The 124,125-nt window shown below is 37.6% G+C and overlaps 2 protein-coding genes and 1 long non-coding RNA gene across 5 annotated transcripts; 2 read left to right on the top strand and 1 right to left on the bottom strand.

The window, feature by feature from the left end:
- Positions 1–30,277: 30,277 nt before the first annotated feature.
- Positions 30,278–45,784, bottom strand: PM20D2 (peptidase M20 domain containing 2). The gene is made up of 7 exons (XM_077162399.1): positions 45,215–45,784; positions 42,926–43,074; positions 38,106–38,248; positions 36,766–36,920; positions 35,470–35,605; positions 30,675–30,782; positions 30,278–30,449 (listed from the first exon to the last, which is right to left on the bottom strand). Exons 1-7 carry the CDS (start codon positions 45,677–45,679, stop codon positions 30,310–30,312), a joined length of 1,296 nt encoding a protein of 431 aa, XP_077018514.1. The 5' UTR covers positions 45,680–45,784; the 3' UTR covers positions 30,278–30,309.
- Positions 34,429–75,874, top strand: LOC143684953 (uncharacterized). Of its 3 annotated transcripts, none has more exons than XR_013176281.1 (5): positions 34,429–34,527; positions 37,633–37,696; positions 54,371–54,416; positions 55,529–55,595; positions 74,091–75,874. It is a non-coding gene; the product is annotated as an uncharacterized LOC143684953 (long non-coding RNA). The 3 variants fall into 3 exon arrangements; XR_013176282.1 differs by having other exon boundaries at positions 55,529–55,619; XR_013176283.1 differs by lacking the exon at positions 74,091–75,874 and adding an exon at positions 70,589–70,652.
- Positions 75,875–80,561: 4,687 nt separating this feature from the next.
- Positions 80,562–123,424, top strand: SRSF12 (serine and arginine rich splicing factor 12). Its single transcript, XM_077162398.1, has 5 exons — positions 80,562–80,736; positions 96,574–96,680; positions 100,534–100,635; positions 100,806–100,947; positions 122,970–123,424. Exons 1-5 carry the CDS (start codon positions 80,672–80,674, stop codon positions 123,337–123,339), a joined length of 786 nt encoding a protein of 261 aa, XP_077018513.1. The 5' UTR covers positions 80,562–80,671; the 3' UTR covers positions 123,340–123,424.
- Positions 123,425–124,125: the final 701 nt, after the last annotated feature.

Here is a 124,125-nt window from a genome sequence, read left to right as displayed (position 1 = left end):
GGAAGATGGCGGCTTAGTAAGACGCGCGGATCTTAGTTTCTTCTCCAGGACACCTACTAGGGGAGTAGAAACGATACAGAAAGCGCCCAAAGCCACAACAGAGATAAAAAAGACAGCGTACCCCATCCTGGAACGGCTGGCTGGCTGAGAGAAGCAGCTCGGGTGAGATCGCCGAGGCGCGCGGGCCTTACCGGGCGGGGTGGCAAGCGGCCGGAGTTACTCCCTTCCCCCTTCCCGGGCCGGCTGGGAGAATTGGAGAGGCGGTCCCCTGAAACAAAGACGGCTGGCGCCCACACCACGCGCAGCCCCCGGACCAACTGAGAGAATTGGATCGGAAACCCCCAGGCCGCGGAGAACGGTGACGGGTGGGGGAGGCCCCTTCCAAACCCGTGACTCCCGGGGAACGTGCACTCTCTCAGGCGGGCCGCTGCCGCTGGCGCCCTCCCGCCACGCTTGTTGCCCAGGGCCGACTAGGAAATTCGGACGGGCTCTTTCCCTGGCTGCGGCGACCAGCAACCCCCCCTGCGTTCAGACCCCGGGCCGGCTCAAGCCGTTTCGGCTAGCGAACCCCCAGGACGGTGAGAGTTTTCCAAAGTTTAAGGTCCCACAGCACCTTTTACTGGTGGGACCCGCAGACAAACGGGTGCCACGAGCGCCACCTACTGGGCAGGATAAGAAAAACAGAACCCAGAGATTTCACAGAAAAATATTACAACCTTGCTGGGTCCAACACCAAGAGAAATCTGAATAAATGCCCAGACGCCAGCAGCAGAAGATAACTGTCCACGCTCAAAAGATTGAGAATATGGCTCAGTCAAAGGAACAAACCAATAGCTCAAATGAGACACAAGAGCTGAGACAACTAATGCTGAATATACGAACAGAAATGGAAAACCTCTTCAAAAATGAAATCGATAAACTGAGGGAGGACATGAAGAGGACATGGGCTGAACATAAAGAAGAAATAGAAAAACTGAAAAAACAAATTGCAGAACTTATGGAAGTGAAGGATAAAGTAGCAAACATAGAAAAAATAATGGATAGCTACAATGATAGATTTAAAGAGACAGAAGATAGAATTAGTGATTTGGAGGATGGAACATCTGAATTCCAAAAAGAAACAGAAACTATCGGGAAAAGAATGGAAAAATTTGAACAGGGTATCAGGGAACTCAAGGACAATATGAACCGCACAAATATACGTGTTGTGGGTGTCCCAGAAGGAGAAGAGAAGGGAAAAGGAGGAGAAAAACTAATGGAAGAAATTTTCACTGAAAATTTCCCAACTCTTATGAAAGACCTAAAATTACAGATCCAAGAAGTGCAGCGCACCCCAAAGAGATTAGACCCAAATAGGCGTTCTCCAAGACACTTACTAGTTAGAATGTCAGAGGTCAAAGAGAAAGAGAAGATCTTGAAAGCAGCAAGAGAAAAACAATCCATTACATACAAGGGAAACCCAATAAGACTTTGTGTAGATTTCTCAGCAGAAACCATGGAAGCTAGAAGACAGTGGGATGATATATTTAAAATACTAAAAGAGAAAAACTGCCAACCAAGACTCCTATATCCAGCAAAATTATCCTTCAAAAATGAGGGAGAAATTAAAACATTCTCAGACAAAAAGTCACTGAAAGAATTTGTGACCAAGAGACCAGCTCTGCAAGAAATACTAAAGGGAGCACTAGAGTCAGATACAAAAAGACAGAAGAGAGAGATATGGAAAAGAGTGTAGAAAGAAGGAAAATCAGATATGATATATATAATACAAAAGGCAAAATGTTAGAGGAAAATATTATCCAAACAGTAATAACACTAAATGTCAATGGACTGAATTCCCCAATCAAAAGACATAGATTGGCAGAATGGATTAAAAAACAGGATCCTTCTATATGCTGTCTACAGGAAACACATCTTAGACCCAAAGATAAACATAGGTTGAAAGTGAAAGGTTGGGAAAAGATATTTCATGCAAATAACAACCAGAAAAGAGCAGGAGTGGCTATACTAATATCCAACAAATTAGACTTCAAATGTAAAACAGTTAAAAGAGACAAAGAAGGACACTATATACTAATAAAAGGAACAATTAAACAAGAAGACATAACAATCATAAATATTTACGCACCGAATCAGAATGCCCCAAAATATGTGAGGAATATACTGCAAACACTGAAAAGGGAAATAGACTCATATACCATAATAGTTGGAGACTTCAACTCACCACTCTCATCAAGGGACAGAACATCTAGACAGAGGATCAACAAAGAAATAGAGAATCTGAATATTACTATAAATGAACTAGACTTAATAGACATTTATAGGACATTACATCCCACAACAGCAGGATACACCTTTTTCTCAAGTGCTCATGGATCATTCTCAAAGATAGACCATATGCTGGGACACAAAGCAAGTCTCAACAAATTTAAAAAGATTGAAATCTTACACAACACTTTCTCGGACCATAAAGGAATGATGTTGGAAATCAATAATAGGCAGAGTGCCAGAAAATTCACAAATACGTGGAGGCTCAACAACACACTCCTAAACAACGACTGGGTCAAAGAAGAAATTGCAAGAGAAATTAGCAAATACCTCGAGGCGAATGAAAATGAAAACACAACATATCAAAACTTATGGGACGCAGCAAAGGCAGTGCTAAGAGGGAAATTTATTGCTCTAAATGCCTATATCAGAAAAGAAGAAAAGGCAAAAATTCAGGAATTAACTATCCATTTGGAAGAACTGGAGAAAGAACAGCAAGCTAACCCCAAAGCAAGCAAAAGGAAAGAAATAACAAAGATTAGAGCACAAATAAATGAAATTGAAAACATGAAAACAATAGAGAAAATCAATAAGGCCAGAAGTTGGTTCTATGAGAAAATCAATAAGATTGATGGGCCCTTAGCAAGATTGACAAAAAGAAGAAGAGAGAGGATGCAAATAAATAAGATCAGAAATGGAAGAGGAGACATAACTACTGACCTCACAGAAATAAAGGAGGTAATAACAGGATACTATGAACAACTTTACGCTAATAAATACAACAATTTAGAGGAAATGGACGGGTTCCTGGAAAGACATGAACAACCAACTTTGACTCAAGAAGACATAGATGACCTCAACAAACCAATCACAAGTAAAGAAATTGAATTAGTCATTCAAAAGCTTCCTAAAAAGAAAAGTCCAGGACCAGATGGCTTCACATGTGAATTCTACCAAACGTTCCAGAAAGAATTAGTACCAATTCTCTTCAAACTCTTCAAAAAAATCGAAGTGAAGGGAAAACTACCTAATTCATTCTATGAAGCCAACATCACCCTCATACCAAAACCAGGCAAAGATATTACAAAAAAAGAAAACTACAGACCAATCTCTCTAATGAATACAGATGCAAAAATCCTCAATAAAATTCTAGCAAATCGTATCCAACAGCACATTAAAAGAATTATACATCATGACCAAGTAGGATTCATCCCAGGTATGCAAGGATGGTTCAATATAAGAAAATCAATTAATGTAATACACCATATCAACAAATCAAAGCAGAAAAATCACATGATCATCTCAATTGATGCAGAGAAGGCATTCGACAAGATTCAACATCCTTTCCTGTTGAAAACACTTCAAAAGATAGGAATACAAGGGAACTTCCTTAAAATGATAGAGGGAATATATGAAAAACCCACAGCTAATATCATCCTCAATGGGGAAAAATTGAAAACTTTCCCCCTAAGATCAGGAACAAGACAAGGATGTCCACTATCACCACTATTATTCAACATTGTGTTGGAGGTTCTAGCCAGAGCAATTAGACAAGAAAAAGAAATACCAGGCATCAAAATTGGAAAGGAAGAAGTAAAACTATCACTGTTTGCAGACGATATGATACTATACGTCGAAAACCCGGAAAAATCCACAACAAAACTACTAGAGCTAATAAATGAGTACAGCAAAGTAGCAGGTTACAAGATCAACATTCAAAAATCTGTAGCATTTCTATACACTAGTAAGGAACAAGCTGAGGGGGAAATCAAGAAACGAATCCCATTTACAATTGCAACTAAAAGAATAAAATACCTAGGAATAAATTTAACTAAAGAGACAAAAAACCTATATAAAGAAAACTACAAAAAACTGCTAAAAGAAATCACAGAAGACCTAAATAGATGGAAGGGCATACCGTGTTCATGGATTGGAAGACTAAATATAGTTAAGATGTCAATCCTACCTAAATTGATTTACAGATTCAATGCAATACCAATCAAAATCCCAACAACTTATTTTTCAGAAATAGAAAAACCAATAAGCAAATTTATCTGGAAGGGCAGGGTGCCCCGAATTGCTAAAAACATCTTGAGGAAAAAAAACGAAGCTGGAGGTCTCGCGCTGCCTGACTTTAAGGCATATTATGAAGCCACAGTGGTCAAAACAGCATGGTATTGGCATAAAGATAGATATATCGACCAATGGAATCGAATAGAGTGCTCAGATATAGACCCTCTCATCTATGGACATTTGATCTTTGATAAGGCAGTCAAGCCAACTCACCTGGGACAGAGCAGTCTCTTCAATAAATGGTGCCTAGAGAACTGGATATCCATATGCAAAAGAATGAAAGAAGACCCATCTCTCACACCCTATACAAAAGTTAACTCAAAATGGATCAAAGATCTAAACATTAGGTCTAAGACCATAAAACAGTTAGAGGAAAATGTTGGGAGATATCTTATGGATCTTACAACTGGAGGCGGTTTTATGGACCTTAAACCTAAAGCAAGAGCACTGAAGAAGGAAATAAATAAATGGGAACTCCTCAAAATTAAACACTTTTGTGCATCAAAGAACTTCATCAAGAAAGTAGAAAGACAGCCTTCACAATGGGAGACAATATTTGGAAATGATATATCAGATAAAGGTCTAGTATCCAGAATTTATAAAGAGATTGTTCATCTCAACAACAAAAAGACAGCCAACCCAATTACAAAATGGGAAAAAGACTTGAACAGACACCTCTCAGAAGAGGAAATACGGATGGCCAAGAGGCACATGAAGAGATGCTCAATGTCCCTGGCCATTAGAGAAATGCAAATCAAAACCACAATGAGATATCATCTCACACCCACCAGAATGGCCATTATCAACAAAACAGAAAATGACAAGTGCTGGAGAGGATGCGGAGAAAGAGGCACACTTATCCACTGTTGGTGGGAATGTCAAATGGTGCAACCACTGTGGAAGGCAGTTTGGCGGTTCCTCAAAAAGCTGAATATAGAATTGCCATACGACCCAGCAATACCATTGCTAGGTATCTACTCAAAGGACTTAAGGGCAAAGACACAAACGGACATTTGCACACCAATGTTTATAGCAGCATTATTTACAATTGCAAAGAGATGGAAACAGCCAAAATCTCCATCAACAGAAGAGTGGCTAAACAAACTGTGGTATATACATACGATGGAATATTATGCAGCTTTAAGACAAGATAAACTTATGAACCATGTAATAACATGGATGGACCTAGAGAATATTATGCTGAGTGAATCCAGCCAAAAACTAAAGGACAAATACTGTATGGTCCCACTGATGTGAACGGACATTCGAGAATAAACTTGAAATATGTCATTGGTAACAGAGTTCAGCAGGAGTTAGAAACAGGGTAAGACAATGGGTAATTGAAGCTGAAGGGATACAGACTGTGCAACAGGACTAGATACAAAAACTCAAAAATGGACAGCACAATAATACCTAATTGTAAAGTAATCATGTTAAAACACTGAATGAAGCTGCATCTGAGCTATAGGTTTTTGTTTTGTTTTGTGTTGTTTTGTTTTGATTTTACTATTATTACTTTTATTTTTTTCTCTATATTAACATTCTATATCTTTTTCGGTTATGTTGCTAGTTCTTCTAAACCAATGCAAATGTACTAAGAAATGATGATCATGCAGCTATGTGATGATGTTAAGAATTAATGATTGCATGTGTAGAATGGTATGATCTCTAAATGTTGGGTTAATTTCTTTTTTTTCCGTTAATTAAAAAAAAAAGAAAAAAAGAGAAGGGATATTTGGAGATGAAGGGATACAGACTGTACAACGGGACTGGATATAAAAACTCAGAAATGGACAGCACAATACTACCCAATTGTAATGCAATTATGTTGGAACACTGAATGAAGCTGCATGTGAGGTATAGGTTTTTTGTTTTTGTTTTTTTTGTTTTTTTTCTTTCTATTATTGTTTTAATTCTTATTCTGTTGTCTTTTTGTTTCTTTTTCTGAATCGATGCAAATGTACTAAGAAATGATGAATATGCAACTATGTGATGTTATTAAGAATTACTGATTGTACATGTAGATTGGAATGATTTCTAATTGTTTTGTTAATTCTTTTTTTAATTAATAAAAAAAAAAATTAAAAAAAAAAAAAAAAAGAATAACTTCCATAACCTCTTGACTCTTTTTGAACTCTCTCAGCCACTGACACTTTATTTTGTCTCATTTTTTTTCTCCTCCCCCTTTCGGTCGAGAAGATTTTCTCAATCCCTTGTGCTGAGTCCCAGCTCATTCTAGGATTTCCATTCCATATTGCCAGGGTGGTTTACACCCCTGGGAGTCATGTCCCTCGTAGAGAGGGGGAGGGCGGTGAGTTTGCTTGCTGTGTTGCCTGAGAGAAAGAGGCCACATCTGAGCAACAAAAGAGGCTCATTGGGGGGTGACTCTTAGGCCTAATTTTAAGTAGGCTTAGCCTATCCTTTGCAGGGATAAGTTTCATAGGGACAAACCCCAAGAGTGAGGGCTTAGCCTATTGATTTGGTTGTCCCCACTGCTTGTGAGAATATGGTGAATTCCCCAAATGGGAAGTTGAATTTTTCCCCCTTTCTCTCTATTCCCCCAAGGGAACTTTGCAAGTACTTCTTTATTACTGCTCAAGCCATTCTGGCATTTATCAGGGCATCACACTAACCTGGACGAACCTACAAAGTTTCATGCCCTATTCAAGGTTCCATGTACTTATGATGTTCAGTTAAACTAGCCACATAAGTTAAATTAGGAAGTGCACTAGTCAAAATATAAATTTTGTACCAAATAAACATTTCTTGCTTTAGTCTCACACAGAAGATGAAGTTTTAAAATATGAATGACCATCTATTTTCATAGTAGTATTGACATTCCTTTTTTCTTCCTCATGCAAAAACATTTTTAAATTTGTTCATTTAGTCACTATCATTGTACACTCTACGCATTCCTAAGTTATACCATCTCAGTCGTTACTGTCTATCTTTCCTTCTGGGTTCACATGTGCCCCCACCCCTCCTCCCTCTTTCATTCTCATATTCAGCTTCATTTAGTGTACTTACACTATTGTGCTACAATCATGTAGTATTGTGCTATCCATTATGAATTTTTACCATCAGTCCTGTTGCACCATCTGTATCCCTTCAGTTCCAATTACTCAATCTCTACCCTATTTCTATCTCCTGATAACCTCTGTTCTTAACTGAAATTCTCCAAGTTCACTCATTAATGTTAGTTCATATCAGTGAGACCATACAGTATTTGTCCTTTTGTTTCTGGCTAATTTCACTCAGCATAATGTCCTCAAGGTCCATCCACGTTGTCACATGCTTCATTACTTTGTTCTGTCTTACAGCTCTGTAGTTGATTGATTTTTTAAAGTAAGTGTCATATTCTTGGGATCAGTGGAATTGGAGAGCACAAAAAGTTAATTTGCATGTAACATAAATGCCCCTCAACCCCCTCTTTGACAGAAATTCATTCTTTAGTTCATAACCTATCACTTTGCATATTTTTATGCAAGTCTCCTCATGCTTATTTTAATAAAGGACAACAATAATGTTCATATTTTTATTTATATGTTGCAGTCCATGAGATTTCACCTCTTTGCAAGGAAAGCTTTTCAGACTGGTGCGACTATTTCTGATTTTGGTAGTGATTTCTCTGCTAAGGAAACTTGGAAGCTAAGGATATATCTATATGCATCTATATGTATATATGCATTTTGTCCGTTTTGACATAGAGATAACTAGGCTAAAAAACATGGTTACCTGATTTACAATCACCAATTCATCATTTTCACCTTGAAAAATGTCCTAGTTCCAAGTGAAGTCCTTTCTCAGTAATGTGATGTCTTCACTGAGGAACTCGGAAAATAGACGGGTTTCTTCTCATAAACAACATTTCAAGAAAATGCATAACGTGGGACTATTTATAATATATTACAATGAGAAATATTCTCATATTTCTTTAAGGAAAAGAAGAACACCTAAAAGAAAAAGAAATGGAACACTTGCATTCATACTCAGTGAATTCCAGCAATTTTCTATGAACTGGAAAACAGTTATCACCTAGAGCAGGCAGGCAGCCCACGCATCACGCAAAAAGAAGCCCAGCCCAATGACAACCGATGCCAGGGTATAGGGTAAAGGAGAAGCCTTCAGTTTGATGTACTGTTTTAAAATAAACAAAGTTCATTGTATTATATACCAATAGGATCAACCCTCACCAAACTTACCCAAATGGCATTTGTCTTGTTTACAACTCACTTAAGTGAATTCTGTGCACAGTGAAGTCATTTTCACTTCAGAGTTAATTTCACCAGTCTCCAACACTGAACACTACCATGGTATCTCTTCAAATGCTGGTCCTGCTTTTTTCTAATCCCTTCCCCCTCCAAAAACAAAATCATATTTGTTTGAACCCTAAATACATGGCAATAATCCATTTCCCCAATGGAAACTCATTAAAGGAAAGTTTTTTGGCAAATTTGACTAGATAAATTTAGAGAGGTATAGATGAAATAGCTACACATCAACATTTTAATGTTTAAAAATATTATTTTAAAAAGTTTTTTCACATATTTCAATTCCAATCAAACTCTTCACAATCATCTTTGCCATTGGTTCTTCCTTATCACCAAGACCCTGCTAAGCCGTCGAGTAGATTTCCACGACCCATCATCTGAGCTTCCATCTACCTCGCCTGAGATAGATACATCACCATTGGAACCACCATGCAGGGTTCTCATCGATGTATTCATTTGCATAATAGTAATGGTTGCTTTTTAAATACATCTTGATTTTTACAACATAATCATTTGTTATAATATAATAATAGTACTGTTATTAAGGTGCTCTTTAAACGGCTTTTTACATTAATATTTTTTCCAGCAATTCTCACAGGTGATTTTTATAAGCATCTAAAAGCAGCATCAGTTGAGGTCATTTCCACACCAGTATAATTTCCCCAAACAGTATTTTGCTGTCAAAGTTATGCAGTTGGGAGAGAGCACTGTAGCTTGACTTTGTAAGGACCCAAAAATATAAAGAAACTCCCTCCTTTCTGATGGATAACTTTGGAACAAACCTCACCATATATGACAGCATATTAGTACTGAATAAATTTTACTGACATGGCTGGAGAGGAAGGAGATTTGGCTAATAACATTGTCTGGTTAATAGATGGGTACCACATTGCCATATTGGTCGATTAATTTTTTTGCAGCATAAAATATTTTATTTGCAAATGCAATACTTAAAAATAAATAATTGCCAGCTAGGATTATTTTTTGTTTAAAGTAAGAGAAAATACAAAAACAACAAGGATTCCAGAGATAGGTCATCCAAGGTTGGTTCTACAGTTCAGTGACGTCATCAAGAACCTAGGCTCTTTCTCTTTTCTGTGGTACACAGCTGATGGTTTTTCCAGATTCGTCTTGACACTTCATGATCTAAACATGGCTTTGCCACAGCTCCTGACATCATATCCATGTCCAAGGAAAGAAGAAAGGTCAAAGGGGAACACCAAAAAGAAGGGAGAAAAAGCGGTGCTAGCTGTTTCTCTTCTAGTATATGACACATTATAAGGGGAAAAAAGTTTTCCTAGAAACACTCCATATTTTCTTTGATGAATTTTAACCAAAACAAGATCACATATCACGTCTAGTTGCAAGAGATGGCGAGAAAATTTTTGGCTATTCAACCCTTAGAGTGGGATATTGCGGGGAATAAGGGTTTTGGGAATGGTGTCTGCCCTAATCATTGTTTTATCTGCCTGTACAAGTAAAAGTAATACATGTTCATTTGCAAAATTCATTCATTAGAGATATATGTTATGTAGAAAATGATTCCATCCCCAAGATGTCACCACTATTACACACTTGATGTATATTCCTCTTCATTTCATTTCTCTCTCTATATATAGCAACTGTATTATTTTAACAAAAATGGATCATAGTCTACATATCATTATGTTATTTGTATTTTAATTTATCATTATATTGTGGCCATCTCCCCATTTTAGAACAAGTTGATAGCTCTACCTCATATTCTAAAGGACAGTCTTTCATAGATTGTCTGTATTGTGATTTATTCAACCCATCTAGCCGAATGTCCTGAATACAAATTTTCACACATTCACAAAAGGTTTTTGTGATAAGTATCTATACATGAAATTGCTGAGTCAATTAGGAGGAACTTTAGAGATAAATGATGTCCAATAAAATTAAAAAAAAACTTTTAAAGATGTTTTTTTTTTTTTTTTTTTTTTTTTTTTTTTTTTTTTTTTTTAAAGGAAAGACAGAGAGAAGGAAGGAAGGATAGAAGGAAGGAAGGAAGGAAGAAAGGGAAACATTTTTTAAACATTTTCTTGTTTTATTGTATTCTGTTTCTCCGTTTTTGTTACATGGGCTGGGGCCGGGAATCGAACTGAGGTCCTCCGGCATAGCAGGCAAGCACTTTGCCCGCTGAGCCACCGCGGCCCTTAAAGATGTTTTTTAAGATTAATTTTAAGATTATAAATATTTTTGTGACTAAACTGGATAAATTTAGATTAAAATTGAGTTCAGCTCACACTTCAATTTAAGAAAGTGTGATTCAGACTAGTGTAAAGTCTTGGTTTGGTTTGGATTCCTAATTTGTATAACCATGGAGCAAGGGACTGAATCAGGAAGAACAGAAGATTTCCCTCAATTCATGAACTTCTTTGTCACATTGACTGTTTGACTAAATAATCAATGAACTGATTTTGTTGGAGCCAAGGGGTCATTTGGAGCATATACAAGACTGATTAGAAGTGGGATTGATACACCCTAAAAATGGGCTGTTACTTTGCTGTGTCTTGAAAAGGCAACAGAGACTCAATGAATTTTTGTTTCCGTCTTTTTTTTTTTTTTTTAAGTCAGTGACTAGCATGATGAATTCAGAATGTGAGACAGACCTGGTAGAATTGAGGAAAACTCTAATTCAGTCACATTCTTGGATAGGGATCAGCAAGCCATTTCCTACTTCTCTTGACATCACCATCTGTATTTCAGTGTGTGACCTTACCACAAACTTAAATGGATTACTTGATGATCACCTTAATTGCCAATGAAACTTTTTTAAAAAAAAGAGATGGTTCATATTCTCATGGTATAGTAGATTCTGCAGTCAGATGTCCTTAGCTTTACCCCATGGCTTAGTGTGTATGACTCTTTGACAAAGAGTCTTCTGTAAGCCTCAGTTTTCTTACCAGTAACCAATAGTTACTTGGTAGAGTTTTGTGGGGCTGAAATAAGATCATGCCACTCAAGTGTTTTCCATAAAGACTGTACAGGTACATGCTAAGGAAACAACCATTATAGCAGAATGGGTGCAGGAGGGGTATGGGATTATTTGCAGAAGAAAAGGAAATGTCTTCGTAGGGACTGTGGTGGTGAAGGCATGGCTATGTGAGTATACAGAGAACCACTGATTTTTACTTAGGTTGGACTGTATGATGTGTGAATAAAACTGTTTTAAAATAAACAGAGATACAAGTGCTAGAGAAAATGTGAGGAGAAATGCACCTGTTCGCTATTGGCAGGGAAGCAGAGTGGTGTAGCCGCTCTGGAGGGCAGTGTGGTGGCTCCATAGGAGGCTAAAGTGGGGTTACCATATGTTCCTGCCACCCTATTGCTAGGTATATACATGGAGGAACTGAGAGTGGGGATACGAATGGACATTTGCACACCGGTGTTCATGGCAGCAGTGCTCTGTGATTTGCAATGGATGGAAGCGGCCTAAGGGTACATCCACCGAGGAACGGAAGAGGGAACTGTAGTGTAGCCTTACAATGGACTACTGAGCGCTGCGAGGAGGAATGAAATTGTGAGGGATGCAACTAGGTGAATGAAACTTGAGGACTGTAGGTTGAAGCACTATCTTTCACCCTAATAGCCCAGATTTTTTCCTCACATAGCCCTCAATGTAGCTGCAGATAGACTCTTCTAAATGGCATCTAAATAATTTTCTCTCCACACACAGCTGTTGGGTAGAAAATAGAAAATTTAAAAAAAGAAGAGAAGAAAGGTTCCCTCCTATATTCTCACAACCTCTTGTCCCACAGTTTATGAATCCGACTCTTGATACTAAGGTGACAATATACATTAGCAGATTTTTGTTTTCAGTGAAGGAGACCTGGGAAAAAGATGGTACTAATCTCTTTCTCTTCAAGAGTCATCAGATAGTGCATGCTACTCAAAGCCCCCACTCTCTCCAGCTAGAGCCCTTCCCGGGATCACATGACCTTATAAGGTTGGCTGACTTCAGCTGCAAACTCATACATCCAATCCGGTTTGCTCTTGCAGTTTTTACAGCTCACATCTCCGAACCCAACCTCGCAGCGGGCAGTGAGCATAACTACCTTGTTAAAAAGAAATGCTCTGCCAGGGGCGCCTGTGAGATGAGCGAAGACGAGTTCCGAGCAGTTGGTCAGGGTTGTCTCGTAGTTTGCCCAAAAGAACAGATGGTTCTCAGCAAAAGACAACAAAAATATTCTGCCCAATTTTATAGGTGAAGATCTAAAACCCCCAAGCAGCGATAAGATCTGTGATTCCTGGCGACTCTTCGCTCCTAGGCTGTTAAATCTTAACTTCTTGGTTATAATTCCTTCCTCTCATTTGATCATCCACTCAGTCTACAGGGATATGTGGCCAACGCCCATTCCAACTTCTATGCCAGCGCCCATCCTTCTAAAAACGTTCTGAAAATTAGGAATAGAAGGACACTTGTGTCAATAGGACAGAAGGCATTAAGGAAAAATCCACAGGTAATATCATACTCAATCGTGAAAAACTGAAAGCTTGCCTCCTATGATCAGAAACAAGACAAGTATGCCTACTGTTACCACTGTTATAGAACATTGTACTGGCGGTTCTAGCTGGAATAGTTTGGCAAGAAAAGGAAATAAAAGGCATCCAAATTGGAAAGGAAGAAGTAAAGCTCTTCCTTTTTACACATGACATGACCCTATATATAAAAATCCTGAAAAATCTAAAACAAAGCTACTATGGCTAATAAATTCAGCACACGGTGGGGTACAAGATTAACACCCAAACATCGGTGGTTTGCACAATCTGAAATGCACATCTGAAAAGGAAATCAAGGAGAAATATTTTATTTTACCATAAGAACTAAAAAGAATCAAATATCTAGAAATAAATTTAACCAAGGATGTGAAAGACTTTGACATAGGTAACAATTTCACAATTTCAGGTTTTTACTTCTAGCTGCTCTAAAATACTGGAGACTAAAAAAGCTATCAGTTTAATGATTCAGCATTCATATTCATTTGTTAAATCCTGTCTTCTCTGTATAACTCCACCATCACCTTTAATCTTTCTCTCCCTCTTTAGGGGGGTTTGTACTATGACAATTCTCAATTTTTCATATTGGAAGGGTTTGTCACTATTATGGGGTAGGTAGATGGAACTATCTGGTGTTCAGGAGAGGCTGGGCTAGGTTTCAAGACTTATCTGGACCAGGGACCCATCTGGAGGTTGTAGATTTCTGGCAAGTTACTCTAGTGCATGGAACCCTTGTGGAATCTTATATATTGCCCTAGGAGTTCTTTAGGATTGGCTGGAATGGTCCTGGTTGGGGGTTGACAGGTTATGATAGGTAGCAAGGTCTACCTGAAGCTTATGTGAGAGAAACCTCCAGAGTAGCCTCTCGACTCTATTTGAACTCTCTCTGCCACTGATACTTTATTAATTATACTTCTTTTCCCCCTTTTGGTCAGGATGGAATTGTTGATCCCACAGTGCCAGGTCTGGATTCATCCCTGGGAGTCATCTCCCACTTCACCAGGGAGATTTTCACCCCTAGATGTCATGTCCCACATAGGGGGGAAGGCAATGATTTCCTTGCAGAGTTCAGCTTAAAGAGAGTGAAGCCACATCTGAGCAACAAAAGAGTTCTCCAGAAGTAACACTTAGGCATGCCTATAGATAGTCTAAGCTTCTCTGCTACCTACATAAGGTTCTCAAGGGTAAGCCTCATGATCGAGGACAAGGCCTATTGATTTAGGTGTCTCTAAAGTTTGACACAGTATCAGGGGATTCCCTGATGATAAGGTTTAATAGTTCCATATTCTTTCTTCCATCCCTCAGGGGACTTTGCCAATACTTTTTGATTATCTGCTGAATATACTGTAGGATGTATCCAGGCATTACAATAATCTATCCAGGATTAAAGGACCTCTTACTTATTCTGTACTCCCTGTGTTTCAATTGTTCAAATGAGCTATAAAGATAGGTTGAATTAGATTATGCACTACAGAAAATTTCAGTTCCAGACCAAATAAACCTTTCTTCCATTGGTCTCAAAGAATATGTGTAGTTCTAAAATATACACACTATCTTTCTACCCCTATGTTCTGAATTACTTTAACCCCAACCTGTTCAGCTTCATTCTTATCTCTAAATACCAGGTTATATATATATATATATAATAGCCTCTCAAAATCCAGAAATAATTATCACCACTCCGAACTTAATGTGTCTGCTCTAAAAGTTTACAATCTAGGCTCCTGTTTTCCTATAAGCATTTTCTAGTGTTAGTCAGTGGTAGACATAGGTCTATACAACCCCTTTCAATGTTGTTCATCTTCAATATGGTAATATTACTTATAGACCCACTGGAGAACCACCTTCACTCCTATCTATTCCCTTACATTGGAGTTCAACCTCATTAGCTAACGGTCACACAACTCTAGCTTTAATGTATCTTTAAGTCCCCTATCTTCTGTATTATAAGTCTCTGATTATACCTTTAGGCTTGTCATAAAAGTGGATTCACATCGATCCTTTTGTGTCTGGCTAACTTCACTCAGCATTATGTTTTCAAGACTCATCCATCTTCTCATGTGCTTTAGGATGTCATTTTGTCTTACTGCTGCATAATATTCCATCATGTGTATATAACACATTTTGCTGATCCACTCCTCTGTTGATGAGCATTTGGTTTGCTTTCATCTTTTGACAATTGTGAATAATGCTGCTATGAACAACAGTGTGCAAATGTCTGTTTGTGTCATTGCTTTCAGCTCTTCTGGGTATATACCAAGTAGTGCTAATGCTGGGTCATTGGGCAACTCAATATTTAGTTTCCTAAGAAACCACCAAATTGTCTTCCAAAGTGGCTGCACCATTATATATTCCCACCAGCAGTGTATAAGTGTCTCAGTTTCTCCACATCCTCTCCAACATTTACAGTTTCCTATTTGTTTAATAGCAGCCATTCTTATAGGTGTGAGGTGGTATTTCATTTTAGTGTTGATCTGCATTTCCCTTATAGCCAATGAAAACGAGCATTTCTTCATTTGCTTTTGAGCCATCTGTATTTGCTGTTCAGAGAAATGCCTACTCATATCTTTAGTCCATTTTATAATTGCATTGTTTGTTCTTTTGTTGTTGAGTTGTATAATTTCTTTGTATATACAGGAACTCAAACTTCGTCTGTTACGTGATTTTCAAATATTTTGTTCCAGGGAGTTGGCTGCCTTGTCACCTTTTTGAGAAAGTCTTTTGATGTGCAGAAGCATTTGATTTTTTTTTTTTTTTTTTTTTTTTTTTTAAAGGAAAGACAGAGAGAAGGAAGGAAGGATAGAAGGAAGGAAGGAAGGAAGAAAGGGAAACATCTTTAAACATTTTCTTGTTTTATTGTATTTTGTTTCTTTGTTTTTGTTACATGGGCTGGGGCCGGGAATCGAACCGAGGTCCTCCGGCATAGCAGGCAAGCACTTTGCCCGCTGAGCCACCGCGGCCCGCCCAGCATTTGATTTTGAGGAGTTCTCATTTATCTTTTTTTTCCCTTTTGTTGCTTGTGCTTTGGGTGTAAAGTTTAGGAAGCTACCTCCTATTACTAGGTCTTGAAGATGTTTTCCTACATTTTCTTCTAGAAGCTTTATGGTGCCAGTTCTTACATTTAGGTGTTTGATTCACTTTGAGTTAATTTTTGTGTAGGGTATAAGACAGGGGTCCTCTTTCATTCTTTTGGTTATTGATATCCAGTTTTTCTATGCCCAATTATTGAAAAGATTATTTTGTCCCAGTTCAGAGGATTTGGGGACCTTGTCAAAAATCAGTTAACCAAAGATTTGGTGGTCTATTTCTGTACTCTCAATTCGATTCCATTGGTCAATGTGTCTATCTTTGTGCCAGTACCAGGCTGTTTTGACCACTGTGGCTTTATATTAGGTTTTAAAGAGAGGGAGTGTTAAACCTCCCACTTCGTTCTTCTTTTTTAGGATGCTTTTAGCTATTCGGGGTCTCTTTTCCTTCCAGATGAATTCGGTAATTAGCCTTTCCAAATCTTCAAGGTAGGCTGTTGGAATTTTGATTGGTACTGTGCTGAATTTGTAGATCAATTTGGGGAGAATTGACATCTTAACTATATTTAGCCTTCCTATCCATGAGCAGGAAGATCTTTCCACCTATTTAGATCTCCTTTGATTTATTTTAGCAATGTTATGTAGTTTTCTGTGTAAAAGTCCTTTATGTCTCCAGTTAAGTTCATTCCTAAGTACTTGAATCTTTTAGTTGCTATTTTGAATGAAATTTTTTCCTTAACTGACTCCTCAGCTAGGTCATTGCTTGTGTATAGAAATGTTACTGATTTTTGCACATTAATTTTATATCCCACCACCTTGCTGAATTTGTTGATTAGCTCAGGTAACTTTGCTGTGGATTTCTCAGGATCTTCCAAGTATAGTATCATGTCATCTGCAAATAATGAGAGTTTTACTTTTTTCTTTCCAATTTGGATGCCTTTTATTTCTTTGTCCTGCCTGATTGCTCTAGCTAGAATGTCTAGCACAATGTTGAATAATAGTGTTGACAGTGTGCATCCTTGTCTTGTTCCTGATCTTAGGGGGAAGATTTCAGTCTCTCCCCATTGAGTACAATGCTAACTATAAGTTTTTCATATATTCTCTATATCATTCAGGTAGTTACCTTTGATTCCTATCTTTTGGAGTGTTTTTATCAGAAAAGGATACTGAATTTTGTGGAGTGCTTTTTTAGCATCAATCGAGATAATCATGTGACTTTTCCCTTCCATTTGTTAATGTGCTGTATTACATTAATTGATTTTCTTGTGTTGAATCATCCTTGCATTCCTGGTATAAACCCAACTTGGTCATGGTGTATGATTCTTTTAATGTATTGTTGGATTCAATTTGCTAATATTTTATTGAGAATTTTTGCATCTATGTTCATTAGGGAGATTGGCCTGTAGTTTTCCTTTCATATAGCATCTTTACCCAGTTTTTGTATTAAAATGATATTAACTCATAAAATGAGTTAGGTAGAGTTCGTTTTTCCTCAATTTTTTGGAAGAGTTTGAGCAGGATTGGTGTTAGTTCTTTTTGGAATGTTTGATAAAATTCCCCTGTGAAGCCATCTGGCCCTGGGTTTTTCTTTGTTGGAAGATGTTTGATGACTGATTGAATCTCTTTACTTGTGATTGGTTTGTTGAGATCTTCTATTTCTTCCTGAGTCAGTGTAGCTTGTTTGTGTGTCTCCAGGAATTTGTCCATTTCATCTAAGCTGTCTAGTTTGTTGGTGTATTGTTGTTGATAGTATCCTCTTATAATTTCTTTCATTTCTTCTGGGTCTGTGGTAATGCACCCCTTCTCATTTCTGATTTTGTTTATTTGCATGCCCTCTCTTATTTTTCTTTTTCAGTCTTGCTAGTGACCCATCAATTTTATTGATATTCTCAAAGAATCAACTTTTGGTTTTTACTGATTCTTCCTATTGTTCTTTTGTTCTCCCATTCATTTATCTCTGCTTTAATCTTTGTTATTTCTCTTCTTCAATTTGCTTTGGGGTTAGTTTGCTGTTCTTTCTCAAGTTCCTCCAGGTGTGCAGTTAAGTCCTCAATTTTTGCTCTCTCTTGTTTTTAAATATAGGCATTTAGGGCAATAAATTTCCCTTGCAGCAAAGCTTTTGCCACATCCCATAAGTTCTGACAAGTTGTATTCTCATTTTCATTCATCCCTAGATAGCTACTGATTTCTCTAGCGATTTTTTTTCTGACCCACTGGTTATTTAATTGTATGTTATTTAATCTCCATATATTTGTGAAATTTCTTGTTCTTTGGTGTTTATTAAGATCTAGCTTCATCCCATTGTGACCAGAGAAAGTGCTTTGAATAATTTCAATGTTTTTAAAATTATAAAGACCTGTTTTGTGCCCCAGCATATGATCTAGCCTGGAGAATGTTCCATGAACACTAGGGAAGAATGTATATCCTTCTGCTTTGGGGTGCAGTGACCTATATATGTCTGTATTAGGGCTAATTCATTTATCAAGTTATTTAACTTCTCTATTTCCTTGTTGATATTCTCTCTGGTTGTACTATCCATAGAGGAGAGTGCTATATTGAAGTCTCCTACTATTATTGTTGAAACATCTATCGCTCCCTTCATTTTTTCCAGTGTCTGTCTCATGTACTTTGGAGCTCCTTGATTGGGAGCATAAACATTTATGATTATTATATCTTCTTGGTGAAGTGACCCTTTAATTAGTATCTAGTGCTCTTCTTTGTCTCTTATGATGTCTTTACATTTAAAGTCTATTTTGTCCGATATTAGTATAGCCACTGATGCTTTCTTTTGGTTACAGTTTGCTTGGAAAATCTTTTTCCATACTTTCACTTTCAATCTATTTGTATCCTCGTGTCTATGATGAGTTTCTCATAAGCATCATACAGCTGGATTATGTTTCTTAATCTATTCTGCCAATCTGCATCTTTTGTTAAGTTTAGTCTGTTAGCATTCAGTTATTACTGAAAAGGCATTTCTTGAATCCACCATCTTATCTTTTTTACTTTGTCAGATCTGTATATTCTTTCCCTCTTTCTCTTTGTATTATTTAAATTACCCTTAGTGGTACGCTTCAATTCTGTGCCCTCCTCCAGACCTCCTTCCGCACCAGGCTCCAGCTTTCTACCTCTCAGTTCCTCGGCCTGTGCAACCAGGGTGCCCTACGAGGTGCAGAAGTCTCTCCCAGGTCAGCCGCACTCCTGAATTGCCACCTCAGTCACCCTCGTGTCCCTTCTCTAACTTTTCTATGGAGCAGGGCTAATCTCAAGCTACTCTATTTGGCCATCTTCCTGGAAGTCCATGTTTCTGTATATTTTAAAAATAGTTTCTTTGTGGTTACCCTGGGGTTTGTTTACAACCTATGCCAATAATCTCCTAATTTGAAAATATACCAACTTTAGCTTCAATAGCACACACTTCTCTGCTCCCATATGCCTGTTTCCCCTTTGTATATTTTCTTGTCTCACATTACCTCTTTATATTTTGTGTGTCCATTATCAGGAAATATGACTTTTTCCTGTTCGGTTGTATTTTCTTATAGGAATTAACGAGTAGAGTTATGTTTTGAGGATACAGTACTATCAAGTTTTGCATTCACTTTGTTACTTACCTTTACTGATGATCTTCTCTTCTTCACACTACTCCAAGCCACTCTCTTTTCTTTTCAACCTGTACAATTCTCTTGTATGGCTGGTCTTTTGTTAAACTCTCTGTTTCTGTTTTTCTGTGAATATTTTAAACTCTCTCCCATTTTTGGTGGGAGTTTTGCCAAATAAAGAATTTGGGGTTGGCAGCTTTCCTCTTTCAGTACCTTAATATATCATACCACTGTCTTCACACTTCCACTGTTTCTGATGAGAAATCGACACAGTCTTATTGAGTATCCCTTGTATGTGACAAATCACTTCTTTTGCTGCTTTCAGAATTCCCTCTTTATCTTTGGCATTTGGCACTCTAATTGGTACATTTCTAGGAGGAGGTCTATTGAATTTATTGTTTGGATTATTTTGTGCTTCTTGGACATGTAAATTTATGCCTTTCATAAGAGTTGGGAAGTTTTCAGCCATTATTTCCTCAAATATTCTTTCTGCCTTTTGCCTTCTCCTCCTTCTGGGATTTCCATCATGCATATGTTTATACACTTCATGCTGTCACTCAAATCCCAGAGACACTACTAAATTTTTCTGTTCTTTCTCTACTTCTTATTTTAATCAAAGGATTTCAGTTGTCCTGTTTTCTAGTTCATTGATTTCTTCTACCTACTCAAGTCTGCTGTTATTTATCTCTAGTGTATTTTTAATCTGTCATTGTGCTTTTCATCCCCATAATTTGTTTTGCTTCTTTTTAAACTTTTGAATTCTTTATGCTCACACATTGTCTTAGTAATATACTTTATACTTTAATAAAAATATTTAGTAATACTTAGTAATATACTTTATAAAAAATAAGTAATATATTTTAGCTCTACAACCACCATTACTTTATTCTTGTTCATCTCTTTGAATTGATTTTGGAGATTTGTTTGAACTTCATTGATTAGTTTTTCCAAGTTCAGTGTCTCCTCTGAAATTTGTATTTGTTCCCTTGACTGAGCCATATCTTCCTGTTTGTTGGTATGGCTTATAATTTTTTCTGATGTCTGGGTATTTGATTATTTGATGTGTTCATTCTGATGGTAAGTTTCTCCCTCTTGCCTAAGATTTATTGTTGATTGGCTTTGTGTTAACTCTCTTCTTTGAGTCTTGGTCCAACTTATTCTGGACCTTTAGAGTAGCCTGTGTTTAACTGTTCAGATTTTCTCAGCTCTTTGCATGCAATTCTTGCTCTGGATAGATGGTACAATTAAAAAAATTTTTCTTTATTGAGAAAAAGCTTCACACACAAAATTTCTCTACATGGTGAATTCATGACCATGGCCATTTTTTTTTTTTTTTTTAGAGCATTTGCATTACTCCAAAAAAGAGAAATGAAAAAAGAAAAAGCTCATGCATACCATACACCTTACCCTTTCCTTTCATTGACCAGTAGTGTTTTCATCTACCCAATTTATTTTACCCTTTCCCCCCTTATTATTTATTTATTTTTATGCATTTGCCCAGAACCTGGATATAAGGAGCATCAGACACAAGGTTCTCACAACCACATAGCCACACTGTAAACATTATATCTTTATACAATCGCCTTCAAGAATCCAGGCTACTGGAACACAGTCAACAGTTTCAGGTACTTTCCTCTAGGTACTCCAATACACCATAACTAAAAAGGGATATTTATATAATGCATAAGAATAACCTCCAGGATAACCTCTAGACACTGAATATCTCAGCCACTGAAACTTTATTTTTTCTAATTTCTCTCTTCCGCCTTTTGGTCAAGAAGGCTTTCTCAATCTCTTGATATCGGGTCCTGGCTTATCCCAAGTTTTCTGTTCCACATTGCCAGGGAGATTTACACCCCTAGGAATCATGTCCCATGTAGGAGGGAAGGCAGTGACTTCACATGCTGAGTTGGCTTAGAGAGGCCACATCTGAGCAACAAAAGAGGTTTTCTGGGGGCACCTCTTAGGCATAATTTCAAGAAGGCTTAGCCTATCCTTAACAGGAATAAGTTGCATAGGGGCGAACCCCAAGATTGAGGGCTTGGCCTATTGATTTGGTTGTCGCCACTGCTTGCAAGAATATCAGAAATTCTCCAAATGGGGTAGTTGAACACCTCCCCGCTTCTCCGTATTCCCCCAAGGGGACCCTGTAAATACCTCTTTGTTCACTGCCCAAATCACTCTGGGATTTATCAGGGTATGTGGTACAATTTTTAAGATTGCTCCTTTCTGTGTGCAATTGTTTTACTTCCAGGAGAAAGTTTCCTTTCTCCTTGATCTTTATCTGTTCTGTTTTTGTACAGAATTTTCTCCCCAACTCCTATGATTAAAAAAAAAAATCTCTCTCTCACTCAGTGTCCCCTTTTCATTAGACTTTCAGTTCTGGAACCCATCCTGTCTTACAGCAGTTTAGTCTTCCCCCTCCCCCAACTTTTTTTTCTGAGACTTTTCTGCCTCCAGTTTATTTCCTGTTATGGTATCCCACCCTGGGGAGCCAGGTGGGATCTATCCAGGAAGGTCCATTTTACATTTAGGTGGTCCAGCCAATAGAAACTGAATTAAGTGTGTGAAGCGCTTGCCACCAGCTCTGCCTGGGGGCACTTTTGCATGTGGCGCTATTTAGCTGTGACTTGGGTCCCTGTGCTTGGACATGCATGGCATTTCAACTCACTGATGTGCGTGGCTCTAGAGTCTACATCAGGAGGGACCTGGGCCATGCTGTCACTGTGTGACTCCTAAGCCCAGGGGGATAGAGTGAAGGGGAGGTGTCCAGACTAATGGGTCCAGTGTGCACATCTACCTCATTCTGGTGTTTTTCTTATGGAGTCCTTTCTTGGTCTCTACCATACTTCAGAGATCCAAGCAAGTGGGATTTATCCTTTTATTACTTGATTCTGAGGGGAAACTTTTCCAGGGGATCTCTTATATCACCATGTGGATGATATCACCCTCTTTTTCTAAACATTTTTATTTTGATGTAGTTGACAAAACATCTTCTATACAATTTGGATTTTGTTTCTTTTAAAACATCATGACCGTTTTCTATTAAAAACCTCCCATGATGCTTTGCAGCCATTAAAATCATTCAATGCTATGGATATACAAGTCAATTGATTCTTTCCCCTAATATTGGATAACAAAAAATACTGCAGTGAATATTCATAGGCATTTATTCTTGTTCATACTCATCTATTCCTGTACGACCACAATTAATGTATAGAATGGATGTTGTTTGGGGATCAGTCTTCTTTACTATGTAACAGTAATGTCTAGATTACTAGCTTTCTAAAACTTTAAAAATGAGGAATAGTTATCAAACAATACTTTTATGATATTTGGTAATATGAACAGGAACCCATAATTAGTCTAAGAAAGAAACAGAAGAATACAGGGGAATCTCGCAGACACGAAGTAAAGGAAATAAAGTAGAATACAGCTGGGTCTCATAAGAACTGGAAAGTTTTCAGACAGCTTATCTTTCTAGGTAGTACATTTCCTTTCTTTACTACTCTGGGTCACTGCTTTACTCGCTATCAAAATTGTCCTTCTCTGCTTGTGCACGGAATTCAGCTCCAGGTCCACATGACCTTAAAGTTCCCAGGCTCATCATCATCTAAATGACTCCATCCCAATTCTAAATTCCCAGAACTAATTCATGTATCTCCCACACTTATCAGAATTCAATTGCAGTCCGTGGAGGCCTTCTAGAGCTGAAAGATCGAAAATTGGTCTTCAGGAAATGGAGAAGAAATTAGTAACCAGAGCCAGACTAAGATATGTCCAGCTCAGTCTACCCTGAGCTCATTAACAGCTGTCTGCAAGTAAGCTCAGAACTAGAGGGCCTTCAGACTGTTTTAAAAAGATAGAGTTCTAAACAAAGGTATGCTTTTGAAATATGCAGAAAATATATTTGTCAGTGGGGATAGATAAAAGATCATATCTTATATTAAAAGGTAGTAAATATGGTTGTGACATATTAATGCAAGGGCTGAAAGTAAGTTTTGTTAATCTAATTATCTGTTATGGTAATCTTAAATTAGTACTTTGTAAATTCACTCATTTCTAAGGCTTTTACAAAATTTCCCCTTCGTTTCTGCAATTATTTTTTATCTAATCAAGGATCAATAGAATAAAAGAAACCATATTTAGGCCAGGACTTAGGCAGAAGGTAGGTGGGTTAGTGAGGTCAGAAGCTGGGGAAAGTGAACTAAAACAGATAAAAATACAAGAGAATCATGGTTGTAAATTCTTTCTGCCTGGATTTTCCTTTACAAGTTTTTCTCGTATACCTTTTTTTTCCTTCTTGTATACTTTTTTACGAGGGATCATTGCTTAATGATCACACAGCCTTCCCAAGCGGGTTTTGTGACTTAAGAGCCATGAGCAGAGGCTAAAAACCTTCCAGATACTACGAAAGATATCAACAGCTGCTAGGTATAATCCTCTATCTTTAAAGAAACATTATGGCTGAGCAACAATTTAGTACCACCGCACCACTTTCAGAAATTAGTGGGACTTGGATTATATTCTAAAGTTCTCAACTACAACTGAGTTCGCTTCTTCAGAGGGAACCTCTCCTACCCCTGTCTTTAACCACTGAGCGAACTGTCTCTTTACTTGAAGTCAAGGGTTACTCAGGTTCATAGCACACTCTTTCAGGTTCTTAAGCTAAACAAATCACGTTGTCAGTTTCTAGTGACACAAAGATGAAAAATTCAATCTCTCTCAAATACAATTTACGTTCAGCAAGTGATCAGCATATTTTTGACCTAAACAAGACCCTGAACTGATGTTCTCATCTATTTTCTAAGTTTTATTTTTAAGATGCTTGGATGCTTTGATCCACTCAACTAACCAAAGCTAATCTGACATTTTAATCACTAGAAAAAGAAGAGATTTGAAAAGCCAGTTTAAATAAACTGTGCTATAATTATGTAGCTAACTCTTGTCATGCACAATTTGCGATGGCATTTTTCAACCCCGGAGACTAGTGAAACGTTTCTTTCTTTTAACTTTTTTTTATTGTTTAATATACATACAAAGCAAAGAAATAAGCATTAGTTTTCAAAGCACTCCTCAACAAAGTGGTTACAGGTCAGATCCCAGCGTTTGTCATGGGTTGCCATATGAAACATTCATTTTTAAGCAAAAGGATGTAATTATTCTTTAAAAATTATTATATGAATGACACATAGATTAAAAGCAAACTGACATCTATACTTCAGATGGATTAATGAGTATACACCAGTGTATTCGAGTAATTATACTTTATCTTCATTTATTTTCATTATGTCTTTATACATGTATTGCTTAAAAAACCACAAGACAACTGTTAATAAACTTCTTTAATAACATTTTCATTTTTTATACATACTTTAATATATGTACGAAAATATTACAAAAAATGACTACAATCTGATGGTAGCAGAGACTGACTGCCTACTTAAAAATATCATACCTATAAAAATATACCATATTCAACTAATTGAGTGTAAAATACTAGCACAAAGATAACTGATTTATTTTACAATGCCAATTTGCTTTGATTGTTTAAAGGCTGGTACTTGGTAAGACATTTTCCAAGACTAAAGGGACAAAGGATGCTTCAGGTAAAAAGTAAGAAATGTATAAAACACAAAATTTAACAGAAAGTCTCTCAAAAAAGAACACATTATAAAATAAGGCAATCATCCTTAAAAAAACAAACAAAAACTTCATATAAATTTCTTCTGTTCATATAGATTGAAATGACTGAAGTATTTAAAAATATTTTAGAAACACTTCCTCAAAAATTTCCAAGACGGTAGCTTTCAGATGTTCCTTCAGTCCCAGTGTTGCTCAGATGAAGTAATTATGAGAATTTACCACCAGCCACAAGCATTTAGGGGCACTGGCCATGTCTTCCTCTTCTTACCCCCAGTGCTTAGAATTCGGTACTCCTTAACTAATGTTCATTGAACTTAGCTGTTCAATTATAACAGTTAAAATATGAATGTAAACGATCAATCAACAAATAGTCTTTTGGGGGTGGTGGAAAATCAAAACACTTTGTTTGCTAAAGTATTAGTAATACATGAAAATTTCTACTTACTTGTAAATGCCCTAGAGCTTAGAAGTGTCATAGGGAAAAGCAATCAAAAGGGAAAAGTTTCCTGAGTACTTCATAAAGCATGGATAGTTTGTTATAACTGAAAAAAAGTCATAGAATTTTAAGAGGTAAGCTAAATATTAGCTGTAACCGATCTTACTATATGGAATATAGGATCTCAGTAACTAACAGTACCACATAATTTTTTATACAAGTCTCATATGCAGGCCTGATTTTAAAAATAAGTCACTAAAGAAAAAACATTTTCAATCTGCAGTTATATTTAGTTATTTTATTTTTTTGGCATGGGCAGGCTCTGGGAAGCAAGCCTGGGTCTCCAGCATGGCGGGCAAGAATTCTGTCATTGAGTCACTGTTGCACTGCCCTGCAATTATATTTAAATCATTAATTTAGATTATACCTTTCAAAGTCTATTAACATAAATATCCAAAAGTTGATATTTGAGGAGAAGGCTTTCAATACAGGGTATATATAATAAAGGCCATATAAAGGTATGTTTAACCTAATCAGATAAAACACTTTTCATAAAAGCAAAAAAACACTTCAAGCAGGTTCATCCAAACTTCTGGTTTCAGTCAGAAGCTAATTCAACATTTTTAAAATCATGTAATTTAAAAATCTGCAGGTTTCTTTTTCCCAAATGAATCAGGTTTTAGTGTACTAGAAGCAAAAAAAGCAAAGCAATATTAAGTATCCCTTCTCTTCTTTTTCTCCTCTTCACTTCTCCTGGTTGTACAACAGGTGGCTACAACCACCAAATTAAAACATATCTTAGGGTCATGATCTGTCCACAAAGCTATTTTAAATGATATCTGATGATTCCAAACAAGGAAGTAACATTTACTTATTCAAAAGTACCAAATATTCACAGGCAAGCTGCTATGCTAGATAGTATAAGAATTTTTAAAACCCACACATATGCATATTAAAGGGACACTGGCTTCCAAGAATACATAACCCTTGTGAAAATAACATAAGATATATATATTATCACTGAATCTGCTAAGTGATGATAAAATATCTTCAAACTAATTCTGGGAGAAAAACTTAGTTGCTTCCTTCCTTAAAAAACAATATAGAAAATTCCAAGGTAAAAAAAGTCCTATTCATTTGTCAACCTCCTAAAAATAAGGGTTCATCATAAGTAAATATAATGCTTCATCTAAAAATGTCACTGTCCGTTTATCATTTAGCTCTTCCCTCTTTACCTTCTAAAATTTTCAGATATTTAACCCAAAATGTCAAGACCAACCAACAATACTAATTGAAGCTAAGGGTAAATGTTAAGAAAATTTAGTACATTCACTTAAGAAACATGGCACTGAAATATGATAAAATTACTCAAATCCAAAAGGAAAAGCTATCAGGACAAAGTAAGCAGTCTCCTAAATCCAAATGGCATAATGAAATCAGCTATAGTTGGTTCCTGACACAAGACAGAAGTTGGCTCCAGCATTTCTTCATGTATTTATATACACTTACAAGTGTAAAATGGGTTAATTAACTCACTGGTATTTAAAAAATAAAAAGGGATTTTAAAAATCAGAATTATGTGAAATAATGTTAAGTGTCAAGGTAAGATCTGAAAAAAACATGCTTCTTGACAGACTCTAAGTCATAGATTATCAACCTCTTTTCTGATATGAGAAACCCACAATGTACTTCAGTGATATGGTGGTTTTAAGCTGTATATACCACAGAAAACTGTGTTCTTAAATCTAATCCATTCCTGTGGGTATAAACCATTTTAAGTAGGATCTTTTGATGAGGCTACTTCAGTTATTACGTGACCCATGTCATTCAAGAAGGTACTTAATCCTATTACTTGAGTCCTTTATAAACTGAATGAACACAGAGAGGGGGGTGGGGGAAAGCCACAGAAGCAAGAAACTGAAACCATGGCAACCTGGAAAAGAGAGAGTGGCAGACAAGGCCATGTGCTTTACATCATGTGGCAGAGAGCCAAGGACTGACAGCAGCTGGTCTTCAGGAAGAACGCATCACCTTGATGATGCCTTCATTTGGATTTTTTTCCCAGAATCTAACTGTTGGCAAATAAAGTCCCATTGTTCAAGCTGAACCATTTCATGGTATTTGCTCTAAACAGCCTAGGGAACTACAACAAATGGATAAACCCATATTCTGACCAAATTTTTTTATAAGTTGGAAAGGGAAATAAAATAATTCAGAAATTCAAAACTGAACAAATATCAGTTGTACATCAATATAAGTTCTTCACCGTGGGTTGTGGCAGATAGCAGTGGTACAAATTATACCAATTCCCGGCCTGCAATTTGCCTCCTTTCTCTTCTACTCAAGAATGCTTCTCAGAATGCAAATGAATCAGTGACAATATAATGCTAACCTTTTCTAAAACCTTGTTTTTAAAGAGCAAATTAATCACAAACTTATAAATTGATATTTAGGAAACATTTTTTTTTATAACCAGAGGCCTCAGGTCTATCCAAGTCTGAAGCCTCTGATGATGTCTTTGCCAACCACAACTATCTGAGACTACATTCAGACAAAGTGGCCTGGGGGGAATCCAGTTCTGAAAGCTGATTTGAAGAGTAAAGGCTGGTTTGCATTGAGGAAAGTCGTAAGACAACAGGGTAGCTATATTCCAGAGTGAATAAATGCCAAAAGAAAACAGTAAACTATGTGCCAGAACTCCCAATGAGGACACGCTCCTAATGCAGTATAATTATCAGCTATGTCAGGGCCCATTACCATTTAAGCCTCTCTCTCAGTGTTTTCAATTCAGAGGCTTGAAGTTTTTTTCCAGAAGATCTGATAAGATGATGTAACCAAAAAGAAACAGGTTTTATTTTACTGTTATATACATCAGGGGATGGAAAGCTTTTTCTGTAAAGAGAAAAAGCTTTTTAGGTTTTGTGAGTCACATCTGATCTGTTACATTTTTTTAAAATAATTCTTTAAAATGTAAAAACCACTCTCGGCTTGCAGAGCATATAAAAACAGGCGGTAGGCAAAATTAGGCATACTTCGCAGATCCCTAATACAGAAGGAAAAGCAATTTTCAACCATGAACCCTCCCTAAAACAACTCCTCTTTCTTGCAACTTTAATTTCACAGATAAAATAGGAATTAGAAGTTCAGACGACTGTAAGGACCCGTGGTCTAATCTAACTTTCTAATTTCCCTAATGGGGAGCTGGAGGTCCAGAGGGCCCAAGTGACTTGCTTACAGCAGAGAAGCCAAATGCTCCCTTCCCTTTCATCTCCCTCCCCTCCCATTTTTCGAATGCTTACACTCAAATTTGAGGACTCTATTTAAAACAAAGCATACTGAAGCTTTATGACATTCACAATTTAAAACATTTTTTCACCAGATGCCAGATAAAAGAGGACACTTTTATCATGTTCAAGAATATTGTATCAAAATAATAATCATGAAAAACTAATATTAATTAAAAATATTTTAATTATTTTTTAAATAATTAAAAATTTATTTTTAATTCAGGCTAACATGGGGCTTAAGGGAAGTTTAGAATTCTGTTCCCAAAACTCAGTGAACTAATATTGTCCAACTACCTAAGTAAAAGCCTGAATAGGGCTGCCAGGTAGAGGGAACCAGTTACACGACATTAAAGATTCAAGACATGACACTGAAGATTCAGTAACATGACATTAAAGACTGGTGCATAATGACCAAGATTCAAGCTTGGTGCACAGTCGTCACATCTCTCTCAAGTCCTAGAACACACTGGGCTAATACGCAAATAAAGGAAGAGTCCAATCCTACCTGTGTATATTTTTTCCTATTACTACAGAATTGAATTAGGAATAGCCTTTAATGCCACTTGTCAGAGTTAATTATAAAAAGATAGAAACTTCTCTTTTTCCCTTCAAAGCTAGAACCAAAGCTTCTTCTATATACTTGAGTTTCTAGATATTTCACACAAGCATTTCTAATTTACAAAGCCTACTTTTATTATAAATGAAACCAAAACAGATAACAGTCAGACATTCAAAATGAACTTTCCCTGCATTTAAAGCTTGAAGTTTAAAACTGTTTTATAGAACAGTTGTACCACTTAGGCCAAAAGCCTTTTTCATGTGTGTCAAATCTGAATATAAGGCTTTAACTGACTTAAGACCTTTTTAAATACATTTATATAACATTTTGAATTTATAAAATATCATCGATAAACACTGTATCACCCAGGATGTTTAAGAAATGCTATCACATATGAGCTTCTGAAAGATCACAATTCCATCAAGCACAGATTTCTGAAAATTTTCATTTTAGGTATGAAGTAGTGTTTTCTCCAGACCATGTTCTCACTTTTCACGTAGAAGGAACTCGATTCCTCTAAGATTAAAAAACAAGCAGGTTCTCCATTAAAAAAGATTAAAGGAAAAAAATCAATTCTTCTTAATAATTCATAAGTGGCTCCTAAATTTCCTTTTATTTTACTGTATTTAAAATTCTTCTTCTTGAAGTTTTAATTTGAAGTCCTCTCTGATTTTTTTCAGCAATTCTGGATTAAAAATAACATCCAATGCTGTCATTGCCAGAGCTTTGGCTGTACGCAAAGTGTAGAATTGAGCTTTTTGTGATCCTAAAAGGCAAAGAAAATACATGAAAATACGTGAAAATACCTCCACATTTATTACAAATTTATTAATTTCTCAGGTTAGTTCTCAACAGCTAAATTGCCTCTCTGACTGACCACCACAACACAGTGTTCTCTGAGGTAACGTCAAGCAGTGAAATAATATAGGCTAAACTATATTAGAGAAAGAAAGTGAGTAAAGTCAAAACACTCACTTCTAACAGCACTTACCTACAGCTTCTGTATATTGTTCTGTATGATTCAGGGCATCAGAGCCAATGTAAAAATATGGATGAATTCCAGGAACCACAAAAGAAACATTTCCAAAATCAGTAGATCCTTGGAACACATAAAGTAAGAAAAGTATATCTGGTTAAACATTTTTTAAATTATAAAGTTATAATCAGAATTCTATATTTGGTTATAGTTGTTAGACAAGATCTAGAAAAGAGAACTTCTTGTTAAGTTGTCCACATGCTCACTGCTTTTAATGCCTCACCTTTCACTGAGTCTTCAAGCCACTACAGTATGCTCCCACTTCCATCAGTCACCACAATAACCCTCATAGTCATTAAGCACCTGCCACTGCCAAATCTAATGGCCACTTTTCAGTCTTCATCTTACTTGCCTTCTCAGCAGCACTCTATAATGTCAACTACTCCCTTTCCTCCTTTCTGACACAGTATTTGCCTGATTTCCCTCCTGCCTCTAATGGTCCCTTCTGACTCTATTCGGGTATACCCTCTTCTACCTGATCACGAAATATTAGTTACTCAAGACTCAATCTATAAGCTGAGACTCAGCATCAAGAGATTGAGAAAACCCCTAGAATGAGCTGAGACTCAGCATCAAGGGATTGAGAAAACCTTCTCGACCAAAAGGGGGAAGAGTGAAATGAGAAAATAAAGTGTCAAGGGCTGAGAGATTCCAAACAGAGTCGAGAGGTTATTTTAGAGGTTATTCTTACGCACTAAGTAGATATCACCTTGTTAGCCAAGGTGTAGTGGAGAGGCTGGAGGGAATTGCCTGAAAATGTGGAGCTGTGTTCCAGTAGCCATGACTGGCCCTCTTCTCTAAGCCCAGCAACTATTCTATCAACAATACCTCCTAAATATCTCAGAAACATATACCGTTCTCATCATCATCACCAACACCCATCCCCAATCATTTTTGGCCATCATAACTCCTAATTGGTCTAGCAGTATTTACTGTCCATCAGTATTTGTTCAACCTTGGTTTACAAGGTTTACATTCACCTTCCAACACTCCCATGTATTCTCTACAGCTGTGCTGGTTTGAAAGTATTATGTACCCCAGAACAGCCATGTTTTAATCCTGATCCAATCTAGTGGAGGCAGCTATGTCTCTTAATCCTGATTCAATACTGTAGCTTGGAAACTTTTGATTAGATTATCTTCGCAGAGATGTGGCATGTCCAATTGTGGGTGTAATCCTTCGACTGGATGGAGATGTGACTCCACCCATTCCAGGTGGGTCCTGTTAAGTTTACTGGAATTCTTTAAAAGAAGAAACATTTTGGGAAAAGACAGATATGAAAGAGCTGACAGAAACTTGAGAGTAGAGCTGACAGGCAGAGAACAGAGGCACAGATGTTTGGAGATACTGGGAGCCCAGCAGACATCACCATGAGAAGTTAAGAAGCCAGAACCTGGAGAGAGCCAAGTGAAGCCAAGATATGAAGGCCAGCCCCGCAGAAGCAACACAGAAGCAGAGGCTGAAAGAAATGGAGCCAGGCAAGGGACCAGCAGATGCCATCCATGTTACTACCCAGCCAACAGAGGTGTTCCTGACCCATCAGCCTTTCTTGAGTGGAGGTAGGCTCTTGTTGGTGCCTTAATTTGGACACTTTCATTTTCTTAGAACTATAAATGTATAACTTATTAAATTCCCCTTTTTAAAGCCGGTCAGTTCTGGTACATTACATTCCGGCAGCTTGCAAACTAACACAATAGCTCAGCCATTCTGGACACTTCCCATGCACACTTCTGCAAATGTCCTTTCAACATGCTTTCACCTCTCCCCTTTTTACCTACTTTACTGTTCTGCTACTCATCTTTCAGATATCATCTTAAGCATCACTTCCTCTGGGAAACAGAGGTTAAATTACTCTAGCTTAGGTTCCCAAAGAATTGTATTACTCTCCTTCATAACCTTTTTTCAGTTTTAGCTTTCCACTTATTGGATTATTTGGTTAATGTCTGTCTCTCCAACTAGATTATTATGTTCGATAAAGCCAGAAATGGTATTTTAAATTACTATGCATATGGCCTCTCACATGATTGACACAACAAAAGTTTGCTGAATAAATCATAGTAAAAATCAAGCATCACACTCACTTAAGATATTTATTGCTTACTGTGTGTCAAACACTGCAAGCCAAAGTTAGAGTACACAAGAATGAATAGTAAGTGAAATAATTAACAGCAGCTAACATTTAGCTGGAATTATCATGTTCCAAATACAATGCTAAGTGCCTCCCATAAGTTAGCATTAACATTTTGAACAATTCCCATTTTACACATGGAGAAACCAAGGCTTAAAGATAACTTGCCTATGGTTAAGCTAAGCTGGACAAGCTTTGAACCCAGGGAATCAATGAAAGGTATTTTCATTAATGGAAGTTAATTAGTGAAAGGTACTGCTTTAGAAAATATTCACTAAATACTTAGTGTTAGAAATGGCTCCAGGCCCTGGGGATATAGTGGAGATGGTACAAACAGTAAACAAGACATACAAGTCCAAAAGTCTGCCACATATTTTAAGTCCTTATTTGGTAGATACAAATCCTAGAGCCTGCAAATCATACCCAAATTATAGCTGCTTTATTCCATTGTTTTGCCCTTATATAAAACCCAAACCGTGGGTAGATCTAACCATGCACATTCCCTCGTAAAGCCTGCTAGGGCAGAAGTACATGACCATGGAGACTGTCATGACAAGTTCATGGTCTTTAACCTCAGCTGAGCTCTCAATGCTGTTCAGAGGGGAAAAAAAACCCTGGCCAACTTCTCTCAGTGGCTGTTCTTTTAGACCTCCACCCCACCACCTCAATGCTCACCCATATGCTTCCAACACTCCCTCGGGAAGATACCTCTGAACAATCTGCCCTCTGCCCTGAAAAGTTTACTTGCATATACCTTCTGTCCTTATATTCTCAGTAGGCCATGTATTCATCCTTCTAACCATGGCTAAACCTGCTATGTTCTAGATCCTATCCCTTCCTGCCTCAAGAACTCTGATCAGTCACTTCCTCTCTATCTTCAACTTTACTCTGAAACCCCACTCAAGGATCTTCCATTTAAACAAAAAACCTTTTGTTTTGCATATCTCCTTCAAACTGGTATACACTCTATTTTCCTTTAAAGCTAACTTTTTGAAAAATAATAGTATTCCTTTGCTATCTCTACTACCACATGAGTCAACACAGTGGGTAAAGAAATCTAGTCCTACCAGCCTTCAACTATTTTTCTCAAGAAAACCTATGAATTTCTAATTGCTGGTCCAATGGACACGAGCTCATACTTATTTTATTATTTCGTCTCTATAGTACCTGACACGATTTACTCTTCTTTCCCCTCAAGAAATTCTCTTTGATGACTCTGTACTCTCCTGTTTGTCTGGCTTTCTCTCTGCCCCCTTTCTATCTCTTTTCCTAGATCTCTTTACTTTACCTATTTCTTAAATGCTGCTGATCCTAGGGTTTCATAGTTGGGCCTCTTCTCCCTTTATGTACTTGGGTAACATCATCAACACCACAGCTTCAATTATCTTCTACACACCGACGACTCCTGAACTCCACCCTAGACATCTGTGCTGGTTTGAATCTGTTACGTACCCCAGAAAAATCTATGTTCTTTTAATCCAATCTTGTGGGAGCAGACCTATTGCTGCGTGGAACATTCTGATTAGGTTGTTTTCAGGGAGACCTATCGCTGGGTGGAACATTCTGATTAGGTTGTTTCCATGGAGATGTGACCCCTCCCTATCCAAGGTGGGTTTTAATCTGATTGCTGGAGTCCTTTAAGGGAGAGACATTTTGGAGAGAGCTCAGAGCCGAGAGAAGGTGAGAGATAAAGAAAAGTCCACAGAGACATTTTGGAAAGAAGGTACAGCAGACTTCGCCATGTGCCTTCCCAGGTGACAGAGGAAACCCAGATGCTAGCAGCCTTTCCTCTGAGAAGGTATCCTCCTGTAGATGCCTTAGTTTGGACACTGCTATGGCCTTAGAACTATAAATTTGTAACAATAAATCCCTTTTGAAAAGCCAACCCATTTCTGGTATATTGCATTCTGGCAGCTTTAGTAAACAGAAATAACATCTTTTGGGGGTTCCAGATTGAACAAGTTACTAGATAGCTCTATTAAGAAATCCTATAGATACCTCAAATTTAACGTATTGGATAATTTATACCAACCATCCATACCCCACCCGTCTGGAACCCCTTATTGTAATAAATGACACTGCCACCTCACTGCAATCACCAAGTCCTATTGGGAATACTCTATTATTATATTTTAGGAGGTACATCTTCAATTTGCAAACTTATTAGTAATATGTTTTAAAGGGAAATAATCTAAAATAACCCCAAAGTACACTTACGATTATTTAAATTCTAATAGTTGTCTTTTACTCCTCAGAAACGCAAAGTCTACCAGATAACTAAGTATTTACTAACCTTGTTTATTGTGACAATTGAGAATTAATTAAATTCCATTTTCATTTTTGGTAGCTTACTTAAAAAATAGAACTAATTTAAACAGTAAGAATATTTAGAATATGGAGCAAAAAGAAGGGTGGCCATTTCTAAAATAAATCTGCTCATTTAACATTCCACTCTCACTGAAGAGTCATTAGTTTCTTTCACTTCACCATTAAGTTTGTAAAAAACACTGTAAAAACATTAGCAATTACCCCCTCCACCTTCCTAGCCATTAACCAACCCCATTTAAAGAAGATATTTCTCTTCCTCAAATAGCCAAATATATAATGAAAGAACTTAATTACCTGATGGGCTATTCAACATTGCATCTTCTGAAATGAAATCTATTCCCAGCTTTTTTCCATTTTCCATATAAGCTTTCCATAGGCTTTTATTGGGAAGAACATTGTAATAATCATGTTTTCCACCTTTAATTTCTACCTAATAAAAAATTATAAAACATATTTTGAAATAATTCAATCCCACTATCTACTTTTCAAAGCTATGATGCTTCTTTAAAAGAAAGAACTTTAAGAGGGAATATTTTCCCTTCTGGACATAAATTTGCTCAAATCTCTTACCTTGGAAAATATGTATTTTCTTAAGAAGAGTTCCTAGGATCCCATGCTCTTTGTTATATAGACACCAAAAGTACGAAATGTCACCAAGCTATACTAGCCAGAAAGTCTAAACTTTAGGCACCTAAATAGAGTATGGGGAGGAGCCCAGGTATTCCCATTTTAATAGCAACCCCAACTAATTGTGATGTAAGTAGTCAAAAAAGCACAGGAACAGGGCAGTGCAGTGGTGGCTCAGCAGCAGAATTCTCGACTGCCATGTTGGAGGCCTGGGTTCAATTCCAGGAGCCTGCCCATGCCAAAAAAAACCAAAAAAAGCACAAGATCACTGCTTGAGGGATAACCTCCGAAATAAATTCATAAAAACGAACACTGATATCATTGCCTTGTCTGAAAGGTATAAAGGTGTCCTGAGAGAAAGATATTTTACTACCATATATATCTGTAATTCAACCAAAAATATCATTTACTGATTTTGCCATAAAGTTCCCTTTATAGAAACTCGACAGAGCAATTCGAAAAGCCTAATAGCCAATGTGGAAGAGTATACACCTTACAAAAAGTCAGGGATTCTAGTTTAATAGTCTCAGTTATTCTAATTTTTATATAAGTAAGACTACCTTGCTTAGCAATAGATTAATAACAGATTAAATAGATTAAAAAGCCCTGAAAAGATATATATATAAAGGAGATACACATTATAGAGATATACTGTTTTATAAATCTAATTTATTGTTAGACATTTTTAGCATAAATGGATTAGTAATTTTTTTTGAAATTACATTTCCATTCTTGTTCTCTTTTCCATCTTAAATGATGTTCAGTAAAAAATACCTATTGAAGGCCTTGAGTAAAATATATAAGAATTAAAGACTTTCACATCAGTAATTAAGCCAACCGATTTTGTATACACAAGACATCACCAGATGAAAATCGGGTTTTAATCTAACTTTATATATAAATAACCCCTGCCCACATATATACCTTTGATTATTACTTAGATTAACTTTTAAAAGTTCTTACTGTGCACCCAGTAGCCAAAGCTGCAGCTCTGAAGCAATCTTCTGCCTTTTTGGTCAAAACTGGAAGTTCTTTCATTGAGGGTGCACGGAAGTAATAGATTAATTCAGAATAAGAGGGAATTATATTGGGTTTTACACCACCATTTTTTATTATACCTATAAAAAAGAACCAAATTACTGGAATTAAGCTTGGAGACCATTTCCTTAAGCTAAAATATACCGATTAAGTTTTTCAGTCACTATATTCATAAAGAAAAACAGCAATTTAAACTTACTAGCTTCAAAGAAATACCAAACAAAGACTGTGATATGTTGTATAACCTAAGTTTCTACACATAGGGTGATATTTTCTGGCTAATAAGAAAAAAAAATTCTCTATATAAACTTTATTCCAAAGAATTTATATCATGTTAAGAAACTGTGATTTGAGATTATGAGGAAACTGCCAGAAATTAATGTAAGTACAAAAAATGAACTTAGTGAACCTAAAGGTTTTTGGAAGGTCTTTATTTCTATGGACTATTACAAATGTACATTTTAATAAACTTTTGATGCTAAAAAGAAAACAAAAAAAATACAATGGTATGTGCTCCTATAACTCCCTTCATACCTCAAGAGTTCCATGAGTATTTTAAATAGCTTTCAGCACTGGGAAAATGATTCTCATGCTAAAAAGCAATCAATGCAGGTCAAAGATCACTAAGTTCAGCCAAGTGTCAAAATAAATTTATTCATCTGGAAACTACATTGAAAATGAAGATATACCCACTCAAAGTAAAGCCAAAATAGACATGCAAAAGATAACTTTATATGATCTACTATTTAAAAAATATTTATTTCTACATATTTTTATTTTTTCCTTTTAAAGATCCTAATGCATGGAACTGACAAAAGTAAAATTACAAACTGACTTCAGTCTACAGCAAAATCAGGTAAAAAAAAAAGAGCTATTAAAGTTTTACAGTTTCTCAAATTATAAGTAAATTATAAAAATAAAGAAATTTGTATCTTTAAATCAGTACTTTGTAACTATTTATATTATGACAAACAATTTTAAAATATGGTACTCAGGATCAACAGCAATTGAGTAAATAAAACAGTAATTTTTATACTTTTATAAATTGATACAATACAAAATTTTGCTATCATCAAGATAACAGTGAGGATAACTGAAGATCAAGTCCCAGCTTTCAAATACCCATAGAAAGAATGAATTACTTACATATAAGCTCATGAAGAATATATAATATTTCCACGTCTTTAAAAGCTCAATTTAAGTAATCAAATTGCACTGAAATAAATTAAGCACCCTGTATTACACAAAGCATTTGACCTTCATACCATGAACTCTCCAAGTTGGTTTCATTTGTTGTCTTAACACAGACAGATTGTTGTAGGCGAGAACGGCAGCATCTAATGCATTTACTCCTTCCCAGGGATAAGCAGCAGCATGAGATGCTTTTCCATAGTATTTCACAGTCACACTGGGAAATAAAACATCACTTTAAATTGCTTTTTCCAATGACACTAAAGTAATAAAATCCAAGTAGTTAGGACCACCCAACTATTATTCAAAATTAATAGGCACAACTGGAATTTTTCTTTGCAAATCATCTTCAGTAATAGCAATACAATTTACATTAATTATATAGTTTGTAAGTATGCAATGCAGTGCTTGGCACAAGGAAGGCATGGGGGGAGGGAGGAAGAAGATAACTTTGTTCAATAGATTTCTTGTATAGGCTAAGTTTGTGCACAATTCAATCCAAACAAATATGAAATACCGAATTAGGTACTAGAATTACAAAGATGGTTCCTGTCTCCTACATTGCACTGTGATAGTTCTATATCTAAGGTGTGTAAAACTCGTTCTGTCTTAAGGGGAGGAAGGTCAAGGAAAGGCAAAAAGGAGGTGATAATTAAAATGGGTTAAACAGCCTTTTGAAAATCAGATTATACTCACAATGTTATTATTAAATGCCCCAGCATTAAATCAGTTGTTTCTGAACAAGTTACTAAGTCTTTGAAACACTTATATTGCCAATACCTTACAATTTTATAAACTATTTTTATCCCATTTCCAAATAGCTCTGATATCAATCTAACTACTCAGATACAATAAAAAACAATAAGGAAGGTTTAAAGAAAGGATTGCATATTAAATAAATTGGTATTTAAAGCACCAAGACTGACTTGCCCAGATAACATTTTTTAAAGCCTACCTGAATGGTAGTACCCACATTTAGATAATTTAAAAACCAATTTAATCTCGACCAAAAGGGGGAAGAAAGAAATGAAACAAAATAAAGCATTAGTGGCTGAGAGATTTCAAACAGTTGAGAGGTTATCCTGGAGGTTATTCTTACACATTATACAGATATGCCCTTTTTAGTTTATGGTGTACTGGAGTGGCTGGGGGAAGTGCCTCAAACTGTAAAGCTGTGTTCCAGTAGATATGTTTCTTGAAGATGAATGTATGATATAGCTTTCGCAATGTGACTATGTGATTGTGAAAACCTTGTGTCTGATATGCCTTTTTTCTAAGGTATGGACAGATGAGTAAAAAATACGGATTAAAAATAAATAATCTACAAATTGAGTAGACTGAAATACTAGGAAACAATGAAAGGGAGTGGTGAAGGGTATAAAAAAAAATAGGGGGAACAAATGTTAAAATATATTGGGTAGATGGAAATAATAGTGGTCAATGAGAGGCAAGGGTAAGGAATATGGTATGTATGAGTTTTTCCTTTCTCTTTTTATTTCTTTTTCTGGAGTGATGCAAATGTCCTAAAAAAGGATCATGGTGATGAATATACTACTATGTGATGTACTGTGAGCCACTGACTGTACACCATGTATGGAATGTTTGTATGTTAAGAATGTTTGTGTTTGTATATTGTTTTGGTTTGTCAATAAATAAACAAAACAAAACAATTTAAGTTTCAACAACCTCCCCTCTAGGAGTTTTGAACAACCTGCAAGGACAAACAAAGGTATCTTTCTCAAAGCTTCAGAAAACAAGTTAAAGGACTGCAGTAATGGGGCGAGCGCCAAATCAAGAAAAAGGCTACGTGAAAGAGGTAGAACCTCCTGCCGCCCTGGCTGGCCCCTCTCTCCTTCCCCACCCCCCCCCACCTCCCCCCTGCTTAGCATGGAGCCAGATGAGCTCCCGGTACAGATTCCTGACCCGTTCCTGAGAGAGCAGAGTAACCCTCATGCACATACTGAGAATATGTATATCTGAGCCAGTCTGCCTGATGGTAGCCTGAGGAACTCACCAATCAAGAACGTGTCCTGCTTGCAGAAGCAGCTCACGGAACTCTACTACAGAATGCCATGCCATGGGAGAGCAGACAAGCCATGCTACCTGGGGCAAGGGATTGCTAGCTGTAGGACCTACAGTGCAGGTCTAGGACCGAAAGCAAACTGTTTCCAACGATAAGGAGACATTCAGAACCACGCAATGGTACAAAGACTGACAAAGATGTTTTCTTTCCTTATATATACATATATAAGTTAATTTCTGGCAATTAAGGAAAGTTAATTAGTTAATTTCTGGCAATCAAGGAAAGCGCTGCATAACACTAGCTAGATATAACCTTAAGGAAGAGATACCACAGAGTCTAGGTTCTAGTGATAACACATTAAAATATCAAAGAGTCCAAGTTTCAATAAAAGGCAACAAAACATACAAAGAAAACAGACAGCGATGGCCCAGGAAAAGCAGAAGATTAAAGCATTAGAAATCATCATATATGGGACATACAACATAAAGACTTAAAAAACAATGGTCCGATATATGCTTAAAGGAAAACATGGACACAGAACTTAAGGAAGTCACAAACACCATAGGTTAAAACAAAGAGAATATCAATAGAGAAATGGGAAATAATGAAAAGAAATCAAACAGCGCTGAAGACCACAGTAACAGAAATTAAAAATTCCATAGAGGGATTATCAGAACAGGCAGAAGAATCAGTGAATCTGAAGATAAGACAATAGAAATCATCCAGAAGGAATACTGAAAGAAGAAAAGTGAACAGACATATTTAAAGTGCTGAAAGCCAACATCTGCCAACCAAGAATTCTATATACAGCAAAACTGTCTTTCAAAAAACGAGGGAGAGATTAAGACATTCCCAGATAACAAAAGGTGAGGGAGTCTTGTAGTCTTCATCAACAGAAGACCAGCCCTACAAGAGATGCTAAAGAGTTCTGTATGTTGAAAGGAAAGGATAGTAGACAATAGATCAAAGCTACGAAAGAAACAAAGATCTTTGGTGAGGGTACTGATATGGGTAAAGATGAATGCCATTGTTATTTTTTTCCTATGCAACTCCATTTTTCACTTCCTACAGGATCTAAAGGGCAAATGCATAAAACGAATCAGTGGTTTGGAGTCATAATGTACAGGCATGTAATTTGCAACAAGAACTACATATATACTTTGTATATACTATTTAAATTAAGTTGGTATTAAAGCAAACAAGATTGTTATAGATATAGAATGTTAAATTTAAGACCCATGGTAACAACAAAGAAATTATCAGAGAATATACAAGCTCATGGACACAGAAATTAGAGTATAGATTACCAGGGGTGGGGAGGAGGTGGAATGAAAAGTTAATGCATAATGAGTATGGGTTTCTGCTTAGGAAGACTGGAAAGTTATAGAGGTACTGTAATATTGTGAATGTTGTAATGCAATTGAATGGCATGGCTGGGAATGGATGAGACAGGAAAGTTTAGGTTGTATATACGAAGGAAGGTGGGGGGAAGCAGGAGGGAGGAGGGAGAAGGGAGGGAGGAAGAGAGGAAAGGAAGGAAGGAAGGAAGGAAGGAAAGAAGGAAGGAAGGAAGGAGGGAGGGAAGGAGGGAGAGGAAGGAGAGGAAGGAAGGAAAGGAAGGAGAGGAAGGAGGGAAGAAGGAAAGGCAATTAAAGAGACAACAGCAATTAAATGTGATACATGGCCCTGGATGAAATATGACAAGGGAGGAGAAAAGGTTCAAAGGGACCTACTGGGACATAAGAAAAAACTAGAATATATACTGTAAGCTTTCTATCATTGTTAATTTTCTTGAACTTGATAACTGCATATATATGGTGGTTATAAAAGTGAATATCCTTGTTCTTAGGAATGTACATGGCAGTATCGATGTTCAAAGGGCATGCTGTATACAAGCTACACTTAATTGTTCAGAAAATGAATTGATAAATAGAGATATAGGCAATTAGATAGATGGATAGATACAATATGACAAATACGGCTTTATGTTAATTGGTCGATCTGGGTATTTGGGGGTTAGGGATATTTTGGAGTTCACAGTGTGAGGTTCATATTTTTGTTAACTGTCCTATAAGTTTGAAAGTGTTTCAAATAAACAGTTAAAAAATCAACTACCTTTGGACTTATTTTTTAATAAGTCCTTAAAATACTCATGATACTTCTTAACTGATTCTAAATATTCTGTTAGCAAAACCAAAAAAAAAAAACAAGTAAAAGCATCCAAACGTATTTGTAAGATTTTAGGATACTTGTTATTTCCTCAGTATATATCTCACCACTATCACCTTGAACTGAATTTTATCAATACTGGTGACAAGTATTGTAAAAAAGAAAACGGATGTCCTTTATTAAAAAGGCTCTAGTATCATTTCTTCTAGGGTTCGACAAATCTATGTACTTTAATTTTTTAATACAATTTTATTGAACTATACTCATATACCATATAATCATGCAACGTACATGGCTCACAGAATCATCATATAGTTGTACATGCATCACCACAATCAATTTTAGAACATATTCATTACTCCAACAGAACTATTTCTTGCAAATCTATTCAATCGCAAAAGCAATTCCTTATTCAAAAAATCAGATAGTTCATAATAGAATTTAAGTGTCAACACATTCCATTTGGTATTCCTGTACTTGTTAGACACTACTTTAACACTCCAATAACAAACACCATAATAAATCTCAACTAAAAGAGACCTGCCAAATGGCATTCAATGTAAAACAAGTAAGTATATCATCCAGTAGCTTTCAATATACTCTTTAAATGTATATATGTGGACTTTTAATCTCCAGTTAAAAAATAAAAATACTCTAAAGTCTGTTTCCACCAGGAAGTTCATCTTCAATTTGATTACTTACTCATGTTCAGCCACATCAGGTAGATAAGCAGCATTCTCTTGGGAAGGATGGGCCATAAAAACAACATCAAGATTTTTAAAAGCCCCTGCTTCAATTAAATCAATTTTGCCACCACCATCTTCCTCTGCAGGGGTTCCCAAGACAACTACCTAGAAGGTAATACTCATGTAAGAGCAAAACAACAAAAGAAATCATAGTAGGATAATATCAAACAGGTTCCCTTGCATATGTATTTATAATCTACATTAATGTCCTGAAACTATGGAGATAGGTTTTGTTTCCTGACACCTAAATAATGCAGTAGGCATAAATATATGGTGTTAAAATAATTACAAAGTTTAACTGTTAGACCAATAACATCATTATATCAGTTTGGTGCATCACATGTGCTAGAGACATTACAGAAAATATTTCCTAATTTTATAACTTAATTTTAGACAAATAAGCCAAAGGTGAAAAAAGTTAAATACTACATACTTAATTGCTCAAAATTCTTTAAGACTTATTTCTTAAAGCATCCTCTAGACTAAGCTTTTCAATGTATATCTATAATTATTATTAAGCACTTTACTGGTAAGGAACTCAAAATTTACTTATTAGTTATCCTCACAACAACCCTGTGAGGTAGGTGAGTGATCTGAATCATCTTTTTAGGGGAGGATGATCTTGAGGCACAGAATCATCATTTTAGGGGAGGATGGTTTTGAGGCACAGAAGTGTTTTGCCCCAGTTCACAGAGCAAGTCTTCAGCCAGAGCTGGGATTAGAACTCAGATGTCCTGACCTCAGGCCTGAACTCTGATTCCTTTACTGAGCTACTTCATTAAAGGGCTTTATGTATTAATCCTTTACAGAGAGCATTAAACAAATCTTAATACCACATTTAGAAATGGCCAGCTATTACACAAACTTACTAATTCGATTCCACCAGTTCAACCAGGCAGATTTATTGGTCACCAAACACCTAATTAAACAAAAGAGAACTTTACAGAATAAGCATTTTACTTTGATATTTAACTTCTTCAAACAATTTTTAAAAGCAAAGAAAAATTATCTACAAACAACTAATATACTTTCAAGATCACATATAAAAGCGCAAGGAAGAAAACTAGAAAAAGTCTGGGTTTGTAAAGGGGATCAATATAATTCCATTATAAGACAGATAACCTTGCTAAAACTAAGAATTAACATTTCAAATTAGAAACTTGCACATTTCCCAAAGTCTTTCTTGAGGAGTTATAAAGAATCCAAACTCAGCTGCTCTTTATTTTTAACCTTTGACTTGTTAATTTTGATATCTCTTGCTAACTTGGAATCTTTTATAAACCTGGCAAGAACTAAATCTCTAACGTTTCATGCAAAGGAACCACCCGCACCCCCATCAAAACAAAAACCTAATAAGATGCAAAAACAAGCCCCCAAAGGCAAAAAAAAAAAAAAAAAAAAAAAAAAAAAAAAGAGAAGACAGCTAAAGAGAAAAAGCCACAAAAGATGGAATTGTTAGGATAAATGAGGAAAGTTACTGACATTTTTTTAAGGGTCTAAAGAATATTAAAATAAAGCATTAGTCTTCCCCTTAACCTGAACGATGATGAGTGAATGAAGAATATACCACAGAATGAAGAATATATCATCTGGAAAAACAGTAACACAAGATTAAACTTGCTCCACGACAAACGACATTTTCCCCTTTGAAGAGATGAGATTTTTTTTTTCAATCATGAAGGAAAAATAAAGATTTAAGGATGAACTCATTTATGTATGTATTCTCTTTACCGTTACTTGCATAATTCTAGAGGTCTGATGGTTCTAACTGAAAATTTCCTATCTAACATCAGTTTTTCGAATCACAAAGCTCCTATGCCTGCCACAAACAAAGAACTTTTTGTCGTCCTATAAAAATTACTTCCTCCTGAAACTGCACAAACTTGTCAGCAAATTGTGGTTGCTTCTCAATTGCCAAAAATAACCCCTAACGAAACGAGGCTTAGTGCTAAGTTCTTTCCTAAGGGGGTGTCTAACCAAAATGTTTACAGTTACAGAAAAGGAAACAAACACAAATACAAAAAATCTGCAAAATGTCGCTAGGTTTGCAAGAAGTGAACTACAGGTTTTATTCGAGGGTTCTGCCTTTCGGCTACGGCGAGGGTGGGACGCTGAGTACCGCCCCCGACACCTGCCCCGCGGAGGATGCACCCGGGTCCTCTCTTCCTCGGCCAGGGCGAAGGATTCCGAGTGGGTCACGGCCTGGGCAGTCGCATGGGAGTCACGCGCCCCGACCCCACCTCACCTTCACCGGCGGAGGCGGCCCAAGGAGGCTCTCCAGGGCCCCCTTCACGCCCAGCGCGGCCGCCGCCCCGACCTCGGCTATCAGATTGTGGCCGCAGGCGTGCCCAATGCCGGGCAGCGCGTCGTACTCGCAGAGGAAGCCCAGGTGCAGCGGCCGCGGCCCGGTAGTCGGCGCCGCGGGGCTACCGGACGGCTCCCACTCGGCCCGAAAGGCCGTAGGCAGCTCGTAGTGCGGCTGCACCGTCCAGGCGGCGGCCGGCGGCTCGCTCTCGAAAAAGCGCGTCAGCACGCTGTGGGCATGGCGCTCCTCGTAGGCCAGCTCGGGCTCGCTCCAGATCGCGCTGCTTAGGGCCCCCAGCCGCTCGGCTGCCTCATCGATGCGCTCCCCGGCGCGCAGCTTCAGCAGCTCCAGCTCCGAGCTGGAGCTGGGACCCTCAGCCCCGGACCGCTCCTGCCCGCGTCTCATAGCGCCCAGAGCTTTCCACCGCTCTGCCGTGCGGTCGCCGCGGCCCCGACTGCTTGCGCCTGCGCCCCGCAGCCACGGGAACCTTGGCTTGGAGCGCCCGCCGCCGCCGCAGTAGCCGGGAGCCCCGCCCCCAGTCCCAGCGCCACCTCTCCAGGGACTCGTCCGAAGCGCGGTGTGTGTCAGCTCCATCCCGGCGGGTGCGCCGCCCCGGGGCGGGGAAGGGCGCTTTCAAGACAGTTGGCTTCCGTGTCCATTGGGTCCAAGTCTTTGGCTATCCTGGCAATTGAGCTCTGCTTTAAAATAATACTTTTCCGTTATTGCTTATTCCCCACGGTAGCAAAATGAGAATGGTTTTATTTGGTTAATAGCCATCAGAATCAGACCAGGTGGAAAATATTTCCTGAAAAATGCCACTCTCCTTTCGAGTAATAGTAATAGAAATTTGTACAAAGTTTTTAGTTCCTAAAAGATGTCAGTATAAACGCCGCACAATGAATCCTGGTCTGCAGAATCTATACGCTTAAGTTTTGGGTGTTGTCCCCACTTTCTCTTCCTTCAGAAACCTTTATTATCTAAAAACTGCAGCTACTCTTGAGAATAATAATAATAAACTGCAACTATCCAGAATCAAATCTTGCAAATTTCAGAACAGCACATGAAATATAACAAGCACTAAGTATTACCTATTATTATAATTGAACTAAGAATTAGAATGAATTTAAAAGGAAAAAAAGCCGAAGAGATAATAAAAAGACTTGTGATAATATACTATTTTGTTGATTTTTTAAAGTAGTAACAGCCTTGAATGGGAATATATGACTAGTTTGTTTATAATTTCCATGCTGAACTCAAGTAAAATGATATGTGCAGCTGGTGTTCACAGTATGAAATGAGTTTTGAATTACCAGTGAAGAAATTGAAGATACCATACTCTTGTTCTCCAGAATGAACCACAAAGTCTGAAAAACTGTTGATAATATGCTTATTAATAGCACTGCAGAAGTGTATGTTCTGAGGTGTTCCGCATATTAAAATTTTTTTCATATCTACATATTCTACAATCTCTTTCCTTAATTTATCACAACTAAGTTAAATGGGACATAATGTATTCATACAATAAACCAAATGTATCTTTTGAGAATAAGTCTAAAAGAAGCTAAGATACAAGAAGAATATTACTGTATTTACTACTATTTGCTAACAGTACTAAAGTAAATGTCACATTCTAAATCAGAAAACACAGTCATTCTATTTTAATGTCTTTACTGAAATTCAACCCTAAGGACAAAAAATGTGGTAGTAAATTCTTGGACCCTGTTAGCTATACTTAACCTTACTCTTACTTTGACAAAAATCTCCCCCGTATCTACGAGATTCAATATTATGGTGCCCAGAGTTAGCTGGCTAAAAACAAGGACGCTGTGTAAGTAAAAACATTTGTAGCGCAATTACTATGTACCAGACACTGTCTCAAGTGCTTTGCATGTATTAGCTTGTTTAATCCTCACAACAACCTATGAGATTGTTGCTGTGATAATTTGTCCTCAGTTTACAGATGAGGTATCCAATATAACACAGCTAGTAAATAGTGGATCTGGTATAGCATAGAAATCCAGAGTCTGGCTCCAGTGGCCATGCTTTTAGCTACCATGCTCTCTTGCTCACAGAAACAGGACACTCAAGTCCAAAAATGCACCTAGAGTGCATAGATTCACATCAGAACCCACAACAATCACTTATTTTGGACAAATTTTACTGTAACAACTCTGCCTGATGACAACAGTAGAACTTATGTTTGTTCTTATCAGGGAGCTATAAACATGAAAGGGATCGTTGGGGATTGAACCACATTTCTTACAAAAGGCATTTCAGGTCCCCTGCTGGTTTGAAACTGTTGTTTCAAAAGCCATGTTCTTTAATCATCATTCAATATTGCTGGGTGGGATTTTTTAAATTATTTCCATGGAGATGTGACCCACCCAATTGTGGGTGGTAACTTTTGATTAATTGGTTCCCATGGAGATGTGTCTCCTCTCATTCAAGGTAGGGTTGCTCACTGGAGCCCTTTAAGAGGGAGCCATTTTGGAAAAAGGTTTAGTGCCAACAGAGCCCAGGTAGCCGGAGACATTTAGAGATGCAGAAAGGAAATGCCCCCGGAGAAGCTGTTTGAAGAAGCAGGTAGAGAATGCTAGCAGATGTCACTATGTGCCTTCCCAGCTGAGAGAGAAACCCCAAACTTCATTGGCCCTTTCTTTGGAGTTAGGTATCTTTCTCTGAATGCCTTAGTTTGGACATTTCTGTGGCCTTAGAACTGAAACTTGCAACTTAATAAATTTCCTTTTTAAAAGTTGTTCCATTTCTGCTATATTGCATTATGGCAGTTTTAGCAAATTAAAACAGGTCCCAATCCCTGGTTCTGTGGGTGTGAACCCATTTGTAAATAGGGCTTTTGAAGATATTATTAGCTAAGGTGTGCCCTAACTGAATGTGGGTGGGCCTTAATTCAGCGTGGCTGAAGTCCTTATATGCAAAGGAAATTGAACCCGGAAAGGGAAAAGACAGGGGTGTGGCCAGAAGCTGAAATCAACAGAACCCAGAAGAGGAAGAAGACATTGCCCTGTGCATTGCCATATGGTAGAAGAGCCAGGGACCGAGGATTGCTGGCAGCCAGCTCCAGAAAACCACAGTCTTCAGGGAGAAAGCATCTCTCCTCAATTTTGGAGTTGATGCCTCTAAACTGTGAGCCAATAAGTTCCAATTGTTTAAGTCAATTCATTTTAGGGTATTTATTTTACCAGTTAGGAAACTGAAACAGGGGTACATGAAAATTCAATATAGAAACTGCTATTTATATTGCTTTTGGAGAATTAACAAAGCTATCATTTGGAGGTTCAGGAATGGTAGATTTGTTTAAACTCTCTTCTTTCCTGCCCTGCTCTTACCCAGCCTTTGTCCTCTCCTCCATTCAAGGCTTTCTTTAGAATGTGTGTATGTGTTGATTGGTTTCCCTTTTGTTGGCACCCTGTGCTGCTTGCACCCTTGAATTCAAGTATTTAATTAGTTGCGGTCATGTATTGAAGGTACATCTTCCCCTCCAATCTTTAAGCTCTTTTGTTTTTCCACTTCATTCCCTTGAAGCTAATATTATATAGAGTCCTTTCTCTCTGTTAATAAATATTCATTGGCTGATTGCTCTTCTTGATTCTAGTAAGTTGGTTGAGTGATGTAACAATTAACTACTGAACTACACTAACTGGCCATGGGCATTGTGTGTTTCAGTGTTATGCTTCTTCCTGGACTTGTCTGTCAGTCCTTTACCTTTAGGAGCTGGGGGTGGAGGAGGGAACTTGCAGAAAGAATGGCTTCTGGAAGAATGGAATTGGATGTGTGGCCTTCTTGAATCTGGTCAGCTCAGTAATTCTTACTACTGCTTTCATTTTTACCAATAATATTCATACTCTATCTAACCCTGACTATGAAGAACCCAGAAGAGAAAGAAGACTTCACCTTCTCAAAGAAGGCTGCAATTATTTTCACTAGAAGCATTAAAAATTAGAATACTTCTCTTAGTTGGTACTGGTTCCAAGGAAACAATTTTGGACTTTGTTTTTATTGGATAAAAGTTTTAAAATATAAAGATGCCAGCTTTTCCCTGGCTGCCACCATGACTGACCCAATAACTTTCAAACAGGACATTTATGACAAATGAATGCTTCAGGGGAAAGAGCAGACCAGAGATTCCTTCACCTTGTAAAAGCAACATTATTTAAGATTGGAACATGAACCAAATTGTCAAGACTATATTGTATATTATTTTGGACTTCAGATTCAGAACCCCTTTTAGCAAGACAAGCTTTAGTATGGTTTATATTCTTTGAATAAGGATAAAATCCCCATTATAGACTTGCAAAACATGACTAAAGTGAAAAGAAAAAAAGTTTGACAATGCATAAAAAGGAATAGAATGCAAAATAAAATGAAGAAAATATTTCTGAACATACATATGGACTTTGCCTACTATGTTTTCATTGGAACCTGAACAATTTTCTCCAGAACAAATCCCTGCCACTGCATGAGTTGGGGGCTGCCATGGCCAGCATGCAGAGAAAGCAAAATGCAGCATCACTCTAAGAGGATGGCCATTCACAATATCCTTCCGGGCCCCTAAATACTTATAATTTATCTCCAGAAAGCCCTGTAGCTAAAATAAGCATGAAACACACTAAACAGCATATTAAGAAATCAATCTGGGCTAAGGTATGGGCGTAGCTGGCTGTCATATGGCAGAAGGCAGAAAACTAAGACAGTAGATCAACAGAAAGGTGGATTATGACTGGGGGTGATGGGACATAGAGGAATTGTATACATTGCCAAGGAAATAAAACTTTATTCAGGCAATGGGACTATTGGATATTATTAAGTAAGGGAAAGGTGAAGATCAGACTTTCGCTCTTGAAGAATAATTGGTGGCTATGTAGAGATGAATTGGAGACAGAGAGACTTGTATCTGAGACAAGCTGAAAGGGCTGAGACAAGCTACAGGCAAAGTCCAAGGATTCCAGAAACATTCTGCAAGTCCAAGTGACCAGATTTGATGCCTGACTAAAATTATATGTCGAGGTAGATAAGAAAAAGGAGGAAAGAGAGAGAAGATATGATGGAGGTTTCTAGCTTAAAGGACTGGGAGGTAAAGTCATTAAACAAAATAGGTCCAATGGTAGCATGAAGGCAAGTTGGTGTGTGTGCATTAGACTCGCTGAGGGGAGATAGATACAGACCAGCTGTGCTGGAAGGAAAATGGAGGAACTAAGGAAAGTGCATTTATGTGTTTTTAGCACATAACGGTTATACTCAGAGGAGTATTAAATCATCCAGAGCACGAGTGACTAGGGAGGAGAAAGTTTAAGCTGAGGGAGAAACCCTGGGAGGAAACAAAAACAAAGGTAATGAGCCAAAATTTCCAGTAGCCTGTCGCTCCTATTGGCAAATGTTCTAATACAGCTTGTTTTTTGAAACTCTGTGAAGATTTCTTCAACCAGCCCCGAGGTGGGGTAGCTATTTTAAAGCCCTGAAAGTCCTGGTACTTTCTTGAGACTCCCTTTGGCTGTTCTCCCTGGCGGTGAGCTTAGGTGCTCTGCTCTCCATAGTTGCTCCTGGAAATAAAGGACAGTAAGGTTTACTCCGAGGAGAGGCTTCTCCTCCCAGAGTCCCTGGGGCCTGTACTCAGCAATAGAGCAAAGAACCTGCCTTGTGGTAATTGAGAAAATTTCTCTCCTAAGGTTATGGTTTAGGAAAATGGATGGGGAGCTTTTCTTGCATTCCCACCTGGTTGATTCGATGTTGAGAGTTTGGACCGGTGGCAGGGCTTCAAGAAACTCCTGTATTGATCTGTCAAGCAACATGTCCACCTTGACCGTGGATATACCACGGGTAATCATTATTTTTACTAAGGATATTTTTTCTCAAACTTCCTAGTCATTTTGGTGCTTCATATTTTAAAGTCCCCAGCAGGAATGGATGCTATAAATGGTCACAGAGTGCTTAAAACCCTTAGGGATGTTCCATAGAAAGAACATCTTGGTTAATCAAGAGAGTAATAAGCCAAAATATGTGATCTACAAATTAGTAAGTAAACTTCTAGCAATTAGAGGCATGATGGAGGATAAGGCAGGGGCAAAGTAGAAATTTCAATAAAAGTGATTAGAAAAATACAATTATGTTTTCTGAAGGTCTTCTGTATAAGATAACTTTCTGGAGGCTCCACTTATGCAAACTTCAGTAGATAGTGCAATTGTCATGGCCTGCTAAGCCCCAACGAAGGTCACTCCTGTTGACCCTTAAGAACACCTAGGGCTCGAACTGAATTTCATACACTAAGTTCCTCTCCTGGGACCTATAATTCCTTGAGGGTTCCTATGTCAGATAAATCTTGAAGCCCAGAGGAACCAGCCTCTCCAAGACTATCAGTTAATTACATCCCCCCTCCTTTAGTGTTGACACCACTTCTCAACATGAAAAAGTCAGAAAAGGACATAGCCCAAAGATCTCTACAGACTGGGAAAAGGATCAAAGGAGAAGGAGGAGGTATAACAGAGAAAATAGGATTTAACAAACTAGTATTACTGTTGAATCACTGGATTAATATTCCTTCTAGCCTCCAGTGTTTTAGAGCACTTAGAAGGAAAAATCTGAGGTAGTAGAATGGTAGCCCATGACAAATTCTGGGATCTGTTTGTAGCTACTTGTTGAAGTGTGCTTTGAAAATTAGTTTTTTTCTTTCTTTGCTTTGTATATATATTATATTTTACAATTAAAAAGCTTAAAAAATTGCTAATCACCACATCCATATGGCTATTGCTATGGAATGACTATTAACATATTGGTGCATGTGGGTCCCAGAATTCTCTCCCTGTGTGTATGCATGCATGCCTAGAGGTGTATATACGTATCAATGTGTGTGTTACAAGTGCAGTCTGTTTGTGACTGGGCTCTCTTTTTGTAGCCTCTGCATTTGCCCCAGTTTCATCTTTAGGCCAGACTTTTTGCATCACATTCAAATGTTAACTGTTACAGATTTTAGTGAATGCTTTGACAGGAGATGAAGAGAAGGTTAAATCAAACCCTGCATTGTAAAATTTCCTAAGTGCATTTTAAACATTTTTCCTTTCCCCCAATGTTTCTCTCTCTGACAGTTGCCTCTTCTTTTCTCTCCTGCCCATTCACCTCCTCCATGGCCATTCCAGCTGCCTTTGCCTGCTCACATCTCCTAACACTCCTTGCAGCATGCAAACATGGCTCAACAAAATCCCCAGACCAGGACTCTTTTAGGCAAACTTCAACCACCTGTTGTTGCTCAAGTCTGCAGCAGGGTGGAGCAGTTTATCGTGTACATGTACATAGAAACACACCGATGAGAAAGAAGAACCCTAATTCTTAAGTCTAATAAATCATCTTCCAAGTCAGGAGAAAGAAAAGAAACAGAAGCTGCTATTCAAGCAACAGGCATCGGCTAACTGACTCTGTGGACCACCTCATCGGTTCAGCACAGGGTCACCCAAGAGTTCCAGGATGAAGGTCCCACACACAATGATGGCACCATGGACCCTCCAACATGTCCTTCAGATGCCTTCCCTTTTCATCTCCTACTTATAAAAGTCTGGGATACAAGGTGTTTTGAAAGAAAATACGAGAAATTGCAAGTCCCTAGGCTCTTCTTGTGATTGTTGAAATACTGTAAATGTTCTAGTTTGCTAGCTGCCGGAATGCAATATACCAGAAACAGAATGGCCTTTCAAAAGGGGAATTTAATGAGTTGCTAGTTTACAGTTCTAAGGCCAAGAAAATGTCTAAACAAGTCTATAGAAATGTCCCATCAAAGGCATCCAGGGAAAGATACCTTGGTTCAAGAAGGCTGATGAAGTTAAGGGTTTCTCTCTCAAGTGAGAAGGCACATGGTGAACACAGAGTTTCTCTCTCATCTGGAAAGGCACATGGTGAACACGGTCAGGGTTCCTCTCTTATATGGAAGGGCGCATAGCGAACACGGCATTATCTGCTAGCTTCTTCTCCTGGCTTCTGGTTTCATGAAGCACCCCAGGAGGCATTTTCCTTCTTCATCTCCAAAGGTCACTGGCTATCAGACTTCTGCTTCTCGTGGCTATGTCGTTCTGCTCTGCTCTCTCTGAATCTCCTTCATTCTCCAAAATGTTTCCTCTTCAGAACTCCAGAAATTTATCAAGGCCCACCCAAATGGGTGGAGACATGTCATCACCTAATCCAGTTTAACAACCACTCTTGATTAAATCACATATCCAGGGAGATGATCTAATTACAGTTTCAAACATACAATACTGAATAGGGATTAAAAGAAATGGCTGCCTCTACAAAATGGGATTAGGATTAAAACATGGCTTTTCTAGTGTCCATACATCATTTCAAACCAGCACAGTGAGCATCTATACTTCAGTTGCTAGTGGAATGAAACATCATCAAATTATTTAGGTTGTAATGTATTATCTGGAAACATCTCTTCTGTTCAAAAGCAATATTTTGATGCTTCTCAAGATGAATCTGGTGCTGTCATCTATAATGCTATGGCACCATCTTGCCGATCTAGAGACTCAGCCCGGGCTCACTCAGAACTTTATCTAATGCTCATTATTTTTATGTATATGGTACACATGTATCCATCAAGCACCGGCAGCCCAAGATAACTACATATCAGCAAAGCAGAGGACTTGTTCTGAATCTCATTATAATTTATAATATTAAGCATTTATATAAAAAGAAGAGAGACATCCATGGTAAATACACAAGCAGAATTAGACAACTTCATAAAGGTTTTTTTAAAGTATTTTCCTTGAGGGATTGAAAAATTTTAATATATACTTATGATAAAATGAGAATTGAAAATGTCCATTCCTCTCAAGAGAACATTCTTCGAAGTCTCCTGTTTTTCTTAGTAATAAATGTGAATCCAATTAAAAGGTTCCTGTAAAGCTGTACTTTACAACTATATTTGCTCTAATTGTAAGCTTTTTATGTCAATAAACAAAATTTTCATTTTCAATATTAAAAGCTACTTAACTTTTAGCTTCCTTTGTTATAAATTAATTTGGCTTAGGAGAAAAGTTTGTTCAAGCTGAATTATGCAAAAGAGAAATTTAATTCAGTATTTTTTCCTTATTTCAGGTAAATGTGATAGCTGGCCAATTAAAAAAATCTCACTTTAAAAAATGTAAGTTTTATTATCATTTCAGAAAAATACTCTATCCACTGTCTAATTCATATAAAATGGGAGCAGCTGATGCTCTTATTTTTTTCTTGTCTAAAATTAGTTTATAATTTTATCTAGGTGTTTTTGTTATGAAGTGGTCCATTTCTTTTTCCAGGAACATTTGATCATGCAGCAAATCTGCAACCATGAGGACATGTAATACAGATCTATCATGTTACTTTGAAGGCTTGAAAGCCCAGATTTGACCATAGCAGTTCAGTAGCAGAATTTAGCACAAGACAAAGTTAACTATTGGTCAGTGTAGACTATTGGATGGAAATGAACCAAAAATCATATTTGAAGTGGGAATAAAAAGCCTGAAGGCAAAGTTATTAAACAAGAATGACCAATGGTTTCTATTCAGCATTAGAGACAGACTCTATACCAATAAATTAATTTTAGAGTACTAGAGACATTATCAAAAGGAGCTAACAATGCAATATGTATGAAGGAGATGGAGAGAGAGAGAAAAAAAGGGAAATAAGGGAGTAGTGTGCAACTGTGAAACTTTTCCTATTGCTGTAATCTTGTCTAAATATTTTTATATTAAAAAGTAAGTCAACAATTAGCATAATAAACATGAAAAATGCTATTTACATTTTTAGCCAAGAGATTACACATCAAAGGTGAAGTTTAAAAAAAATAACAATCTAAATTAAATAAACAGAAAGGCCAAAATTGCCAGTTCATGATCAGCCTTTTTGTTTTCACTTAATGACCAAATGATTTTTACGTAACATCACATCTAACCTGGGTTTCTATATTGCACAATAGAATCATTTTCACAGCTGCTAATCCAAGAGAATTTGATCTGCAAATACCTAAGGCTATGAAATAAACAAACTCTATACCCTTTAACCTAGATTCCTGTTTTAAACTCCAAAATTGTTTCTATAAAGTGCTTCTTATGGTCCCTTTTGACTCTTAAATAGTACTATTTCCTTTACCTTCATTGTGTAGTTTTAAATCAATGTAGAAACTCTGTAAAGCTTCAATAGAAGTGAGATTCATGTATGCAAGGAAATTACACCACAGTGTAGAGAATCAGCTTAACCCACCTCTGATTTTGACAGGAGACCACGCCTGAGGAAGTTGAAAAATCTTAAAATCCAACAGAAGAATCTGGAAGACACACACTATGTAAGACATCAACTGGTCTGTCGGGTAAAAATATTGTAATAAAAGATTTCACTTTTAGCCACCATTACTCATATGAGAGAAATTGTCGACCATCCCTTTGCTACACTGCCACTTTTTTTTTTTAACCTACAATGCTATGAAGAGTTGATCAAAAGAGAAACATATTCTGAGGAAATTTATAAGATTAAGTAATGTGTCTAAAACATGTAAATATAAAAGTACATATAGTGATTCTGGATTAAAGTATCATGTGGAGAGATACGTTTGAAAATATTTTGCGTATTAATATACTGGAAATAAATTGCACTGAACCAACAGAGTTAGGCGAACATGACATAGTTGGTAAGGTTGTGTCTTGACCAGCAAGATACTTGGAGACACAGGCCTCATAAAGAGGAAGAGACCTCACAGACATTCCTGTACTTGCAAGAAACACAGAGAAACAAGGAAAATTTCAGAGAAATCTATGCAGAAGTCACTTAGTGAGATCAAGGAGAAGAGCATGATTTGTGGATAAAAAGATATGCCTGAGCCTCATTCACCTCAAGGACCTTTTCAAGCATAGTGCTTGCTGTTGTTTTCCTAGTGCCATGGTTACCACAACATAAATAAACAAAGTGTTCCTGGATAAATGTTACTCCACTTGTCCTATCCAGAGGCAGATATGGTGTGAAGCTAATGGAGCTCACCCAGACAGGCCCCTTCCAAAGGCCAAGAAGGACCTAGAAATGGCTTTACATGATCATATGTTGTAGTAAAATTTGCAGAAGATATTTCAGCCACAATTAGCTTAAATCATTTTATCTTTCCATTCTGACTTTCCCTCTGATACATTTCCCCCTTGGTTATGTGGCATTGCAGAGGTCATAAACATTGTGGGAACCAGTTAAGGGAGGTTGAATGAGGGATACATTTGGTTTGGGTTTAGTGAAATATAACTATGTGTATTGCAGTCACTTCTACACATTGTGTAGAGGTAAGTATTGCTAGCCATCCAGGTGTAGAAATGGTTTCCAGAATATTCCTGCCACTCACTGTGCCAACTCACCTGACACCTTGATACGTGAGGATGCAGGGCCAGAGGTCACAGTGCAGCATGACCTTGTCCTACAATGAACAGCGCCACACGAGTGTGGGTAGTGGAGGAGATATAAGGTTTGAAAGGAATGGAAACAAAAGTCAATCTTGTGAAAAGTCTTCCAATCACTAGAAATGTAAATTTGTAAAGAGCAGAGGAGTTTATTTTCATCTTCAAAGAATTCAAAATGGAAGTTCTCTCCTGAATATGCACAATAATGTAATGTACACAATTATAAATGTATCACAGGGTTTTTCTTAACCCTTTTGATGGGATCATGCAAAATATAACTTATCAGAATTACTGTGTTTTGGGGGCACAAACCTAAACAGTACTACACCCAGTGAGTGTATCTGTCTGTGAAGTCATATGTTACATTATGCATTGCAAAGTAGCAAAACAAAATAGACATCTTACTGTGTCTTAGCACATCAGATGCATCTGATCTTGACAAATCTGATGACATGTCACTTACTAGAAAAGGAATTAAATTTCCTTTTGGTTTGACACAAAAAACTGGCATCATCAAACCTCATTATATATCACTGTGACAGGACATTGAAGACAAACTAATGGATGTGGCCAATTCAAAGAAAATTTAAGATTTTTCATTGCCCAGAAAAATCTCACTGGTTATATATGTAATTAATTTAATAGAGGCTTTCCAAAATTTGACAATAAGCCCAACATATGCAAGATATTACTAAGAGTGAATTTAAGAAAAACTGTTCTAAACTATCAAAAATCTAAAAAGTAGGTTACAATCAATATACTAGAAGAAAGATTAAATTATCTTTTTATGCTGCCTATAGAAAATATTTCAAAAGCATCATACAAAGAGGTAACCAAAGATTATGCAGGGATACTAGAGTAGTTCATTGGTAGAATTCTTGCCTATCATGCGGGAGACCCGGGTTCAATTCCTGGACCATGCACTCCCCACCACCCGCCCCCTGCCCCGTCACACACACACAAAAATTAACAAATGGTGCTGCAATAACAGGCTATTCACATGCAGAAAAGGATGAAATGTGACCCCCACCATACAGCATACCAAAAAAAAAAAATTATATAGTCAATAAATAAGAGAAATTTTTTTTACATGAAGGTATAATTTTTCCAGATTTTGTGATATTTGCGATATTTATCCTTTAAAAAAAATTTTAAATGACATTTTCTCTTCTTAAATTTCATACCTATAGCAATTGCTTTGGGTCATCAACTCTGATTCCCTTCAACAAGCCAGTGTGCCTATCCCCCAGCTGCTGTGGGCATCGGCTGCTAATGGCCCACACCTGTCCCTTATGCAGTTGACTGCCTATAACCTAGGAGAGTCACCTTGCCTGGAGATGTCTGGGAGGTTGAATCATATCACCCAGTGATTGCCTCGTGGTGGTGTAATTTATTCTCCAGAACTCCTCATCCGGCCAGGCTGAGACTAGACATCTTCTGAAACCATCCCTTTGTCCAGCTTCTCCTGCCCTATCCTGGATCCCTCACTCCCTACAACTTCCTGAGAGCCAAGGATCCCCATCAATAAATCACTTGCCAAGGATCCCCATCTCAGATTCTGCTTCAAGGGGGCCCCACTCAAGTGGGGCCCGTAGAAGAATTACATACTTAATTTTATACTGTAATTTTGTATTCTTTTTCTTAAATAGATCTCTCAAATTGTAAACTCTTCAAGCCCCTCTTCCCTCCAAATTCAGGATCTACTTCTGGTCTTACTTATTGGTAGTATAGCACACAGGAAACTCTGAGCTGAAACTGACATATCATTCATCAAGCAGTTTCCAGAGCAGGCTCGGGTTGCTAACTATTTGGCATCTTCTATGATTGCTCTATCTGCTCTTTGTCACCACCAAAGAGTGGATTGAAGGGGTAGGCTAAAGAGTCGGTTGAAGGGGTAGGAGAAAGGATGAATCAGCTAAGATTAGTCAGCAGTGTTTAACTACCTATGAGCTTGAGTCCCAGAGATGCTGGTAAAAATCCGGCTTCTAGCTCTGCAGCTTTGAGTTTGAGAAAGCATGAATTGGTCTGAGAGGCTGAGGATGATGAATGAGGACTGTGCTCATGCTTAGTGTTTTTTGCTGTGTTTTAGGGTCATGACGTTTATTGTACAACCCGACATTGAGGTGAACCTGGTTTAATGAGATGGCTCTCTGATACCTCTGATTAGAATTGGCTTAAATGCAGAATTGCTCCAGACTCTCAGTGCTAAAATTATACAGTGCACCTGCTCACTACTTCCCTACTGACAATGAAATACTAGCCTGCTGCTGGGCAGTGGGTGAGATGCAACACTGTTGAAGTACACTAAGACCAAAGAGTACAATAATATTCTGGATATCGGAGAAGCAACAGCATGTGGGAGGGATCTATAGAATTCATGAACCGGAGGTATACACTGCCTGAGGCTGATGTTGCAACCATTGGATGCTCTCTTTCTGACCACGGGGACTTAAATTCAAAGCATGGGACTAAGCTTTGTTTATTGATGTGAATGCCCACATTAACTTCAACCTTTATAGTAGAAGGCACGGGGTAATTAGACCAGAGTCCCCTGTTATGTCTGGAAAGGCTGGCCATCCATTTCCACTGTCTTAGCTTAGTTTCCCCTGAAGGCAGAGACAGAGACAAACTCTTAGGTGCAGGTGATTTATTTGGAAGATAATCCCAGAAAACAGAAGTGAGTGAGGCAGGAGGGTGCTACAGACAAGGAAGGAAAGCCAATAAAATGTGCATTGTCACCATATCTAGTTAGGGCTCAATTCTGCTTGGGACCCTCTGAAAAACTATATAGAATCCCCTTGGAATTGTATGCTATTGATAAACTGCACATAGAGTTACACAAAAATATTTGTATTATACATGAAGAGAAAGAAAAGCTAAGTTGCTTATAAGATGTATATGAAAACAATATTTTAAAAACACTATGTTGAGAACTAAAGTTCTGTAGAATGTCACTTTGAGCCCACATACGGTCTCTTAAATAGCAACTGTTTTAAAATAACAAATGAGATTAAAATTCCTTTTGAAAATAAATGATTTTAAAGGTCCCGAGTTTCCTGATATTGGCTCCAGTAGTTGTTCTATTTGAAGTTCTCATTAACCTCAAAAGAATTCATTTCTGTTTTCAGAATGAGGTGGAGGAAAACCCCTTGGAGGGGGTTTGTTCTAGTTTGCTAGCTGCTAGACTGCAATATACCAGCAATGGAATGGCTTTTAAAAAGGGGAATTTAATAAGTTGCTAGTTTACAGTTCTAAGGCTAAGATAATGTACCAATTAAAATTAGTCTATAGAAATGTCCCATCAAAGGCATCCAGGGAAAGATATCTTGATTCAAGAAGGCCGATGAAGTTCAGGGTTTGTCTCTCAAGGGAAGGGCACATGGTGAACACAGTCAGAGTTTCTCTCTCATCTGGAAAGGCACATAGTGAACATGGTCAAGTCTTCTTTCTCATCTGGAAGGGCACATGGCGAACACGGCATCATCTGCTAGCTTCTTCTCCTGGCTTCTGGTCATGAAGCTCCCCGGGAGGTGTTTTCCTTCTTCATCTCCAAAGATTGCTGGCTGACAGACTCTGCTTCATGGTGCTACAGCATTCTCTGCTCTCTCCAAATCTCCTTCATTCTCCAAAATGTTTCCTCTTTTGTAGGACTTCAGAAACTTATCAAGACCCACCCAAATGAGTGAAGACATGCCTCTACCTAATCCAGTTTAACAACCACTCTTGATTAAATCACATCTCCAGGGAGATTATCTAATTACAGTTTCAAAGATACAATATGGAATAGGGATTAGAAGAAATGGCTGCCTTTACAAAATGGGATTAGGATTAAAACATAGCTTTTCTAGGGTCCATACATCATTTCAAACCAGCACAGGGTTCTATAAGTGCTTCCCAGAAGAGGATGAGAAAGAAAAGGAAGTCTCCTCAGGAACTGGCTCCTTGGATCCAGGACAAAAATGAACCTTATATTGGAGGGGAGGTGGTTGAATGTGGCTGGAAGGAGGCTTTAATGGAGAGAAGAGAACAGTTGTGCTCTCAGACCAAGGCCCACCCTTTGGTGAGGGTCAAGGAAGGAGCTATGGCTTCGAAAAGCTTCTTATAATGTTGTGACGCTTAAGTCATCTTCAGGTGTCTGGATTATTCTAATAATTTCAGCCATCATCTCCTGTTACCTGAATGTCTGACTCTCTCTTCATTCAGTTCTTTTATTAGGAAAATAATTTCCTCCTTTAGGATTGAGTTGTTCCCTTCAGCTTTTCATTATCTACCAGGTTCTGTATTTTTGATGACTCTCTCTCTATGCTAGTATCCTCCAAAGATGACTAAGTTTCTCCATTTTCCTTTTGAACAGAGCCATGCTTGTCAGGAAGTTAACACTTCTCTTGAATTAGTTTAGCCAGTGTTTGTGAAAGCAGCATTTCTTATTTCACACGAGGACAGCTTCAAACCTGTTGAACAAGTCTGAACAAATGAAACTTACCAAAAGCCAATGACAGGTGAACCCACCATGGACTCCCACAGGATCCTGGCTTATGTCATCTGGGCAGGACAGCTAAACCACCACCTCTTTTGGCTTAGAAAATCAGACCAAAGCCAAGATCTATGATGGTGAAAGCCCTTCCATGGCACTGAAGCCCAGCATGGAATTCTCCTGAGTAATCAATCACCTTCCATCAGCTTACAACAAACTGCTGAGACCCCTCCAATTACACCTACTATCTATCCCACACTGGCAACCTAAGCAGGTCACCATTGGAGCTGGTTGAGGAAGGTTATATGCAATTAAAAGAAAAAAGTTTCTTGCCGTTATTGTCCAATGGCCCTTTCTCTCCCCTTGATTTTGAAAAATTATTAATATTTATATAAATATGAATTTATTTTTAAATTCATAGTTTGAAACTCTGAAACACTTTTATTAAGGTAAATATACATACTTGGAATGAACTCATATTAAATGGACAATTTGTTGATTTTTGACAAACATACACATCTGTGTAATCAACTCCCCAGTCTAGATAAAGAACAGTTCCATCACTCCAGGAAGTTCCATCATTTCCCCTTCCAGACAACAACCACTCTGATTTCTATCAATATACATTAATTTTCATTCTTCTTGAGTGAAATGGAATATACATTTTTATTTGTAAATGACATCAGACAGAATGTATTTTGTGTCTCGCTTCTTCTGTTTGATATAATGTGTTTGGGATTTATCTATGTTGGTCTGCTCTTTCTTTGTTTCTGGGTAGGATAGCCCCGTACAAATATATATAATCAGTGCTTATTCTCTCTGCTGATGGATATTTATGTTGTTTCTAGGCCTAAATAAATAAGGCTGCTATAAATATTCATGTATAGTCTTTTCAATTAATGTATGATACCATGTCTCTTTGGTAATTAGAGGGGAAATGTTGAGTCATAGAGAAGTATATGCTTAACTGTCTAAGAATGTTTTTCAAAGTGACTGTATCATTTCCATCTGCAATGTATGAGCTACATTGGCTCAATATCCTTCTCATTATTTGTTGTTTCAAATATATTTTTATAGCCTTTCTAATGAGCATGAATTGATATGTCTTTGTGGTTTTAATTTGCATTTCCCTGGTGACTACCAATGCTGAGCACTTTTGAACGCACTGTTGGTTATTATATCTTTTTTTTTTTAACTTTTTTTATTAATTAAAAAAAATTAACAAACAAAACATTAAGATATCATTCCATTCTATATATAAATCAGTAATTCTTAATATTATCACATAGTTGCATATTCATCATTTCTTAGAACATTTGCATTGACCCAGAAAAAGAAATAAAAAGACAATAGAAAAAGAAATAAACGATAATAGAGAAAAAAAAGATTATACATACCACATCCCTTATCCCTTGCTTTCATTTCATTTCATGAAATGCTATCCCACTAGCATTTCAAACTGAATTTATTTTAACATTTGTTCCCCCTATTATTTATTTTTATTCCATATGTTCTACTCTTCTGTTGATATAGTAGCTAAAAGGAGCATCAGACATAAGGTTTTCACATTCACAGAGTCTCATTGTGAAAGCTGTATCATTGTTCAATCATCATCAAGAAACATGGCTACTGGAACACAGCTCTACATTTTCAGGCAGTTCCCTCCAATCTCTCCGCTACATCTTGAACAACAAGGTGATATCTACTTAATGCATAAGAATAACCTCCAGGATAACCTCTCAACTCTGTTTGGAATCTCTCAGCCATTGACACTTAGTCTCATTTCACTCTTCCCCCTTTGGTCGAGAAGGTTCTCTCAATCCCTTGATGTTAATTCTCAGCTCATTCTAGAGTTTTTCTCAGTCCCTTGATGCTGAGTCTCAGCTCATTCCAGGATCTCTGTCCCACATTGCCAAGAAGGTCCACACCCCTGGGAGTCATGTCCCACGCAGACAGGGGGAGGGTGGTGAGACGGCTCATCATGTTTGGCTGGAGAGAGAGGCCACATCTGAGCAACAAAAGAGGCTCTCTTGGGGGTGACTCTTAGGCCTAGATTTTAAGTAGACTTGACCTATCCTTTGTGGGGTTAAGTTTCATGTGAACAAACCCCAAGACTGGGGGCTCAGCCTATAGCTTTGGTTGTCCACACTGCTTGTGAGAATATCAAGAATTCAACTTGGGGACGTTGAATTTCTCCCCACTCTCACCATTCCCCAAAGGGGCTTGCAAATACTTTTCCAGTCACTTATCAAATCACTCTGGGATTCATCGGGGCATCACTCTGGACAAACCAACAAAATCTCATGTCCTACCTGAGATTCCAAGTACTTATGACATTCAATCAAACTATCTACATGAGTTATATTAGGAAATGCTCTAGTCAAAATATAAATTTTGTAACAAATAAACATTTTTTGCTTTAGTCTCACACATAAGGTGACATTTTAAAGTATTAATTATCATCTATTTTCAGCACCCTGCAATAATGACATTCCTTTGTTCTTCCTCATGCAAAAACATTTTTAAAATTTGTACATTGTACATTTCACTATCATTATACACTCTAGGCATTCCTAGATTATACCATCTCGATCTTTACCATCTATCTTTCTTTCTGATTTCATTTATGTCCCCAGCCCTACTCCCTCTATCATTCTCACATGCAGCTTCATTCAGTGTTTTAACATAATTACGTTACAGTTAGGTAGTAGTGTGCTGTCCATTTCTGAGTTTTTGTATCCAGTCCTGTTGCACAGTTGGTATCCCTTCAGCTCCAATTACCCAATATCTTACCCTATTTCTATCTCTTGATGGTCTCTGTTACCAACGACATATTCCAAGTTTATTCACTAATGTCGGTTCACATCAGTGAGACCATACAGTATCTGTCCTTTAGTTTTTGGCTAGTCTCACTCAGCATAATGTTGTCAAGGTCCATCCATGTTGTTACATACTTCATAAGTTGATTCTTTCTTAAAGCTGCATAATATTCCATCATATGTATATACCACAGTTTGTTTAGCCATTCTTCTGTTGATGGACATTTTGGCTGTTTAATCTCTTTGCAATTGTAAATAATGCTGCTATAAATGTAGGTGTGCAAGTGTCCGTTTGTGTCTTTGCCCTTAAGTCCTCTGAGTAGATACCTAGCAATGGTATTGCTGGGTCATATGGCAATTCTATATTCAGCTTTTTGAGGAACTGCCAAACTGCCTTCCACAGTGGTTGCACCATTTGACATTCCCACCAACAGTGAATAAGTGTGCCTCTTTCTCCGCATCCTCTCCAGCACTTGTCATTTTCTGTTTTGTTGATAATGGCCATTCTGGTGGGTGTGAGATGATATCTCATTGTGGTTTTGATTTGCATTTCTCTAATGGCCAGGTACATTCGTTGAGCATCTCTTCATGTGCTTTTTGGCCATTTGTATTTCCTCTTCTGAGAAGTGTCTATTCAAGTCTTTTTCCCATTTTGTAATTGGGTTGGCTGTCTTTTTGTTGTTGAGCTGAACAATCTCTTTATAAATTCTGGATACTAGACCCTTATCTGATATGTCATTTCCAAATATTGTCTCCCATTGTGTAGGCTGTCTTTCTACTTTCTTGATGAAGTTCTTTGATGCACAAAAGTGTTTAATTTTGAGGAGCTCCCATTTATTTATTTCCTTCTTCAGTGCTCTTGCTTTAGGTGTAAGGTCCATAAAACCGCCTCCAATTATAAGATTTATAAGATATCTCCCTACATTTTTCTCTAACTGTTTTATGATCTTAGACCTAATGTTTAGATCTTTGATCCATTTTGAGTTAACTTTTGTATAGGGTGTGAGATATGGGTCCTCTTTCATTCTTCTGCATATGGATATCCAGTTCTCTAGGCACCATTTATTGAAGAGAGTGTTCTGTCCCAAATGAGTTGGCTTGACTGCTTTATCAAAGATCAAATGTCCATAGATGAGAGGGTCTATATCTGAGCACTCTATTTGATTCCATTGGCCGATATATCTATCTTTATGCCAGCACCATGCTGTTTTGACCACTGTGGCTTCATAATATGCCTTAAAGTCTGGCAGCATGAGACCTCCAGCTTCGTTTTTTTTCCTCAAGATACTTTTAGCAATTCGGGGCACCCTGGCTTTCCAGATAAATTTGCTTATTGGTTTTTCTATTTCTGAAAAGTAAGTTGTTGGGATTTTGATTGGTATTGCGTTGATTCTGTAAATCAATTTAGGTAGAATTGACATCTTAACTATATTTAGTCTTCCAATCCATGAACATGGTATGCCCTTCCATCTATTTAGGTCTTCTGTGATTTCTTTTAACAGTTTCTTGTAGTTTTCTTTGTATAGGTCTTTTGTCTCCTTAGTTTAATTTATTCCTAAGTATTTTATTCTTTTAGTTGCAATTGTAAATGGAATTCGTTTCTTGATTTCCCCCCCTCAGATTGTTCATTACTAGTGTATAGAAACACTACAGATTTTTGAATGTTGATCTTGTAACCTGCCACTTTGCTGTACTCGTTTATTAGCTCTAGTAGTTTTGCTGTGGATTTTTCAGGGTTTTCGACTTATAGTATTATATCATCTGCAAACAGTGATAGTTTTACTTCTTCCTTTCCAATTTTGATGCCTTGTATTTCTTCTTCTTGTCTAATTGCTCTGGCTAGAACTTCCAACATGATGTTGAATAACAGTGGTGATAGTGGACATCCTTGTCTTCTTCCTGATCTTAGGGGGAAAGCTTTCAGTTTTTCCCCATTGAGGATGATATTAGCTGTGGGTTTTTCATATATTCCTTTTATCATTTTAAGGAAGTTCCCTTGTATTCTTATCCTTTGAAGTGTTTTCAACAGGAAAGGATGTTGAATCTTGTCAAATGCCTTCTCTGCATCAATTGAGATGATCATGTGATTTTTCTGCTTTGATTTGTTGATATGGTGTATTACATTAATTGATTTTCTTATGTTGAACTATCCTTGCATACCTGAGATGAATCCTACTTGGTCATGATGTATAATTCTTTTAATGTGTTGCTGGATTCGATTTGCTAGAATTTTGTTCAGGATTTTTGCATCTATATTCATTAGAGAGATTGGTCTATAGTTTTCTTTTTTTGTAATATCTTTGCCTGGTTTTGGTATGAGGGTGATGTTGGCTTCATAGAATGAATTAGGTAGCTTTCCCTCCACTTCAATTTTTTTGAAGAGTTTGAGCAGGGTTGGTACCAATTCTTTTTGGAATGTTTGGTAGAATTAACATGTGGGGAGCCATCTGGTCCTGGACTTTTCTTTTTGGGAAGCTTTTTAATGACTGATTCAATTTCTTTGCTTGTGATTGGTTTGTTGAGGTCATCTATGTCTTCTTGAGTCAAAGTTGGTTGTTCATGCCTTTCTAGGAAGTTGTCTATTTCATCTACATTGTTGTATTTATTAGCATAAAGTTGTTCATAGTATCCTGTTATTACCTCCTTTATTTCTGTGAGGTCAGTGGTTATGTCTTCTCTTCCATTTCTGATCTTATTTATTTGCTTCCTTCTCTTCTTCTTTTTGTCAATTTTGCTAAGGGCCCATCAATCTTATTGATTTTCTCACAGAACCAACTTCTGGTTTTATTGATTTTCTCAATTGTTTTCATGTTCTCAATTTCATTTATTTCTGCTCTAATCTTTGTTATTTCTTTCCTTTTACTTGCTTTGGGGTTAGTTTGTTGTTCTTTCTCCAGTTCTTCTATTATATCTCTTTTGCGGGAAAATGTCTTTTCTCATTTAAAAAAAGTGTTGTGTTATTTTTACTGATTTATAGAAGTTCTTCATAAAACCTGGAAATAAGTCCTTTGTCAGATATATGAATTGGAAACACTCCCAAACTGCAACTTATCTTTTATTTTTTAATGGCATTTTTAAACGAGCAGATGATTTTAAGTTTTGGTGAAGTCCAATTTATTATATATTTTTCTTTTATGGTTAGTACTTTTTGTGCTCTGAGAAATACTTGCTTACTTCCAGGTCTTAGGATGTGGACCTTATTCTAGAGTGTGTCCCATGCTCCTACAATAATTGACTTTCTGTGGTCTCACTGAATATCAGAGATATTCAACCTGGCCCGTCCACTCTGGGTGCGGGAAGCTCCAACTTCTCCCAGGCCTGGGCTATCGTTAGTATCTCCTTTTCACCCTCAGCTTTTAGTACTACCCTCTGTTAGGCCTCATAGAGTTTTGCCCTGTGTAGTCCTGTGTCCCTCCTGTGAGGATCGTTTCCTCCTCAGCTCAGGGAGTCTATAGGACTCTACTAGGCTCCACTGCTTCCCTCCCCAGTCTGGAAAGTGTCTCCTATAGACAGCCTGACAGATGGGGTGGGGGGGCTCACCTACTACATTTCCTTCCCTCAAGGATCACAGTCCTGGGTTATCTGTTGTCCAGTGCCTGAAAACAGTTGCTTCATATTTCTTGTCCAGTTTTTATAGCTGCTTCTGGTGGGAAAGTAAATCCAGCACCCATGAGTATCTTCAGCGAGAATTTCTTCCCTCATTTGCACGCCATTTCCTCAGAATCCTCTGGGCTTCCTGTGGGGTGCTCCACCCTGAACGTCTCTAGTACCAGCTCTGCCTTCAACCTCTGAGACTTCTACTGTAGCTGCTGGTAGTTCTGGGAAGTATCCTTCAGGGACTTCTCTTCCAGGTCTCCTCCTCAGACAGCTGCCTGAGATCTGATTGGTAGAGGTGGCATGGGAGAGGGGGGTGGGCAGACATTAGGACATCAGCTCCATTCCCATTGTTTCGTATTTTCTTTCCCACTCCTGCCCTGTGGTGGCAGCTTCCTGGCTCTGAAGGAAGAGCCCTTTGCTGAATGTCAAGGAGTCTTTGGCCACAGAATGAGAAACCATCATATCCAAAGCATAGCTTTGCCCATATCAGTTCCCTTGCTTTATATTTTTTATTTTTACAATTGACTTGTTGAAGAAACTGTAGTTTGCCCTATAGTTTCCCACATTGTGGATATTACTGATTGATTCCCTGTGATGTCATTATTGTGTTCTTCTGTCCCTGTATTTCCTGAAAACTGATAGTTACAGCTAAAACTCTTACTGGTAGATGTGGCTAGTGAGCTCTTGAAATGTGGTAGCATGACTGAGTAATGGAATTTTAAATTTTACTTTAAATTTAAATTTAAGTAGTCACATGTGATTAATGGCTACAGTATTGGGCAGTACAGATATAGAATATTTCCTTTTTTTGCAAATGTTCTCTCAGACAGTGCTAACTAGAGGCTGGCTCAGATTCAGTGTTTTTGTGAGCGCATTACAGGTTTTGATGTGAACTTCCTTTAGATGGGCATACGATGTCTGGCTGGTTCTCTTTTTATTATGTTAGCAGCCATTGATGATCATTGCCTAGATCTATTATTTCATGAGGGGTTGCAAAATTATGATATTCTGTCATTCTTCCTTTATTTTATTGACCAGAACACTTTTAGAAGAAGAAACTTCTGTCATTAACCATTTGAGTTTCCCTGAGGTGCAAGTTTGTACAGGGAAATTAGGACCAAATGGTAATCAGTTAGGCTGTTTTTTTTAGTATATTTATGAATTTGTATATTTAAAAATATTTGATATGTTTTCATTCACTGCAGTTATTATTCCTATTGATACTCACATTGTCCCATCTCTAACCAGGGGACACTTCTTCAAATTGTCTTCTGAATCCTTTGGACATGATCCCAGAACTCTTTGACAGCGTCTTTCTTTCTGAATTGACAGGATATTATAGGCTCAAATTGCATACTTCCTGCCCCAGATCTAGAATCAGACTCTCCTCCAAGGACTCACGGTTCCTTTTTTTTTTTTTTTTTTTTTTTTAAGAGAGAGGGAGGAAGGGAAGGAAAGACAGAGAGAAGGAAGGAAGGAAGGGAGGAAGAAAGGGAGACATCTTTAAACATTTTCTTGTTTTTTTATTATATTTTGTTTGTTTGTTTGTTTCTTACATGGCCTGGGGCCGGGAATCGAACCGGGGTCCTCCGGCATAGCAGGCAAGCACTCTTGCCCGCTGAGCCACCGCGGCCCGCCCTCACGGTTCCTTTTAAAGACAGCAGTCTGGGATCTAGGGGTGCACAATGCCACTGGGCTGGTCATTGTTTCTAGGCCTCTTCCGTACAAAAACTAAGAAATATTTTAAAGGGAAATATATTACATGCAAGAGCCTTTTACCTGATCAGTTTGTACCTGTCTCTGCTTCATTACTCCTTCCAGCTTATCCTCTGCTTTTCTGCCAGAATCATCCTAATAAAACACAGATCTGATCTTAATTCCTCACTTAAAAATTTTTGATGGAAATTACCAAAAGAATTAAGCCTAAAGCTCCTTGGCATAAAATACATATAGAGTCTTCAAAATTTGGCTTGGGATCTCCATTCCAAACTATTTAACATTTCATCTTTCATTCCCCCACCACACAACAGAGATGTTAAAAACTCCACACTGCTCCCACCATCACAATGTGCTTTTGTGCATCGAGCTCACTCCACCTGAAATGCCATTTTCTCTAATATTCCTTGGTGAATTTGTACTCATCCTTCAATAAGTAGCTTAAATGTCCATTTCTTCTTAAACAAACAAACGAACAAAGACTCCTAGTCCTTCTCTTCCACAGAAAACAGATTTGTTTCCATCATATCCTCCAGTGTTCAATCATATTGTTACCTATCACAATGAAACTGCATTATAATGATTTGTTTACATGAATTTCTCTCTCTGCTAGACTGCTTCCCAAAATGTAGGACACTTACCAGTTGCAATACTATAAATGGTGTTATATGCTACACTGGTGTGACACTCATAATGTGTGAGATATTTCTCTTTTAATAACTTTAGATGACAATAGGGAGAAAGTTTTAGTTTGGGGGCAGTAGTATGTTTTTAACATCTCTCTATTGTGTGGTTAATTTTCCTTTTTAAAGAGAGAGGTGACCTAAGGCTAAGAACATTTGTAGATAAAAATAATTGGCTAGAATTTATATTATGGTGTTATTTCCATGATATTTTTTAATCATGACCTTCTGTTTATGAAATGTTTAAAATTGATAGTAGTGATAGTGTTCCTTTTTTAAAAATGAGCTAGCTTAAAGAAAAATAGTGACCATGTTATGGTAAAAATATACATCATTATATTTTTGATGTACAAAAATCTTGTAGGATGTTGGAAAATGACAAGTCAAAGAAACACTGGACAAAGTCCTTGAAAATTAGGGAGTATAACTGCTATTTTCATCCCCAGTTCCTACACTATGCTTAATATAAATAGATCATCACTCAACCTTTGTTAAATTAATTTAGGAAGAAACACACACCTCCAACATTTTCAAGAACCAAAGTCAGTTCGGAGGTATATATAGGTAAAGTGACTTTTCTAAAGCTGACTTTTTTTTTTCTTTTATATGGGCAGGCACCAGGAATCGAAACCGGGTCCTCTGACATGGCAGGGGAAAACTCTGCCTGCTGAGCCACGGTGGCCCAACTGAAAGCTGAGTTTTTGAAAGTTATATTACCTTAATCCCTCCTAGTCACATTATTATCCTACAATTAACCTTTTTAGCATTTTTTTATTGTGCAATATAACCTATACACAAAAAAGCAATCAATTTCCAAGTACATTTTAACAAGTAGTTATAGAACAGATTTTAAAGTTTGATATAGGTTATAGTTTCATAATTTTTCTTTTAGCTGTTCTAAGACACTGGGGACAAAAAGAAATATCAATATAGTGATTCAGAAGTCATACTCATTTGTTAAATCCTATCTTTTCTGTTATACTCCTTCCCTTTTTTTGTGAAAAATAACACACATACCAAAAAAGCAATAAATTTCAAAGTACACCACAACAATTAGTTGTAGAACAGATTTCAGAATTTGGCATGGGTTACAATTCCATTATTTTAGGTTTTTACTTCTAGCTGCTCTAAAACAAATATCAATATAATGATTCAGCACTCATACTCATTTGTTAACCCTTACCTTCTCTATAGAACTCCACCATCACCTTTGATCTTTCTCTCACTCTTTAGGGGTATTTGGGCTATGCCCATTCTAACTTTTTCATGTTGGAAGGGGCTATAGATAATATGGGATAGGGGGATGGAACTATTTGATGTTCTGGAAAGGCTGGCCCCTCTGCATATCAGGACTTATCTTATCTGGTCCAGGGACCCATCATCCCCACGTAGAGGGGAGGGCAATGGTTTCAATTGCAGAGTTGGGTTTAGAAAGAGAGGTCACATCTGAGCAACAAAAGAGTCTCTGGAGATGACTCTTAAGCATCCCTATAGGTAGACTATGCTTCTCCACTACATACATAAGCTTCACAAGAGCAAGCCTCAAGGTCAAGGGCTTGGCCTATTGATTTGGGTATCCCTAATGTTTGACACAGTATCCAGGGTTTCCCAGGTGGTAAAATTTAATAGTTCTATATTTTTTCTCCCATCCCTCAAGGGACTTTGTCAATAACTTTCTGATTATCTACTTAATATACTCTGGGATGTATCCAGGCATTACCTTAAGCTATACAGGGTTATAGGCCTTCATTTTTATTCTGGACTCCCTGTGTTTGGATTGTTTAAATGATCTATCCAGACAAGTTGAGTTAGATTTTGTGCTACAGAAAATTTAGGTTCTGGACAAAATAAACCTTTCTCCTTTGGTCTCAAAGAGTAGGTGAAATTCTAAAATACAGACACTGTTTTCCTTACCCCTGTATTCTGAATTACCTTAATCCTGACTTGATTGGTTTTGTTCTTATGTCTAAATACTAGGTTATACTATATAAAACAGCCCCACAAAATCTAGAAATAACAATGACTACTCTGGACTAAATGTGGCTGCTGTAAGAGCTTATAATCTTGACCCCAGTTTTCTTAAAAGTATTTTCTAAATGAGATCATACAATATTTGCTTTTTTGTTTCTGGCTTATTTTGCCCCACCAAATGTCCCACAGGTTCACTCACATCATTGCATACCTCACAACTTCATTCCTTTTTGTAGCAGCATACAAAATGTTTGATCATACATACCAATGATCTCTTAAATTATTTCCTGTAACTATAGCAGAAGAGATCAAACACCTAAAAGGATATAGTCATAGATTCTTCAACTGGATTGTTTGGAACGATGTGCAGGGAGAACAGAAGAATATAAGCAGTACCAGAACTCTATATAAAATCGCCACATCACTCACCACCTTCTAGGCTGCATACATTTTAACAGTAAACCAGGGAAGCTCTCACTAGAGGAAAGCTAGCACCATCTATCGGGCAGTGAAGTCACAGCAAAAGATGGTGCTCACTGATTTCTTCACAGTAGTTCTCATAACACAAATTTCAAAACACTCATGCGTGTTCAAATACAATTCAGTTTTCAATCAGTTCTAGTTCACTAACAGTCAAAAACAAAATTAATTAGTTAATCTGATTAAAATCTATTTCTTTCATGATTTGACTTCTTGAGTGTAGACCTGATAATTAGCCTACTTTGACCTATTTACGAAATAGAACGGGTCATAATATACAGCCACATTCTATATTTATGCATAAAGTAAATATAGAATTAATTTAGAACAACAAATAATTGTTGCTTGGTATTTTAAACCACCCTTGGTATTCTAGACGATCATCTATGTCAATTAGAAATAGGTTTAACTTGTACGGTCAGTTTAGTTGAATCCCATAAGTACATGGAATCTTGAATAAGGCTTGAGACTTTGTTGGTTTGTCCAGGCTTTAGTGTGATGTCTCAATATATCCCAGAGTAATTTGGGCAGTGAATAAAGAATTATTTGCAAGGTCCCCTTGGGGCACTGGGGAGAACAGAGGAAATATTCAACTTCCCCATTTGGAGAATTTCTGATATTCTTGCAAGCAGAGGAGACAACTAAATCAATAGGTTGAGCCCTCGATCTTGACGTTCACCCCATGAAACTTATTTCTGCAAAGGATAAACTAAGTCTACTGAAAATCAGGCCTAAGAGTCACCCCCAGAGAATCTCTTTTGTTGCTCAGATGTGGATTCTTTCTCTAAGCCACATCAGCAGATGTACTCACTGCCCTCCCCCCACTACGTGGGCATGACTCCCGGGGGTGTAGATTTCCCTGGCAACATGGGACAGAACTCCTGGAATGAGCCAGGACTCAGTATCATGGAATTGAGAGAGCCTTCTTGACCAAAAGCGGGATGAGAGAAATGAGGAAAAATAAACTGTCATTGGCTGAGAGATTTCAAACAGAGTCAAGAGGTTATCCTGGAGGTTATTCTTACACATTATATAGATATCCCTTTTTAGTTTATGGTATATTGGTGCGGCTATAGGGGAGAACCTGAAACTGTTGAGCTGTGTTCCAGTAGCCTTGTTTCTTGAAGATGATTGTATAATGATATAGCTTTTACAATGTGACTGGGTGATTGTGAAAACCTCGTGTCTGATGCTCCTTTTAGCTAGGGTATGGACAGATGAGTAAAAAATATGGATAAAAATAAACAATAGTGGGGACAAAGGTTAAAATATATTGGGTAGATAGAAATACTAGTGGTCAATGAGCAGGAGGGATAAGGAGTACTGTATGTATGAGTTTTTTCTTGTTTCTTTTTATTTCTTTTTCTGGAGTGATGCAAATATTCTAAGAAATGAACATGCTGATGAATACACAGTTAAGTGATGATATTGTGAGCCACTGATTGCATACCATGTATGGAATGTTTGTATGTTAAGAATTTGTATGTTTGTATGTTAAGATTTGTCTATAAAAATATTTTAAAAAAAAGAAATATGGATAGCCTTGAATTTTGAACTTTATTAATAACCCAGAAACAGTATTTTTCTACTTTCAAACTCCTCACCCCAAAATTATACTGATGAAATTGACAGAGTTGTGTTTCTCCTGTTTACCATTTCTAATAGATGCTCCCAAGTGACAAAGATAATAAGAGACAGCCTGTATAGAAGAAGAGTGATTGGAGAATGAGGAGGAAAGTCAGAACTGCTTGGATTTAAGTGACAAGCTGGCGACCAGAAATTTTCCCGGAGATGGGTCTCAGGATTAAGCACCCAAACATTAGAAATAAATTCATATGTGCATCTCTTTTAAACATAATTTACGTACTACCAATTTTGAAGATCTATCCCTTAAGACAAATTTTAACAAGTTGAAAAAAGATTTTGAAGTTTTCTTGCTATACTCTTTATGGAACTGTGATTTCAAAGAAAAGTTAAAATCTGCTTACTTTTGACAAAAAGTGAGGTAAAGTAATGATAGTATTTAAATGAGAAAAGACCGTATCCATTTTTCTAAAATACTTTCAAATCATAATCTATCTCTCTTGGGGAAAAAAATTAAGAAGCAGCAAGTAAACCATCATTTTTTAAAATGAATTAAATGGAAAGGAAGTACTAGTTGCTGCAAAGTATAAAACATTTAACTCTGCTGTCATAAAGGGACTGAAGTGATTAAACAACTGCCAGATTTTGTCAGTGGTAGACAACTTGGGAATTATCTGGCAATTTGAACAGAACATTGACTCTTCTAAGCCTGTAGGGCACATACTTTAAAGGCGTTGGTGCTTTAAAGCCATACTTTTACTATTTTTTAAATGGCACCTAGCTAAGTTCTAGGACTTGGGGTAAATATGAACATGATTTTGAGTTTGGTCACAGGCAGCATATTTAGTCTTGGTCTAAGCATTTCCCCACTTCTTAAGGAGCCTCCTAAAATGTCAAGGGAAAGGCAAAGTGCAGCTTCATCTCGCCTGGTTTAAGGGCCTTGTCAAGACACTGACCAAAACCTGGCACGTGTAACACATTCTTTAATTGTTCAGGCCAGCCAGTGTTCCCCGGCTCAGGTCTTCAGCCAGAGAGCAGTTTACTTACACTTATTTATCCTCAGCTGCCTCAATTAATATTTGGAAACAGGAAGAGCTTATATTTTTATGTAATTTAATTATTATTCCACAATTTAAGTCAATTGCAACTCCCATTAAAATTCAAGTCTCTGATTGAACCTCCCTTACAGATTAAGACCTTTTCCTCAGATATCTCCATCAATAAGAACAGAAAAAACTGCTCCCCATCTACTTTCTCTTTTCACATACCCCTACAAAAACAGTTTTTTTTCAAATCGTAAAGAACTTTCTGTTGCTTTTCCAATTATAAAAATCACTTCAGAACTTCCTCAGCATGATAAAGGGCATATATGAAAAACCCAGAGTTAACATCATATTCAACACCGAAGGACTGAAGGCTTCCCCCTAAGATCTGGAACTAGACAAGGATGCCTGCTTTCATAACTGCTATTTAACCTTGTACTGGAAGTTCTACCCAGAACAATTAGGGAAGAAAGGGAAATAAAAGACATTTAAATTGGAAAGGAGGGGAAAAACTATGCCTATTCACAGATGAGCTGATCCCACACATAGAAAATCCTGAAGAGTCTACAAGAAAGTTATACAGCAAATAAATGAATTCAGAAAAGCAGCAGGGCATAAGATCAACACACAAAAATTAGTGGTGTTTCTATACAGCAGCAAAGAATAAGCCAAGAAGGAAATCAAGAAAACAATTCCATTTATAATAACAACTAAAAGAATAAAATATTTAGGAAAAAAATGTAACCAGGGATACAAAGGACTTAATATGTGGAATACTATAAAATATTGCTGAAAGAAATTAAAGACCTAAATAAATGGAAAGATGTTCTATGTTCATGAATTGGAAGATTTAATATGGTTAAGATGTCAATACTACCCAAAGTTTTTTACATACTCAATGCAATCCCAATCAAAATTCCAATAACCTTCTTTGCAGAAATGGAAAAGACAGTTATCAAATCATATAGAAGAACAAAGAGTCCCAAATAGCCAAAACTATCTTGAAAACAAAGAACAAAGTTTGAGGGCTCATGCTTGTCAATTTTAAACTTATAGAAAGCCACAGTAATCAAAACAGTGTGGCACTAGCACAAGGGCAGACATATAGAACAATGGAACAGAACTAAGAGTTCGGAAATCAACCCACACATCTATGTCCAATAGATGTTTTTTTATCATTGTTACTGTGAAATAGAACATATATACAAAAAAGCAATAAATTTCAAAGTACATTTTAACAAGTAGTTTTAGAATACATTACAATGTATGGTATGGGTTACAATTTCTACCACTCTAGGTGTTTCCTTCTAGCTGCTCTAAGAAACTGGAGACTAAAAAGAGATATCAATATAATGATTCAGTAGTCATTCTCCTTTGTTAAATCCTATCTTCTTGACATAGCTCCTCCTTCTTTGATCCTTTCTCAACTCTCTAGGGATATTTGGGCAATGGTTATTCTAACTTCATGTTGAAAAGGGGTTTCGGCAGTATGGGGTAGGGGATGCAACTGATTGATGCTCTTGGAGAGACTGGTAACTCTGGGTTTCAGGGCTTATCTGGCGTAGAAACCATCCGGAGGTTATAGGTTTCTGAAAAATAAACTTAGTGAGTGAAATTTTTATAGTATCAAATAGAGCCCTGGGTATTCTTTAGGGTTTACAGGAATACTGTTAGTTGGGGCTTGGCATACCATGGTAATTAGCAATATTAGCTGAAGCTTGCATAAGAGTAAACTCCAGAATAGCCTCTTGTCTCTATTCGAAATCTCTGAGCCACTGATATTTAAAATATAAGTTACATTTCTTTTCCCCCTTTTGGTCAGGTAGGCATTGTTGATCCTGCAGTGCCAGGGCCAGGCTCATCTCTGGGAGTCATGTCTCACATGCCAGGGAGACTTACATCCTTGGATGCCATGTCCCAAGCAGGCAGGAAGGTAATAATTTTACTTGTAGAATTTGGCTTTGGGAGAGAGGGAGAACACATCTAAGCAATAAAGGAGGTTCTCTGGAAGTAATTCTTAGGCATTATTATACATAGGCTTAGCTTCTCCATTACAGATGTAAGTTTCATAAGAGCAAGCCTTAAGATCAGGGCTTGGCCTACCAATTGATTTTTAAGTGTGCCAAGTCCACTCAATGGTGAAAGAATAGTCTCTTCAACAAGTGTTACTAGAAAAACTAGATACTCAAATACAAAAAAATGAAAGTGGACCCCTTCCTCATACCATATATAAAAAGTAACTCAAAATGGATCAATGAATTAACTAGAAAAGCTAAAAAGCTATAAACTTCTTAGGAGAAAATATAGGGAAACATCTTCAGGACTTTGAATTTAGGCAATGAATTTTTAGATAAGATACCAAGAGCATGAGCAGCAAAAGAAAAAGTAGATAAACTGGACGTTGTAAAAATTTAAAACTTTTCTGTATTAGAGGACATTATTAAAAAAATAATAAAAAGATTTCATAGAATGGGAGAAAATATTTGGAAATCATGTATCAGATGAAAGTTTAATATACAGAACATGTTAAGATTTTAACATCCAGAACATGTAAAGATTTAATATCCAGAATCCAGAATGCAACAATGAAAGACAAACAACCTAATTATAAAAATTGGCAGAGGGAATGTATGTTTGGTGGATATGGAGTTTGAATAAATAAAATTAATTTTTTTAAGTGGGCAAAAGACTTAGACATTTCTCCAAAAAAAAAAAAAAAGATATACAAATGGCCAAAAAGCACATGAAAAGATGCTGAACATCGTTTGCTATTAGGGAAATGCAAATCAAAATCACAAGATACTTTACATTCACCAGAATGCCTATTATTTTTTAAAAATGGGAAATAAGTGTTGGCGAGGATGCAGAACAATAGGAACACACACATTGTTGGTGCGAATGTAAAATGATGATGCTACTGTGGAAAACTAAAAGTTCAGTAAAAAGTTAACAATCAATTACCATATGATCAGGCAATCCCACTTTTAGCTACATTTTTATAAGAATTGAAAGTGGAGACTCAAATATTTATACACCTTTATTCATAGCTCTCCATAATGGCCAAAAGGTGGAAGCAATCCAAGTGTCCATCAACTGATGAATGGATAAACAAAATGTGATATATGCATACAATGGACTTGAGCTCTAATAAGGACCCAAGTTCTAATACATGCTCTAACATAGATGAAACTTGAGGACCTTGTTGAGTTAAATAAGCTGGATGTATGGTTTCACCGATATATTAGAATATGAAATAATTAGAATATGACAATTTATAGGGTCCAGAAAGTAGAGTACAGGTAGTGGGGTGAGGAAATGGGGAGTTAATACTTAATGGGGCAGGGTTTCTATGTGGGGTGATAGAAAAGTTTTAGTAATGTTTGGTGGTGATGGTCACACAACATTGTGAATGTGACTAACACACCGAACTGTACACTTGAGGTGGTTAAAATTTTATGTTGTTTATGTTACCACTATTTTTGGTGAAACCTGACAGTTTCAAAGGTAAGAACAAAGTGAAAAATCAGGTGTAACTCCTTTGCCAGAAAAAAATACATGTATATACAGATACATATATTTATAACTAAATAGGTTCCTAGTATATATAGTCTGGTAACCTATTTTTTCCCCTACTTTAAATAACTTTCACTGTCCTGGAGGTCAAGTCTCTTATTCTCTTCTTTCTGCAAAGTCTGTGTTGTGGGTTAAAATGGTAACTTCCAGAAAGATGCTTCCAAGTTCTACTCTGGGTATCTGTGCAAGTGAACTTACTTGGGAAAAAAGGTCTTTGCAAATGTTATTAAGTAGATCATTCTGGATTAATGGGGCGTAACCTAAATCCAATGATAAGTGTTCTTATGAGTGACAGCAGAGGATGCAGAGAAAGCCATGCCAAGACAGAGGCAGAACTTAAGAGTTATGCAGTTATACAGCCACAAACTAAGGAATGCCTAAAGTCACAGAGGGTGAAGAGGCAAGGAAGGAGTCTCCTCTTGATTTTGCAGAGGGAGTGTGTCCGACACCTTAATTTCAGACTTCAGGCTTCCAGAACTGTAACAGAATAAATTTGTTTCAAGCTTCCTAATTTCTGATAATTTGCTATGGCAGCCCTAGGTAACTAATAGAGTCAGTAGTCCAAACATTCATATTATAAGCCCCTGCCTGCCCTCCAGCCTCTTTTTCTATTCTTCAGTAATGTGCTCCTGTTTGCCTCCTTTCATTTCTTACATTGCCTCAAAGCCTTTTCCAGTGCACCTACTCTTCAAATCTCTCTAAAACTTCTTTAGGGAAAAGTTTAGTGACCCTCTGATTCTGCTTTCCACCCCCAGAAGGTCCCCTGTCGGCAAAATAGTCCTTTGTATAGTCATTATCATAGTTGTATCTTTATTAGTGTAATTATTAGCCTCTGCCTTCCGACTAAAATGTAGGTTTCTATGAGAATAGAAACTCTTGACTTTTTCCCTTCAGCATTGTGTTTCAGCCTAGTCCTATACCTACTGTGCTGCAGCAATCTCTTTTTCAATGAATGAACAGTCACTGTTTCAGAAGCTTTTGCAGAACTTGGGAACCTCTCTCAGCCTTTGAGAGGATTGTGAGCTAGATAGGGTCACCATATATTTTATCCTCCAAACCTCTACCACTACTGAGAGTGAAAGGGGGTGCTATTAATAACCATGAATTACCTGATTACCGTCCAGACCCTGAAGGAAGAAGGGGTATAAGGAGAAAAGGCTGTGGACATTTTATGCAGGAGGGAGAGAGGATATTTAAAATTTGCTTAATTGCTACTGCATTTTAATTGCTTTCTTCTACATCACGAATTCATCTGTTCATTCGTTTATTGTGTGTCTCCCTCCAGAAAGTCAGCTCTAAGAGGGCTGGCACTTGGCCTGTTTTGTTCATTGCTCTATCCCACACCTAGAACAGTGCCTCCCACGTAGCAGGCACGCAATATCTGAATGGATGTATTCACAACTGAACACTGTGCTCTAAGTAGGTATGGAAAGAAATGCCTGAATGAATGAAGAATGAAAACACTAAATAGTTAGAAAGCCTAAGACTTAAGACTAGCTGGGAAGGAGGCCTAATAACTGCCAAGATCTTAAGCTGAGGATAGCGCGGTGAAAAAGCCCAGGTGGCTGTCCAGCCGCTCCGCAGTTTAACGACTCCTACCCACCCCCCCACCCCGCCCCACCCTTCAGTCTCAAGACTCTCAAGCGTCCGCCTGCCTCCCCTACCCGCTGGGCCACTCCCCGCCGGCCCCTCAGTCTCCTAGCCCTCTCCCCCACGCCTCCCCTTGGACCGAACTTCCCGCATTGTCCTCTCCTCGGACCTTCTCGGACCCGGGCCGTCTACCGCCGCACCTCCCCGACTTCGCTCAAACTCCCGCCCCGCCCCCGCGCACGTCCCGGTCCCCGTCCCCACTCCACTCGAGGCGCACCGGCCAGCGCGCGCCACCCTGCGCCCCCTCTGCGCCGGCTTCTGCGGCTGCGCGCTGGAGGGGCCGGGACAGAGGGGAGGGGGTCGCGCCGGGGGCCGGCGGAGCTGCTGTGGCGGCGGCGGGAGACTGAGCGAGCCCGGCGGCCGCGGGCGGACGCCGAGGGAGCGGAGGAAGAGATCATGTCTCGCTACACGAGGCCCCCCAACACCTCCCTGTTCGTCAGGAACGTCGCGGATGCCACCAGGTGAGCGGCCGCGGCCGCCGGTCGGCAACGCGGGGGAGGGACCGGGTAACGGCCGCGCCGCCAAGCCTGGGCCGAGGCCCGGCGGTTCTACCGGGCGCTTGTCCGCAGAGGCGACCCTCCCAGAGAGGTGTGAGCCCTCGGGCGACCCAAGGGCCTGGGCGGGACTCGCGCTTTCGCCCTCGTTGCCGACGTTCCGCCCCGGCGCGACGCAGACCGGTGTCGGGCCCCGCAGCGCTTTGGGCGCCCTCGGCACGGCGCGCAGCGGGCCCGTGCACGTCTTCTCCTGGCGAGTCGGCGGAGCACAGGGTGCATCTTTCTCGGCAGCCGCGGTCCCGCCCGCCTCTATAAGTGAGTGTTTCCGTTGGCGGGGGGTGTCCGTATGTGTGTGCCCTCGTTTCAGGCCCTTTGTCGCCATCCCCTCCCGAGTACGCCCGGTAAGGCTGCGCGACTTAAGCTGCCTAGAGGAACTAGTTGCCTAGAGGACCTAGGAATGATAAAGATGTGTTCTAAATAATGCGTACCCTGGGCCTTACTATTTCCTTGCCTTCATTCCCGATCAGTTTACAGGTGGGGCTGGTTAAAATTTGTTCTTTACACTATTTTATTCTGTATATAAAGTAAAACTTAAGCGACTGAGATTTTATGCGTTCTTCTTTCAAGTTCTGAGTACATATAAACACTCTTTTTAACATGGTTTGGATAAACTTCCCTCATTGATTCTGATTTTCCCAGTCCACTCCGCCCCCTTTTGATAATTTCTTTCTACATAGTGTTCTAAACACAGACCTTAAGGAATAACTTCTTCATATAGCATTTTCTTCTTTAATAGGAGCTAGAGGAAAAAGGGGGCATTGATAGTCATTTTCACTTGATTTACTCACTTTACCACCCCCACCTCCTCCCCTGCCATAAAACCTCTCTCGGTATGCAATATCACGTTATTGTACATAAAGGAAAGCTTGACTCTAGAGCCTATGGTCTTGTAGTAATCATCATAATTTATCTATGAGGAGTAAATGTTAAATATTTTATATATATTTATATTTCACAACTATGGTCCTTGAATTGGTTAGTGTGCCTTAGCATTTAAAAGATTATGCTGGTGTTTACAGCTTTTCTCTAAACCTATTTATGTCAATACCTTATATAGAAACACAAGCAAAATTTATAATTTGGCTTTGAAAAACACACACACGCACACACACAACACACGCAACTCCAGAACCTAAAATTAAATAGACCACCTGAAAACTGAACAAGCATCAAGCATCTCCAGTTTGTCTACAAAAAAAAGAAGAGATGCTTCCAACAGGGACCAGCCAGGGTAATATAAATGAATGAAGCTGTGCTGTTTAAAGGCAAAATAGGATAATGTGGACTGTAGCAAATGGAAAATAACCTGTGCACCTACAGAGAGGGAAGTGTAGGGGTGGGGGGAGCAGCTGCTATTAAGCTCCAACTGATAGCTGCCTTGTGGAAATTTGGACTCAATGTTGCCAAATCTTCCTAATTTTCAAGAAAAATCAGGAATCTGGATTTGTGTGTTTAAACTCGTAATTTCACAATATTGGCGTTTATTAAAATTGAATCATATGGAATGGCCATTTTTGAAGAGTTAAAGAGTGTTAAAGTATTGGCAGTTTCATATGGTTCAGTATTTAAATGTTGTACAGGCCAAATAAAACATGTCTGCAGATGACCTGGGCTTTGATCTCAGTAATCCAACATTTACTAATTGAGACTGCTAATTGAAATGTACTGATTTGTTTTACCTTTTTTATACTACTTTTTAGCTCTGCCACTGGGTGGTAAGCAAACTGGGGGAGGCTAATTAAATTAATGAACCAAAAATAATACTAGCTAACACTTATTGAGTACTCACTGTGTGCCAAACTCTGTACATAATTATGTACAACCTTATTAAATGTTCATAGTGACCCTATACTGTATATTCATTATTTTCCCCATTTAGAAATAAGGAACTGAGATTTAGAGAGATTAAATAGCTTACATAATATTGCACAGCTTGTAAGTGGTATTGATAGTAGAATCATTAGATGTAAACTTTGTTGTCTATAAGGAGTAAATGTTAAATATTTGATATATAGATATATTTCACAACTATAGTCCTTGAATTGGTTAATGTACCTTAGTTAGCATATAGAAGATTATGCTGGTGTTTACGTCTTTTCTCTAAATCTATTTGTCAACACCTTACATAGACACACAAGTAAAATTTATAATTTTCTGTACAAGGTGGTATATGGTGCAAGTTATTAGTATACCTATGAAGAAGGCATTGGGATAAAATGTTAAACAGAACAAAAATGGGTAGAAAACTGTAGATATACTATGACTTCAATTATATAAAAAATGAAAGAAAAACTATATAGAGAAAATAAAACTGAGAAGAAAATATATTTCAAATTGTGTTTAATAAGAATGATAGTTTTATATAACAAGCAGTTTTTATTAAAATTTTTTTTGATAATGTATTTTGATATATACATAGAGCACAAGCCATCATTAAGATATTATGGAATTATGGCATAAATGGGCATGAAAGTTGAGCACATGAACTAAAGAAAGATTTATCAATAAAGTGTAAATTTTATAGTGTTATCCTTCTTTTCATTTGTGAAACAAAATGTGAATCAAGAAAAAATCAATGTTTAATGTCTTTTTTATTCTGTAGACAATTTTTAAAAGCTGTCAAGTACAGTTTATTAATGGAGCAGTCACAGCCAAATCCCAAATACAGCATTCCCATTTTGATGCTTAACATCAAGTTGGTGAGCACTGATTAAGAACCTTTGTTTTGGAGGTGCTATAGAGAAGCCTTTGACAGAATTCAATAGCATTCATTATGAAAAGTCTCAGCAAACAAAGAATGGAAGGGAACTTCCTCAGTTTAATAAAGGACATCTATGAAAAACCTATAGCTAATGCTGTAATTAATGGTGAAAAACTGAATGCTTTCCCCCTGTGTTCAGGAACAAAGCAAGGATGTCCACTCTAATCAGCCATTTAACATTTTATTCTAGGTCCTAGCCAGTGCAAAAGGCAAGAATAAAAAATACATGAAAATTGAAAAGGTAGACATAAATCTGTATCCATTCTTAGGCAACATGTTTGTTTATATAGAAAAGACTGTGGAATTAACAATTAAAAAACTATAATAAATTAAGAAAATTATCAGGGTACAAGGTAAGTTTACATAAACTTTATTTCTGTACATTAACAAAAAAATGTGCAAAAAACTTTGCACTGAAAACTACAAAACATTGCCAAGAGAAATTAAAGATGACCTAAGTCAATTGATAGATATACCACGTTCATGAATTGGGAAGACTCAGTACTGCAGAGTTGTCCGTTCTCTCCCAAAATGATCCATAAGTTCAAGACAATTCAATTGAAGCCTTTTTCTTTTTGAGGAGGGGGGTACGTGGTCTGGGAAATCGAATCTGGGTCTCCCGCATGGAAGGCGGGCATTCTAACTAAAAGACTTTTTCTTTTTTAAATAGAAACTGACAAATTAATACTAAAATTTATATAGATACATGGAGGTTCTAAGATAGTCAAAATAATCTTGAAAAAGAACAATAAAGTAGGAGGACTTATATTACCTGACTTCAAGACTTATTGAAGATATAGTAGGGATTGTTGGAAGGTGGTGGAGTAGGATGCTCCAGAAATCAGTCAGTCCCTCCACCAAAACAACTATTAAACACAGTTCCTGCCTGTACAACATTGTACAGCTTCCAGTGAAGAGTGTGAGGAAGAAACTGATAATTTACAGTAAACTGCTTTCTCTGTCTGGTGCTTACTGTTACCCATCTCCCATTCACACTGCAGGCAGCAGTGGGGTCCAGCCCCTGATTAGCTCATTGGTGCCAGGAAGGGACATAAAAATCCAGTTCCTCAAGATCTGGGGAGATCACTGTTTTTGATTAGCTACTTCAAATAGCTGGCAGCCCAGCTCTGAGTGTGGCCATTTTTCTGACCTGCCTCAGACAAAAGTGGCAGAGGAAACTTAAAAATGGTATGCTTCCTCAGAGCTGTGGAGGACAGTTGGGCTATTGCATTTGCTAGGCAAGGGCTGAGTCCAGAAAGCACAGCTTTGGAAAGCATGGAGGCAACTCGTGGTGCCCCTTATGGCCTCTTCCACATCTCCCCAGAGCAGTTTGGATCCAGTCACAGCTCCCTATGTGGGTCCCTGCTCTTGTGGGTCCTTGCCCTTGGGAAAGCCGGACTGGGAAACTTATTTAACCTGTCCCCCCTCCTGGAATTTGCCTTCCAAATAAAAGCACCTTGAAGCAATAAAAGCTGTGTAAGAAGCAGTTAAGGCAAAAGGCCTAAGTCCTGCAGTGGAAGAACCAGGAGGGAGGAAAAGGTTTGTCTCCTAGGAAATAAAGGGGCTATTCAGACTCCTGTAAACAGTGGAACTCCTAAAGCAACCAGCAGGCAGAAGCCTAGGAAATGACACAGTTCAAGAAAAGACAAGGAGAACCATACACTTTTCATTTGCCTTGGGTTGACCTTCCTGATAGGAGGACTGAACTCTGAGGGAGTGCACCAGCCAGTGCAAAGCCAATTTGCAAAGATAGTGAAAGGTTTCTTTGCCTAGATTTGCTTGATTGTATCTCCTCACACTCAAGAAAATCTGTCATATCACCAGCTGGTTACAAACTGAAGAAACAGACATATTAGGGAATAAATCTGAGAGTTAGCATTTTAAGTATATACAGTGTGCAACAAAAGATTACAAAAGACAGACAAAGAATCAGGAAGCGATAGCCCATTCAAAAGAAGAGGATAAAAATCCAGAAAATTTTGACAAAGAAAACCAGACTGTATACATAGTAGGCAAGCACTTTTGAAAGGTAATCCTTGGTATGCTCAAGGAGATGAAGGAAAATGCAAAGAAAAAAATAAAGGATATCATGAAAATTGAATGATCGGCAAAAAGAAGTTAAAGGAGACATAAGTGTATGGCAAGATATCCAGTGTTCATGGATAGTAAGACTTAGTATTAAGATGTCAGTACTACCCAAAGCAAGCTACAGATTCAGTACAATACTTGTTAAATTCCCACCAACCTTTTTTGCAGAAATGGAAAAGCCAGTCCTCAAATTCATAAGCATTTGCAAGGGGGTTCAAATAGCCAAATCAGTATTGCAAAGTAAGAATAAAGTGGGAGGTCTTATACTTCCTGATTTCAAAACTTACTAAAAAGCCACAGTAATCAAAGCAGTGTGGTACCACCATGAATATTGTTTTAGTTTCCTTGGCTGCTCAAGCAAATACCATGCAATGGCTGGCTTAATGGAAATTCAGTTGCTTACAGTTTTGAGATTAGGAAAAAATCCGAATTAAGGCATCATCAAGGTGATGCTTTTTTCCTGAAGACTATGCCATTCTGGTGCTGGCTGCTGGCTACCCTTGGTTCTTAGCTTGTCACGTGGCAAGGTACATAGTGGTGTCTCCTGGTTTCTCCCTTGACTTTGGGTTCCAAAGATGTTCAACTTCTGGTTGCTCCCTCTGTGGCTTTCTCTCCTTCTGTCTAAATTTCATTCTACTTATAAAGAACTCCAGAATAGGATTAAGACCCATTCCTGATTGAGGTGGGCCTCACCTTTATTGAAGTAACTTTATCAAAAGGTCCTATTTACAATAACTTCACACCCACAAGAATGGATTAAGAACATGTTTTTCTGGGGTACACAATTCCAAGCCATCACAAAGATAGACATATAGGCCAATGAAATAGAATTGAAAGTTCAGAAATAAACCCATATATCTATGGCCAAATGATTTTTGACAAGGGCACCAAATATATTACTTGGGAAAAGAAAGATTTCTTAAACAAATGGCAACAGGGTGATTCTATATCCATATGTAAAAGAATAGGTGGACCCTTATTGCACACCACATACAAAAATGAACTCTAAATGGGTCAAGGACCTCACTATAACAGCTAAAACCATAAAATTCTTAAAACATAGTGGGGAACCACCATAAACTTGGGTTTGGTGGTGATTTCTTAGATATACCAAAAGCATGAGCAGTAAAAGAAAAAGTAAATCAAATGGATTTCATCAGAATTTAAAACTTGTACATCACTTGTCGGGAAAGTAAAAAGACAAGATACAGAATGGGAGAAAATAATTGCTAACCATGTATCCAATAAGGGCTTACTATCCAGAATACATGATGAACGGCTACAACTCAACAACAAAAAGACAACCCAATTAAAAAATAGTGGAGGATTTCAATAGACATTTCTCCAAAGAAGATAGACAAATGGCCTATAAGCACGTGGAAAGGATTAATGATACATGCTATAAGGATGAACCTTGAAGACATGCCAAGTGAAATAAGCCATACACACAAGGACAGGTAATTTATGATCTCATTTTTATGAAATACATAAACAAATTTCATACAGACAGTGGAGTATAGGTTGCTGGGGGGAAGGGTGGGAAGAAGGGGAAAGGAAAGAGTGAATTTTTGCTTAATGGGTATAGAGTTTTTGTTTGAGATGATGAGAAGTTGGGGTAATCAATATTTGTGATGGTATCACAATAATGTGAATGTGGTTAGTAACACTGAATTATGTAATTGTAAATGATTAAGATGGGGAATTATGATTTATGTATATGATACTGCAATAAAAAGTTTAAAAAAATAGTTGACTGGTGGTGGGAACTAGGTGGAAGTATATATGAAATAAAAATGGCAAAATGTTCATAATTGTTCCGGGTCAAGATGGCGGCTTAACAATGTACACGTTTTAGTTCGTCCTCCATAACAACTACTAAATAACCAGAAACAGTACAGAACAGCTCCTGGGGCCACGTCAGTGACCAGACACACAGCGTACCCCAGTCTGGACCAGCTGGACCGGCTGCGAGCACCCCCACGAACCATGAGTTCCCAAAGCTGTGGCGGCAAGCGCCCCTCCCCCACAGGCCACTTCCCAGAGGGGAAAGGAAAGGACTTTACCAGCAGCAGGGACTGGGCACAATCAAACGCCAATTGTGGAACTAATTAACAAATTCTGACTACTAAAAATAGGCCCCCAGCTTAGGTGAACCTGATCAAAGTGGAGGTTGCTCATTTTTGCCCCGGCGCCAAGGGGGCAGGACTGACAGAAAAAGGGGGAAAAAAAAGAAGGAAACAGGTTTTTGTGGCAGTGTATCTACAAAGGCTTGACTGCCTCTGGATACAGCACCAAGACTTTTCAGGCTGCAATTGCCCCAGGCATAGGCAGAAGTGAGCTCTTTGGGGGCTTGTCTGGAGCCTGTGCTTTCCCCAGGGGAGGGGTGAAGCCCAACTCGTGGAATCCCTCCATCAAGGAATTCAGACCCCAGGTCTTGGTAATTTGAAGCCATTAAAACCAGCTTACAACCTCTCCTCTGTCTCCACCACGCCCCCAGCAGGGAGAGTCTGCCAAAGTTAAAGGTACTGCATCATCTTATGCTGGTGGGACCTGCAGTCAGACAAGCGCCACATACTGGGCAGAATAAGAAAAAGAGAGTCCAGAGACTTCACAGGAAAGTCTTTCAGCCTGCTGGGTCTCACCCTCAGGGAAAACCAATGTAGGTGACTCTTTCCTCCTGATAGGAGGCCAGTTTGGTCTGGGAAAATCTGGCTGGGGTATATAATATCTAAGTAGACCCTCCTAAGTGTGTGTGTCGGGGGGAGGAAGGCACCACAAAAGCAGGGCAAGAAACAAGAAAACAAGAACTGAAAAATTCTCCTCTGGTAAACAAAACTTAAGCTAAAGGTCCAGATAAAGCTGAACAGAATGTCAAAGAACAGATAGACAACAAATTCATCCAGCAAGAAAACCCTAGATAAAAGAAGTGAAAGCAATCTCTAGAATAAATTAATTAAGGTAATTAAATGCCTAGACACCAGCAAAAAATAACAAATCACACTAGGAAAATTGAAGATGTGGCCCAGTCATAGGAACAGACCAACAATTCAAATGACATACAGGAGCTGAAACAATTAATTCAGAATGTACAGACAGACATGGAAAACCTCATCCAAAACCAAATCAATGAATTGAGGGAGGATATAAAGAAGGCAAGGAGGGAACAAAAAGAAGAAACTGAAAGTCTGAAAAAACAAATCACGGAACTTATGGGAATGAAAGACACAGTAGAAGAGATGAAAAAAAACAATGGAAACCTACAATGGTAGATTTAGAGAGACAGAACATAGGATTTCAAAACTGAAGGACGGAACATCTGCAATCCGACAAGAAACAGAAACTATAGGAAAAAAAATGGAAAAATATGAACAGGGACTCAGGGAATTGAAAGACAATATGAAGCGCATGAATATACGTGTTGTGGGTGTCCCAGAAGAAGAAGAGAAGGGAAAAGGAGGAGAAAAACTAATGGAGGAAATTATCACTGAAAATTTCCCAACTCTTATGAAAAACTTATAATTACAGATCCAAGAAGTGCAGTGTACCCCAACGAGAATAGATCCAAATAGACATACTCCAAGACATTTAATAATCAGAATGTCAGAGGCCAAAGAGAAAGAGGGGATCTTGAAAGCAGCGAGAGAAAAGCAATCCATCACATACAAGGGAAGCCCAATAAAACTATGCGCAGATCTCTCAGCAGAAACCATGGAGGCGAGAAGACAGTGGGATAATATACTTAAATTATTAAAAGAGATAAACTGCCAACCAAGAATTCTATATCCAGCAAAATTGTCCTTCAAAAATGAGGGAGAAATTAAAACATTTTCAGACAAAAAATCACTGAGAGAATTTGTGACCAAGAGACCCGCTCTGCAAGAAATACTAAAGGGAACACTAGAGACAGATACGAAGACAGAAGAGAGAGGTGTGGAGAAGAGTGTAGAAAGGAAGACTAGGAGTAAAGGTAAAAAGAAGGAAAATTAGATATGACATATAAAACCCAGAAGGCAGAATAGTAGAAGAAAGTACTACCCATGCAGTAATAACACTGAATGTTAATGGATTAAACTCTCTAATCAAAAGACATAGTCTGGCAGAATGGATTAAAAAACAGGACCCATCTATATGCTGTCTCTACTCAAAGGACACGAGGCCAAGGACACAAATGGACATTTACACACCAGTGTTTATAGCAGCATTATTAACAATTACCAAGAGATGGAAACAGCCAAAATGTCCATCAACAGACAGTTGACTAAACAAACTGTGACATTTACATAAGATGGAATATTATGCAGCTGTAAGACAGAATAAAGTTATGAAATATGTAACAACATGGATGGACCTTAAGGACATTATGCTGAGTGTGATTAGCCAGAAACAAAAGGACAAATACTGTATGGTCTCACTGATATGAACCGACATTGGTGAATAAACTTGGAATATGTCGTTGGTAACAGAGACCATCAGGAAATAGAAATAGGGTGAGATATTGGGTAATTGGAGCTGAAGGGATACAGATTGTGCAACAGGACTGAATATAAAAACTCAGAAATGGACAGTACAATACTACCTAACTGTAATATAACTATGTTAAAACACTGAATGAAGCTGCATGTGAGAATGATAGAGGGAGTAGGGCTGGGGACATAAATGAAATCAGAAAGAAAGATAGATGGTAAAGATTGAGATGGTATAATCTAGGAATACCTAGAGTGTATAATGATAGTGAAATGTACAATGTACAAATTTTAAAAATGTTTTTGCATGAGGAAGAACAAAGGAATGTCATTATTGCAGGGTGCTGAAAATAGATGATAATTAATGCTTTAAAATGTCACCTTATGTGTGAGAGTAAAGCAAAAAAATGTTTATTTGTTACAAAATTTATATTTTGACTAGAGCATTTCCTAATATAACTCATGTAGATAGTTTGATTGAATGTCATAAGTACTTGGAATCTCAGGTAGGACATGAGATTTTGTTGGTTTGTCCAGAGTGATGCTCCGATGACTCCTAGAGTGATTTGATCAGTGACTGGAAAAGTATTTGCAAGCCTCCTTTGGGGAATGGTGAGAGTGGGGAGAAATTCAACTTCCCCAAGTTGAATTCTTGATATTCTCACAAGCAGTGTGGACAACCAAAGCTATAGGCTGAGCCCCCAGTCTTGGGGTTTGTTCACATGAAACTTAACCCCACAAAGAATAGGTCAAGTCTACTTAAAATTTAGGCCTAAGAGTCACCCCCAAGAGAGCCTCTTTTGTTGCTCAGATGTGGCCTCTCTCTCCAGCCAACATGATGAGCAGTCTCACCACCCTCCCCCTCTCTGCATGGGACATGACTCCCAGGGGTGTGGACCTTCCTGGCAACGTGGGACAGAGATCCTGGAATGAGCTGAGACTCAGCATCATGGGACTGAGAAAAACCCTAGAATGAGCTGAGAATTAACATCAAGGGATTGAGAGAACCTTCTCGACCAAAGGGGGAAGAGTGAAATGAGACTAAGTGTCAATGGCTGATAGATTACAGAGTCGAGAGGTTATCCTGGAAGTTATTCTTACGCATTAAGTAGATATCACCTTATTGTTCAGGATGTAGTGGAGAGGCTGGAGGGAACTGCCTGAAAATGTAGAGCTGTGTTCCAGTAGCCATGTTTCTTGACAATGATTGAACAATGATATAGCTTTCACAATGAGACTCTGTGAATGTGAAAACCTTATGTCTGATGCTCCTTTTAGCTACTGTATCAACAGAAGAGTAGAACATATGGAATAAAAATAAATAATAGGGGGCACAAATGTTAAAATAAATTTAGTTTGAAATGCTAGTGGTAAATGAAAGCGAGGGGTAAGGGGTATGGTATGTATAATCTTTTTTTTTCTCTGTTATCATTTTATTTTTTTGTTTTGTCTTTTTATTTCTTTTTCTAAATCAATGTAAATGTTCTAAGGAAATGATTAATATGCAACTATGTGATGATATTAAGAATTACTGGTTGTATATGTAGAATGGAATGATATCTTAATGTTTTGTTTGTTAATTTTTTTAATTAATGAAAAAGTTTAAAAATGTTCATAATTATTTAAATTGAGTATTGGATTATATGGAGGTTCATCATAATGTTCTGCTTATTTTGTTTCTGAAATTTTGCAAAATAAGCTTAAATATAAATCTCAGCTACATTAAAAATAAGCACATAATAAAGTTATAAAATATTAGAGGAAAATATTGTATATATACAAACTTCATGCCGGGCCTAAAAAATTTGCAAAACCTAAAAAGTATAAAGGAAAAGGTTGATAATTATCACAACTTTAAAACTTCTGCAAAATAAAGTACCATCAAAGGTAGATAATTATCTGGGAGAAAATATTTGCAGCAAGTACAGTGCAGATATCTTCATTTAATATGATTGGTATGGTTGAACTGAGCATTAAAATACTTTAATACCTGGAGCTGCTTCTCTGAGGTTTTCCCCCAATGCCCTGCTACCCTCCCAAGCCCCCCACTTTCTATGATCCAGGGATCTATCACTAAAGGGTTAGTGCATAGCACCTCCGAGTGCAGCCAATATTTGTCATTCACGTTGTTTAATAATTTAAATATCACTGGAAATATATAGTCTATAAAGAATTAATATCTGTAATGTAGAAAAAGTCCTTCAAATTAAGTAAAAGTTTAATTTCCCAGTAGAAAATTGAAATCTAGATGGCCAATTAGTATGAAAAAATGTTGTGCCTCACCAGTAACCTAGAATGGAAACCACAATGAGATGTGGTTCTTTAAAAAAGATCAATAAAATTGACAAACCTTTAGACTGACAAAAAAGAGGATATGAATAATGAAAATAAGAAATGGAGGACATTACTACTGACTCTGCTGAAATAAGAAAGCATTATAAGAGAATGCTATAAACACCTAAACACCAGTAAATTAAATCACCTAGATGAAATGAACAAATTCTTAGAGACAAACTATCTACATTGACTCAAGAAGAAATAGAAGATCTAGAGAAGGCAATTATTAGTAAAAAGATTGAATTAATCATCAAAAACATCCAAACAAGCAGTTTCTTAAGATATGCAGAATTTTTAATTAGGTTGGATTTAAATGAGTGGAAATTGCTAGAAGTGATGGTAACACACTATTGTGAGTATAATTAACATTGCTGAATTGTGGATGAATGTAGTCGGTAGCAGAAGTTTAGAGTCATATATGTCACCAGAAGGAAAGCCAGAGGTTAAAACGTAAGACTCTGTAACTCAGTAAATCATGTGGTGGGTTATGACTGTGATTAACAGTACAAATATTAAAAATTTCAAATAGATTGCGGTGATGAATGCACAACTATATGACAATACTGTCAACCATTGATTGTATACTTTGGATGGTTTTCAGTTTTCTAAAACTGCTGGAATGCAATATACCAGAAATGGACTTGCTTTTATAAAGGGGATTTATTTAGTTACAAATTTACAGTTCTTCTGGAAAGGCAGGTAGCTTTCATCTGAGTTCCTCTGTCATATGGGAAGGCACAAGGCCATGTCTGCTGGTCTTCCCTCCCAGCTTCTGGATCCAAACTGCTTTCCCTGAGGCGTGTCCTTTCTGCATCTCCAAATGTCTGTGGTTGAGCTGCTTTGAGCTCTGAGCTGAGTTCTGCTGAGCTGAACTGAGCTGTTTCTCTTCTGACTTCTCCTTTTAAGCCTCATTCATTGAGAAGGCACGTCCCTTAGCTGACTACAGATCTAATCAGCCACATGATTAGATTAGATGAAATTCACATGCTGATGATTTAAGTCCACAGCAACAGAACAACTAGGCACCATCACCTGGTCAAGTTGACACCTGAACCTATTATGTCTGTGCAAAGAATATATACAGATGGCCACATGAAACCTCACTAAGCCATTCAGGGAAATACAAGTCAAAACCACAATGAGATACCATTTCATAACCATTAGAATGACTGCTGTTAAAAAAAAATGGAAAATAAGTGTTTGAGAGGATACAGAGAAATAGCAACACTTGCTCATTTTGGTGGGAATGTGTAATAGTGTAGCTGCTATGAAAGACAGCTTGGTGGTTCCTCAGAAAGCTATGTATAAAATTACCATATGACCCGACAATCCCCCAACAAGGTATATACCCCCAAAAATTGAAAGGGTTCATAGAGATATTTGCACATCAATATTCATAGTATTTTTCACAATTGTCAAAAGATGGAAGCAACCCAAGTGTCCGTCAACTGATGGATGGATAAACAAATGTGGTATATACATACAATGGAATATTATTCAGCTGTAAAAAGGAATGAAGTCCTGATACATGTGACAACATGAGTAACTCTGGAGACATGTTAAGTGAAATAAACTAGATACAGAAGGGACAAATATTACACAGTCTCACTGATTTGGAATAGTTAGAATAACCAAACTCATAGAGTCAGAATCTAGAGTATAGGTTACCAGGGGATGAGTTGAGGTTTGGGAATGGGAAGTTAAGGCTTAAAATGTACAAGGTTCCTATTGGGCATCTTTATATTGTCAGCTGGAAATGTTTTGGTAATGGTGGTATATAATATAAATATTAATGTGACTAAAAGGGGTAATGTTAGATTGTATATATAGTAACAATAAAAATGGAAGTACACTACATGAACAGTAGACCCTAAATTAAGACATGGACTGTAGTTAATAGTACAATTATAAAAATGTGCGATCATCAATTTCAACAAATGTTCCACACCAATGCAAGTTGATAATAGAGTGGTATATGGTATATGCATGATTGTTCTGTAAACCCAAAACTTCTCTAATAAAGAAAAAAATACAAAAAAATAAACATTATCACTGCTCTTCAAAGCTAATAAGGAAGGCAGACAAGCATGTTATTGTATTAAATAAAGGAAGTCTTATATCAGCTGTGGGGCCTGGCATATAGTGGATGCTTAGTCAGTTGAATCTTTTAAGACTGAGTCCTAACTCCACATCTCTAGCCTTAATCATTAACTTCTACTCTTGAAAACCAATAAAATTAATTAATATAATTTGTATAATCACATTGTTCAGTTTTTTACAGAACTGCTTGGATGTTGTGCTGGTTTGAAAGGAAGTATGCCCCTTAGAAAAGCCATGTTTTAATCAAAATATCATTTCATAAAGGCAAATTAATCCCTTTTCAACACTGTATGTTTGAAACTGTGATTGGATCATCTTCCTGGATGATGTGATTTAGTCAAGAGTGGTTGTTAAAGTGGATCAGGTGATGACATGTCTCCACCCATTTGGGTGGGTTTTGATTGGTTTATTGGAGTCCTGTAAGAGGGAAAACGTTTTGGAGATTCAGAGAGAGCAGAGAATGCTGCAGCACCACAAAGCAGAGGGTCCACTAACCAGTGACCTTTGGAGATGAAGAAGGAGAATGCCTCCCTGGGAGCTTCATGAAACCGGAAGCCAGGAGAGAAAGCTAGCAGATGACGCAGTGTTCGCCATGTGCCCTTCCAGCCGAGAGAGAAGCCCTGACCATGTTCGCCATGTGCCTGCCTTCTCACTTGAGAGAGAAACCCTGAACTTCGTCGGCCTTCTTGAACCAAGGTATCTTTCCCTGGATATCTGTGATTGGACATTTCTATAGACTTGTTTTAATTGGACATTTTCTCGGCCTTAGAACTGTAAACTAGCAACTCATTAAATTCCCCTTGTTAAATGCCGTTCCGTTTCTGGTATATTGCATTCCAGCAGCTAGCAAACTAGAACAGATGTTCTACCATCATCTCAAACTCAGCATTTCTAAACTTGAAAGCTTCTTTTGCCTCTCCACTCTCTCTCCTCATTGACATCACCTTCCTTCTGTTTGACCAAGTTAGGAGCTTTGTGGCTGCCTTTGAATCTTTTCTGTGTGCAGTGTTATGATGTGCCGTATGTTATGATGTGCTATTATTATTTTTTGAGCCACATATGTGCCCATACCTTGATACTGAATCCCTGAGATCCCCATGAAGTGGTAGGGTTTAGTGGTTAAGAATACAGACTAGCGTCAGACAGATGGTTTAGTTTCAGCTTTATCACTTACTGGCTCAATAGCTTTAGATGAGCTGATCTGCCTGTGCCTTCAGATGTAAACAATCATAGGGTTGTGAGAATTCAGTGATCTTAGAACAGTGCCTGGCATCTAAGTGTTATGATATAACTGTTAGCTATTACTGATACCTATTTTTTCTTTTCAGCTGAGTTGTGTACTCCATGAAGACACATATCATGCATTTTATTTCTTCGATATTCTCTCTTCAGTACCTATCACAGTAGAAGGCACATAGGGGGCTCTAATATGCTTGTCATGTTTAAGAATACAGTAATTTTGTTTTATGTTTAATAGTAAAACATACATTTTTCTTTAAAGCCCAGGAAATAATATAGGTCTTCTTTAGAAACCTACTTACTGAATCCATTTCTTGCATTCTGAAAACAATATGAACATAAACATGAAACAAATGAATGTATTCTTAATGAGTAAGTGGAATTTTTTATATTGTCAGTTGACGGTTGTGAAGCCTTGTACTGGGAATAGCTTTCAAAGGCAGATGTGCTGGGTCAGTGTTTCCCGAGCTTGACTAAGCATAGCAATCACCTGGGGAGCTTGTAAAAACACGGATTTCCAGTTTCTAATCCACCTCTTTAAGAATCTTGAAGCTCTAAGAGGGAACCTGAAAATTTGTGTTTTTTCTTTCCTTCCTTTCAAAACCTCAGGTGATTCTTATGAGAGAAAATTTTAGGTAATGCTAGTCTAGAAAACGCATGTTCTTTTTAAAATTTAAAGTTTCAACTGGATTTCTAGGGGCAAATATTTTAATACAGCTGTTCATATTTCTTTGCCTTATTTCTAAAACACTTCAGGCCTGAGGACTTGCGCCGTGAGTTTGGTCGGTATGGTCCCATAGTAGACGTTTACATTCCACTTGACTTCTACACTCGCCGCCCAAGAGGATTTGCTTATGTTCAATATCCTTTATTTTACTGTGTGCATGTGAATATACTGCATACATGTGCATATGCCTATGTGTATTCGTAAGTATATGTTATGAGATTAATATTGCCTAATTTAATGTGTTTATTTCTTTATCTCAGAAAATCTAAAGCAGTCCACAGTAGCTGGCAAGTGCCCCCCAGTTTGAACCAACCTGTTAGCTAGAGTCCAAGTATAAAACCCACAAGCGAGACAAAATGCACCTAAAGTTCAAGCATCAAGGAATAAAAAGGGAGGGTGGACACAGATATAAAGACCTGGAAGAGGGGAAGTCTTTATCAAGCAAAAGACAAAGCCAACACCAGGTTGAGACTTCGGCTTTCCTACATTTACTCAGAGTTCCAGAGTCAAAGCCAAGTCTGACTTTGTTGGTTCTACGTCTCTTATAAAGTCCATCTTGCAAGCCTTAAAGAGTAAAGGTCAAGGTTCAAGATCAAGTGACATTGAGGTAATTTCCGAAGTCTCATTTTATATTTTTCTTGAACTTTTTCTGTTAATACAAAATTAAATCCATTAACCTTCTGAAATAGTTTCCATTTTCCATTATAATTAGAAGGTTTAATGTTATATAATTTATATAGATAAGGGAGTTTAGTGGAGTATTATAAACCAATGTATGTAATTACAGATGTTTGCACATTACTTTCATGTTTCCTTTGTTCTTATGTTTCAAGTAGTAAAACATGGAAGTATGTTTAAAGTTGTAGGTTCAAAGGTAAATATCAGTTTTAAAGGACTAAATCAATTTTTTTTTTTTTACCAATGACATATTCCAAGTTTATTCTCGAATGTCCGTTCACATCAGTGGGACCATACAGTATTTGTCCTTTGGTTTTTGGCTGGACTCACTCAGCATAATGTTCTCTAGGTCCATCCATGTTATTACATGCTTCATAAGTTTATCCTGTCTTAAAGCTGCATAATATTCCATCGTATGTATATACCACAGTTTGTTTAGCCATTCTTCTGTTGATGGACATTTTGGCTGTTTCCATCTCTTCGCAATTGTAAATAACGCTGCTATAAACATTGGTGTGCAAATGTCCGTTTGTGTCTTTACCCTTAAGTCCTTTGAGTAGATACCCAGCAATGGTATTGCTGGGTCGTATGGCAATTCTATATTCAGCTTTTTGAGGAACCGCCAAACTGCCTTCCACAGTGGTTGCACCATTTGACATTCCCACTAACAGTGGATGTGTGCCTCTTTCTCCGCATCCTCTCCAGCACTTGTCATTTTCTGTTTTGTTGATAATGGCCATTCTGGTGGGTGTGAGATGATATCTCATTGTGGTTTTGATTTGCATTTCTCTAATGGCCAGGGACATTGAGCATCTCTTCATGTGCCTTTTGGCCATTTGTATTTCCTCTTCTGGTAGGTGTCTGTTCAAGTCTTTTTCCCATTTTGTAATTGGGTTGGCTGTCTTTTGGTTGTTGAGTTGAACAATCTCTTTATAAATTCTGGATACTAGACCTTTATCTGATATGTCGTTTCCAAATATTGTCTCCCATTGTGTAGGCTGTCTTTCTACTTTCTTGATGAAGTTCTTTGATGCACAAGTGTTTAATTTTGAAGAGTTCGCATTTATTTATTTCCTTCTTCAGTGCTCTTGCTTTAGGTTTAAGGTCCATAAAACCACCTCCAATTGTAAGTTTCGTAAGATATCTCCCTACATTTTCCTTCCATTTTATGGTCTTAGACCTAATGTTTAGATCTTTGATCCATTTTGAATTAATTTTTGTATAGGGTGTGAGATATGGGTCCTGTTTCATTCTTTTGCATATGGATAGCCAGTTCTCTAGGCACCATTTATTGAAGAGACTGTTCTGTCCCAGGTGAGTTGGCTTGACTGCCTTATCAAAGATCAGATGTCCATAGATGAGAGGGTCTATATCTGAGCACTCTATTCAATTCCATTGGTCGATATATCTGTCTTTATGCCAATACCATGCTGTTTTGACCACTCTGGCTTCATAATATGCCTTAAAGTCCGGCAGCGCGAGACCTCCAGCTTCGTTTTTTTTTCCTTAAGATGTTTTTTGCAATTCGGGGCACGCTGCCCTTCCAGATAAATTTGCTTATTGGTTTTTCTATTTCTGAAAAATAAGTTGTTGGGATTTTGATTGGTATTGCATTGAATCTGTAGATCAATTTAGGTAGGATTGACATCTTAACTATATTTAGTCTTCCAATCCATGAACTCGGTATGCCCTTCCATCTATTTAGGTCTTCTGTGATTTCTTTTAGCAGTTTTTTGTAGTTTTCTTTATATAGGTTTTTTGTCTCTTTAGTTAAATTTATTCCTAGGTATTTTATTCTTTTAATTGCAATTGTAAATGGGATTCGTTTCTTGATTCCCCCTCGGCTTGTTCATTACTAGTGTATAGAAATGCTACAGATTTTTGAATGTTGATCTTGTAACCTGCTACTTTGCTATGCTCATTTATTAGCTCTAGTAGTTTTGTTGTGGATTTTTCCAGGTTTTCGACGGATAGTATCATATCGTCTGCAAACAGTGATAGTTTTACTTCTTCCTTTCCAACTTTGATGCCTTGTATTTCTTTTTCTTGTCTAATTGCTCTGGCTAGAACCTCCAACACAATGTTGAATAATAGTGGTGATAGTGGACATCCTTGTCTTGTTCCTGACCTTAGGGGGAAAGTTTTCAATTTTTCCCCATTGAGTATGATATTAGCTGTGGGTTTTTCATATATTCCCTCTGTCATTTTAAGGAAGTTCCCTTGTATTCCTATCTTTTGAAGTGTTTTCAACAGGAAAGGATGTTGAATCTTGTCAAATGCCTTCTCTGCATCAATTGAGATGATCATGTGATTTTTCAGCTTTGATTTGTTGATATGGTGTATTACATTAATTGATTTTCTTATGTTGAACCATCCTTGCATACCTGGGATGAATCCTACTTGGTCATGATGTATACTTCTTTTAATGTGTTGTTGGATACGATTTGCTAGAATTTTATTGAGGATTTTTGCATCTGTATTCATTAGAGAGATTGGTCTGTAGTTTTCTTTTTTTGTAATATCTTTGCCTGGTTTTGGTATGAGGGTGATGTTGGCTTCATAGAATGAATTAGGTAGTTTTCCCTCCACTTCAATTTTTTTGAAGAGTTTGAGGAGAGTTGGTACTAATTCTTTCTGGAATGTTTGATAGAATTCAGATGTGAAGCCGTCTGGTCCTGGACTTTTCTTTTTAGGAAGCTTTTGAATGACTAATTCAATTTCTTTACTTGTGATTGGTTTGTTGAGGTCGTCTATTTCTTCTTGGGTCAAAGTTGGTTGTTCATGTCTTTCTAGGAACCCGTCCATTTCATCTAAATTGTTGTATTTATTAGCTAAATCAATTTTGAAAGTATATTTTAGCTTACTTGTTTATGTGCCATTTTATTTACAATTACTAATTTCTCCTAAAGGTCATAATTAAAAAATCCTTTTAATGAAAGAGTAATTTTAACTTCAGAAAAAAAGCCTTTGCATGCTGCTTTTTCATTGAAAAACCTGATAGATCCTCTACTTCAAAAAAGAGAATGAGTTCTGGACAGTTTATTTTATAATGCTTTCCAACTTTGGAATTAAGTTGTTTTCATAACATGTTTGCTTCTGTTCTTTTTATTTTTAGATCTAGTCTTTTAAATCATAATGGGACATTTGTTTTCATAATAAAAACTAAAATCTTTTTTCTGATTATTTGTATTATCCTGGAAATGTGAGTTTAGTAATTTGAACTTGTTTTTCCTTTTAATTACCTTTCACATAAAAATTATATATTTTACTTGATATCTAATGTTCAAAGTGTCCTTAACAGCTAGTCATATTTGAAGATGTTCGTGATGCTGAAGATGCTCTTTATAACCTCAATAGGAAGTGGGTATGTGGCCGTCAAATTGAAATACAGTTTGCACAAGGTGATCGCAAAAGTAAGTGTTACTAAGCCTCAGCTCTTGTTTATTCAGCGGAATGAATTTCAACAATGACAGATTTTTAATTTAAAATTCTTTAATAAAATGACAGAATGTATTAGTTAAGTGGCTGTTACTGAGATTTTCAGGTGATAAATTATGTTATAAACTTATCCTTCATATTCCAGCACCAGGCCAAATGAAATCAAAAGAACGTCACCCTTGTTCTCCAACTGATCATAGAAGATCAAGAAGCCCCAGCCAAAGGAGAACTCGAAGTAGAAGTTCTTCATGGGGTAGAAACAGGAGGCGCGCTGATAGTCTTAAAGAGTGAGTACAAAATACAAGAGGATTGCAAACCTCATTTTTCCTTTTCCAGAAAACATTTTGAAGAGTTTTTAAAGACAGGCCACCTGCTTCATTTTTTTAAGATACATAGAAAGATAGGCTTTTCTCTATTATCATGTACTGTTATTTAAGTTGAGTTCATTGGATACCTTCCTGTGCTTTTATTTCATAATGGACGTAACTTTAATCTTTTAATAAAAAGATAATATACACTGAAGAAAGAGCAAAAAGTGAGAAAATATAGAGACAAATAAAGTGAGGAATTTTAGATACAATTTTACATAAATGAACCCAAACATTCAGAAGCTTGAGCTCAGATACTAGCTAAACTTAAAAAAAAAATACTATCACTTGTGAAAAGAAGTTGACTAAAATTAATATAAATTAATTTACTTAAAAAGGTAAATTATTATTAGGAATAAATTCCAAGTATGGCAACATTGTAAGAAAAAGACATTAAGATGGTAAATTTGGGCAAGAAATATTTATAAGTTGTTAAATATTTTTTACAAAGTATTTTTTTTTTAATATTTTTTTTAAGTTTTTTTATTAATCAAAAAAAAGAAAAGAAATTAACACAACATTTAGAAATCATTCCATTCTACAAATGCACTCAGTAATTCTTAGTATCATCACATAGATGTATGATCATCATTTCTTAGTACATTTGCATCGATTTAGGAAAAGAACTAGCAAAACAGCAGAAAAAGATATAGAATGTTAATATAGAGAAGAGAATTAAAATAATAATACTAATAATATATATATATATAAAGGAAAAAGAAAAAAAACAAAAACAAAAGATACAAACACACAAACAAACAAACAAAAAACCATATTTCAGGTGCAGCTTCATTCAGTGTTCCAACCTAGTTACATTACACTTAGGTATTATTGTGCTGTCCATTTTTGAGTTTTTGTATCTAGTCCTGTTGCACAGTCTGTATCCCTTCAGCTCCAATTACCCATTATCTTACCCTGTTTCTAACTCCTGCTGGTCTCTGTTACCAATGATATATTCCAAGCTGATTCTCGAATGTCGGTTCACATCAGTGGGACCTTACAGTATTTGTCCTTTAGTTTTGGGCTAGACTCACTCAGCATAATGTTCTCTAGGTCCATCCATGTTATTACATGCTTCATAAGTTTAGTCTGTCTTAAAGCTGCATAATATTCCATCGTAGGTATACGCCACAGTTTGTTTAGCCACTCGTCTGCTGATGAACATTTTGGCTGTTTCCATCTCTTTGCAATTGTAGATAATGCTGCTATAAACACTGGTGTGCAAATGTCCGTCTGTGTCTTTGCCCTTAAGTCCCTTGAGTAGATACCTAGCAATGGTATTGCTGGGTCGTAATCCATTCTGCCATTCTATGTCTTTTGATTGGGAAATTCAGTCCATTAACTTTTAGTATTATTACTGTTTGGATAATATTTTCCTCTACCATTTTGGCTTTTGTATTATATATATCATATCTGATTTTCCTTCTTTCTACACTTTACTCCATACCTCTCTCTTCTGTCTTTTCGTATCTGACTCTAGTGCTCCCTTTAGTATTTCTTGCAGAGCTGGTCTCTTGGTCACAAATTCTCTCAGTGACTTTTTGTCTATAAATGTTTTAATTTCTCCTTCATTTTTGAAGGACAATTTTGCTGGATATAGGAGTCTTGGTTGGCAGTTTTTCTCTTTTAGTAATTTAAATATATCATCCCACTGTCTTCTAGCTTCCATGGTTTCTGCTGAGAAATCTACACATAGTCTTATTGGGTTTCCCTTGTATGTGACAGATTGTTTTTCTCTTGCTGCTTTCAAGATCCTCTCTTTCTCTTTGACCTCTGACATTCTAACTAGTAAATGTCTTGGAGAACACCTATTTGGGTCTATTCTCTTTGGGGTGCGCTGCACTTCTTGGATCTGCAAATTTAGGTCTTTCATAAGAGTTGGGAAATTTTCAGTGATAATTTCTTCCATTAGTTTTTCTCCTCCTTTTCCCTTCTCTTCTCCTTCTGGGACACCCACAACACGTATATTTGTGCGCTTCATATTGTCATTCAGTTCCCTGATCCCCTGCTCAAGTTTTTCCATTCTTTTCCCTATAGTTTCTGTTTCTTTTTGGAATTCAGATGTTCCATCCTCCAGTTCACTAATTGTAGCTTCTGTCTCTTTAGATCTACCATTGTAGGTATCCATTGTTTTTTCCATTTTTTCTTCTTTGTCCTTCACTCCCATAAGTTCTGTGATTTGTTTTTTCAGATTTTCTATTTCTTCTTTTTGTTCAGCCCATGTCTTCTTCATGTCCTCCCTCAATTTATTGATTTGGTTTTTGAAGAGTTTTTCCATTTCTGTTCGTATATTCAGCATTAGTTGTCTCAGCTCCTGTATCTCATTTGAACTATTGGTTTGTTCCTTTGACTGGGCCATATCTTCAATTTTCCGAGCGTCATCCATTATTTTCTGCTGGTGTCTGGGCATTTGATCAGATTTCCCTGGGTGTGGGACCCAGCTGGTTGAAAGCTTTTTCTGTGAAATCTCTGGGCTCTGTTTTTCTTTTCCTGCCCAGTAGGTGGCGCTTGTGGCGCTCATCTGTCTGCACGGCAGTCGGCCCGGGAAACCGCGCGTGGAGGCGGGGGTCGCTGGCCGCCGCGGCTTGGGAGAGTGCCGGTCCTAATTGCCCAGCTGGCCCGAAACGCCAAGCGTGACGGGAGGGCCCCGCTATCCAACGTTCCCAGTCAGACCGGGGAGCCACGTGCGTGGAGGGGACCCCAGTCACCAGCCACCCCGGCGGGGAAAACGCGCGCCCCTCGGGTATCTCACCGCAGCAGATTCTCCCTGCCCGTTCAGCTGTTCCAGAATGGGGTACGCTGTCTTTTTGGTCTCTGTCGTGACTCCGGGAGCTGTTTCGTATTGTTTCTGTTTCTTTAGTTGCTTTTCTGGAGGAGAAACTAAGACCCGCGCGTCTTACTAAGCCGCCATCTTCTCCGGAAGTACAAAGTATTTTTGTAAATATTACTTTGTAAATAATCTCTAAGAGAGATTATTTCTCTTAGAATAAGAATAAATGACAATGAAAATTAACTGCCCAGTAAAGCTACTGAAACAATAACTGGACTGTAATCTAAAATCTTAAACATATTATTTATACTGAGTTTTAATACTGTATTTTTTTTTTCATTGGCATCGTACTCGTTTCTTAGGATATCATAACAAATCACCACAAATTGGGTGAGCTAAAAGAAATTTATTCTCTCACATTTCTGGGCGCTGGAAGTCTGAAATTAAGGTATTAGTAGGACCATGCTCCTGCCTAAGGCTTTCCTCTTCTAAATTCTTCCCTTCCTTGCCTCTTCTGGTGGTTGCTGGCAATCTTTGGTGTTCCTTGACTTGTACCAGCTTAAGTCCAATTTCTGTCTCTATCTTCACTTATACACTATAAGTGTGTACGGTATGTGTGGTATTACTGTGAACTAAAAACAGGTCTCTTATTTTGCTTTCATTGGATATGGGGAGATAAGCGAGTTTGTTGCCATCACTAGACTATGCGCTCCTGAAAGAGCAAAGAGTTTTCTCTTATCCGTGCTTATATCCCCAGCTTTTAGCAGTAGTCTATAAGTGGTATTAGGTATACCATAAAAGCTGTAGATCATAAGTGATATTAGGTATTCCATAAATCTAGGTTGCATTTATAAGTTAATGAATGTATACATTAAAATTCGTATGTTTCTTAGGGGTGCATGGGTGGTTCTGTGGTAGAATACTTGCCTTACATGCAGGAGAGACCGGGTTTGATTCCTGGACCATGCACCCCCCAAAAAAAATGAACAAAAACACTTGTGTTTCTGAAAAATGTTAAAATTGTCCTTTGGCCTTTCTAGGATAGCATTCAGGATTTTTTTTTTTCTATGTCAGGTTTTGATTTCAGAAACAATTTTTCTATTTTGTTTTCTACAACTATCTGCAACATGAATGAAATTTAATAATTTCTAAAAGGCTATGCTTTTATTCCAGAACATATGATTAATATAAAGTCACAATTCTCTTTGTTTTGCAATGGAGTTAACTCATTCCTGTTAAAGGTTAATAGCCAAAGAGTGAAACTACATAAATGAAGTGTCTTAACTGACTCTGTTTCTTGATGTGAAAGGAAAGATATTACTTGGTCCAATAGAAAATTTATTGCACAAAATTCTTCAAGTATATTTTCAACCAAATTGATATATTTATTTTCCAGTGCTTTTCATTCCTTATAGTTCCAGGCTTCTTGATGGGATCATTTGCCTTCAGTCTAAAAGATTCTTTTTATATTTCCTGTGGTGCAGGTTTGCTGGCAATGAGTCTCAGCTTTTATTTTGCTGAAGACATCTTTATTTTCCATTTTTGGAGGCTATTTTTTGCTGGAGATAGAATTCTGTATTGGCAAGGGTCTGTCCCCCTTTCTTTGTATTATCATTCCATTGTTTTGTGATATCTGTAGTCACATACTCAGCTATCCGTTTTGGTGTGGCTCCTTTAAAGGTCATGTATCATTTATTCTCTTGCAGCTTTTCAGATTTCCTTTGACTTTGGTTTTCAGTAAGTTTTTTTTTTTATTTTAATTTTGAAAACATATTCAACATAATATTTCCCGTTTTAACCACTTCTAAGTGTGCAATTCAGAGATATTAATTACATTCACAATGTTATGCTATCCTTACCACCATCATTGCCAAAACTCTTTCATTGTCCAAATAGAAACTCTGTACCCATAAGCCATGGGCTTTGTAAAAAATGTCGTTTTAGTAACATATGTACAACCTAAAATTTCCCCCTTTAACCACATTCAGTTATGTAAATCGTTAATTACGTTCATGATGTTGTGCAATCATCAGCATCATTCATTACCACATCTTTTCCATTACCCCCCAGCAGAAATTCTGTACCAGTTAAGTTTCTTTTTTCATTGTGAAAAATGACATATATACAAAACAATAAATTTCAGAGAACAGATTTCAGAATTTGGTGTGGATTGCAATACAACAATTTTAGGTTTTTACTTCTAGCTGCTGGAGACTAAAAGAAATGTCAATATAATATTTCAGCAAACATTCTCATTTGTTAAATGCTACCTTCTCTGTATAACACCACCTTTTCTTTTGATCTTTCTCCAGTCTTTAGAGTTATTTGGGCTATGCCCATTCTAACTTTTTCATGTTGAAAAGGGGTATTGATAATATGGGATAGGGGAATGGAACTAAATGATATTCTGGAGAGGCTGACCTCCCTGGGTTTCATTACTTATCTAGCCTAGGAACCCATCTAGAGATTGTAAGTTTCTGGAAAGTAATCATAGTGCGTGGAACCTTTGTAGAATCTTTAGAAAGCCTTAGATAGTTCTTTAGGGTTGACAAGAATGGTTTTGTTTGGGGGTTGGCAAACCATTATAGGTAGCAATGCCTAGCTGAAGCTTGCATAAGAGTAACCTTTAGAGTAGCTTCTCAGCTCTGAACTCTCAGCTGCTAATACCTTATCTGTTACACTTCTTTTCCCACTTTTGTTTAGGATGATATTGTCGATCCCCCAGTGCCAGGGCCAGGCTCATCCTTGGGAGTCATATCCTGTGTTACCAGGGAGACTTTCAGCCTTGGTAGTCATGTCGTCCATAGTGGGGAGGGTAATAATTTCACTTGGAGAGTTGGGTTTAGAGAGTGAGAGGCCAATCTAAGCAACAGAAGAGGTCCTCCAGAATTAACTCTTAGGCATAACTGTAGGTAAGCTAAGCTTCTCCACTACATGAATAAGCTTCACAAGAGCAAGCCACAAGATCAAGGGCTTGCCCTGTGACATGGGAGTCCCTAATGTTTGAGATAGTATCGGGTTTCCTTGGTGATAATGTTTAATACTTTTCATATTTTTTCTCCCATGCCTCAAGGGACTTTGCCAATTCTTTTTGACTACCTACTTAACATACTCTGGGATGTATCTAGGCATTAGATTAAACTATTCAAGATTACCAACCCTCATTCCCATTCTGGGCTCCCTGTGTTCGGGTTGTTTAAATGATATATCCAGACAGGTTGAGTTAGATTATGTGCTACTGAAGATTTAGGTTCTGGGAAGAAAAAAACCTTTCTTCCTTTGGTCTCATAGAGTAGGTTAAGCTCTAAAATACAGACAATGTCTTCCTTAGCCCTGTATTCTGAAATACCTTAATCCTGACCTGAACAGCTTTATTCTTATCTCTTATTGAAGCCTATTTCTTTTTTGATTTATTTAACAGTTGTTGAATTTGGCAATGCTGACTTTCAGAACAGCAGAACTCCTACTCTGAGTCTTAGGTGAAACACAGATACCAAAAGTTCCAGGGAGATACCAGGTTGTACATACATAGCACAACCTCTCAAAATCTGAATGAGACCATGGCAATCATCTTTTGTTTTTGGCTTATTTTGCATCACAAAATGTCTCACAGATTCATTCACAACACTGCATGCCTCACAACTTCATTCCTTTCCATAGTAGCACAATATTTGATCATATGTATTCACCACCATTCTACTTCTCAGTGAGTGTATCCTTCAGCCACCTCCATCCATTGGTCATGTATAATGTCCATAATTAACAGTCCATCAACACTTTTAATTTTATGCAATTTTCATGACTCCCAAGAGAAAATTAACTGATAAACCTACCCTCACCAAATAGAAAATCCAAGCCTCCCCTTAACTCTTGGGCTAAAGATATGATAGGCATTTTTCTAATGAGCAAATACAGATGGCTAAAAAGCACATGAAGAGATGCTCATTTTCATAAGGGAAATGCAGATCAAGACTACAATGATATGCCACCTCACACCTATAAGAATGGCTGCAATTAAACAGGAAACTACAAATGTTGGAGAGGATGTGAAGAAATTGGAACACTTACGCATTGCTGGTGGGAATGTATAATGGTACAGTTGCTATGGAAGACAGTCCGGCGGTTTCTCAGAAAGCAAAATATCGAGTTGACCTGGCAATGCCACTATATAGTATATACCCAGAACAGAATACCCCCCATTATTGATGCCTGGAATTGCTATGGTACTGTTCATGTCTTCCTGTTAAACATAGCCCATACCATGCAATAGCAGTTTTCCCCCAGTATCCTGATATCATACACTCTTTGTACAAGATTCATAGCTTTGAAATAGTTCATGCAAGAACTTATTCATATTTGTAGTATTAATTCGTGGGACACATGGGTCTATACAACCCCTTTCAATCATGTTCACCTTGAAAATGGCAATATTACTTATAGACCCACTAATGAACTGCCTTCACTTCTATCCGTTCCCTTACTTTTAAGTTCAACCTCTTAGTTAACCGTTCACCCATCTCTAGCTTCCATTTATATCTATGTCCCCTATATTTGTATTATAAGCATCTGAATTTACCTTTACCATGGTCATAAAAGCAAAATCATACAGTATCTGTCCTTTGTGTCTGGCTTATTTCACTCAGCATTATTTCTTCATGGTTAATCTACCTTGTCCTGTGTTTCAGGACATTATTTCATCTTATGGCTACATAATATTCCATCGTGTGTGTATGTATATATATATATATACTTATATAAAATATATATAGGGTATTTTATTAATCCACTCATCTCTTGTAGGCACTTGTGTTGTTTCCATCTTTTGGTGCTTGGGTGATTGTGCATTATGCTGCTGTGAACATTGGTGTGCAAATGTCTGTTTGTGTCACTGATTTCAGCTGTTCTGGGTATATACCATGTAGTGGTATTGCCAGGTCAACTCAATATTTTGTTTTCTGAGAAACCGCCAGACTGTCTTCCATAGCAACTGTACCATTATACATTCCCACCAGCAATGCATAAGTGTCCCAATTTCTTCACATCCTCTCCAACATTTGTAGTTTCCTGTTTAATTGCAGCCATTCTTATAGGTGTGAGGTGGCATATCATTGTAGTCTTGATCTGCATTTCCCTTATGAAAATGAGCATCTCTTCATGTGTTTTTTAGCCGTCTGTATTTGCTCATCTAAAATACGCCTATCATATTTTTAGCCCATTTTGTGATTGGGTTGTTTGTTCCTTTGATGTTGAGTTGTATGATTTCTTTATGTATACACGATATCAAACTTTTATCTGATGTGTGATTTCCAAATATTTTCTCCCATTGAGTTGGCTGCCTCTTCTCCTTTTTTGACAAAGTCTTTTGAGGCTCAAAGGCATTTGATTTGAGGAGTTCTCATTTATCTGTTTTTTTTTCTTTTGTTGCTTGTGCTTTGGGTGTAAAGTTTAGGAAGCTACTTCCTATTACTAGGTCTTGAATATGTTTCTTTACATTTACTTATAGGGGTTTTATGATACTGGTCCTTATATTTAGATGTTTGAATCACTGAATTAATTTTTGTATAGGGTGTAAGGTAAGGGTCCTCTTTCATTCTGTCGGCTATTGATAATCCAGTTCTCCCATGCCCATTTATTGAAAAGACTGTTTTGTCCCAGTTCAGTTGAGTTGGGGGCCTTGTTGAAGATCAGTTGATCATAGATTTGGTAGTCTGTTTCTGAACTCTTGATTCTATTCCAATGGTTGTTACTTCTATCTTTGTGCCAGTACCATGCTGTTTTGACCACTGTGGCTTTATAATAAGCTTTAAAAGCTCCTTTTTAGAATATTTTTAGCTATTCTGGGTCACTTTCCCTTCTGGATGAATTTGGTGACTAACTTTTCTAAGTCTCCAAAATAGGTTGTTGGAATTTTAATTGGTACTGCATTGAATCTCTAGATCAATTTGGGTAGAATTGACTTCCTAACTACATTTAACCTTCCTATCCATGAGCAGGAAATGTCTTTCTACCTATTTAGATTTTATTTTATTTCTTTTAGCAATGTTATGTCATATTTTTTTTTTTTTTGGTGTACAGGTCCTTTACATCCCTAGTTAAGTTCATTCCTAGATACTTGATTCATATAGTTGCTATTTTCGATGAAGTTTTTTCCTTAATTGACTCCTTGGTTAGGTCATTGCTTGTGTGTAGAAACATGACTCATTTTTGCACATTAATCTTATATCCTGCCAACTTGCTGAATTTGTTTATTAGTGCAAGTAACTTTGTCATAGATTTCTTAGGATTTTCCAAGTATAGTATCATATCATCTGCAAGTAATAAAAGTTTCACTTCTTCCTTTGTGATGTGGATGCCTTTTTTTTTTCTTTTTTTCTGCCTGATTGTTCTGGCTAGAACTTCTAGTACAGCATTGATTAGTAGTGGTGACAGAGGGCATCCTTGTCTCATTTCCAGTCTTAGGAGGAAGGCTTTCAGTTTCTCACTGTTGAATACGATGCTGGCTATGGGTTTTTCATTTGTGCCCTTTATTATACTGAGGAAGTTCACTTTGATTCCTACCTTTGATGTGTTTTTATCAGAAAAGGGTGTTGAATTTTGTCTAATGCTTTTTCAGCATCAATCTAGATGACCATGTGATTTTCTGTTTCAATTTATTAATGTGCTGTATTACATTACTTGATTTTCTTGTGTTGAGCCACCCTTGCATTCCTGGTATAAACTCCACTGGGTCGTGGTGTATAATTCTTTTAAAATGTTGTTGGATTTGATTTGCTAGTATTTTCTTGGGAATTTTTCATCTATATTCATTAGGGAAATTGGCCTGTAGTTTTCTCTTCTTTTAGCATCTTTACCCAATTCTGGTATTAGACTGATATCAGCATCTTAAAACGAGTTGGGTAGTATTCCCTTTTCCTCAATTTTTGGAAAAGTTTGAGCAGGATTGGTGTTAGTTCTTAATGGAATACTTGATAAAATTCCCCCACGAAGCCACCTGGCCTTGGGCTCTTCTTTGTAGGAAGATTTTTGATAACTAATTGAATCTCTTTTGATTGGTTTGTTGAGATCTTTTATTTCTTTTCAAGTCAGTATAGTTTGTTCGTGTGTTTTTTAGAATTTGTCCGTTTCACCTAGGTTGTCTAGTTTGTGGTGAATAGTTGTTCATAGTATCCTCTTATATCAGGGTCTGTAGTAATGGCCCCCCTCTCATTTCTGATTTGTTTATTTGCATCCTCTCTCTTTTTTTCTTTGTCAGCCTTGCTAGTTAGCAGTCTACCAGTTTTATTGATTTTCTCAAAGAACCAACTTTTGGTTTTATTGATTCTTTCTATTGTTCTTTTGTTCTTCAATTCATTTAATTCTGCTTTAATCTTTGTTATTTCTTTTCTTCTATTTGCTTTGGGGTTAGTTTGCTGTTCTTTCTTTAGTTCCTCTAGGTGAGCAGTCAAGTCCTTGATTTTTGTTTTCTTCTTTTTTTTTTTTTTTTATCTTTTTTTTTATTAATTAAAAAAAGAATTAACAAAGCAATTAGAAATCATTCCAATCTACATGTACAATCAGTAATTCTTAATAACATCACATAGTTGCATATTCATCATTTCTTAGTACATTTGCATCGATTTAGAAAAAGAAATAAAAAGACAACAGAATAAGAATTAAAACAATAATAGAAAAAAAAAACCAAAAAAAACAAAAACAAAAAACCTATACCTCACATGCAGCTTCATTCAGTGTTTTAACATAATTGCATTACAATTGGGTAGTATTGTGCTGTCCATTTCTGAGTTTTTATATCCAGTCCTGTTGTACAGTCTGTATCCCTTCATCTCCAATTATCCCTTCTCTTTTTTTTTTTTTTTTTTTTAATTAACGGAAAAAAAGAAATTAACCCAACATTTAGAGATCATACCATTCTACACATGCAATCATTAATTCTTAACATCATCACATAGATGCATGAACATCATTTCTTAGTACATTTGCATTGGTTTAGAAGAACTAGCAACATAACCGAAAAGGATATAGAATGTTAATACAGAGAAAAAAATAAAAGTAATAATAGTAAAATCAAAACAAAACAAAACTAAACAAAACAAAAACCTATAGCTCAGATGCAGCTTCATTCAGTGTTTTAACATGATTACTTTACAATTAGGTATTATTGTGCTGTCCATTTTTTTTTTTTTATTAATTAAAAAAAGAATTAACAAAACAATTAGAAATCATTTCAATGTACATGTACAATCAGTAATTCTTAATAACATCACATAGTTGCATATTCATCATTTCTTAGTACATTTGCATCGATTTAGAAAAAGAAATAAAAAGACAACAGAATAAGAATTAAAACAATAATAGAAAGAAAAAAAAACAAAAAAAACAAAAACAAAAAACCTATACCTCACATGCAGCTTCATTCAGTGTTTTAACATAATTGCATTACAATTGGGTAGTATTGTGCTGTCCATTTCTGAGTTTTTATATCCAGTCCCGTTGTACAGTCTGTATCCCTTCATCTCCAATTATCCCTTCTCTTTTTTTTTTTTAATTAACAGAAAAAAAGAAATTAACCCAACATTTAGAGATCATACCATTCTACACATGCAATCATTAATTCTTAACATCATCACATAGCTGCATGATCATCATTTCTTAGTACATTTGCATTGGTTTAGAAGAACTAGCAACATAACCGAAAAAGATATAGAATGTTAATATAGAGAAAAAAATAAAAGTAATAATAGTAAAATCAAAACAAAACAACACAAAACAAAACAAAAACCTATAGCTCAGATGCAGCTTCATTCAGTGTTTTAACATGATTACTTTACAATTAGGTATTATTGTGCTGTCCATTTTTGAGTTTTTGTATCTAGTCCTGTTGCACAGTCTGTATCCCTTCAGCTTCAATTACCCATTGTCTTACCCTGTTTCTAACTCCTGCTGAACTCTGTTACCAATGACATATTTCAAGTTTATTCTCGAATGTCCGTTCACATCAGTGGGACCATACAGTATTTGTCCTTTAGTTTTTGGCTGGATTCACTCAGCATAATATTCTCTAGGTCCATCCATGTTATTACATGGTTCATAACTTTATCTTGTCTTAAAGCTGCATAATATTCCATCGTATGTATATACCACAGTTTGTTTAGCCATTCTTCTGTTGATGGACATTTTGGCTGTTTCCATCTCTTTGCAATTGTAAATAACGCTGCTATAAACATTGGTGTGCAAATGTCCGTTTGTGTCTTTGCTCTTAAGTCCTTTGAGTAGATACCTAGCAATGGTATTGCTGGGTCGTATGGCAATTCTATATTCAGCTTTTTGAGGAACTGCCAAACTGCCTTCCACAGTGGTTGCACCCTTTGACATTCCCACCAACAGTGGATAAGTGTGCCTCTTTCTCCGCATCCTCTCCAGCACTTGTCATTTTCTGTTTTGTTGATAATGGCCATTCTGGTGGGTGTGAGATGATATCTCATTGTGGTTTTGATTTGCATTTCTCTAATGGCCAGGGACATTGAGCATCTCTTCATGTGCCTCTTGGCCATCCGTATTTCTTCTTCTGGTAGGTGTCTGTTCAAGTCTTTTTCCCATTTTGTAATTGGGTTGGCTGTCTTTTTGTTGTTGAGTTGAACAATCTCTTTATAAATTCTGGATACTAGACCTTTATCTGATATGTCGTTTCCAAATATTGTCTCCCATTGTGTAGGCTGTCTTTCTACTTTCTTGATGAAGTTCTTTGATGCACAAAAGTGTTTAATTTTGAGGAGCTCCCATTTATTTATTTCTTTTTTCAGTGCTCTTGCTTTAGGTTTAAGGTCCATAAAACCACCTCCAATTGTAAGATTCGTAAGATATCTCCCTACATTTTCCTCTAACTGTTTTATGGTCTTAGACCTAATGTTTAGATCTTTGATCCATTTTGAGTTAATTTTTGTATAAGGTGTGAGATACGGGTCTTCTTTCATTCGTTTGCATATGGATATCCAGTTCTCTAGGTACCATTTATTGAAGAGACTGTTCTGTCCCAGGTGAGTTGGCTTGACTGCCTTATCAAAGATCAAATGTCCATAGATGAGAGGGTCTATATTTGAGCACTCTATTCGATTCCATTGGTCGATATATCTATCTTTATGCCAATACCATGCTGTTTTGACCACTGTGGCTTCATAATATGCCTTAAAGTCCGGCATCGCTAGACCTCCAGCTTCGTTTTTTTCCTCAAGATGTTTTTAGCAATTTGGGGCAACCTGCCCTTCCAGATAAATTTGCTTATTGTTTTTACTAATTCTGAAAAATAAGTTGTTGGGCTTTTGATTGGTATTGCATTGAATCTGTAGATGAGTTTAGGTAGGATTGACATCTTAATTATATTTAGTCTTCCAATCCATGAACACGGTATGCCCTTCCATCTATTTAGGTCTTCTGTGATTTCTTTTAGCAGTTTTTTGTAGTTTTCTTTATATAGGTTTTTTGTCTCTTTGGTTAAATTTATTCCTAGGTATTTTATTCTTTTAGTTGCGATTGTAAATGGGATTCATTTCTTGATTTCCGCCTCAGCTTGTTCATTACTAGTGTATAGAAAAGCTACAGATTTTTGAATGTTGATCTTGTAGCCTGCTACTTTGCTATACTCATTTATTAGCTCTAGTAATTTTGTTGTGGATTTTTCTGGGTTTTCTACGTATAGTATCATATCGTCTGCAAACAGTTATAGTTTTACTTCTTCCTTTCCAATTTTGATGCCTTGTATTTCTTTTTCTTGCCTAATTGCTCTGGCTAGAACTTCCAACACAATGTTGAATAATAGTGGTGATAGTGGACATCCTTGTCTTGTTCCTGATCTTAGGGGGAAAGTTTTCAATTTTTCCCCATTGAGGATGATATTAGCTGTGGGTTTTTCATATATTCCCTCTATCATTTTAAGGAAGTTCCCTTGTATTCCTATCTTTTGAAGTGTTTTCAACAGGAAAGGATGTTGAATCTTGTCAAATGCCTTCTCTGCATCAATTGAGATGATCATGTGATTTTTCTGCTTTGATTTGTTGATATGGTGTATTACATTAATTGATTTTCTTATGTTGAACCATCCTTGCATACCTGGGATGAATCCTACTTGGTCATGATGTATACTTCTTTTAATGTGTTGTTGGATATGATTTGCTAGAATTTTATTGAGGATTTTTGCATCTGTATTCATTAGAGAGATTGGTCTGTAGTTTTCTTTTTTTGTAATATCTTTGCCTGGTTTTGGTATGAGGGTGATGTTGGCTTCATAAAATGAATTAGGTAGTTTTCCCTCCACTTCGATTATGTTGAAGAGTTTGAGGAGAGTAGGTACTAATTCTTTCTGGAATGTTTGATAGAATTCACATGTGAAGCCGTCTGGTCCTGGACTTTTCTTTTTAGGGAGCTTTTGAATAACTAATTCAATCTCTTTACTTGTGATTGGTTTGTTGAGGTCGTCTATTTCTTCTTGAGTCAAAGTTGGTTGTTCATGTCTTTCCAGGAACCTGTCCATTTCATCTAAATTGTTGTATGTATTAGCGTAAAGTTGTTCATAGTATCCTGTTATTACCTCCTTTATTTCTGTGAGGTCAGTAGTTATGTCTCCTCTTCCATTTCTAATCCTATTTATTTGCATCCTCTCTCTTCTTCTTTTTGTCAATCTTGCTAAGGGCCCATCAATCTTGTTGATTTTCTCATAGAACCAACTTCTGGTCTTATTGATTTTCTCTATTGTTTTCATGTTTTCAATTTCATTTATTTGTGCTCTAATCTTTGTTATTTCTTTCCTTTTGCTTGCTTTGGGATTAGTTTGCTGTTCTTTCTCCAGTTCTTCCAAGTGGACAGTTAATTCCTGCATTTTTGCCTTTTCTTCTTTTCTGATAAAGGCATTTAGGGCAATAAATTTCCCTCTTAGCACTGCCTTTGCTGCATCCCATAAGTTTTGATATGTTGTGTCTTCATTTTCATTTGCCTCTAGGTATTTACTAATTTCTCTTGCAATTTCTTCTTTGACCCACTGGTTGTTTAAGAGTGTGTTGTTGAGCCTCCATGTATTTATGAATTTTCTGGCACTCCGCCTATTATTGATTTCCAACTTCATTCCTTTATGATCCGAGAAAGTGTTGTGTATGATTTCAATCTTTTTAAATTTGTTAAGACTTGCTTTGTAACCCAGCATATGGTCTATCTTTGAGAATGATCCATGAGCACTTGAAAAAAAGGTGTATCCTGCTGTTGTGGGATGTAATGTCCTATAAATGTCTGTTAAGTCAAGCTCATTTATAGTAATATTCAGATTCTCTATTTCTTTATTGATCCTCTGTCTAGATGTTCTGTCCATTGATGAGAGTGGTGAATTGAAGTCTCCAACTATTATGGTATATGTGTCTATTTCCCTTTTCAGTGTTTGCAGTGTATTCCTCACATATTTTGGGGCATTCTGGTTCGGTGCGTAAATACTTATGATTGTTATGTCTTCTTGCTTAATTGTTCCTTTTATTAGTATATAGTGTCCTTCTTTGTCTCTTTTAACTGTTTTACATTTGAAGTCTAATTTGTTGGATATTAGTATAGCCACTCCTGCTCTTTTCTGGTTGTTATTTGCATGAAATATCTTTTCCCAACCTTTCACTTTCAACCTATATTTATCTTTGGGTCTAAGATGTGTTTCCTGTAGACAGCATATAGAAGGATCCTGTTTTTTAATCCATTCTGCCAGTCTATGTCTTTTGATTGGGGAATTCAGTCCATTAACATTTAGAGTTATTACTGTTTGGATAATATTTTCCTCTACCATTTTGCCTTTTGTATTATATATATCATATCTGACTTTCCTTCTTTCTACACTTTTCTCCATGCCTCTCTCTTCTGTCTTTTTGTATCTGACTCTAGTGCTTCCTTTAGTATTTCTTGCAGAGCTGGTCTCTTGGTCACAAATTCTCTCAGTGACTTTTTGTCTGAGAATGTTTTAATTTCTCCCTCATTTTTGAAGGACAATTTTGCTGGATATAGGAGTCTTGGCTGGCGGTTTTTCTCTTTTAGTAACTTAAATATATCATCCCACTGCCTTCTAGCCTCCATGGTTTCTGCTGAGAAATCTACACATAGTCTTATTGGGTTTCCCTTATATGTGATGGATTGCTTCTCTCTCGCTGCTTTCAAGATCCTCTCTTTCTCTTTGACCTCTGACATTCTAACTAGTAAGTGTCTTGGGAAACGCCTATTTTGTCTACTCTCTTTGGGGTGCGCTGCACTTCTTGGATCTGTAATTTTAGGTCTTTCATAAGAGTTGGGAAATTTTCAGTGATAATTTCTTCGATTAGTTTTCTCCTCCTTTTCCCTTCTCTTCTCCTTCTGGGACACCCACTACACGTATATTTTTACGGTTCACATTGTCTTTGAGTTCCCTGATACCTTGTTCAAATTTTTCCATTCTTTTCCGGATAGTTTCTGTTTCTTTTTGGAATTCAGATGTTTCATCCTCCAGATCACTAATTCTATCTTCTGTCTCTTTAAATCTGTCATTGTAGGTATCCATTGTTTTTTCCATCTTTTCTACTTTATCTTTCACTTCCATAAGTTCTGTGATTTTTTTTTTCAGTGTTTCTATTTCTTCTTTCTGTTCAGCCCATGTCTTCTTCATGTCCTCCCTCAATTTATCGATTTTGTTTTTGAAGAGGTTTTCCATTTCTGTTCGTATATTCAGCATTAGTTGTTTCAGCTCCTGTATCTCATTTGAACTATTGGTCTGTTCGTTTGACTGGGCCATATGTTCAATTTTCTGAGCGTGATCCGTTATCTTCTGCTGGCGTCTGGGCATTTAGTCAGATTTCCCTCGGTGTTCGACCCCACAGGTTGAAAGATTTTTCTGTGCAATCTCTGGGTTCTGTTTTTCTTATCCTGCCCAGTAGGTGGCGCTCGTGGCACACGTTTGTCTACGGGTTCCACCAGTGAAAGTTGCTGTGGGTCCTTTAACTCTGGAAAATTCTCGCTGTAGGGAAGGTTCGGCAGCCGAAGCGTCTTGGAAGAGTGCCAGCCGGCCTGGGGTTCCAAATGCGGGGAGGGTCGCCGGCCGCCGCAGCACGGGAGAGCGTCCGGCCGAATTAGCTAGTCGGCCCGGGGCGCCAAGCGTGGCGGGAGGGCGCCAGCTGTTGCAGCCCGGGAGAGTGCACTGTTCCCAGCCGGACGGGGGAGTCACGTGTTTGGAAGGGATCCCCCGGTCACTGTTCTCCGCAGTCTGGGGATTTCCGACCCAACTCTCTCAGTTGGTCCGGGGGGGCCTCGCGTGGTGGGGCACCAGCCGCCGCGGCCTAAGGGGACCGCCTGTCCAATTCTACCAGCTGGCCTGGGAAGGTGGAAGGGAGGCACTCCGGTCGCTTGCCATCCCACCCAGGAAAGCCCGTGCCCCTTGGTGATCTCACCGGAGCTGGTTCTCCCAGATAGTCAGCCGTTCCAGGATGGGGTACGCCGTCCCTTTGATCTCCCTCGTGGCTCCGGGAGCTGCTCTGTATTATCTCCACTCCCCCAGTAGCTGTTCTGGAGGAGGAAAGGTGAGGGTGGCAAGGCTGTCCTACTTTCAATTTTTGATCCTTTTATTTTCAATCTATTTGTGTCCTTGGGTCTAAGATGAGTCTCTTGTAAGCAGTATATATCTGGATCATATTTCCGAATCCATTCTGCCAATCTGTATCTTTTAATTGGTGAGTTTAGTCTGTTAAAATTCAGAGACATTTCTTACATCTACCATCTTATCCTTTGGATTTTATTTGTCAGCTCTAGATATTCTTTTCCCTCCTTCTCTTTTTATCCTTTAAGTTACCTTTCCTGGTACTCTGCAATTCTGTGCCCTCCTCTAGACCTCCCTCTCCTATCTTTTTTTTTTTCCTCAGCTGACAAAACTCCCTTTAGTATTTCTTATAGGGCTGGTTTCTTGTTGACAAATTCGCTTTTGTTTGCCTGTGAAATTTTTAATCTCTTCCTCAGTTTTGAAGGATAATTTGGCTGGATACAGAATTCTTAGCTGTAAGTTTTCTTCTTTCAGCATCTTAAATATATCATACCACTGCCCTCTTGCCTCCATAGTGCCTGTTGAGTAGTCCAAATTCAGTCTTATGTGGTTTGCCTTGTATATGGCAGATCACTTTTCTCTTGTCGCTTTCAGGATTTTCTGCTGCTCTTCAGCATTTTACAGACTGATTAGTATGTGTCTTGGAGTAGGCCTATTTGGATTTATTCTATTTGGGGCTTGTTGGGCCTTTTTGATTTCTACAATTATGTCTTTTATTAGGTTTGGAAGGTTTTCCCCCATTATATTCTCAACTAATCTTCCTAGCCCTTTACTCTTCTCTTTTCCTTCTGGGACATCAGTGATTCTTATGTATATGTGCTTCATTTTATCTATCATATCCCTGAAATCTGATTCAAAATTTTTCCATCTTTTTTGCTATTTATCCTTTTCTCTGTTTGAAATCAATTGTCCTGTCCTCTGGTTTGCTTATCCTTTCTTTTGCCTCTTCAAATGTGCTGTTGTGTATCTCTAGTACATTTTTTATTTAGTCTTCAGCATCTTTAATCTTTGTGACATCCGCTTTTTTTCTTTTTATTCTTTCAAATTATTCTTTATGCTCTTCTAGTGTCTTCTTGATCAACTTTGTGTCATTAGCCAGCCCATTGATTTTATTTGGTAGAGTTAAAAATAACATCTTTGATTAGTTGTCCCAAAGTCTGTGACTCCTCTAGTGTTTTAATTTGGTCATTAGGCTGGGCTTTATCTGCTTGCATCTTTATATGCTTTGTGATTTTCTGTTGCCCTTGAGATATGTAATTATCTTGATAGGTTTACTTTGGAAGTTGATTTTCTTCAGTAGTCTCAAGTTTTGCATTTGTAGGATGGGTGCAGGTCAGGACGTAAGGTGTGGGGCGGGGTGCACCAGGGCAGTGATGGGCTGTGGCACAGGGATAGGTGTGGGTTGGAGGTGCTATGCTGGTGCCCAGGAGCATGGAGTGTGGAGCGTGGGGCTGTGTGGGAGAGGCATGGGCTCTGTGGGGGCAAAGTGCAGTTTGGGCAGGCCTTTGGTGCACGGGAGCAGGGTGTGGCAGGGCTTGAGGGGACTTTGCAGGTACCTCAGGGTGGGTCCGTAGGCAGATGGCAGATGGGCATGTGGAGCACAGGGTCATGGGTATCAGAATGTGGCATTCGGGGCACAGAGGTCTGGGTACAGGGGGGTGGAACACAGGTGTGCACATGTGCTGGGTACAGGTTGCAGGGGTGCTGGGGTTGGGAAAGCAGGGCTGGGGTGTGGGGGTGTTCTAGTTTGCTTGGTGCCGGAATGCCATATACCAGAAATGAAATGGCTTTTAAAAAGGGGAATTTAATAAGTTGCTAGTTTACAGTTCTGAGGCCGAGAAAATGTCCAATTAAACAAGTCTGTAGAAATGTCCAATCAAAGGCATCTGGGGAAAGATATCTTGGTTCAAGAAGGTCAACGGTCAATGTTTGTCTCTCAGCTAGAAGGGCACATGGCAAACATGGCGGCGTCTGCTGGCTATCACGTGGCTCTACCAAAAAAGGGACTCTCTCCAAAATGTTTCCTCTTTTAAAGGATTCCAGTAAGCAACTCCACCTTCAGTGGGTAGAGACACCCCTCCATGGAAATCATCTCATCAAAAGTTACCACCCACAGTTGGGTGGGTCACATCTTCATGGAAACAATCAAAATGCTCCCACCCAGCAATATTGAATGAGGATCAAAGGGCATGGCTTTTCTGGGGTCCACCACAGATTCAGACTGGCACAGGGGGTGTGGGGTGTGGATGCACACTTGTACCAGAGGGGAGGGAGGCCAGGATGCAGATTTGTGAGGGCAAGTCACTGGTCTCAGTGGGGAGGGGTGTCCGGGGGAGCTGGGATGCAGATGTGCACACCTGTGGGGTAGGGAATGGGGTACATGTGGTGGGGGGGTAGGATGAGTGTGTGTGGGGAAGGAGGGGCTGAGGCAGGGGTTCATGCATGCATCGGTCTGGGGATGCAGAGCACTGGTGTGTGCCTGCACAGAGCTTGGGAGGTGTGGGGTGTGCATCTGCATGGGCTGGGGGTGGATGTGGCACAGATGTATGGATGAGCACCTTCAGGGTGTGGGGTGCAGGTCCTGAGGGGGAGTATAATGAGAGTGTGCACCTGCACAGGTGAAGTGGGTGTGCATATGTGTGCAGGGGAGTGGTTGGGGTGAGGTGTGTGGGGCCAGGGTGGGTGTGTGTGTGTGTGCAGGGGAGGGGGCTGGGGCCAACTGCATGGGGCTGGGATAGGTGTGCACACATGCGGAGCCAGGAGTCTGGAGCAAGGATGTGCAGGGTGTGGGGAGGGGAGTGGTGCTTGGAGTGCCAGGTGGTGGGGCTTGAATGTGAATGTGGGGGGACAGATGGAAGTGGTGCGGGTTGCTGTGGGGGATAGGTGGCACACCTGAGTATGGCTTGTTTGAGGAACGCAGCTTGGGTTACTTCTTAGTCCTCGTTTCCCTGTCCATGAACTCCTGAGGGCTCTGGGCCTCAATATGGGAAGGAAAGCATTAGGCCATTTGCACTAGCTAGATGGTCTTCATTTCTCTGCATCTCAATTCCTCCGCTTTTCAACCAGGGTTTCCCTGTGTGGTGTAGAAGACCCTCTCAGGGTACTTGCACCCTGGAATCGCTGTCCTAGTGATTTTTCTTTCTGTAGCTGTTCCTTGGAGCAGGAGTGAATTCAGCCTATCCAATTCTGCCATCTTCCTGGAAGTCTGTACCAATTAAGTTTTAACACCCCTTTCCTTAGCCTTTGACACCCCCCCGTAAACTATATTCTGGTTTCTCACTTTATAAATTTGCTTATTTTAATTCTTTCATATCAGTGAGATCATAAAAAGTTTGTATTTTTGTTTCTGGCTTATTTCACTCACAAGTATGTCTTTGAGGATCACCCATGTTTTGCATGTATCAGAACTTCCTTTTCTTGACCGTGTAATAGTTCATTCTGTATATGTGTGTGTGTGTGTACATATATACACACGCCACATTTTGCTTATTCCTTCATCATTTGATGGACACTTGGGTTTCTTCCATCTTTCGGCAGTTATGAATTATACCACTGTGAACAAAAGTGTACAAATATCCATATGAGACGCTGATTCTGACAAGGCCTGGTTTTAGGCATTGTTAAGTCAGTTTTGCACCTTCTCCTAGGATGTGGCCCTTTTGGGTTCTTAATTGAAGCCTGGGTAACAACCCAATGTTCCTCCACCATTTGGGAGCTTGAACTCCAGTCTTTCTCCCAAATATGTGACTGATAAAATTTCAGCTCAGTTCTTGAATCTCCCAGATACTGTTTTCTGATGACCTCTTGGAGTCCCGTCCTTTGTGTGCACAGCTTTAGATGATGGCCAGTAACTTGAGGAGAATTTGTATACAGATTTTAAGGTTTCTTTTCTGTAATTCCCTCTTCTCTGCCATTTGTTCCTCAAACCTGACATCCCTGAATTCTAACCCTTCTATCTCTTCTGCTCAGAGAGCCGTTTTCTGCTTTGGCTCTATTCCCGCATGTTGTCATTTGTAAAGCTGTCTTAATAAAAGATCCGAGGTTCATAACTACTTGTTATGCGTCTACTGATTGTTCTCCAGTGCTTTCAACCTGTCATTTTATAAATTTTGTCCAATATTTTTTATAACTATTTTATATAGGCAAGTTAGTCTAATACAAGCTTCTCTATCATGGAGGACTCACAAGTCCTGCCTTCAGGGTTTGTTGTGTGTTTTTTTTTAAATAAGCATTATAAACAAAATAATTTTTTCCTTCCTCCCTCCCTCTCTTCTTCCCTTCCTATGCCTTCTAGGATGTATGTAGCTCAGACTAAATATGCAGAGTATTTTTCAAAATTGATCCATATCATAAAATATATCCAACAAATGAAAAAATCTTATGGTCATATATTCCAGTGTGACAAATAGTACAAGCTTGTTACTTATATTTGAAGCAAAAGCATGCATAATAAAATTAGAATTTCTTTTAGATTATGTCCTAAAAATATAACTGTTATTCCAAGTATTTTTATAGGTTCCTGAAAATGATGTTTCATAATCTATTTACTAATTTTGTGTGAAATATATGTTGTAACATTCTGGATGTTTGCAGGTCTCGACACAGACGATTTTGTTATAGCCAGTCTAAATCTCGGTCTAAATCACTACCAAGGCGGTCTACCTCAGCAAGGCAATCAAGAACTCCAAGAAGAAATTCTGGTTCTAGAGGACGGTCAAGGTCCAAGTCCTTACAAAAAAGGTCCAAGTCAATAGGAAAATCACAGTCAAGTTCACCTCAAAAGCAGACTAGCTCAGGAGCAAAATCAAGAGCACATGGAAGACATTCTGACTCCATAGCAAGATCCCCATGTAAATCTCCCAAAGGGTATACCAATTCTGACACTAAAGCACAAATAGCGAAACATTCGCATTTTCGGTCACGTTCCAGATCTCAGAGTTATCATCATAAAAACAGTTGGTGAACAGCTACAGAAGAGCACTACATAGTCTTTATTATACACTGTCTCTCATTATGTTAAAATAAAATTTTTCAAGGCTTAAAGAAAATTGAGTTGATATTAGTCACTTTGGGTATGTGCATAAAATAAACTCTCTCTAGCTTTGGATTAATAAAGATTTGGTCTCAGTTTAAGAGCCCATGTCACATATTATGTGTCTAATGTCACCATTTTATGGATCATTTTTGTTTACATTGTAGCAGAAGGGTACTTTTCAGAGCAAATGGGTAAAATGGCACTAATTTGGAAAATTCTATTTGAATATTAAATATTAGTAATATTAATATGCTTTACAAAAGTATTGTTATTTTAAAATACTTTTAGTTTCATGTAAAAAGTAATTATGACTGTATAATTGCATACAGCAAACTTAAACTATTTGACATGATACATTATGTCTACTTTGTGTCTTCTGTTTAAATTTGGATCAATTTCTGATGGATAGTAGTTCATATAAAATTCTGACCTATATAGAGACTAGACATTCAAAATATATATTCTCTCCTGAACTCAAAGATGTTTTTATTTTTGTTGGGTGAAATAGTGTAGACAATTTCACATTTAATTGCATTCTGTACATGTTCCTTTCAGCCATGTCAAAATTTTTTAGAAATATTGAATTTTTAAAAATTTGAGAACTGCTTCTCTAAAAACTATAGTGTGCACACTCAGCAATCCAAAAATGTTCATATCAAAGCCTTATACATTTGAAAAGTGGTACATTTTCTATAGTCATATTTTATACTATTA

Source organism: Tamandua tetradactyla, chromosome 5 (assembly GCF_023851605.1).
Source record: "Tamandua tetradactyla isolate mTamTet1 chromosome 5, mTamTet1.pri, whole genome shotgun sequence".
Classification (NCBI taxonomy): domain Eukaryota; kingdom Metazoa; phylum Chordata; class Mammalia; order Pilosa; family Myrmecophagidae; genus Tamandua; species Tamandua tetradactyla.
Note: the sequence above shows the minus strand (reverse complement) of the source record. Positions and strands in the feature narration are given on the sequence as shown.

Excerpts from the sequence above, each read along its gene's own strand:
- PM20D2 (XM_077162399.1), bottom strand. The coding sequence starts at position 45,679 with ATGAGACGCGGGCAGGAGCGGTCCGGGGCTGAGGGTCCCAGCTCCAGC. Across the intron at positions 43,075-45,214 it reads GGCCGCCTCCGCCGGTGAAG|GTAGTTGTCTTGGGAACCCC; the intron begins GTGAGGTGGGGT and ends ATTACCTTCTAG. Across the intron at positions 30,450-30,674 it reads ACAATATACAGAAGCTGTAG|GATCACAAAAAGCTCAATTC; the intron begins GTAAGTGCTGTT and ends TTTGCCTTTTAG.
- SRSF12 (XM_077162398.1), top strand. The coding sequence starts at position 80,672 with ATGTCTCGCTACACGAGGCCCCCCAACACCTCCCTGTTCGTCAGGAAC. Across the intron at positions 100,636-100,805 it reads TGCACAAGGTGATCGCAAAA|CACCAGGCCAAATGAAATCA; the intron begins GTAAGTGTTACT and ends TTCATATTCCAG. Across the intron at positions 100,948-122,969 it reads CGCGCTGATAGTCTTAAAGA|GTCTCGACACAGACGATTTT; the intron begins GTGAGTACAAAA and ends GGATGTTTGCAG.